General features: G+C 42.8%; 7 protein-coding genes, 1 long non-coding RNA gene and 2 pseudogenes across 15 annotated transcripts; 7 read left to right on the top strand and 3 right to left on the bottom strand.

Moving 5' to 3' along the window:
• Positions 1-26,268: 26,268 nt before the first annotated feature.
• On the top strand, positions 26,269-27,725 carry LOC141494799 (uncharacterized). Its single transcript, XR_012470560.1, has 4 exons — positions 26,269-26,335; positions 27,400-27,429; positions 27,522-27,554; positions 27,671-27,725. It is a non-coding gene; the product is annotated as an uncharacterized LOC141494799 (long non-coding RNA).
• Positions 27,726-35,017: 7,292 nt separating this feature from the next.
• CLDN9 (claudin 9) lies at positions 35,018-47,442 on the top strand. 7 transcript variants are annotated; one of them, XM_074196931.1, is made up of 5 exons: positions 35,018-35,547; positions 38,858-38,937; positions 39,020-39,628; positions 41,588-41,680; positions 45,135-47,442. In XM_074196931.1, exon 5 carries the CDS (start codon positions 45,714-45,716, stop codon positions 46,356-46,358), a length of 645 nt encoding a protein of 214 aa, XP_074053032.1. In that variant the 5' UTR covers positions 35,018-35,547; positions 38,858-38,937; positions 39,020-39,628; positions 41,588-41,680; positions 45,135-45,713; the 3' UTR covers positions 46,359-47,442. The 7 variants fall into 7 exon arrangements, with proteins under 7 accessions (XP_074053032.1, XP_074053031.1, XP_074053029.1 ...); XM_074196930.1 differs by adding an exon at positions 40,009-40,115 and having other exon boundaries at positions 35,018-38,937; positions 41,619-41,680; XM_074196928.1 differs by adding an exon at positions 40,009-40,115 and having other exon boundaries at positions 35,018-38,937.
• Positions 47,443-47,915: 473 nt separating this feature from the next.
• On the bottom strand, positions 47,916-53,688 carry CLDN6 (claudin 6). Its single transcript, XM_074195988.1, has 2 exons — positions 53,254-53,688; positions 47,916-49,256 (listed from the first exon to the last, which is right to left on the bottom strand). Exon 2 carries the CDS (start codon positions 49,233-49,235, stop codon positions 48,567-48,569), a length of 669 nt encoding a protein of 222 aa, XP_074052089.1. The 5' UTR covers positions 49,236-49,256; positions 53,254-53,688; the 3' UTR covers positions 47,916-48,566.
• Positions 53,689-53,819: 131 nt separating this feature from the next.
• Positions 53,820-57,912, top strand: TNFRSF12A (TNF receptor superfamily member 12A). The gene is made up of 5 exons (XM_074196925.1): positions 53,820-53,928; positions 54,632-54,736; positions 54,971-55,105; positions 55,193-55,250; positions 55,518-57,912. The coding sequence occupies exons 1-4, from the start codon at positions 53,856-53,858 to the stop codon at positions 55,246-55,248; spliced, it is 369 nt and encodes a 122-aa protein (XP_074053026.1). The 5' UTR covers positions 53,820-53,855; the 3' UTR covers positions 55,249-55,250; positions 55,518-57,912.
• Positions 56,413-58,876, bottom strand: HCFC1R1 (host cell factor C1 regulator 1). Its single transcript, XM_074196924.1, has 5 exons — positions 58,689-58,876; positions 58,136-58,192; positions 57,646-57,783; positions 56,967-57,035; positions 56,413-56,883 (listed from the first exon to the last, which is right to left on the bottom strand). Exons 1-5 carry the CDS (start codon positions 58,781-58,783, stop codon positions 56,748-56,750), a joined length of 495 nt encoding a protein of 164 aa, XP_074053025.1. The 5' UTR covers positions 58,784-58,876; the 3' UTR covers positions 56,413-56,747.
• A 500-nt stretch (positions 58,877-59,376) lies between these two features.
• THOC6 (THO complex subunit 6) lies at positions 59,377-63,339 on the top strand. 2 transcript variants are annotated; one of them, XM_074196923.1, is made up of 13 exons: positions 59,377-59,460; positions 60,572-60,687; positions 60,795-60,859; positions 60,948-61,051; positions 61,145-61,182; positions 61,262-61,310; positions 61,464-61,535; positions 61,985-62,087; positions 62,204-62,253; positions 62,563-62,625; positions 62,745-62,855; positions 62,953-63,087; positions 63,185-63,339. In XM_074196923.1, exons 2-13 carry the CDS (start codon positions 60,572-60,574, stop codon positions 63,266-63,268), a joined length of 990 nt encoding a protein of 329 aa, XP_074053024.1. In that variant the 5' UTR covers positions 59,377-59,460; the 3' UTR covers positions 63,269-63,339. The 2 variants fall into 2 exon arrangements, with proteins under 2 accessions (XP_074053024.1, XP_074053023.1); XM_074196922.1 differs by having other exon boundaries at positions 61,235-61,310.
• A 44-nt stretch (positions 63,340-63,383) lies between these two features.
• On the bottom strand, positions 63,384-73,668 carry BICDL2 (BICD family like cargo adaptor 2). The gene is made up of 10 exons (XM_074196921.1): positions 73,537-73,668; positions 71,600-71,910; positions 68,676-68,891; positions 68,293-68,409; positions 68,057-68,203; positions 65,088-65,273; positions 64,648-64,797; positions 64,381-64,511; positions 64,026-64,146; positions 63,384-63,930 (listed from the first exon to the last, which is right to left on the bottom strand). The coding sequence occupies exons 2-10, from the start codon at positions 71,894-71,896 to the stop codon at positions 63,772-63,774; spliced, it is 1,524 nt and encodes a 507-aa protein (XP_074053022.1). The 5' UTR covers positions 71,897-71,910; positions 73,537-73,668; the 3' UTR covers positions 63,384-63,771.
• Positions 73,669-78,660: 4,992 nt separating this feature from the next.
• Positions 78,661-89,801, top strand: MMP25 (matrix metallopeptidase 25). Its single transcript, XM_074196920.1, has 10 exons — positions 78,661-79,078; positions 79,994-80,126; positions 80,860-80,992; positions 83,530-83,822; positions 85,152-85,328; positions 85,709-85,793; positions 85,981-86,063; positions 86,319-86,471; positions 86,789-87,049; positions 87,220-89,801. Exons 1-10 carry the CDS (start codon positions 78,968-78,970, stop codon positions 87,489-87,491), a joined length of 1,701 nt encoding a protein of 566 aa, XP_074053021.1. The 5' UTR covers positions 78,661-78,967; the 3' UTR covers positions 87,492-89,801.
• Positions 89,802-96,709: 6,908 nt separating this feature from the next.
• LOC141494797 (small ribosomal subunit protein uS2 pseudogene) lies at positions 96,710-98,510 on the top strand (annotated as a pseudogene).
• Positions 98,511-109,088: 10,578 nt separating this feature from the next.
• On the top strand, positions 109,089-109,518 carry LOC141494796 (cytochrome b-c1 complex subunit 10 pseudogene; annotated as a pseudogene).
• Positions 109,519-140,400: the final 30,882 nt, after the last annotated feature.

Genomic DNA, 140,400 nt, shown 5'->3' with positions numbered 1-140,400 from the left:
ATTACCTAGCTGTGTGGCCTTGGGCAAGCCACTTAACCCCATTACTTTGCAAAAACTAAAAAAAAAAAAAAAAAGATATTTTTAGAAGGGCTTCACCAAGCTGGGAAACCACAACACACACAAAAAAGTTATGAGGCCCTACTCTAATCTAATCCATTCATTTTACAGATGGAGAAACTGAGGCCCAGAAAAGAAAAATAACAAAATCTCACAATAAGTAGCAAAGAAGAGGCTAGCACCCAGGGTCCTCTGTTTTCTTTCTTTTCTTTTCTTTTCTTTTCTTTTCTTTTCTTTTTTTTTTGTTCCTCTGTTTTCTTAAGTGATCTTTTCATTATACCAGATGCTTCCTGGGTATGTATGGGGGAGGGGAGAGTGGGGTTGGAGTAGTCTAGAACTCATGTGGGCTGGGATATAGAGATGTTGGGTAGGTCAACTGAGAATTGGAGGAATGCCTATATCAATTATCTTCACGTGTTTTGTTTTGTTTTTTTAATCACACATCCTTATAAGTAAAAATCAAACCCTAGTGGCAGTTATGCTGGGTGAAGGGCAGTTGATTTTTTTCCTAAATGGCACCAATGAAGTCACCATAGAATCCATTAAATTTTAACTTTTCTGAGTAGTTGATGCCCAGTTCAGAAGAAGAAGATTAAGAGCTTGTGAATCTAAAGGAGAGGATGGTGGAGAGGTGGTGTTGGATTGAAATGAGTAGAGATAGTTGTGGGTGTGATTTTGTAGGATAAAAATTCCGTGATTGTTTATCTCCAGGAGTTTAGAATGTGACCCGTGTCTCCTCCTCCTCCCCCTGCTCCAACTGATTCATCATTCACTTCTTAGAGTCCAGGCAATCTTGGATTTGTGCCTACATTCCACTACAGAGACCACTGCTCCATTCGTCACGGAGTCTCCGTGGTCAGTGACTTTCTCACATACCCTTGAGATTAGGTCTTTGGAGGGTCCCCCTCTGTCCTGGGGTCTGCTCTAAGGACCCAACTCATTTCCCAGGGGAACTTGAGTACCTATGGGTAAATCTGTAATTCTGCTACTTTTTATCCGTCAACAAGCATTTATTCTTCAGCATCATTTATCAAACCTGGATGATCTTTCCTTATCTGAAAAATAAAGAGATTGTAATAGAGGATTCCTAAGGTTCCTCCAAGTTCTGACTAAATCATAAGAACTGATGATCCTACCTTTAGTTCATATCACATAGAAACAAGGGTCATGCCAGTGCCCCCTGGTGGCTAAATGTTTTGTGACAGCCTCAGCTTTCATACTCCTTCCTGAGAACGGTGTGCACAAGAATAGGGGAAAGAAGCCTAGAAACACCCTGCTCTAACCTTTTCATATCATAACAATTTCTAAAAAAAAAATATACATTAAATAAATTGAACCTCAGATTCCCCATCTATAGAATGAAGATAATATTTGCATTCTTGTCCTAATGATAAAGATAACTCTATTTTTTTTAGATTTTTCAAGGCAATGGGGTTAAGTAACTTGCCCAAGGTCACACAGCCACCCCCAAGAAAGATAACTCTTGAAACACTTTTTTGGCGGGTGGCTAGGTGGCGGGGGGGCAGCTAGGTGGTGCAGTGAATAGAGCAACAGCCTTGGAGTCAGGAGTACCTGTTCTTCAAATCCGACCTCAGACACTTAATAATTACCTAGCTGTGTGGCCTTGGGAAAGCCACTTAACTCCCATTGCCTTGAAAAATCTAAAAAGAAAAAAACACTTTTTTTTAGAAGCTTTAAAATGCCACATAATTTAAAGTTTTTATTAGTCATTCATCATTTTTGGAACACACTATATGGGTGCAAGTCTGAGCTGAATGCTGAGAAGACAGATGGAAAGACAGTCCCTCCCTCCAGTCTAGAAATATTAAACCTAAGGTATTTCTCCAGCTGTTGAGATTATAGGTATCCTCTTAGGCAGCTATGTGTTATATATAATCTTTCCATCATACGTATGAGAAAACTGAGACTCATGGGTAAGAAGAGCTAAGAGGAAGAGCCAGAGTCTGAACTTGTCTTCTCGCTCACTTTTGCCCAGTACTACACTGAGAGACTAGATAGAATGACTGTAAGAGGTAGAAACAAAGCACTTTAAGGATTTAGAGAAAGGAGAGATTGCTTCAAGCAGGATGTGGGAAAGGCATAGAGAAGACTTCAAGGCATATAAAATGAGCTTTAAAGATAGATAATATTTCAATGGGTAAAAAGAGAAAAGGATCACAGAATATCAAGGTTAGATGAGGGACCTTGCATAAGTGTGTTAGAACTTGAACAGAACCTTAAGGATCATCTGGTTCAACAGAATTTACAAATGAGGAAGTTGAGGCTCAGAGAAGCCCAAATTAGGTAAATTCAGAGAGATCCATCATCGGTTGGTAACCAAGTGATTAATTTTTTCAGTCATAACAGTTCATGAAACCAACTACTAAAAGTGTAGAGTGATTTGAATTTGCATTAATAAAAGCAAAGATCCATGATTTATGTATATTAATAACATTGAATATCTGGGTCCCAATGAACCCTCCTTACTGTGAGAGCAGAAGGCTTATTCCTTGGTTTGTCACATTCATATAACCCTTTAAAGGTATCAAAGAATTTTCCTTAAAACCCTCCTGTAATTTACAGATGAGGAAATCAAAGCGATCCATAGTCATATGAAAAATTGCTCTAAATCACTACTTATTAGAGAAATGCAAATTAAAGCATCTCTGAGGTTCCACCTCATACCTCTCAGACTGGCCAATATGACCAGAAAGGACAATGATCAGTGTTGGAAAGGATGTGGGAAATCCGGGACAGTAATACATTGTTGGTGGAGCTGTGAACTCATCCAGCCTTTCTGGAGAGCAATTTGGAATTGTGCTCAAAGGGCAACAAAAATGTGCATACCCTTTGATCCAGCAATACTACTACTGGGTCTATACCCTGAAGAAATTATGAAAAAAGGTAAAAACATCACGTGTACAAAAATATTCATAGCATCCCTGTTTGAGGTGGCAAAGAATTGGAAAATGAATGTCCTTCAATTGGGGAATGACTTAATAAACTGTGGTATATGTATGTCATGGAACACTATTGTTCTATTAGAAACCAGGAGGGATGGGAATTCAGGGAATCCTGGAAGGATTTGCATGAACTGATGCTGAGTGAGATGGGCAGAACCAGAAGAACATTGTACACTCTAACAGCAACAATGGGTTAATGATCAACCTTAATGGACTTGCTCATTCCATCAGTGCAACAATCAGACACAATTTGGGGATATCTGCCATGGAGAATACCATCTGTATTTGGAGAAAGAATTGTGGAGTTTGAACAAAGACCAGACTGTTACCTTTAATTTAAAAAAACAAACAAACAAGCCATTATCTTATTATGTAATTTTGCAATCTCTTATACTTTATTTTTTTTTCTTTAAGGATAAGATTTCTCTCTCATCACATTCAACTTAGATCAATGTATACCACAGAAACAATGTAAAGACTAACAGACTACCTTCTGTGGGAGGTGGGGGGAGAGAAGTGAGATTAGGGGGAAAACTGTAAAATTTAAAATAAATAAATAAATTTAAAAAAAAAAGAAAAAGAAATAACCTTCCTGCAAGAAATTTTGAAATTTAATACAAGCTTAAATGAATATCCAGTGTTTTCAACTTCTTAGTGTGAATCTGTAAAATGTGTTGTTAAGAATGTTGTTATTTTTGTTAAATAGTTAATTTGTTAAAAAGTTAATTGATAAAAATTGGATAAACATGAATTTTAATTTTATGAATATTTTAAAAGCAGGACTTGTTTCTTGAGTAGAGGTATATTTAATGTATTATCGATATGTTATTACAATTTTGCATGTTAGAATCTAAGTTTTATAGGAACAAGAATAATATTATTAGCCAAATGAACAAAATTTAGCTGAACAGTATAGATTACAAATCAATTAATTTAAAAAATTTTTTTGCTATTGTTTTATACTAAATTAAATATCAAATGCTCAGAAATGAAGTAAATATTTAATCAGATTAAATTCTAATGTGTTTTCTATTCTACTTTGTCTTATTTGCAAAAGTATAGAAATATATCACATAGATTTTTTTAAAAAAGTCCTTCTACAAAAACTATTAACTTTATTTTAAAGATGAGGAAACCAAGGTTCACATGGTGGAATAATTTGCTCATGGTTACACAGCTAGGAAGTTTTTGAACATAGAATTCCTAATATTTATTCTAACAGCCTTTCCATCATATCAGCATACCCTGGTACTGAGTGAACTGAAGTTTGATGATTATCCGTGCCATCTGCAGAATTTCTTCTTATGCCAGTGTCCAAATTGTCTATTTGCCTTTTACTTGTGGTATGAAGGAACACGGGTTCCAGAGCCCTCAAGTCTGGGTACTTTGTTGCTTAGATTCTAGAAGGAAAGAGAGAATTTGGGAAGAGTAATAGAGGCTGGGTTCTGAGAAGGGGTTGAGTACAGGATAGTTTGATCCCTGATTCCACATTAATACTGCCTTTCAAAGACCCCTCACTAATATTGACCACATTCTGTTTTCTAGCTTAAGCTAGTTTTTCTTACCAGTGGCTTCTCTTCTCCTTGGTAGGTTGACCTCTGTATCAGGGCCCTGCTGCTTCAGATAATTCCCATGGAGTGTGCTAGAGTATCTTCAATTTAGAATCTTGGATTCTGGGAATTTGGGTGTGTTTTTCCCCCACAGCTTCCTCCCTTTTCAAGAGTTAGGAATCTTCTATGGATTATTATCCTGAGATCCATAAACTTAAAAAAAATTTTGATAACTGGAGATGACTTCAAGTCACTCAACAAATGATGTACCAAACATTATTAATACATATTTCTAAATTATTGGTTTCCTTTGTAATCCCATTTTATATATTTAAAAACATTATTTTGAGGAAGAGTCTATAGGATTCATCAGATTGACAAAGAAGTCCAGACACAAAGAAAGGTTAAAGATTCCTGCTCTAGTTCTTTTGTGGTGAAGGGGAGTTGAAGATTGAAGGGATGCCCAGAGGTTGGGGAATGACGGAACAAATTGTAGTATGTGATTGAGATGAAATGCTGTTCTGTTATGGGCAGTGATGAACAGGATGATCTCAGTAAAAAAACTTACATGAACAAATGCAATGGGAAATGTACTGTATACAAAGTAATAGCAATATTACAGGATGATTATCTTTTCTCAACAATGCGTTGACCCAAAGAAAATTGAAGGACATATGATAAAGAATATTTATTATTCATCCCAGAATACAGATTAAAGTTTTTTTTACTTTATTTTTCTTGAGGTTTCTCTTTTTTTGGGGGGGGGTTATATTTACTTTTACAACATGACTATTGTAGAAATGTTTTTCATGACTGTACACTTTTACCCTCTATCAAATAAGTTGTTTTCTCAATGAGAGGCAGTGGGGTGGGAAGAAGGGAGAGAATTTGGAACTCAAGGTTTTGAAAATGAATGTTAAAACTTGTTTTTACATATTACGGGGGGGGGGGGGAAGAAAATGAGCCATTAACAGCTTCTCTGAATCTGTCAATTAATCATTTAGCTATTTAAGTCCATCTGATTATCATTTATATCTTTCTCTCTTTTCTACAAGAATATTATACATACTTATTAAAAGCTTTGATAAAATCTAAGTAAATTTAAACCAAAAAAAAAAAAAGAATCCCTGCTCTATTTCAACCCCTTTCCTTCTTTCATTCTCTTTGTCAGACCCAAAGGGTGTCCTTTCCTTTCACAAAGACATCAGTTTCCTAACTCTTTCTCCCCTCTGAGGTGCTTCATCCCTCCTCAAAATCCAGGTTCTTTCTTCCTATTCCTACTCCCTTCTTAGAACCAAGGTGTCCTCTCCTCTAGCTCCTTTTGCCTTTGAGAACCCAGGTATCTCCCCCCCCCCCAAGGCTGGCCTGGGGCTGTCCTGTCTGGATTCTCCAGCCAATGGTAACAAAAGGAGCTTGAGAGAGAGAGAGTAGTGGGGGGTAGAGGATGGAAACCACAAACTGGGTGTGGGGCATCCCAGTCTGGGGGCCAAGAGCTGGGGGAGCTGAGTCACAAACTCCCCAGTAGGGTTGTAGGGAGCCAGCTCAAGGGGGTGATCATGTCTGATGGACCAGAGAAGGGTGGTTGATGCCAGTGTCCAGCCCCACTTCACTTCCCCAGGTCCTTTCCTTCCAAACCTTCAATTTATTCATCACTAAGTCCCTCTCAAGACCCAGGCATCCTCTCCTAACCTCAATACTCATGCCTCCTGTTCCTCAGTCAATGGACCCCCTAATATGGTTTGTTGTCCTTATGTGCCCAGCTCCATGATAGGCATTGGGGAGAGGGAGAGAGAGAGAGAGAGAGAGAGAGAGAGAGAGAGAGAGAGAGAGAGAGAGATATGAAAAAAAAAGAAAAAGAAGGATGTATGGTTTCTGGTTTTCCTCAAATAGAGGTACAGTCTGGTTCTGGTAACAAGATACATACAAAATTAATTTAAAAAAATTCAAGGCAAGTTACTGTATCTAGCAGGTACTTAATACACAGTACCTTGACGTGTTTGTAAACTACTTTGCAAACCTTCAAGGGATATGTAACTACTAGAAATAGAAGAGATAAAATTTCAGAGAAGACTTGAATCTTCACTTTCTAGTAGTTACATATCCCTTGAAGGTTTGCAAAGCACTAGTTGAAAGAGAAGGGATCAGGCTAAAGGATCTCCCTGAACAGTCGGGAAGGGAGTTTGGAGACTGGAGAAGAAGGTGCTGACAAGAGACTAATGCAGGGCAGTAAGTAGCTTGGCTTGGCTAGGTTATAGACTGCATGGAGAGGAATAGAGTAAATTAAGTTTGGGAATTTGATATGGAGCCAGACTGTGGAAAGTCTTAGATTCCCAGCTAAGGAGATTTATACTGGAAACAGTAGGGAGGCAAAGGAGGTTTTAGAGCAGAAAAGTGATCAGACCAGAGCAATTACTCTGATAGATTACTCTGTGAAGAAGAGATTAGAACAGGAGAGCCCAGAGAAAGGACCAAACAAGACAATGTTATAATGGTTTGGAAGATGGAGAAGGAGGTCCCCAAACCACAGAAGTAACTGTGGGAAGGGAAAAGAAGGGATGTTAGAAAATAGGCTGAAGACAGAAGCTTTAAGACAGGAGTTCTTTATCTTTTTTGGATCAGGAAACTCTTTGAAAGTCTGATGAAGGGCTGGCTAGGTGGCACAGTGGATAGAGCACCAGCCCTGGAGTCAGGAGTACCTGGGTTCAAATCCAGTCTCAGACACTTAATAATTACCTAGCTGTGTGGCCTTAGGCAAGCCACTTAACCCCATTGCCTTGCAAAAAAAAAAAAGTCTGATGAAGTCTATTTTCTCAAAATTATGTTTTTAAATGCATAAAATAAAATTCTATTTACAAAAGGAAATCAGATATTATAAAATATAATTAACACAGTTTTAAAAATCCATGAATTTCAAGTTAAGAACTCCTTGCAGTATAATTGCAAGATAAGTAATTGGTGAAAAAAAGAAGAAAGGTTTGATAATCACTCAGATTTCAAACCCGAGTGATTGGATTGTGGTGCAATCAATTGGTTTTAGATGTGTTGATTTGGAGGTTCTAGCAAAACATCTAGGGAGGAAAGTCAAAGAAGTTGGAAATGGGGGATTTGGACCCCAGGGTAGAGACAGGACTGGAAATATACATTTGGGAGTCATCTGCATGACTAATGTACTAAGTACTAAATGGATGAAAATAGACAATAGCAGGCATCAACCAATCAAGAAACATTTTTTAAACTTCTTCTATGAGTCAAGAACCAAGTGAGAAAGCATGGAGAGAAAAAGACAAAAAGATTAAGACAAAGCTTTGAGGCAGGAGGAAGAAATGATGATGAAAGAAGCAAAACAGGACCTATCAGTTCATTTTGTGACATTCTGACGTTCACAAACAAAAAAGCATTTCCATCGACATAGAAGAGCACTATACAAAGATACAACCCATCACCATATTATGTCATTATTATTATTATTATTATTTTCAAATGTATAATTTAAAAATATGATAGATATTGTTACAAATAATAAATTCAACATATATCTTCCAAATCTGCTCTCCTTGTCTGTGATTCTTTCTGATCTTCCTTCTGCTCTTTATCAGGCATTATAAGAACAATGCTTCAGTGATTCTCTGTTCTTTCTTTATCTAGGTTACCCCATACCTTTTCCCACTCCCAAATGAAAACAACAATAATAGCTGAAATTTATAGTTTACTATGTGCTAGACTCTGTGCATTCTTTACAAATAACTCATCTAATCCTCACAGTAACCCTGCCAGGTGATGGTATTATCCCCATTTTACACTTGAGGAAACTGAAGTAAACAAAGGTTAAGTAACTTGACCAATGTCTTACACCTACTATTTGAGGCTGGATTTAAATTCAGGTCTTCTTGACTCCAAGGATCAGTACTCTATCCACTTTGCAGTAAAGTGCCTTAAAAAAAAAAAAGAAAAAAGAAAAACCTTGTAATAAATTTGTATAGTCAGAAAAAATAAACTTCCATATTGGCTAATGCAAAAAAAATTGTCTTATTCTGCATTTTGTATCCATCACCTCTAGTCAGGAGGTGGATAGAATGCTCCCTCACCAATCTTTGGAATTATGGTTGATCATTGTAGTGATCAGAGTAGAGAGCACGATGACACTGAATTCAAGGAAGGAGAAATGATTAAAGGGAAGGAGAATGTTGATTTCTTCCCTTCCTTCAAAGTTCAGTTCAATTGTCATCTTCTTCATAAAAGTCTTCTCTTGTCCCTGTCCCACCTCTACCCCCAGATGAAATTATTGTTTCTCTTCTCAAATTTTTAACACTACCGTGTTTTAATTGCTTCATCTTCTAATTTTAATTGCTTCATCTCATTGTAGCCTATGGTAGTTAATTGATGGATCATTCCTTCTTATTTTCTTTTATTGGATTAACATCCATAATATGCCCTTTATCTGGATATAATCCAAGGTTTTGTCCTGTCTTACCTTGTCTCCACTTTTTCATTTGGTGAACTCACATTGGGTTTAATTATTATATCTAGGCAGATGATTTCTAGATTTCTATCTTCAGCCCAGTCTTTCTCATGAGTTCAATCAACTGCCTATTAAACATTTCAAAGTGGAGTTCCCATAGACACCTCAAACTCAACATATCTAAGACAGAATTCATTATCTTTCCCCTTAAATTCAGCTTTCTTCTAACCTCTCCTTTTTTCCCCTCTTTTTCAGCACTATCCTTCCCATCTCCTTGGCTTTTAATCTTGTGATTAATTTCAAATTCTCACTTTCCTTAACTCCATAAACATAATCTATGACCAAATCTGTTTTTCTCTTAACATCTCTCAGAACTGGCTTTCTTTCATGGTTCACACAGCTACCACCTTAGTCCAGACCCTCATTATCTTTTGTCTAGACAATTACAATGTCCTAACTGGTCTTTCTGCCTCCTGCTTCTCCTCACCCCAATTCAACCCTCACATAGCTGCCAAAGTGATTATCCTTATGCACAGGTTTGATCATGTCACTCTCTCGAGCAAAAAAACCCCAAAAAACAAACAAACCAGAAACAAACAAAAAAAAAAACCCACAAAAAAACCCACCCAAAACTACAGCATTCCTTATTGACCCTAGGATCAAAAAGAAAATAAGTTCCTCTATTTGATGTTTAAAGTTTTTTACAACCAATCTCCCTTTTCAGATTTATCACACATTAATCCCCTTGGGATAATTACCAGACTAGCTTTCTTGCTCTTCTTCATACATAACACTCCTATCTCTCATCTCTGTGTCTCTGCCATCCCCGAGCAGGTAGGTCATACAATGGATAGACCACCAAACCTGGAGTCAAGAAGACCTGAGTTCAAATCTGAATTCAAACACTTATTAGCTGTGTGATCCTGGGTATATCACTTAACCCTCTTTGCCTCAGTTTCCTCATATGTAAAATAAGCTGGAGAAAGAAATGGCAAACTATTATAGTATCTTTGCCAAGAAAATCCAAAATGAGGTCAGGAAGAATCAGACAAGACTGAAGCAACTAAACAACCCTTGCCTGGAATACTCTCCCTCCTCACCCTGGACTCTTGTTTGCATCAGAACTCTTTATGAAACCTTTCCTGTGTCCTTTTATCCTTATGTATTCCATTAGTAACCAAATCTGAACATATTCTTTCTCAATAGAAGATAAACTCCTTGAGGGCAAAAATGCCTTAGTAGTTTCTAGTATTATGCTTGGCACATAGATAGTACTTAAATATTATTGATTGAATGGAGAAAATAGCATAGTACAATATAAAGAGAACCTGGGTTCAAATTTTGCCATTGTTGCTTCCTATCATGTGTCTATAGGCAATGTTTTCATTGGGCTTCTGTTTTCTCAGCTGCAGAATGCGGGATGTTGGACTAGATGGGCACTGAGATACTTTTCAGCTCTAGTTCTATGATCCTAAGACTGATTAGGCCCCCTTGGGAAGATTTACAGGATATAGTTCCTCTTCATTGGTGTGAATTCATCCTTTTCATTTTTGATACTGGTAATTTGGTTTTCTCCTTTCTCTTTTTTTGCAAGGCAATGGGCTTAAGTGACTTGCCCAAGACCACACAGCTAGGTAATTATTAAGTGTCTGAGGTCGAATTTGAACTCAGGTATTCCTGACTCCAGGGCCAGTGTTCTATCCACTGTGCCACCTAGCTGCCCCATATTTCTTTTTTTTAAAATCAAATTAATCAGAGGTTTATCTATTTTATTGCATTTTTCATAAAACCAAATCTTAGTTTTATTTATTCAAAAGTTTTCTTACTTTCAATTTTATTAATCTCTCCTTTGACTTTCAGAATTTCTAGTTTGTAATTCAATTAGGGATTTTTAATTTGTTCTTTTTCTCGAGTTTTTAGTTGCATGCCCAATTCATTGATCTCCTTATTCTCTATTTTATTCATGTAAGCATTTAAAGATATAAAATTTACCTTAAGAATTACTTTGGGGGCAGCTAGGTGGCACAGTGGATGGAGCACTGACCCTGGAGTCAGGAGGACCTGGGTTCAAATTTGACCTCAGACACTTAATAATTACCTAGTTGTGTGTCCTTGGGCAAGTCACTTAACCCCATTGCCTAGCAAAAACAAACAAAAAAAGAGAGAGTCAAAAAAAAAAGAATTACTTTGGCTGCATTCTGTAAGTTTTGATAGGTTTTCTCATGACTGTCATTCTCTTTAATGAAATTATTTTTTCTTTGATTTGTTGTTTGACCCACTCATTCTTTAGTATAGGATGATATAAACATGACTCACAGAATGCAGTATCAATTAATTCCTACCTGTATCATGGGAAGGAGTATTTTCATCAATGAAATCACATATTCAGCTGGTCGGTCAAATAGCATTTATTAAACATACACTATATACTAGTACTGTGTTAAGTTCTGAGATTTGAAAAATTGAAGTTTAGTCAATTGTCCGTTGGTCTTTACTCTCTTAATTGGAGTAAAGAATGAAGTGAGCAGGATCTATGATTTTTTCATATCTCTGTTCCTAGGTCCCTGAGGTGTTTAGATAAAACTTCATCAACTATGTAGGACTCAGGTTAGGTCTTAAAGGGTAGGAAGAGTTTTGATAGACAGAGAGGAGGGAAAAGGGCATTCCAGCAAAGAGAATAGTATATACAGACAAAGGTATTTCCAACTGGATGTCTCATGGACATCTCAACTTCAGGATGACTCAAATTTAACTCATCATTCCCCCCTCCCCCAAACCTTCTCAACTAAACTCCTGAGACCTTCTGTTGATGGTAGGTTCTCAATTACCCAGGTAGGAAACTTTGGAATAATTTTTTGGACTTTCCCTCTTCAACATTGCCCATATATATTTTACCAAAAACTTCAATTCTCCCTTACAAAATTGATTAAATGCCTAGAATTGTAGACATTAAAGACTTTAGGATATAGATGCAGGAAGGGACCTCAAAACATAGAAAGTACTCAATAAATGCTTAATGATCAACTAATAGAATGTTAGCGAGGGAACATAGTTTATCAGAACTAGAATATTAAAGCTGAAAGGGACCTCAGAGTATTTAATCCAATTCCTTTGTTTCCTAGATCCAAAAGCAAAAAAATGACTTTCCCAAAGTCACACAACTGACTGCTAAATGACAAAATGAAGATTCAGAAATAGGCCTTCTGACAACTCACTCAAGGACGTTTTCTATTAAATCATGTAGGAGGGTCTCCAAGTAGATATTAGATGTAATCTTTTGCCTCCAACTATGCAACCTCTGTCCTTGTCTATCTATCCATAGTTATGGGATGAAATGAGGATGAGGATTAATCCTCACATGTCCCTTACCTTATCTTTGCTTCTGTCTCTTTAAGTTCTTGATCTGTTTCTATTTCCATCTTTGCTTTTTTGTCTAGTCTTTCTCTGGTATGTCTGCTACGGAGGCTCATATCAGCTTCCTTTTTCCCTAACTCTCCTTTTTCTCACTCTCCATCTCTGTCTCAGACTCAATTTCTCTTTCTATATCTTCTAATCCTCTTTTGCCTTTATATCCATTTTCCTCCCTCTGTGACACTTGGTCTCTAGCTTGCTGTCAGTAACTTTGTCTTTATCTGGTGTTTTTGTCTTGTGTGTAACTCCCTTCTGTTTCTACCACTCATCTTACTGTCTTAGTCTTTCCTTTTTGTGTCCTTGTAAGACTTTTTGTCTCATTCTGCCATTTTCTCAATCTGCAATTCCTTTGTTTGTCTTTCTGTGGGGCTCTCTGGTACCCCCTACTCTGTCCCCTAGGGCCAGAGCCAAGTCCTAGCTGAGTTTGCTCTCAACTCTGGGGCTCCCCTCCAGCTCCTTTCCTGATCCTGGGGTGGGGGGAATGGACATTTGAGCCCTACTGGGTCCTAGCCAGTTAGAACTGGAGACCAAGGCCAAGACTGACAGGGGGTAGTGAAGCCCTGGCGAGGGAGGGGCTGTCCCAGCTGTCAACATCCTTGATGGATTAGAGGCAGGCCAGGGCCTGCAGCCAGTATGGCTCAGTTCAGGAGTGGAACTTTGCTGGAGCTTTGTGTGTAGAGAAGGGGGAGTAGTGGTGGCTTCTATGGAGAGAATCACTGTTCAGTGAAACAGCCAAAGGAAAGGGGAGGGGGGAGTGATGGAAGTTAGAAGAAGGTTGAGGGACCTAAGGATGTGACTTTGTCAGGACACAACCCACAAAGGGTATTTAAAGGGCCAAGATCCTCTATGCCCCTTTCAATCTTCTGTCAGCACCATGGGCTCCTGGGTCTTTCACATCTCGATGCTCCTGCTCTGTCTGATCAAGGGAAGCCATCAAGGCGGTGAGGGAATGGGACTGGGCAGAAGGCTATGGGGTCTTGGGAGGGAAATGGGAATCTCAGAGAGAAATGCTTAAGCTGAGGTCAGTGGCCTGGGTCCTGGCCTAGGAGGCAGAAGCTTCCATCTGGGCAACATCTATTCCCCTTCTTCCCTGAATCATCAGATTCCTCTCTCCTCCAGGGTTGGCCCCTCGGGGGAACGGCATCCTGGGGTGGTTCTTTTCTTCAGCCCATATGAAAGGTGAGTGTTCCACCCAGCACGCAGTTGTAGGGGACAGGATACTCATGGTTTGGGAGAATTGGGGTAGGATCAGGATCTTTGTTTTTTTGGGTAGATCACTCCTTCTCCTCAATAGATAAATAGAAAAATCTATGTGGCAGTAAAGGCAGAATTGCCCTTAATGAGAATAGGTAACATTTATACAGGGTGTTCACCAAAATCTTATCCAGATGTTTGGGACACCCTATATAACATTTAAGGTTTTCCTGCTGGTACCTCATTTAATCTTTCCGACAACCTTATACAATAAGTACTCTAGGAATTATTATCCTAACTTTATGGTGAGGAAACTGAGCCTCCAAGAGGTTAGGTCACACAGGTAGTAAATGTCAGAGGAGGGATTCAAACTTAGGTCTCTTTTGAATGCAAGTCTCTTTTCACTGTACCCCATACCACCTTTCACTTCCTGCCCTTCCTCACAGATATTGCTCATCTCCTAGCAATGCCTCTAGATGTGGGACTCAAAGAAAGCAAACATGAAGAGCTAGTGGGGGTGTTTTCCAAAAGATGAGTAGGGGTTAGAGGATTTTTGCCCTTCACTTTTTCTTCCCCTGGAGTCCTCCTATCCATTAGACATTGATGACCTATGGAATCAGAACAGAATTCAAACTGATGAGCATCTTAGAAGACAGAATATTAGCAGTGTCTTGCACATAGTTGCCCTTAACAAATATTCAATTGGTTAGAATTAGAACTAGAAGGGATAGGCTTTAGAGAGAACATCAACTGTAGGCTTCATCTAGTCTTGGGGTTCTCAACTATTTTTTTTTTTTGTCCTGGACCTCTTTGGTAAAACCTATAGATACTTCAGAATATTTTTGAATGCAGAACATACAATACATATAGTTACAAAGGAAAGCTATTATATTGAGGCAAAGTTTCCAAAAAATTTCAAAAACAAGGTCACAGACCTCCTGGGATTCAGCCTGACTCCCTGGGGTCTGTGAACCCTCACTGCCTACTTTTGTGTGTCCGCATGATGTGTATGTAGGGGAATGGAGAAATAAAAAATTAGAAGACAGGAACTCTGCTCTTCCCTCTGGAGAGTTTACAGTTTCCTTGGGGAGGCAATATTCATATGCTAAATAAAAAATAATAATGGATTGATCATAATTATGGCATGCTACATATTGTAACTACTTGGGAGGGTCACTAAAGAGCTTAGAGTGTACTAAGATAGAAAACAAAATGCTAAAGGTCAAAGATTATTTTTCATTTGGCCTTGGCATCCCAAGACCTATCATTATTTACTTCTTGCATGTGATAAGACTTTATAAATGCTTCTTGAATTGGACTGGTTAGAAAAAAGTTTCCTGGAGGAGGGAGAAAGTTGAGCTAGGGTCTCCAAAGATGAATAGGAGAGGGCTAGACTGAGAGGATAAAGGAGGACCTTCGAGGCAACACAAATGGGAGGAGGCAGAGGAAGGCAAATGAGAAAAGGAAGCTCATTGAAGAGTAGGGCCTTTTGGGGAAGTCAAATGAGAGAAGTTTGGGAATTTATGGAAAGCTTGGAGGAAAATTTTGTTCATCATTTGTTTTTCCATCCTTTAATCTGATCCTCTTAATAATCCTATGAGAGAAAAAAGGCAGGGTAAGGATTCATAGGGATCATTGAGCTAGAAGGAATCTCAGAGATTTAGTTTAATCTCTGTCCCCAAGATTTACCCAAGATCAAACAAGAAGAAATTGTCAGAGACAAGATGTGAACCCAGATCCAGATCCAGTGCTCTTCTACTGTATTATGCTGATTATCATTTACCTTTGGAAAAAGTCTGACCAACACTGGCCAAAGATCCAATTTTGAGGGATAGACTCAGTCAGTTACTGGATTTAGCTCTCAATCCAGCGACCTTAATATCTCTCCTCCCCTTGAAAGGGTACAGAAAGGACTTGAGAGGCCAAACACTAGAAGAGCAGAGCAAGACCTCAAGGAAAGACTTTAGAAGTCAATAACAATATAGGTCTCTGTGACTCAAATAAGGAAACAGGGAGTCTCTATCTGTCTTTCTCACTCCAACATTGACAAAGCTTTGTCCCCAGGGGTCCCCCCAGGTGCAGGAAATGGAGCTGGTGCTGGGAGCCTGCCAGGAAAGACAGGTAAGAAGAAGAGTAAAGGGGAAGGGATTGGAAAGATACTTAGACTTGTGAGACCTTTGGGCCCAAGGCCATTTTTCTTCCATCCATGTGGATGGATGACCTCTAAATTCCCAGGGGAAATTTACCATATGGCTCAAGGGCAGGGCTCCCCCCCATCCTCTTCCACAAAATGCTTGAGAACTTCATATTCTCCCCATGTCCAATAATCATGTAGAAAAAGAAGAAACTGAATTCTGACCCTATTCCTACTAGTACATAACTCAAGCCCCAGCAATCCCAGTCCTCCCTCTAATCCAGACTTCTTTCCTGCCAATCTTCAACCCTAGGTGATCCCAGTTCCTGTTTCCCCCACTCCCAGAATTTTTTCTGGCCTGACTAATCTTGTCTTGGTCCTCTTTTTCCACAGGCTATGGTACTCTGCCAAATGGCTATGGAGCAGGTAAGATGATGTGTGGGAAGAAATGAAGAGCAGGGTTCTTGGGTTTGATTCTAAGAAGTGGGGAAAGGTAATCATTTCAGAAGGAAGAAATGGTGGATGCCTGGGTTCAGAGAGAAGGATAAGGGATGGGTGGGGGAGGTCAGGAATAGGGCCAAGTTAGGTGTTAGAGCTGGGTTGTGAAAAAGACTTGAGTTCCTCTGATCCATTATGTCACATCTCCTTTACTAAGAATTCCATTCCCCCAGTCCCCCTCCAATCCTTTCCTTCTTCTTCCAATGAACTCAGTTGATCAAAAGAAGCTTTTACCTGTGCAGCCCAGGCTAGGCATGTTTTGAGCATGCCCAGTTTGTCTAGAAAGCAATCCACTGTGTCCCCTGCCACATAGGTGGGGGTAGCAGCAGGCTCCATGTTAGACAAATTGTGTATGCTCTAAACATGCCCAGCCCAGGTATACCTGATACCTATCATCTGTTTGGCTCTGTGATCGGGTGTTGAAAGGGCTGAGGTAGACAAAGAGGAATTCTTTCTTCTGGATTGGAGATAGAACTCTAAAAGTGTGTATTTGGTACCAGATGACTCGTTCAGATGATAATACGGAATGGGGAGGATGAGAAAAAAAGGAAGAGGAAAGCTTCCTGGAAAAAGTAACTCACCTATAGTAGGCACTAAATATTGAATGAATGAAAGGTGGACCTTGAAGGATAAAAAGGATTGGTTTGAGGAAGTGGGAGATGGGGCGGCTAGGTGGCGTAGTGGATAAAGCACTGGCCCTGGAGTTCAAATCCAGCCTCAGACACTTAATAATTACCTAGCTGTGTGGCCTTGGGCAAACCACTTAACCCCATTTGCCTTGCAAAAACTTTTAAAAAAAAAAAAAAAGGAGGAAGTGGGAGATGACATTCTCCAGTAGAAGCTTAGACCTGAGAATGCACAAGTTATACTTCCCTTCCTAGGTATATATTCTCCCTATCTCAGTCTAAACTTCCCTCTCTTCCCACCTCCTCCACTCACATCTGGACAAAACTTCCATCCCCAATGGATTCAGTTATTGTATAGAAATTTCCCTAGGCTGAATCAGGGGATTGGGATTCTTGTCCTAACTCTACCATTTACTGATTTTGTGACCTTGGGTAAGTCACTTCATCTCTGTAGTAAAAGTGATCTCTAAATTAACTTTTGGTTCTGCTATTCTTTGAATCTCTGATTCTATGACCCTGTTATTTTTGATTCAATGATATCTCCCTACCACCTTTCAATCTGTTTTCTCCTAACCTCCACACTTAGATATTGAATAATTCTCTTTCCTCATTTCTCTACTCAAAAGCTTTTCTATTTCAAATAGTTGCTGTGAGACATGGAAAAATCATTGAACCCCTATAAAAATCACACTACTGTTCTGTAAATGGAATAATCATACTAGTGGCAACAATCTTATAGGGATATTGTGAGGAGATAGTGGATAGTGGACAAAGCATTTTGCAAAACAAAAAATGTCAGCTGTAATTATTATTTTACTTACCTATTTTTATTTCCATTGCCTACTTAAAGGACTTGTACACAGTAGACATCTATTAAATGTTTGTGCAATCCCTTCTTAGGTCAGCCTTGTTTCTAAGACCCAAGGCTCAAAACTTATCCCCAGACTTTTCCACCAAATTTACCCCCTTCCCAGGGACTTCTTGTTCTTCTACCCCAAAAGAATGTTAGACTAGAAAAAGAAAAATGAAAGGACATTGTTGCCATTGGAGGGGAATCTGTGGAGGGCGGGGAGAAGATTCAAAGAGGGTGGAGACATGGAACATCTGGTGGTTTTTTTGGTAGGAGGAGAGCCCTTAGGGTAGTTCTCCTCCCAAGCCCCCCACAGACAGGACTGAACCTTGTCTCTTGCTCAGGGGCTCCAAATGGAGCAGGGGCTGGACCCCAAGGCCCTGCAGTGAAAGCTGGTGAGTGTGTCTGTTTCTATGTTTGTAAGTTTTTGTGTGCCTCTGTATGTTTGTGTGGATGTGTCTGTGTGTAGGATTGCTTTTGTGTATGTGTATGTCTGTCTGCACTTGTCCCTGTTGTGGAAGAGTCAAGATCAAATGGAATGGTCAACGTCTTAGTCTAGGTCCAAATTCTCTCTCAGTCCATCATCAGCCCAGGTTCCAGCACTCACCCTCATCCCTTCCTTAAATTCTGTCATGGGGCCTCATCCCTAACCTGGTCTCACTTGTCCTTCTCAGGTTCTGCAGGCCCCGGGGCTCAGAATGGCTATGGAGCAGGTAAGAAGGGTCAGGATTGGGGTGGGGGGGGGGAGAGACAGAGACAGAGAGACAGAGAGACTTGCATTCCGGGGTGTGGGAATAGTAAAGCAGGGGAAGAAAATGAAAAGTGCTAAAGCAAGTGAGAGAGCATTTTTATCCTATATTTCTTATACTGTCTCTCCCTGCTTCTATCTCTTCAATAGTCCCCCATATCTTAGTATTTCCCCTCTCCTCAATAATTCTTAAATTCAATCTCAATAATTATTAAACAATCTTGTTTTTCTAGGATTCAGGAATGGACTGGGAGCAGGACCTTTCCCTGGAGCTGGAGCTCAGCCAGGTGTGGAAATTAAGAGATGGGAGCCTGGGTTTTCAGAGAACTAGAAGGTAGTGGTTAGAGGATGAAACCTCAGAAAGCAGGTGAGACCTCTCTGTCTCCTTTCTTTGTTCCTCCCTCTCCCAACATTGTTTTACTACTTTTGTCTATTCTGTCTCTCCCTTTCTGTCTCTTTTTTCACAGGGTCTCCCAGCATCTGCTCACTCTAAACCCCATTTCTCCTCTCCCTATGCTGGGCTTAGCCAAGCAGGTCCTCATTCTCCTAGGCTCTGGATGGGTAGTTTCTGTTCATCCCTCTCCCAGGGTTCCATCCCTATCCCCCTGAACATCTGACTCAGTCCACAATCAATTTCCAGCCTCAAACCTCTATGTTCCCTGAAAGTTCCATAACGCAACCCCTTCCCTTTGTCTTCCTAGCATATAGAAACGGACTGGGTAATGGGGCTTTCCCAGGAGCTGGAGTCCAGCCAGGTAAGGAAACAAAGATCTGGGACCTGGGATTGACTAACTTTTTTGAAGATATTGGAAGGAGGGGATAAGATTTTGGAGTTAAAAGTCAGTTAGCTTGTATTGGGCATTGTGGAGAATCTAGGGAGCAGAGCTACAAGGGGGCAGTGCATAAAAACTAGTGTTTTAGAAGGGATGTTTATTCCTCCTTAGGCCTGGGCTCTCTAATTCCCTCCCTTCCTCCTTCCTCTCTGGATCCCTTGTCACTGTACTTAGGATTCTCTCTGGAGTAGGATCTGTACTTAGGAATCCTACAATACAAAGATGATTCACACACTTTGAACATTTGGAGATGTTGAGGCCTGTAGAGGGCCTGCCTAAGCCCACACAACTAGAAAGTAGTCAAGGCAGGATTCAAGATTTGAGATAGATCTAGCTCATGGCTCTCAGATCAGAGACTCTTCCCAGATAGTGATGCTGCATGAATGGATTTGCTGGGGTTTCCAGGACCTGTGAAGCAGAAGGATAGAGGAGATGGAGAGTGTATTTATTTAGATCTCCCCACTCCATGGATAGTCTTGCATTCTCTGTCTCTTTCCCTGTGAATCTCACTTGGGCTGGGACTTCAGAAACCCCTTGGGATAGGTAAGCTCTGAACAGTAACACCTAATTTGTATCAAACTCTAACTCCAATTTGAATCCCTACTATTTTTCCACTTCCTAGTTTTTACCCTTTCCATAGGGTATGAAATTCAAACTGAAACATATAGAGAGGAGCACAGTGGAACTGGGGGATAGATACTTGGATTGCTGGAAGAGATTTAGAGACTATAGGTAGGACAGATTCTTCTCAATTTTACCATCCTCTCTCTCCAGGTCTTGGAGCTGGAACCAAGCCTCAGAAACCAGGTCAGACCTCTCCTATGATCTCTCTTGGTCCCTTGTCTCCTTCAACTATCTCTCTCCATCTCAGAAAATTGCTGGCCTATAGGCTCTCTCCTGTATCTGGTATTCTCTACCCCTGATTCTCATTGCATCCCTTTATTCTTGTCTCTTTCTTCCTTTCTTTGTCTCTTTTTCTTCCCTTCTCCATTTGTTTCTTCTTGTCTTTGTCATTTCATTTCAGCATCTCTTTCCCTAAATCCCAGTACTTTCTCCCCTACCACCTTGTCTCTCTAGGACATGGAAATGGACCTGGAAATGGGGTCTTCCCTGGGGTCGGAGGTCAGCCAGGTAAGGGGAACTGAAGCTTGCAATAACTAAGTCATCAGAGAGTATTAGGAAATTGGGGGGGGGGGATCTAGGTATTGGATGATGAGATTGGTGGGGTGGAGAGGAGCAAGGATTGGGGAAGGATCCATTCTGAGTACCAAGAGGAGAAGGGGCAATGTCAGTCAGTTCCTTTTCAACTTCCTTGTCTTCTTCCCCCTCCCCAACCCCCAGGGCTAGGAGGGGGAATGAAGCCCCAGAAAGCAGGTGAGACTTTTCTGTCTTTTTTGTCTGTCTGCTTTCCTAAGTTGGAGTCTCCCTATTTCTGTTTTTGTTGCTATCTCTTTCCTATATCATCACTAAGATATCCTCCTTTTCCTCCCTCCCACCAACTCCATGCCCAACCCTCAGGAATGTAATTTGAAATTTACTCCTGTTGCCTTTTTTTTGAGATTTACTTGAAAAGTTGGCTATACAGACCTCCCATGATGCCAAGACCTGGGTTATTTTAGGAGGTAGAGCTGGGGCACAGGTCATATAGCCTTCTCTTTTCCTGTCCCTGACAAGACACCCAAAGGGTCCAGTTCCCACTCCAGCAGTTCTAGACTCCATTCTCTCTGTTCTCAAGGATCCCATTCTGATCTCTCTCTCTCTCTCTCTCTTTCTCTCTCTCTCCAGGATATGGGAACGGGCTGGGAGCTGGGGGCATTCCAGGGGCTGAAACCCAGCCAGGTGATATGAACTAGGGTCTGGGGGCTGATCAAGGGGGTGAAGAGGGCCGAGAGCAGAACTGGATAATAGGAAATGGGTTTAAGAAGGGAAGGGAAGGGGCAGCTTGGTGGTACCAGTGGATAGTACCCTGACCCTGTAGGACCTGAGTTCAAATAAGACCTCAGATACTTACTAGCTCTGTGACTCTGGGCAAGTCATTTAAACCTCAATGCTTCTTTTTTTTTTTAAATGGACAAAAAAGGAAAGGGCAGCTCCATAAAAATGAGTTAGTATTTCCATGTGTGTTTGTTTTCATCTAAGTACCTGCAATGTGCTAGATTCTGGGGAGACAAAGTAAAAATGAAAAAGTCCTAATATAGGGCAGCTAGATGGTGTAGTGGATAAAGCACTGGCACTGTAGTGGATAAAGCACCGGCCTGGAGTCCGGAGTACCCGGGTCCAAATCCAGTCTCAGACACTTAATATTAAATTACCTAGCTGTGTGGCTTTGGGCAAGCCACTTAAACCCATTTGCCTTGCAAAAAAAACTAAAAAAAAAAAAGTCCTATCATAAAGAAAATTTTATTCTTCTGGTATTGAGGATGAAGGTGACAAATCACTGGGGTATTATCCCTTAGTCTCACCCAGCACCGAGAAACAGAGGCCTGTTTCTCAGTTTTCACTCCAATCTCCATCCATTTCCAAATTCCCTTCCCCCTCCCAAGCTAGATCTCCAGACCCAGATGAAATGCTGCCTCAATCTGACCTTCAGGTCCAAGAGTCAGATCCCCTTACTCAGGCCTGCCTCTGCCTGACCTTCCCCCTCCTTACTGAAGGACTTGGGTCTTAGAGGGGCCAGGAACCTAAAAGGTTAGAGTCCAGGATGGAGCTGGGAGGGAGATGCCTGGGTTCCAGTGGGATTGAGTTGTCTGAATGAAAGGAGAGTAAGGGTTGGAATAAGAGAGAAAAAGGGGTGTCTGGGGGAACTTATGGGAAGAACTCAGGGGAAATGCTGTTGTTGGTGGGAGTGAGGGCAGGGAGGAGTTGACAACTGGAGTTGGCTCCCATTCATTCTTTCCCTGGTCTGGCCCCAGGATTTGGAGCAGGAACCAAGCCTCAGAAAGCAGGTGAGACCTCTCTCTCTCTCTCTCTCTCTCTCTCTCTCTCTCTCTCTCTCTCTCTCTCTCTCTCTCTCTCCCTCATTCCCTTTCAATGTCTGTCCTATTCTCCTCTCTGCTTTCTAGAATCTCTCTTTGAGGCTCCTTTTGATGCTTCTGTCTTTGTCTTCTACTAATCAAACATTTATTAATTGCCTACTTTGTGCCTGACACTGGAGATAAAAAGACAAAAGTAAAAGTCCCTTCCCTAAAGGAGGTTTATATTCTCCCAGGAAAACAACATTGGAGAGAGAGACAGAGAGAGAGAAACAGATAGACAGAAAGAGTGACAGACACAGACACAGAGAGAGAGAGAAATAGAGAGGGAGAAAGAGAGGGAAAGACACAGAGAAAGAGAGACAGAGAGAGAGAGAGAGAGAGACAGAGACAGAGACAGAGACAGAGACAGAGAAAAGAATAAAGAAGAGAGAAAAGAAGATGAATACAGCCTGGCAGGGAAGTGTCTGATTGGTCAAACCTGTATTTCAGCAATCCTGTGGAGGTTGGATTAGGGATAGAAGACTGGAGGTAGGGTGTTTAGATGGCCATTGAAACAGTTCATATGAGAGGTGAGGAAGGCCTGAACCAGTGTAGTAGCCCTGTGAGTGGAAAAAAGTGAAAGGATATTCAGGATCACTGTTCTGTTCCCCTCTTGAGCTCTCTCTCCCTCTTTGCCTTCCACAGTCTTTCTTCTGTCTCCTGCTATCTTAGTTCTTTGATTTTATTTTATTTTTGCTAGTCATTTGAGATTAAGCTTCTTGCCACAGCTAGTTAAGTGTCAGGTCTCTGAGGTGGATTTGAACTCAGGTTCTCCTGACTCTAGGACTGGTGCTCTAACCATTGTACCACCTAGCTACCCCCTTTGATTTCTTTTCCTTCCCAATCTTCTCCCCACAAAGTCAATTTCCTCAAGTCTCTTTTTATTTCAAAGCCCTTCTCCCTAACTCTTCTCATCTCAGAACCCCTTGTTCATTATTTATTTACTCATTCAACAAACATTTATTAAGCCTGTACTATATTTGAAGCATTGTCCTAGATTTGGAGGGAGAGTTTAAGTTTAGATAAAATGAAATTTCCTGGGGCTCAGCTCAGGAAGCTAATTAGTCTTATAGAATCTCTCCAAAAACTTCACTCCCCAAATCCTTCTTGCTCCCAGAGCACTTCTCCACAATCTCTTTGCTCTAGCATGAGTGTGGCTCACCACCTCTTCCCCTCCTTCTATGTTATCAACCTTGAATTGGTTAGGTACCAGGCAAGGACAGAGAGCTGATGAGGAGGGGTCGGGCTAGAGTAATCCTAGGATATGATGTGTTGAACTGAGGAAGAAGAAAATATTAGTGAGTTGTCTATCATATGAACCACCCTCATTTCTCCCCTATATCTATCTTTCCCCCAGGATTTGGAGCAGGAACCAAAACTCAGAGAGCAGGTAAGACTTCCCAGTTTTAACAAGTCTCTGGGTGCCTTTATCTCCATCTGCACCTCTCCCTACCCTCCACATTCTGGTGCCTCCTCCTCAGTTTAACTGCCCAAATCTGTCTCTTCAGGAAATGGGAATGGTCTAGAAGCTGGGGCCTTCCCAGGAGCCAGAGCTCAGCCAGGTAAAGGGATCTGGGTTCCAGATATTTGGATTCTGGGAAGGGGAATAATAGAACTAGGAGCCTCAAATATTATGCCCAGGTCACAGGAGAAGAGAATAGAGGTCTGAGACTCAGAAGCCTGGCCCAAGATGATGCTAAGAGGTGGGCATGAGAGAGCTGATGTCTTTCCTAGGTCCTACCAGACACGTTCTCCTATGTCCTCTTCAGGGGTCACCAAAAGGAGCAAAACCTGAAGACTATAATCCTGAGAGTAGGACAAGTGAGGAAGGGATATAATGATAGCTTAGAGCTCTGAACTCCAGTCTCTAGTATCATATTGCTCCCTTGCCTAACCCTAGAGGTGTCCAGCAACTCTATGTCTAACCTAACCAAACTCAACTCCAATTCTAAAATTCAATTTATCATGATGCTCCATCCTCAATTATGATCCAGCTGGGACTAGACCTGATTCTAAACTATCTCAATTCCAACTTAAATCTCAACCTCTATCCCAATATGGATCCCAAATTTAGTCCTAATTCTGATGCTGATTTCCATCCCAGTCTCAACTTGATTTTATCTCAATCTTAATCCCAACTCAGATCTCAATCATATTCCTCAGTCATAATAGACATATTAGACATCTCACTCACCCTTCTTATCAATATTCATGAAGAGAAAAGGAAGAATACAAAGCTCATAGGCAAAGATCTCTTGTTTTTTTTGTTTGTTTGTTTGGTTTTTGCAAGGCAATGGGGTTAAGTGCCTTGCCCAAAGCCACACAGCTAGGTGTCTGAGACCAGATTTGAACTCAGGTACTCCTGACTCCAGGGCCAGTGCTCTATCCACTGCCACCTAGCTGCCCAAAGATCTCTTGTTTTGAGAGAGAGCATGTTATTAAGAAACACACCATGTAATTTTAGTTAGGATGAGATAGGATGCAGTAAAAGAACTTGGATTTGGGAAGTGAGGTTCCTTGTTTCCAGGTTAGTATGGAGCTGAAACTGAGGTGCTTTAGGTGGCTATGGGATAGAAGTTAGCTTTGCTCCTGCCTTTTTTCCCCCCTCTCTCCTCCAGGTCCCTGTAATGGGGGCTCCATTCCAGCTCTTCCTCCTAGACCTTCCAGTGGAGTAGGGCCTGCAACAGGGATTCCCTCAGAGAAAGGAGGTAGATGTGGAATCTGGGAGAGGGGTGGTTTGGGGAGAAATCATGTTCTCTCCCTCCCAGCTTTATATCATTATCTATCTATCATCTATCTATCTATCTATCTATCTATCTATCTATCTATCTATCTATCTATCTATCTCCTTATTGCCACATCCTTCAACTCTCATTCCCAAGGTACTGTCCTCAAATAGCTGGGCCAGAAGCCAGGAGACTAAAATTCTGGTCCTATTCCTAACTCATCATTTTGAGGCTTTGGACAAGTCACTTCCCTTCTCTAGGCCTATTTTCTCCTCTATAAAATGAGGGAACTAGACTAGATGATCTCAAAGTACCTTTCATATCTAATATGTTCTTCCAGTTCTGATATTCTGTTCTATAATCAGTATTCTGTGTTCTATATTCTAAGGTACTTTCTGGTTCTGATATGCTGAGCTATTTGGTCCAAGGTTACTTCCAGATCTAACACTCTATGTTCTTAGAGCATTTCTTACTCGGACATTCTATTTAAAAAAATAATATATTTTATTTACTCCATTAAATATTTCCCAATTAAATGTAAAAAAAATTAACATTCATTTTTGAAAATTTAGAGGTTCAAATTCTCTCCCTTCCCTACCCCTTGAGAAGACAAGCAAGTGAAGTCATGCAAAATATATTTCCATATTAGCAATGTAATATTCAATTTAGGTTCTCTAATATCACTTCCCTTTCTCTGCCCTATTCCTTTCTCTCATGATCTATGATGCCTTCTCTATTTTCTGTCTGGTTTTTTCTCTTGAGTTTCCTTCTCTTATCACATCATGTTTGAATTAATTCTCCCCCAATAGGATTCAGGGCTCAGAATGGCTATGGACCAGGTAAGGGTAAAGAGGAAAGGGGGTAAGGTGGATTTTGGGAACTAGAGAAATTCAACTAGTTTCTTGGGAGATATGGTTGAAGTCCAGAGGCAGCATATTATGGAAGATATGGCCCCAAGATCTATACTCTCACACCTGCTTAATTAAGATGGGCACTTGAACCTCACTCAGGGTTCCTTGGTTTTCTTCCTTCCTAGTTTCTCCCCCAGGTCTTGAAGATGGATTGAAGACTCAAAAAACAGGTATTCTTTTTTTCTGCTTCTGTTTCTCCTACCTTGCCTCTCCCTTCTTTTTTTCCTTTTTTTCTCATAGATCTCCCCTTTCTTCACCAAGACATGGTTTTTGCATGACCTAACCTCACCAAACTGTCTCCCTTCAGGACTCAGAAATGGGCTTGGAGCTGGATCCTTCCCAGGAGCCAGGATTCAGCCAGGTGAGGGGAACTGGGGGTCAAAGGTCCAGACCAAGGCTTCAGACCATGGATCCTGGGTAGAAGAGGAAAGGAGTCTGTGCATTAAATTTCATAATTTTCTTCCTAATAGTGTTTCTCTCTTTTTTTGTTGTTGTTTTTGATGATGGAAAACTAGAAGGATTAGAGAGGGGAAAAGCACAAATTTGGATTTGGGAAAGAGAACAAACTTTCATAGGGAAAACCGAAATTTTAAAAGTATGATTCCTGAAATCTAGAAGGGAAGTTGGACTATGACTGGGAGGGAGGGAGTTGATCTGAGTCCTTCTTCCTCTATTGATCTCATGAAAAGGACCTTAGGATGTTAGAGCTAAAAGAGGCAGTGAAACATGCAATGCCAGAGCCTACAGAAAAATCTGAAAACACAGCATGTTAAAACTTACAATGTTAATGCCAGACAGGCCTGAAGATATCTGATCAGCTCCCTCCTTTTTACAGAGGAGTAAACTAAGACTCAGAGATAGAAAGTGATTTACTTTAGGTCACATAGTAAGAAGTTGCCTTAATGACCTAGATCTAAAAGGAACTTCTTTATAGAGGAGGAAACTGAGATTCAGGAAAGTGAAGGGACTTGCCTAAGGTCAGCTAGATGTAACATTTGAACCCAGGTCCTCCAGCTCCAGTGTCAGTGCTCTTCCCATAGGACTGTGCTGCCTTCCCCAAGGCAGGGGTGGGATTTGGCCTGTTCAGCTTTGTGCCAGAGAGGAGGAGGGGGCAGAGGGTTAGCTACCACCTTTGAAGAGAACCTTTGTAACAATTGGAGCTAGTTCAAAGTGTTTTGGGTTTCCACTCAAAGATATCGTTTAAGTGACAGTTTGTTGAAGGCTTGGGTAGAGACTGGGCCTAAAAACTGTATTGAAGATGAAGTATCCATTCACCCCAGTAGCAAAGACTATCCAATCAAACTACCACAACAACCTCCCTTTGTCCTCATTCACACACACACACACACACACACACACACAGAGCCCCAGTAGTTCCATTGACACTTTCACTCATTCTTAACACCCTTTCTCCTTCTATTGCAGGCTATGGTGCCATGAATGGCTATGGAACAGGTAAGGGGATTAGAGGGAGGGAGGCCTAACTTTTAAGAGGGACCAGAGTCTAAGTCCATTCTCTTCCCCATCTCCTTTCTCCCTCTTCCCAGGTCTTAGAGGAGGAGCCAAACCACAGAAAACAGGTGAGACCTTGCCCACTGACTCCCCACTCCTCCATTCCTTCTTTACCTGCTTCAAGGAAGCAGGTCTGGATCCCCAGGGCTTCCCCATGCTCCCATCAACAAATCTGTCTTCTCAGGTTATGGAAATGGATTGGGAGCAGGTGCTTTCCCAGAGGTTGGGCCACAACCAGGTGAGGAGAGACCTGCAGGAAAGGGTAGAGCCTGATTCTAGATATGAAAATTCACTTAGGGAGGTACCCTGATATGGGGTGGGGATGGGACTAGATGAGTTGCAGAGTTCTGAGGGGTGATAGAGTCCAATAGAATTTGGAATTCAGAGCAAGGATCCCAATTCTTCTTCACCTTTAATAAGTGGTTACAGCACAGGAGAAAGAGCTAGACTAGAAATTCAGAAGGACTTGGGTTCTAGAACCAGTTCTATCTTACATGCTAGTTACATATACATGGGCAATCTTTCTACTTCGTTATAAAATGGTGGGGGGGTAGGGGTGGAGGGTGAGATGAAATGATCTCCAAGTTTCCTTGTAAAATTAAGAGTCTATGAAACTCTTTCTTTGTATAATGGGGTGAATAAGGGATCTATTACAGACCTTGCATCATATTTTCCCAGGCTCATCTATCCCCTCATCTCCAATATGATGCCCAACTTCATCCAAGAAAACTTAATCTCATTCCCCTTAGCCCTCTACCCAGTGTCCCTTCTCAAAGATATTTCTCTGATCCTCCTCTTTCCCTCTCTCTAAGTCACTTATGTTTATTCTGAATATTGCTATATATGGATATGTCTCTTCCAGTAGAATATAAAATCCTTGAGAGTAGGGATTATTTCATTCTTTGTGTTTATGTTCCCAGTCCTCTGGGAACTGCTATATGGTGCTTAATAATTAATGCTTATTGGAATGACCTAATTTTGTTCTCTCCCTGCAGGGTTTGAAACCCCAAATGGTTTTGGAGCAGGTAAAGAGGGATTATGAGGGTTGGGAAACTGGACTCACAGAGGGATTGAAGAATTTAAAATTCTGAGTCCTGAATAATCCTTTCTATCTCTCAGGCCTAGGTGGTGTGAAGCCTCAAAAAGCAGGTAAAGTTCTCCAATGTATCTCTGTGATCTGTCTGTTTGCTAGTTTCTTTGGTGCTGCCTCAATCTCTCCCAACCTTCCTCTTCATTCCTATCATATTTTCCTATCTCCCTCTCCCTAACAAGGGATGTCATGTATCTACATGTATAAGTAACAGCTCTATCTCCCCTCAAACCTTTCTCCCCGCAGTTTATAGCAATGGACTGGGAGCTGGAACCTTTCCGGAGGTCAGGGCCCAGCAAGCAGGTGAGGAAAAGGGGAGAGGAGTTGGAGGTGGGTGAAGAGTGAGACTAAAGTCCAGGGATCTAACATCCAACTCCCTCACTGTTCTCTAGCCCCTTAGCCTGACCTTTCTTTCTCCTTAGGTTTCCCCGGGGTTGGAAGCTATGCAGCCAATGGCTACAGCAATGGTAATTCTTGAATAAGAATGGGATTTATAATGGAGGAACTTGAGAGGAGGACTAAAAGAGGGGAGAAGATATGCTCTGTGAGGATTGGGCTGTTAGTGCCAACTGCCACAGATTTCTGTGGGGTAGAAATAAGTAAAAATAAAAGATTCCCCAGGTAATGAGGTGAGAGAAGTAATACCACTCTCTTGCAGGATATGGAGCTGGGGGACCTGGATACCCTAAACCTTCCTTGTATGAAAATGGTAAGAGAAGGGCCCAGGGAGGCAGCCCCTAGCAACACAAGGTGAAAAGGTAGTGGTGGTCCCTTAGAGTGATACTTATTTGTATAGCATTTTAACCAAGTTCTTTTAGATCCATTCTCTCATTGGATCTAGATCTGGAAATAGTCCCATAAGGATGAGGAAAGAAGACCTAGAAAGGGAGAGCAACTGCCAAGGTCACACAGCAGTTGAGGCAGAGTCCAGGTCTCCTGACTGAATCCAGGGCCCATTTCCACCACAATTGGGCAGAGGCAGTAGTGGGGATCTTAGGCATGGTTCATTGGGCTCTTTTCTCTTCTCTCACAGGTGGGGCTGGCTCCTTTGGTCCTCAGGGGGTCCCTTTTCTCCCTGGAAGTTCTGACTCGGGGGCCAAGACAGTAAAACAAGACTATGGAAATGGAGTAGGTGCAGGTTCCTATCCTGCAGATGGAAATGCGCCAGGTAATACATGTTTATAAAGGAAAATTTTCAGAGTGAGTATGTATGTGTGTGTGTGTGTGTGTGTGTGTGTGTGTGTGTGTGTGTGTGTGTGTGAGAGAGAGAGAGAAAGAGAAAGAGAGAGAGAGAGAGAGAGAGAGAGAGAGAGAGAGAGAGAGAGAGAGAGAGAGGATTATAGATTTGGGGCTGTAAAGGACCTGGGATATCCAACCTTCTCATTATACAGATAGCAAAACTGAGACCCAGATCACATGGGAAATAGGTGACAGAGTCAGGATTTTCTCAGGTCCTCTGACTCCAAATCCAATCAGTCTGTCAATTAACATTAAATGCCAGGGACAGCTAGGTGGCGCAGTGGATAAAGCATAGGCCCTTGAGTTAGGAGTACTTGGGTTCAAATCCGGTCTCAGACACTTAATAATGACCTAGCTGTGTGGCCTTGGGCAAGCCACTTAACCCCATTTGCCTTGCAAAAACCTAAAAAAAAACCACATTAAATGCCAGCTATATGCTAGCAAATGGTAGTTCCTGACCTAAAGGAACTTACAATCTAGCTATCTAGTGACCCTTTTCATTGCACCATATTTATTAATGACTTAGTGTGGAAACCAAAATGTCTGAGTCCTAGGGAAGGGAAAAGACTAGAAAACAGGATTTCTAGGTTATATGGGGGGGGGGGGGGTGTTACGTTAACCCTGAATTTTGTCCTCTGCAGATCTCATTCGATGCTTAGCCTAATAGTTAAGTTGGCCCAGGGATGAACTCACTCCCCACTCTATCTGATGAGGAAATTAAAAGATAGAAACTCCCTCCCCTGGGGGCAACAACCTGCCACCCATTTTTCTCTGTGGCTCTGACTCCTTTGATGTTGGGGTTAACCAGACCCTTGGAGTCTTGTCATGGGGAACAGATAGGGTCTAGGCATTACCCTCTTCAATCAATCCAGACTCAACTTCCTATCACCCAACTCATCTTCTCTCTAGCTTAGCAACTGATGATTTCCAAGGTTCCCTTTGAAGGGAACAAAGGATCCAAATCCTAAATTTCAAATCTAAACTCAGTTAGCTCTATTCTAACTCTTTAACTTTATCTTCCACTAGAGGGAGACAAGGGTATGAAGCAGATGAGTGTTGGGTGATAGGAAGCACATTGGTATAATAGTGATTACTGGATTTTTGAATCCTTTGATATGAGAAACAGAGGTTCTGAATTCAAGTCTTAGCTCTGTCACTTTTCCATTGAGGCCTAGGCACATTACTTCTCTGGACTTCAGTTTATTCCAGATAAATGAGGGGATTAGGACCAGAGGTTTCTTCTGTTTCTTCAGGTTCTACTTACCTATCATTATGTCAGCCAGGAGACTTGGATTCTTTTCCTTGCTTTCTACCTATGACTTTCCTTTAGTAAGTCTATTCCTACCTCTGGAGGGTGGACGTTGGATTCTCCAAATAAAAGATGAGAGGATTGTACTACTGGGTGACCCAGCTTAGAAGCTCTCATGAACCCCAAACATATCAACCTTATTTCCTTTGTCAGTCAATCAGCAAGCACTTAAACACCAATCCCCTGTTTGGGATTTACTTCCCAATTCCTTCTTTAAAGTTGACTCATCCTGGGGCAGCTAGGTGGTGCAGTGGGTAGAGCACAGACCTGGAATCAGAAGGACCCGAGTTCAAATCCAGTCTCAGACACTGGATTCTTACTAGCTATGTGACCTTGGGCAAGTCACTTTACCCCATTGCCTCACCAAAAATAAAAAACCCAAAACAAAACCCATCCATCCATCCATCCTTTAAGTCTCAGTTCAAGTTAAACTTTCTCCAATCCCACTTTAGTCCCTGTTAATCTTCCCCAATTCCACTAATAATAATAATAACAATAATAATAATAACATTTATATAGCATTTTAATATTTGCAAAGCACTTTACCTATATCATTTGATCCTGACAATAGCTCTGAGGTAGGTTTTACTACTATCTTTATTTCTAGATGAGTAAACTAAAGATGAGGGATTAAATGGATTAGCCAGGGTTACATAGTAAGTGGCTGAGTTGGAATTTGTGCTCTGAACTACTTCCCAATTTCCATTTCAGCACTATACTATACCACTAGCTCTCTGCTTGGACTCTTCCCATCTGTTCCACATTACTTGTTGTCTCTTGTGTGTCCATCTCGTTTTTTTCCCAACTAAGCAGTCAGTTTCTGAAAGCAGGAAGCACACAACCTTCTCTTTCTGTCCCTACCACAGTATAGCAGAATGCCAGGCTGAATATACTGGGCAAAAGATGTCCTTCTTCATCATATAGCATTCACCTCTCATCATCTCCCTTGCTCTTTCTGTCTTTTCCTGCCTTTCAGGTGTCTATGGTCAATTAAGACCAGAACCAGTCCCTGGGACTTATGGTAAGTGAGAGGACCTTGTTTAAGAGAGAAACCTTAGGGGCAGCTAGGTGGTGCAGTGGATAGAGCACTGGCCTTGGAGTCAGGAGTACCTGAGTTCAAATGTGACCTCAGACACTTAATAATTACCTAGCTCTGTGGCCTTGGGCAAGCCACTTAACCCCATTACCTTGCAAAAACTATATAAAAAAAAATCCTGAATCAGGCATCAGAAAAGAAGGTTTTTAGCTCTCCCGCTAATTATCAGGATGTGTAAACCAATCCATGTCCCTTTTCTCTGTGAGTTTCAGTTTCCCCCTCAGTACAAAGAAGGGTTTGGACTCTAAGGTTTCCTCAAAGTTTAATAATCTACTAAACTTGATGGAAACTATACTGTAATGTATAGAAGAGGTCCAGAAAGAGTAAGATACTTTTTGAGTGCCCTCCCCTTGGAAATGTCAAGGGATAGCTAACACTGCTCATTTGGTGACTGCCTGCTGACCCCTTATGAGGAGATTTCTCAGGGCCCACATCCTAATCTGGGATCTTAAAATATGGCTAAGGATTTGGAAAACAAGAAAAAAGGGTATCTGGATAAGGGGAAGAAATATGTGGGGATTCTCTACTGACTAGAGGTTGTCTATCTTCAATTTAGGTGGGCCGGATGCAAAGCACTTCAATGGTTTCCTGGGAAATGGATATGGAGGTGAGTGAGACTTCTTCAGGGATAAATGGTGCCCTTCCCTAACTTTTAGCACCACTGACCAGGGCCAGGTCAATGATTATATAAAAGAGCTATGGAAATCATCCTCCATCCCAAAGAGCTCCCACACCCTACAGGAATTCCACCATTCATCTTTATGGAGTTATTCATTTCGAGGTTAAGGACCAATGCTGCCTTAAACTTCCTCCACCTTTGCAGGTCCCTGTCCTCCAGGAAAATGTTGAGCCCAAAGGGATCCCTCCAACATCTCCCAGGTGAAGATCTTCAGGGGAGCTGGGAGCCAAAGCCAGGCCACCTTACTGCTGTCGGGCTTTTTGGAAAAAAGAGTCCCTTTGGGAAGGAGTCTCTCCTCTGCCCCAGGAGGGTCCTTCTTTGGTCCCTTATCCCAGTTGTAAACGGGGCTCCTCATGACAGAGAGGAGGAGGATGTCCCCAGACTGTTAATAAAAAGCTTCAATTCTCAAGTTTGACTCTGGTATTCAATGTGTTGATCTGGGGGCTGTATGACAACAGGTAGAATTTGGTCTTTTACCTCCAAATCCCCTTTTGAATGACACAGTTAAGGTTCAAGTTTACTTCCTTTATGAAGCTTTTCTTGATAGCTCAATAGAGTGATCTCTCTTCTTATAATACTTTAATGCCCTTTGTTGGTGGTCTCATTTAACTTTATATTTTCTCTTGCTCCACAGTTAAGAGGAACTTAACCCAACAATCCATCTTATCCCCATTATCAGATGGCAAACTCCTTGAGAATAGAAAGGTCACTTCATTTCGCAGCAAACATCTAATTAGGTGTTTGACTTGTTCTAGACCCAGAGCATCCAAAGACAAAATTAAAAAGCAGTCCAAACAGAACTCAGAGAGCTCACACTCTCTTGGGAAGACACATTTACTCCTCCTTAGGACTCAATTTCCTCATTTGTACAATGAGGAAGTTGGGCTAGATGAGCTCTAAGTTTCCTTGTTGTTGCTCAGTCCTCTCCAACTCCTTGTGACCCTGTGGACCACAAAGCCTTGTCTTCTGGCTAAGAAGTGAGTGTCTTTTCTTGGCAAAGATATTGGAGTGGTTTACCATTTCCTTCTGGAGTAAAGCAAACAGGTTAAGTGACTTGCCCAGGGTCACTCAGCTAATAAGTGTTGGAGGCAGGATTTAAACTCAGGTCTCCCTGACTCCAATAAGGACTGTGCTTTATCTCATCTTTGTATCTAACCCTGCAGCAACACCAGAACTGAGTAACTGGTGATTATAACAAAGTAGAACGTTGCTTTGAATCGGAGGAACATTTCCTGGGGCATTTGTAGGACGTTCCTAGCCCAGGTGAGAAGGGATGATGACCTAGACAAAGATGGTGCAGATGGAGACGGCAGCCCCGGGAGTGGGGGGTGGATCCTTCCATTGAATGGAGAACCTGCAATGCTCATCCATCAAAGAAGATTAAGAAGGCTGGGGGGGGGGAACCTGCTGTTTACCTCAGCTCTCGGGTCCTGCCAGCTCCACAGAGAGGCCCCTGCCCGGAGGGGGTGGGACAGGATGGGAAGGAGGCGGGGCTCCTTTTGACGGGCTGCCCCAGTTTGGACCGGCTTGGGTGGTTGCCATGACTCCGACCGGGCGGCCCGCCCGTCATTGGTCCGCGGACACGTGGTTTGCGGAGGCCCGCGCCCCGATTGGCCAAGATTCGAAGGGGTGGGGAGGCGGCGGCGGGGGCGTGCGGGGCTCGGCGGGGGCGCGCTCGGCTCCCTGGGCCCCGGGTGTGCGCCGCTCGCGGCCCGGCCCCGGGCTCGGAGACCCTGGCGGCGCTGCTGCCCGGCCCGCGCCCGCGCCCGCGCCCGCGCCCCCGCCCGTCCCGGGCGCGGCTCTCCCGGGCCCTTCCCGAGCCTCAGCCGCCTCCCCACCTGCCGCTGCCCGGCCTGCCCGCGGGCCTGCCCCCGGGGCCGCCGCCCGCCCCGGCCCCGGCCGAGCGGCCGCTGCTGCCCGAGCTGCCGGTGCGGCCGGCGCCGCTGTCCCCCCGCGGCCCGCCCGGCGCCTACGTGGCGCTGCCGCCGCTGCCCGCCGAGGCGCCCGCGCTGCCCCTGCCCCCGCCGCCCGCGCTGTCCGGCCTGCCCCGCCTGCCCCGCGGGCCCCTGGCCGCCCCCTCCCACCTGCCGCTGCCGCCGCTGCCCCCGGCGGCCGAAGGGCCCGGGCTGGCGGCGCGCCCCCCGCCCGCGCAGCTGCTGCCCCCGCTGCCCACGCGGCCCACCTTTCTGCGCCTCCTGGCCCCGCCGCCCGCCAGCTGCCCCGCGCTGCCGCGCCTGCCCCTGGAGCCCTTGCCCGTGGCCGCCCACCCCGCGGAGCACCGCCCGCTGCCGGCCTTCCCCGCGGACCCCCGCCCGCCGCCGGCCTTCCCCGCGGACCCCCGCCCGCCGCCGGCCTTCCCCGCGGACCCCTCCCCGCCCCGCTCCCTCCGGGCCTCGCCCAGCGCCTGGCCGGAGAGGGCGGCCGTGCAGAAGAGCAGCCGCTGACCGCGGGGCTCCGCGCCCCGGCCTCGCCCCGGCCCCTCTGGCGGGTCTCCCGGGGGCCGGGCCCCGCGTCTGGGGAGGGCGTGCGGCTGCGCCGGCCTCCGCCCGCTCCGAAGCCTTGTCTTCTGGCTCAGGAATCCGAAGTGGGCCGGACTGGCACTGAGCTGGCCCGACCCTTCCCCTGTGTGAGGCTCCCCTCTGTGCGTTGTGAGTAAGACGGGGTCCGCCAGGAGCTTGAGGACTCTTTTCTCACGCAGTGTTCTGTTCACAATCTTTGAATTGATGAGGAAAACGCCTTCTTAAAGGAATTTTTTTCTAAGCATTTAGGACAGGTTCATCAAAATAATCTTGCTAGATTGGAAAGATTTTTATAATACAGTTGACAGTAAAGAGAATATACTCCTATTTCAGCAAGATTGTTGAGAATTATAATATCCTTAGGAACAGGTTGGAATACTGTAGCATGTAAGACCTTTACAATTAGGTGAATAATTAGTCTAAAAGAGGTGGTTGAAGTATCACTATAAAATGAAGGTATTTATCTAAACGCTTTCGAGGTCCCTTGCGTTCTACATCCAAACTGTGGTATCCGACATCAGCCTGGAGAGACCGATAAAGTGAAATACCCTATAGTTCTGATTTAGACTTGTTTTTAACATTTTTATCTGTCAGCTAGAGGCAAGAAGCTTGGATATTTAATCCATTTCTTATAGAACTAGAATTGAAAAATACCTAGCATGTTAAACGGGAGGGGTCCTATCTAATAAAAGAAAATGCAATTTTAAATACATGCAGAGTGTTATGCTGGGTTCAAAAAGAAATTCAACCGTACCAGGACAGAATGGGTGCAAGGTAGTTGGATAATTCATGTGAGAAAGATTTGAGAATTTTAGCAGACCACAAGTTCAATGTGAATCATCGGTGTGATTGATACCTAAAGGAAATAAGGCAGCAGAGGCTACCTTTTGGAATCTGGGTGCCCAGAAAATGAAATAAGTCACTGAGTTAAAGCTGAAAGACAGATTACGAAAAGGAAATATTTGCTCTCTGAGGCCTGCCTTTAAATCTTGGTTGTGACCCTTTATTTATTAGCTGTAGATAACCTTGAACAAGGGCCTCTACCCCCTCCGAGCTTCAGGTTTTTTTTTTCATTTATTCTCATAAAAAAAGTACATTGTAACCCTTAGACTGCTGTGTGATTACAAGTTGTTTTTGTCTTCAAGCAATGTGCCCTAATTAGCCTACACCTAGAGTATTGTGTTTAGTTTTGGATAACACCTTTCAAGAGGAATGGTAACACGTTGGAGTGTGTCCAGAAGAGGGCATCCAGGATGGTGAGACTCAAAACTATTCCTTATAAGGATTGGTTAAAGAAACAAAATGCCTAGCTTCAAGAGGAGAAGACACTTGTAGTAGGGGTGATGATCACTGTCTTCAAGTATCTAAGGGTTTTCTTGTGGAAGGGAAAATAGAATTGTTTTGCTTAGCTCCTGAGGGAAGAATTTTTTTTTAGGTTTTACTTGTTTTGGCAAGGCAAATGGGGTTAAGTGGCTTGCCCAAGGCCACACAGCTAGGTAATTATTAAGTGTCTGAGGCCTGATTTGAACCCAGGTACTCCTGACTCCAAGGCCAGTGCTTTATCCACTGCGCCACCTAGCCACCCCCTGAGAGAAGAATTTGAGCTAGTACTAGTGTCCCAGAAACAGATTGGACTGAGGACTACTGGAATGGGCAATATGCTATGCCTCTTGGACTCTGATGCCCTTAACGTCAAGACTGGATGGTCTGTCTTTGGGGGTTCCGTAGAGGGGATTCATGCCTCAGGTAGGGGTTTTATTCAGTTCACCCATTATTTATTGACCAGGCCCTTACTATGTGCTAGACTCCAGACCTAGGACCTAATAAAACCAAACAGTCGCTGACATCAAGGAACCTATGTTAAGGGGAGGGAATAATACCAAATTAGGCAGGAAAGATAAATTGAACCAGAGGATCTCTGAGATAACTTCCAACTCAGATTCTTTGAAACAGAGCATTAAGGCCCTTTCTAATCAAACAAATTCTAAGTTCACAGAATAAAAGAAGAGCAAACATGGATTTTCAAAAAAGAGACTGCAAAAGGGAGGCTGAAAACCATCCTGGTGAATTTGACCTTTGTTCCTGATATGCTTAGCAAATTTGGAGATGACACAAAGCTAACACACTCTTGATTCCCTATTTAAAAAGCTTCCAACAAGCAACAATATGGGGCCAAGCCTAAGATAATAAAATTTAAAAGGGGGTAGTTACTCTAAAAAAGATCTGGGGTATTTGGTGAAGTCAATATTGTGCTGTGGAATGGAAAACAACAACTATGATTTTTAGTTGTATGAAGTCCAGGACTAAGGAGATGCTAGTCCCAAATATCTTCTCTGATTGGACCACCTCTGGAAGTGTTGGGTCCCTTTGAGTGCTACATTTTAGGAAGGGCATTGGTAACCTAGAGTGCAACATCGAAGTGAAGGAGTTCAAGCTCATGAAGAGCAGTTGAAGAAACTGATTTAGGGTTATCGTTATCACTGTCCTCAAGAATTTAAAGGGCTTTTTTCCTTGGCAGGAGGAATTAGACTTTTTTTGCTTGGTCCTAGAGTAGTGGTCCTACCATCCAAGTAAATGCTGTGTATAAAGCTTTGAGAGGCATCTAAAGACAATTAGAGCTTTTTTTTTTTACAAGTAGAATTTGGTTACTTCCTTCCTCAATCCTTCTTCCCCCAAGAGAGGCAGCTAGGTGTTGAAACTACTGAACCTAGAGGCCAGAAAACCTAGTTCAAATTTGGCCTCAACTGTGTAATCCTAAACAAATCACTTCATCCCCTTCTGTCTAGGTTTCCTTCCCTGTAAAAATGAGGAAAACAAGAGCACCTCCCTCCCAAGATTGTTGTAAGGATCAAATGAGATAATGTTTGTAAAGTACTTTACACATTTTAAAATGCTATATAAATTCCAGCTATTAATATTAGGGATCTTCAAAGGCTGAATAGTGGGGGGTTTTTTGATTTAGAGAATTATTCAAGTTGTATTACTCTAAAGTCCCTTCTAATTTGGAAATTCTCTGATTCTATGAAAAACTAGCCAGAACCTGGTTTTGGGGAATATCTGGACAGAGGCATTATGGAAGAAAGGAATTATGATTTGAAATAGATATTTTTACTGTAATAGTATTTTCCTTCATTTTTTTAGTCACAAATCATTTTGTAGATTATGGAAGTCATGCAAAAAAATGTCACCACATCAAGTCAGACTAGTTAATAAATCTTGGGGTTTGTAGCTTACCTATACTTTGAAGAAGGAATAGAAAAGCTATAGAATTTTTAAAAATGTCATAATTCACTAAATTTGTAAAGTTTCGTAACCTGTGTGATAGTATTCTTGAAGTTAATTTGTGAGTGAAAATGGTTTAGAAGGTCTAATTACCCATAGGGTCTGACCCAACAACATTGTGTATTAAAGGATGCATAATATAGATTTATATTTACAGGAGTAACAGATACAAGAGTGGTGATCTTACATTCCTGCTATGTGGCACCTGACTGCTATAGGGTTCTAATGTCCCAAAAGGTGAGTGTAGAAGATTTTTCTCTTTTTCTTTCCTTTGGACTTCTCTCCAAAGTAATATAAACACATTCTCTTTATTCCTCAGATGAATCCAGATCAAGTGACCAGTCAAGAGTTCTGGCTTTTCTGGAAGAAAAAGATCCCGCCTCTGATGTGATTGAGCCAGAAGATCTATTCGAAAGAAATTCAGAATCCTTGGTTTCCACCCCCTAAATTGGGGATGGCAGCTAACCCTCTGCCTGGTGGTCCTGAATTATTTCTTCCATTCCAAATCCTCTTTCTAAGCAGATGCTGCCCATGGTTTCTTTCCCCCAGATCTCTGGCCTTAGTGAAGCTTTATACCCCACCTTGAGCCAGAAATTCTGAACACCAACTGCACAGACCCAGTTGTGGGACTGTTCACTCCTTGTCTCAGTGTCTACTCCACTTGTTCCAAGTGGCACAGAACAGAAATTCAGGCAAATGTGAATCTGGTTTCACAGTTTCTGACTCTTCTAGCAAAACTGGAGAGTTTGCATAATCCAAAAGAGAGGGTTACTAGTTAACCTAGAGACCAGGTGAAGAGGCGGGACTGGGAAGGGAAGAGCTGAGGTCAAAGGTTCCGGACCAAGTGGAACCTTTAGGGAAAGAAAAGCCAGCTCAGTGAAGAATTTGAGGCAATCAGTCTACGGAGTTTCTGAGTCACCTAGGCAAGGTCAGTATTGATGCTCGGCTAAATGGAAGAAGGAAAGTATGGGGTTTTAGGTAAAGGGGATAATTAGATCACAGTATCCTTTAGCCCTTCAAAAATTGATTGGGCTGAAACTGAGATGTCCTAAGAATCTCAGCATTTCATCCAGGTTTAAAGTTAAAAGGTTAAACAGTATTTATGAAAGCCCACAGTATTCAAGTCCCTAGTATTAGACAGCATAGTTTTGCTTGTGAAGAGTTTAAAATCGAGACAGGCTCAGCCATATGAATTTCCCATTTCTTCCAGGAGCAACCCAAATTGTAACAATTTCTGTTTTTAATGTTGGATATTTGCAATGGAATAAAGTATTTGATGTTTTTGTCCATGGGCACCCTTTCCTTTAGATTGTTTAGAAATGAAAAAATCATTAAAGGCAGACTTGGGTACCAGGCACGATTGTGCAGGAGGTGGTCTGAAAAGCGTTATGTTTTCCAGTCGGGAACATCACAAAGTAAGCAGTTAATATATGTTTGCATTTAATTTGTTAATACAACTTGGTAAATCGAAAAAGACAATTCATGGCAAGCAAGATTTTCTGTCATTGAAAAACACGTCATAATAAAATGTCTTTGTTTACCACCTCCTCCATAGCAAGTTGCCTCCTAGGTCCAACTAGTACCAGCTGTGCTGCTTAATTAGAACATTGTTTGCTTGGTAGGTTAGGGTAGCTACCTGGGAGAGCCACCAAAAGAGAATTGGCATTTTGGAGATGGGTGTATGGAACACTTGAGATTTATTGGATGTTTTGAAAGAGGGTAGTTTTTTGTCATAGATGGGAATGGTCTGTTTTGTTTTGCTGCCAGTCTCATCTGAAAGCAGTAACAAGTGGAGACCTACAGGTTTCATTCCCACTTTGGGACCTGGGAATCCATTCTGCAGTAACTTCTTCCTATAGTTCTTTCCCATCTACTTCTCCCTCTGCAAAACTGGAAAACCAATCCCATCCAGAGGTCTAACCTTTCTAGTCTGCTTCATACTTCTACTCCAGATGGGAGCAGACCCACAGGAATGAATCTGTTCTTCAAAACAACCTTGGTCAGCATGGGGAACTTGTTACCTGAAGGAAGAACTAGGCCCAGTATCCTCACAGGTGTCTCAGTTTCCTCCTCTAGGAAAGTTTACTAAATAAAAGGATCCCCTCCCCCAAATCTTTACCTCTTTAGAGAGTCAGAGACCGGATAGGGGGTTGGGGACCTCCACAGTCTTTAGCATAAGTGTTAATGAGCCATTGAAATGGTAACTGGTCTGAGGGTGGCTCCCACCCCCACCATATCAATTGCATTCCATCCCCAAGCCTTTTCCTTTGTTTCAGTCCCATTCCTCTGTCCCCAGACTCAAGTTTCTGGTTTAACCCTTTCACTCTCAGAACCACGATGGGAGATTTGCCCTCTAGAGATTTGCCTTTCTAGGAAGGAAATGTCCCAACCTGGTCCCCAAGCCCTCTTTCCATTATGTATGGGAAATGGAGTGATATCGAAAAAAGCCTAGCCCAATCTGCACTGGATTGCCTTTAGCACCATTCCACTCCTTCCCCTTGCACCTTCCTAAAGACTACAAATCTTATTTCCTGACCTACCAGTTCAAATAAATGGTCTAAGCCCCAAATTACCAACTTCTTAGTTTAGCACCTCTCTCCCCCAAGCCATAAAGTTTATTGGGAAGAGTACTGGGTTAGAATCTATGGATTGAGGTTCTGTTTTCTGAGTCACAGTGGATCCTAAGTCTGTAGTCAGGAAGACCAGAATTCAAATCCAAACTAGACTTTATAGTTAATTGTTCTGTGACCCTGGGTAAATCATATGTTTGTAAAATGGGAATAACAGCATCTGACTGGGTTGTTGTGAAGATCAAATAAGATAAATCTGTAGGTTGAAGAGCTTGGCATCTAATGGGTACTATTCAAACTCTAATTCCTTTTCCTAGTTAACTTGACTTTGTGACCTCCAAACTTCAGGTTCCTCAACTGCTTAAAAAGTGAGAGAACAACACTTGCACTCCTCAACTCACTGGATTGAGGTGAGACTCAAATGAAGTGAAGTATTCAGAGTGCTCTATAAATGTCAGCTTTTATTCTCCTTTACTACCTCCCTTACTCCCTCCTTTCTCTCTAGGGGTTTTGAACTGGAGGGAGGTGGATGTCTCACCAAAGGGAGAAGAAAGGCAACCAAAATATAGGTGGAGGGGAACTTCACTTTCAATGAAGGACCATCTTGAAGGAAAATAAAGGATTCCCTGTCCTCATAGTGTAGTATATTGATTGTGAGCTACACAATATTTTAAAATAGGACTGAGTTGTTTAAGAATCCACCCTTAAAGTCATACTACCTAGGCAGGACCTGACAGAGTTTCTACTCTCTTGGGTATAATCTTAGAAAAAAATTCAGTATCACTCCACAATAGAATCCTCAGTGAATAACTTTCAGTGGAATATTACATTTAATATATTCATCTATATCCAAACCTTATTTTGTCCCATTTTGTTCTTTGTTATCAGGTACCATTTCTTAGGATCATCAAATTTAGAAAAATGAACTGCTTTACGAGCTGGATGATCTGGGTTCAAATTCTGCTTGGGCTTCTTGCTGTTTCTATGACTTTGGACAAATCACTTTAACTCTTCAGGGACTTAGTTTCCTCATCTGTACATAAAGGGATTAGAATAGATGATCCCCAAGATCCATTCAGACTAGACTAGGGAGCAAAAAAAAAAAAAAAGAATCCTATAGGGATAGCCTAGCTGAAGGTTTCAGGACTTGAGCCTGGTGGGGGAAGGAAAGGTAATATTAACAAGGGTCACTAGACTGTCTCCTAGAGCAACCAGGCAATGCAACCCTTTATCTCAAATTTCACAAACCAGTGGGACAAGATTCCTGATTTCCCTTGGAGAAAAATTCCATTGCTAGCCTTTCCAAAGGTCATCATCACTATCTGTTCCCCAAGTTCCTCACACAGCACTTAGATGAAGACCCTGTTCATCCCAACGATTTCACAAATTCCTCTTAAGACATCACTTCCACTAGAATTTTTGTTGGAATTGACCCCTCTACTCCTTTGACCTATCAGTGATGACAGAATAGTAGATCTGAATCTATAATGCAGCCCCAGAATGGTATTCTAAGTCACTTATTTTATCTATCTATCTATCCAGAATAAAAGAATTATGTTGATGAGCTGACAACCTTTTTTCTATGCATGTGACCTCTTCCATCTATGACAGAGGCAATATGGTATAATAATGGAAATATCCCTGAACCCACAGGCTCCAGGCAAGTCATTTCATTTCTGTGGTCTGTTTCCTTATTTATAAAATGAGGTTAAACTAGAGGATCTCCAGGTCCCTTCTAGCTCTGATTTATGAGACTATGTCCTTGAGTCCCTTCTAAGTTACAGGGGTCTATATTTTAAAATCCCTCTAAGCTATACATTCTAATTTTCATTTTGTAGATGCAATCCCATAATTTCTCAACCATCCCAAAACTAATTTATGGCAACACTGGAACTAGAACCCAGGTTTCCTGACTCTTGTTAAGACTATTCAGACTCCTTCACTCTCTTTTGTCTTCTTCAGCTTCACCACTTCCAAAGAATGATTTTTTTCCCCCAAGACCTTTCTTCCAACCCTTTTGTCACTTTTATCAGACCTTTTCAGCCAAGTCATAGATGGCTAACTCTTGGGAGGAGGTATCACAGTATAATAGAGAAGGCTGAGGCTTTGAGCCAGAGAACCTGTCTAGAAATTCCATCTCTGCTACTAACTACCTGTGTTATCTTAGGGCAGGGTCAATGACTTTCTGGGCTTCTTCAGTATCACAAAATTTTAGAAACAGAAGGACTCTCAAAGGCCAACCAATAACAAAATAAAAAATGTTTCTTCTCATTTATTAAGTGAGGGGCTTCCCTTCTCTTCCAGTTCCAAATCCTATATGAATATGAGTCATCTTCCAAAGAAATGCTCTTCAGAAATATTGGAGGAAAAGAGACCATGAGGTACCAGATATCAAGGAGGGATTTGAAAATTGGAGAGGAAAGGTGACGCAGGGCAGTGAGGACTCCAGGATGAAGAGTGAAGAAGGGTTAAATTAGGGTAAAGGAAAATAAGATAAACTATAAACATATATATATATATTACCTTCAAAAAACTATATTATTAGTACCATCATCATTTTATAGAAAAATTAAGACTCAAAGATTAAGTGACTCATCTGTTTTCATGCAATCATTAAGTATTAGAACTCATATTTGAACTCAGATCTTGATGTCTCTTTATAGATATGGTAGAAAATGGTATGAAGGGAGCAAGTTTCCCTTAAGCCTTTGTAGCCTTTCCTCCTAGCACCTCAGTTTTCTTCTCTCATTGGGCTCCTTTCTCTAAGTCTGACACTTCCTATGGCCTTTGCAACAAAACAAGTTTACCTGAGGCCACTGGGGAAAACAGAGGAAGAGATGGACTTCCCTTAGGGGACCAAGACAAAGTCTGAGGGTAGAGCAGTATGACATCCCCTTCCCCGTCACAGAGCTGCCCTACCCCCTCACGAACTCCTTCACAGGCTCCTTTGTCCTAGTCCCCTCCTTTCCCTATCTCTACAACAGACTCTTTGTCTCCCTGGGGAGGGAGGGGGTTGGGGTGCCAGAGACCCTGTCTGAGTAACTTCCCACAATTCAGCTGCCTAGTTCTAAAGGGGGGGGGGGAAGGGGAAGGCACACCTGAACTGCAGGTGGAGGGGACAGGCTTTCTAGGCCGTTGCCCTGGTAATGCCACCTGAGCCTGGCGCCACACACCTGTTGCCTGGGGAACAGGGCAGGCAGGGCCCCTCCCCTGGGAGATGCAAGAGCCCTTGAGCTGAGACTGAGACAGATCAGATTCCCTAGGTCCTGGGGGTGGAGGGAAACAGAAACTAGGAGAGGGGGAAAAGGGGTGTGGGGACAGAAGAGACAGAAACTGAGGGTAGGGAAGTGGAACTGGGAGATGGAGTGACAATTAACAGAAGGTAGGAGGGGGCAGCAGAGTGAAGAGGGATAGGGAAGGGTACAAGTTTCAAGAGTTGTCAAGGGATTGAAATTAGGGGGGAAATTTAGGAGTCAGAGTTTAGCATTGGAATTCAGGTTGTTTGGCCTATTGCAATGTGTTCCTCCCCCCCCCCCCCCCCCAGAAGTCAGGTTAATCTCTGACCATTTTTTCTTCCATCTATCTTTTTCTACATATCTTTGTCATTTGGTGGTTCTCTGCTTATTGCTTCCCCTTTTCTTTCCTATACTGTCACTTCATCCCATCCTTTCAGCCCCCACCCTTACCTTCACAAATGGTCCTAGAACCCACACAGTACTCCTCTGGGCACCCCCAGCTCCTCCCCACTCCCCCCCATCGTCTCCTCCTTGTTGCTGTGGTTCCCCCAATCACCAGCTCCCAGACTCCCACTTCACTCCTCCCCTAGCTCCAGTTCTATAACCACCCCTACCCTTGCCCTTCCAGCTTTAAGCACTTGAAGTGAAATCCTGGGGAGAAAATTACCCAAACAAAGAATACCCTGGTTTGGAAGCAGACCCAAGGGAAGAGCTATCTGATTCTACAGAAAAAGCGTCAGAAACCTCCCTAGACTCATCCAGAGCAGTAAAAGATAGACTAAACAAGGAAGCTGAGAGCAAACTCGGAACAAAATTTGGACATTGGACAGCTTCCTGGAAAGCCAAGAGGAATAGAAGCAACTACAAAGACCTTATTATATTGGACTTTTTTGTGGGGTGACCAGGATCCCACAGGTAGGGGAAAAAGGTGGTTGACCAGATACAGGAATCAGCAATCAATAGTGAAGGATCCAGTGCAAATGGAGTTGTTTCTTAATCTGTAGAAGAAAAAAGAGCATCAAAGACTGAAGGGGTCTGACCAAGATCTGTCATTGGGAAAGTAACCCAGTCTCGGACAAGGGGATCATTGATGTAAGTGAGCCCTTCTATTCCTTTCCCATTGGGTTTTTAAGAACCTAGATTGTACTGGAAGCTTTCTGATCCCTTTCTTCCAAGTTCAACCAAGATTGAGAAGACCTGAGGGAAGATGGCTTCAGCTGGGTTGGAACTCCTGGGTCTGACTCTTGTGGTGTTGGGCTGGTTGGGGACCCTAGTGTCCTGTGCCCTGCCCCTGTGGAAGGTCACAGCCTTCATTGGCAACAGCATTGTGGTGGCCCAGGTGGTGTGGGAAGGTCTGTGGATGTCCTGCGTGGTCCAGAGCACTGGTCAGATGCAATGCAAGGTGTATGACTCTCTCCTGGCCCTGCCGCAGGACTTACAGGCAGCTCGGGCCCTGTCTGTCATTGCTCTGATGCTTGCTTTGCTGGGTCTGCTAGTAGCTATCACTGGAGCCCAGTGTACCACCTGTGTGGAAGATGAGGTGGCCAAGGCAAGGATTGTGCTGACCTCAGGAATCATCTTCCTCATCTCTGGGATCTTGGTCCTGATCCCCGTGTGCTGGACAGCCCATGCTATCATCCAGGATTTCTACAACCCCTTGGTGGCTGAAGCTCTGAAGCGGGAGTTGGGGGCTTCACTTTACTTGGGCTGGGCAGCTGCTGCTCTACTGATGTTAGGAGGTGGACTGTTGTGCTGTACCTGTCCCCCACCTCAGCCTGACCGGCCTAGGATGGGATATTCTGCTGCCTCCAGATCAGGGGCCTCCGGTCTGGATAAGCGGGATTACGTGTGAGACAGACTGACAACCAACAGTGCAGACTCCAGTCCCAACTAGGACTTTGAAAGTCACTCGAGGGCACCTAGCCCTATTCATTGGCCAGAAGTAATCCTGGCTCCAGTGCTGGACTTGGTTTACCCTAACTTTAGCTCTAAAACTTAAGCCAATCGACTATTTCAATCTTAAGAACTTTTCCCCATTTTATTAACTCTAAAGAAAATGTTGTCTTTATAGGCCCTATTTGTAACTACATCTTAATCTGCACAAGAAATCTCTGCTTCATTGTATCATCTATTGGTTTCTCATCTGCATAAAAAGACCAGTCTCAAAAGTTTAAGTGAGATCTGACTGGGAATGGGTCTCAACAAGAACCCCTTTGTTTCACTAGTCCATTAGGCTCAGATCTACCCTCTTTAAGTCCAAAGCTTTTTCCCCTTTCAGGAGCAAATTAAATCCTAGCCATCAAAATGTTCCTAAGTCTCTGCCTCCTCACTGCAAATCCCACCAGATATTTTAAAGTCCAAACCCCATAGCAGAACTTAAGTCTTACTTGGTTTCAGTCACCTGCCCCACTCTCAGCTTTGTGATCCTTTAGACCTTTGCTGGAGCTCTGTGATTTCAGAGAGAAGAGCTCTTAATGTAATCTCATGCAACCTCATGAGATAGCTAGGACAAGTATTATTTTCCCTGTTTAATAGAGAAAAACCCAGTGAGGTTAAATGATTTACCTAATGCCCCTCTAAGGCCCCAGAGGAAGAGCTAGGATTTCTAAGTCTTCTGCCTTCTCTAGGTCCACTAATTGCACACTCCCACTCTTCTGAGGCAGGTTCTAACACAATACCACTTCTAGTGGAATTCCCACGGAAAATTTAAAAAGCACTTAACATCTCTCCTCAAAACAAAGTCTTTGATATCTCAACTACATCTAGCTCTGATTCTCACATCTGTCCAGGTTCCACTCCCAGATCCACCACCAGCTTTTAGGCAAAGGATAATACCTTGCCCAAAGTCTTCAATTTCGTATCTCGTCATCTAGTTATCTGGACCAAACAGCAGCAGCTTCCAACTTTACCTAGAAACAGGAATAAAGGAAGTGTTTTGTAACTGGCCTCCATCTGATTTATATTTGTGGTTTTGGTGGGGGGGGGGTGGGTAGGGACAAAACAATACTGTTTTATTGGTAGACCTAAACCCAGTCCCAAAATACTAACCAAGGGTAATCTCTGCTTTTTTTTTCTTTTTCTTTTTTTTTAGATTTTTCAAGGCAATGGGGTTAAGTGGCTTGCCCAAGGCCACATGGCTAGGTAATTATTAAGTGTCTGAGGTCAGATTTGAACTCAGGTACTCCTGACTCCAAGGCCAGTGCTCTATCCATTGTGCCACCTAGCAGCCCCCTCTGCTTTATTTCTAATGTGAGGAGACTGGCCTTCAGACTGCATGCCTGTGGAGGTCTATTCTGACCTCCTACCATCTCAGACCTCTAAGTCCCCTTTAAGTCACCCATAGTCAAGCAGTTTCCTCATAAATAAATACTATCACCATTAAGCAAGACATACTTTATTCTCTAAAAATCTCCAACCAAGGGAAACTCCACAAAGAGACAGAAAGGGAAGGTAGCAGCATGGTGGGAGGGAAGGGAGGGTGTTTGCTAGATTCTGGATTAGGAAGAGTTTTAAAAGCAGGATGCAAGAGTCAGCAGGGAGATCCTTTCCTGCCTTCTGGGAGTCCAGAAGAATCACAGTATCACAGTTTCCATGGAGACCAAGAAAGGCTAGTGGATCTTGGTGGTTCTGTTTTCCTGGGAGCTGGGGATGGCAAGGATAGAGCAACACCGGAGAACTCTGCATTTGAGAGGGTTAGAATTCAGTCCCACACCAGAGGATTCTAGCATTTCCAGAGAAATAGCATAGATCTTTGTGGTGCCATTATCCAGAGGAAAGCTGCTGGAGCTCTTGGGCAACATCTCCATAACTCCTTATCCAAGGATATCTGGAAGCCTTTGCATCAGTAGCAGCAGTAAAGACCAGGAAGGGATGTGGAGTCATCTTCTTGGTTCAGTCACCCAAGGGGTTTAAAAAAAACAAAAAAGAAAAAAACCAAAAATCTCAAGACTGACAAGGGTCACCTATAGATTCGTCTTGAGAGGGAAGCAGGGGAAAGAGGACCTCCCTTACCTTAGGGAGTCATTTGTTGCCCTTCCTTCCCCTCTCCTTCCTTCCATATTCACACATAATTCTTGGTTGGGTATTCAGAAGGACCTCGGGGGCCCCCTGCGGGAGGAGCAGAAGCAGAGTATCGAGCCACATAATGGCTTGTACCCCTTGAGCTCCCCGAGGGGCAAGTGCAGCATAATAAGCCCCCACCTAGTAGAAAAAGGCCTGCACCTGCCCAGCCTACATATAGGCTGTGCCCCAATTCCCGTTTCTGAGCCTCAGCCACCGCAGGGTTGTAGAAGTCCCTGATGATCACGTGGGCAGTCCAGCACAGAGGAATCAGGAGCAGGATAGCTGAGATGATGAAAATGATCCCTGAAGTCAGCACTAGGCGAGCCTTTGGCTCCTCGTCTTCAATACACGTGGTACACTTGGCCCCAGCAAGGTAGATCAGCAGGCCCACCAGACCCAATAGCAGAGTGATGATAGTGAGGGCTCTAGCAGCTTGCAGGTCTTGAGGCAGGGCCAGCATGGAATCATACACCTTACATTGCATCTGGCCAGTGCTCTGGACCACACAAGTCATCCAGAGGCCTTCCCATATCACCTGGGCCACTACGATGTTATTACCAATGAAAGCTGTGATTCTCCACATGGGCAAGGCACAGGACACTATAGATGCTACCCAGCCCAGTAATGAAAGGATCATGCCCAGGATCTGGAGGCCGGCAGAAGCCATGATTGGTGGCTTAGAGAAGACCTGTAAGAGTGGGAAAAAAAGAAACAGCTTTATCCTCTTTGGCCTAATTCTGAAACAATCCCAAAGAATTCACATTTAGGTTAGTCAGTGGCTTCTATCTCTTTCATTAACAAGGGGTCCTTAATAGCTAATTCTGACTGCTGGATACAGTCTCCTATTATATAGTACAATGATTGGATGTTAGTCCTCCATCTACCAAGAATTAACTAGCTGTGTGACCTTAAGCAATTAACTTCTTTGAATTTCAAATTCCTCCATGTTAAGAGGGTTGTCAAATCTCAGAATACCTATACTAGACTAGACTTTTGAAAATTGGAAAATTCATCAACTGGAAGCTCAATGCAGGAATAGCAGAGAATTAGTTGCAGGTTTTAATATTATTAGCTTTATCACATCAATGAATTTTCCTCTTCAAAAAACTCCTCGATTAGCCTCTCCTTTCAAATTTGATCCCAAATCCTGAGTGAACACGTCTATCTATTATAGATTCCCACTGCGGCCCCAAGACTGCACTCAAACTAATTATTTCCCCTAGTCTTTATTGATGAAAGATCCAGTGAAATTTGGGTTACAGTTTTACCCTTTGGGCTAGTCTCTTCTTTGGGGACCTCAATTTTCTCCTCTGAAAAACTAGAGGATTAAATTCCTAAAATATCTTCTTATTTTGAAGTGCTATAATTAAAATTTTACTTCATTTGTACCTCCCTCAATCTAAGATCCGGTCACTACTATTCCCTTTCCTCACAAGAGACTTAAGAATTAATTTGTCTTACATAGCCAGTACTAAGTGTTGCACCAATTTTTTTTTGGGGGGGGGTCTAAATAAATCTAGGATAGGAATGGCCAGTGGAGAAGGAAATCAAATTCCACCTTTTATCCTCTATATTCCTTCCCAAAATAGATTCTCACAGTTGGAAAGGCCCTAGGAGGTCATCTTGCTCAACCTCCCACCCCCCTGCTGGAATCCCTTCCACAATAGGCCTGACAGCCAGTTAGCTTCTTTGTGGGTATCTCCAGTATTGCTAAATCACAAGGCTTCACTCTGCTGCTGCTCCCCAGACTCATCCTCGATTCTGCCCATCCTAATTTTACCCATCAGAGCCACAGATTATGATATATATTGAGCTCGTAGTCACTAACAGCTCAGCTCAGGTAATTTCCCAAATGAACTACAATCCAAACCAATTCCCCTCATACTGTATGGGTATGTATATGAATATATTTTTACATGTGTGTATATGCACAACAGTTTTTAAAAAAAATAAATATTCAGTATTTTCGGACCTAAGCTATAGGTGGCAGTTCTCTACCTTCCCAGCTGAGTCATCATTGATTCTCAGCATTTTCATTCCCTCTTAAGAAGAGAGAGCATTGATTCCTTCACTTTGAGCTAGATTTAGAACAGGTAACAAAACATTCTCAAAAATCTCCCACAGAGTTCACCCTAGGGCAGAACTTGGTCACTCCCAGGTCCACAGCTTAATTGACTTTATCTACTAAGAAAGACCTCCCTCAATGCCCCCTCCCCCACCCCCAACAAGTTTCTCCTTTCACAAACAAGTGCCTCCTCCCCCACCCCCAATCCTAAAGAAGTTTCGGATCAAATCACTTCTCTACTCAATAACTTCAAAGGCTCCCTACAGCCTCCAGGATAAAGCTCAAATGCCTTAGGTCTTAGATTCCCATACCCAAGGGCCACCACAGCAGCCCCTAGCCCCTCCTCTACTAGCCCAATTCCTTCATCGGTTTACAAAGTTCCTACTAAGTGTGCCAAAACTCCAGTTTAAGGCAGGGGACCTCCAAAGATTAAATACTTGGTTTCAGTCCTCCAGGGAATTTTAAATCTGCCCCACCTCCCCAAGGCTCCCAGTTCAAGGAATGTCATTCCCCTCCCCCAATTCTACCTGCAGAGTCACTGTAAGGTGGTAATAAGAAAAAAAAATGAAATTGGAGTCAAATGATTAACAAGTTCCTTAGACATTTTCTCTTTAGAACTCCCTTCCGAAACAGAGGCAGTGAGCTGAGCTCTAAATCCCCTCTAGCTCAAAATATTATATTAAGTCCCTTTCAGGCTACTTCAGGTATTAACTCCCTGGCTATGAAGTCACCCTGGATCCCCAAAAGTGAGCCTTCCCTTTTTTCCTGAAACTTTATTCCAAATCATATCATCTCTTGTGCCACCACAATTCGCCCTTTTTTATCAGGTGTCTTCCTTCTTCAATCCTTCTCCCAAATTAATATCTGATAATATCACTTCCTTCTTCAAAAATCTTCAATGGCTTCCCCATTGCTTCCAGCACTGCCAGACAAACAAGTACTTTTACACTGACTGGCTGGCTCCCAAGCTTGAAATCCACTTTCCTCTCCAACTCTCAGGATCCTTAATTTCTTTTAAAAATGGTAAACTGCTGAAGGGGTGGGTGGGGAGGAGATGAGGAAACTGATAAGAGGAAACCTTTTTCAGATCCTTAATTATTAGAACTCCTCCTCAAATAACTTAGATTTTACCTAACAGTTGAATTCCAGACCTTAAGAACAGGAATTCAAATTAAGAGTGGGGACTGAAAAAGCTTAGATGAAATTACAGAGCTTTCCCTTTTTCAAGCTTCTACTGACGCCCTTACACGTGGTAGGGATGTTGACACTTGTTGAATATTGTGGAATAAAAACTTGTCTCCCTTTTTTCCTCCCCAAACTTCCCATCCCCCACCCCCAACTGGAGTTACTTAGCCTTTGACATAAAATTCACATTTGAAGGAAGACTTAATCGATCCCTAAACTGTAGGATAAATCTTCTGGGATTTTATAAAGAAGGAATTAAAGCTGGAATTTGAATCTAGGAACGTTTCCTGGACCAGGTTTCTTTCCACTATACACTGATATCTTTCTAGCTGAAAAATGAAAGATTCAGTTCCACAGCCAGAGCTCCAAGATTCTGTTAAAGTTCAACCCAAATATGAACTCTTAAAGGTATTCTGGGTGATTCTCCCAATTGCTAATGCCTAAGATTACTTGGCATTTACTCTATTGCTGTATTGTCTCTGATAGAACTAAAATGCCTTGATTTTTTATGTTTTATTTTTGTTGTTGCACCCGCAGTGCTTGGCACATTTGATAAGTTCAGTAGATTCTTTGCCCCGGGGATTCCCTAGGTATCGGGCCTTGGACAAACTGCTGGTTCCATTTGGGCCTCAGTTTCCTCATCTATAAAATGAGGCAATCATACCAGGGCGTCACCAGTACAATTCAACAAACACTAATTCCAAGATAACTAAAAGATCCTACTCTATCTACACTTACTCCAAATACACCCGAGACTGGCCCTGGTCTTGGGATAGCTCCTTGAGAGCCGAGTTTCCCTCCCGGGAAGTTTCCCTCCCCCTGCCCCCGAGAGAAAGGATCAACCCCGAGGGAAGTCATCAGGTGGCTTTACGGGGTCAGGTGTGGAAGGGGGTCCGGATTAGGGGAAGGGGAGTTGGCCGACCCTTCTACTCCACGGGGGTCGGAAGGGGCGGGCCCCAGGCCAGAGCACAAGGACATTCACCAGCGGGAAGAGTGGCTCCGATGGCAGGGTAGGGGGTGTGGGGTGGTGCTAATGGGTCCGGGCCTTTTGTCCCGAGAGGGGGAGGGGAAGGTTGATTTTTCTAGAAATTTAGAGCAAAGCTGAGCACCTTTCTAGGAAACCCAAGGACCCCCCTGGGAGGTTCGGCCTTACCCTTCGGGGCCTGGGAATCCGAACCGTCTAGTTCTACTTTTACTGGATGCCCTCGAAGACTCGTAAAACTGACTCTTCTAGGACCCGAGCCCCAACCCCAAATGTCTGACTCTTCAAACCGAGGACCAAGTCTTGGATTCCAGATTTGAAGCTCCTTCATTGGAGCCGAATAAAGTATCTGTTCTAAGGCTGAACCCTCAGCGTTTAAGTCCTAGTCTTGGGGGGGGGCAGGGGAGTGTAACCCACTTTCTGGTGGGAAAAGGGTCAAAGCCCCAGACTCACCTGCTTCAGAAAGAAACCTGTGCAGCCCGAGATCAGGGAAGAGTATGGGGAAAGGGGGCGGAGGCGGGGGTCTTAAAGAGGCCGCTAATGCCCCCGTGACGTCACGGGCGACCCGCCTCCCCAGGGAGGGGCAGAGACCCCTGCCCAGCACTCAAGCATCTGGGCTTCCTGAGAGATGAGGGTCAGTGATGGGAGAGCAGAGCTTTGGCACCTCGGAGTGCCGAGGAGCTTCACTTCAAGCGAAGAAGAGGGGACTGGAAAAAGATGCCCCCGGGCATGGGGTGCCCCGGGATGCCTAGGTCTGGGAGGCGAAGGCTTTGGCTGGGGAGTCGCAGCTTTCGGGGAGTGGGCCCCCAGCGACTAGAAGGGCTGAACCGAATGGCTGAGCCTGGGAAGGAGCAGAAACTCTGGGGCTCCCGATTCACCTGGGCTCGGGGCAGGGGTCGCGGGCCGGGGCAGGGTGGACTGGCTGATGGGGGGCCTGACCGCCACCCCTGGAGGCGGGGTCCGGCCTGGGCCCGCCCCGGATAGGGTGGGCGGCGGGCGTGTCTCCCCGAATCGGCGTCCCGGCTCAGACCGGGACCGGCCTCTGGAGCGGCACCATGGCCCCGGGCCCGCTGCTGGCTCTGCTGGCGCTGACCCTGCTGAGACTGAGTCGGGGGGAGCCGGCCTCAGGTAAGGGGGGCGCCGACACCTGTCCCGGGACGGGCCGGGGTGGAAGGGAAGGCCGGCCAGTCCGCCGCGGGTGAAGCGGGACAGCTGGGTCAAAGAGGATGAGTGGGGGCACGCCTCCCCCAGCGCACTAACAAGGCTGGGGTGCCGGCAGCCGAGGGAGACCCCCGGACGCTGCCCCGCTTGGCCGAGCGTGGGATGGAGGGGGGCGCTCCACGTGGGCATCTCTGCCCCGGACCGGTGCACACCCCGCCTCACGATGACTTCACGCCCCAGTAATGTGAGGGGGAGGGGGGAGTGGGCCCCGCTCCCGGGACTGAGTCACGGGCCGCTGGAGGAGGGGGCGAAGTTGGACATCTCCCGCAGCGCCGGAGCCGCCCCCTCCCCATCTCCTCTCCGCTGTGCCCCCACCGGGCTCCCAGGACCAGGCATCCTGCCTCCCCGCTCGGTCCTTGCAGGGCTGCCCCTTCAGAGCCCCGGAGGGCTGCCCCGGGCCTGCGGTCACCTGCCTGGAATGTCGGGGCGGAGGGGGCGCCTGGGGGCTCTGATGTCTGGCTGGTCTGACTCACCAGAAACTGGAGCTCTGGCCCTGACCTCAACCCCCGGAATAGCCCTGACCTCTCTCTCCTTACCTCCCCCCCCCAACCCATCCTGGGGAAGAGAGGAGGAGGTTCCTTCCTCAACTTTCTCCCCTTTTTCTTCCCAGCACCCTCCCCCTGTCCCCAGGGCAGATCTTGGAGCCCAGACCTGGACAAGTGTATGGACTGTTCCACGTGTCCGGCTCGACCCTACAGTGACTTTTGCCCTGGCTGTGAGTAAAAAGGAGCTGGAAGGAGACCAGGGATTTTTTTGGGAGGGGAGCAGGACAGAGTTTGAGAGAAGGGTTATAACGTTTGGGATATGTAGACCACGTTCTTGTAGTTACTAGGTTGGGGAGCTATAGCTGCTATCTTTTTTGGGGGGGGTAGGGGGGTACTTTAGAAGCTAGCAGAAGGGTTGCAATTTAGGACTACCTCGAGTGACTTTTTCTTCCCCCTCCCCCCAGGCTCCACAGCACCCCCACCCCCTTTTCCTCTGCTATGGCCAATCTTGGGGGGTACACTAGGGCTGATGCTCATTTTAGGGCTCCTTTCTGGACTTCTGGTCTGGAGACAGTGTCGAAGGAAAGAGAAGTTCACCAGTGAGTATCCGACCTCCTTTGAGCCCCTTAAGCTTTCTATGTTGTTACCTGGAAGGATCCTAATATTCCCTTTTCCTTGGCTTACAGCTCCCATTGAAGAAACAGGAGGAGAAGGATGTCCAGGCACAGCTTTGATCCAGTAATGGTGAGTCTTGTCCCTGACCCAAAGTTCTTCACACTTACTCTACCCATTCTACAGAACCCATTCTCTTTTCTGGGCCTTACATGGGGAAGAGGGGTGGTATAGGAAGAAGTCCTTACTCTACCTTGATTTATGCCCCCTTTTCACTCTTCATTTCTGGGTTACCACTCAATGAGCACCTAACTGTATTTATTCATTCACTTGTGGGTAGGGGTGCACAGAAACATCTCTACCCTCAAAGAAATTACAATCTGATTTTCTCTCTGACAGATTTGGCCTGTTCCCAACTTTGTCTAGTATTGAGGGGATCTCAACTTCTTGGCGTTCCCAGTCTTCAATGAGATTCTCCCCACACACACATTCTTCTTTGACTCTACATTTCTCTTCAGATACCCAGGAGAGAAGTAGGGACTCATACCTGGGGTCTTATCCCAGGACTGCTCACTGGCTGAAGAATGCAGCATTTGCACAATTGGGGATGGGGATTGTTTCCCCTCTCTCAAGAAACACACTGCCACCTCCCTCCCCTGGCAGTAAGCACTAGGGGGTTCTGAGCCAAGAAAACACCCCTTAAGTATGGGAGGACAGACATAACACTCAGGACCTTGACTTCCAGTCCCCTCAAATGTGCTGGGACAAGGCAGCTGTATCTTGCTGGGGGGCAGGTACAGTGCTATCTCTCCCCCTAGAGTAGGGGCTGGTCCTCTAGGGGAGCTGGCTCTGAGTTCTTTCCCATCTGGCCAGCCCACAAGGTAGGGGGAGATATTTATTTGGGGGATCAGGGAGGGAGGGAAGAAGAGAGGGAACAGAACATGTAAAAATAAAAGTTATTTTGATTTCAAGTTTGATTCTTAACTTCATTTGAGTGGAGAAGACCAACCTTCATTTCCCTCTTGGTACATGGGTCTGAACTCAGTCTTCCCCCTCACAGAGCTGGGCATCTCCATCCCCCTTTTTGGCTTAGTCCCCAACTTTCTCTAGCCAGGGACGGGAAGAGTTCGTGTGAGTCAGCCGGGGGTGGGGGCGGGGCCCTGACTCACACATTCTCAATGTCTGGGCGGGTCTAGCCCTGACTCGCTTTCCAGGGAAGACTGAAAGGAACCCCATCTGTCCCCTCGGGCCCCAACGATCCAGACGGCTCCCCCCCTCCAATAAAACTACTAGCTTTTTAATGGCCCACCAATCTTTATTTTGCTTTCACAAAGACCCCCTTGTAATGGGAACCACCCCATCCCCTGAGATGTTTACCCTGTTTTTCACAGTGGACAGTCTGTGGTTCTATTTCCTCTATCTCTTGAAGGTGTGCAAGTAAAACAGATCTATCAAACCTGAGGGTGCTATTCTCAATTTCTGTGTACAATATATGGGTGTCTAGACCCTCTTTGGTCTTTTGAATCTGTGGTTTCCAGAAAAGGCCAGATTCTGCCCATCTCCAACTCATGGAGTTGAGGTTGGGGGCACTGGGAGGCTTGAGTTCTGAGGGACAGGGCTAGTTGAGGTTCAGAGCTCCATTGCCTCCCCACTATGGGTGCTGTGGTTTTGGTATACCTGGGAGTTCCCCAGTCTCAGCAGCCGAAGGGTTTCTGGGATTTGATTGCCTGGATATTGCCAGAGGAGAAGCTCTGAGTGGGGACTCCTAGAAGCAAAAACTGCAGTCAGGGGGACCCAGTCCTGTTTTAACTCTTGGAACTTTCCCTCTTTCCCTTCTCCAACACTTACAAGGCCAGCAGAAGGCTGGGGCAGAGGATCCCAAGATCCCCAGTTGAGTGAAGAGAATCTTCCAAAGGTCTGGAACAAATGGAAAGAGATAAGATAAGAACTTGTTCAAAGTTAGCAGCTAAATAGAACAGTGACAGAAGAGAGATGTAATTGGTCCTAGGGTATAGCTGGTGCAAAGTTGGCTCTACAGGTGGGGCAAAATCCTAGAAATCTGAGATGAAACTAGAGCCCAAACCTAGTAGAGAAGGCTTAATAATTAAAACATAATATGTCTACTGTGTGAATAGCCTTGTGCTAGAAACTGAGGGGGATACCAAAATGAACGAACGATCCTCTCATTCTATTAGGGGAAGAGATGACTGACACAACTAATCATGAGAGAATTTGATAATTGTATAAATTGAGAGGAGGCAGAAGGAAATCATTTCTGCCTGGGGAACATCAGGGTTTACAAAAGAGATAATATTTGTATTAAATCTGGAATGATGGGTAGAGCTTGGACAAAGACACAGACCAAATATGGAGAGACCAGAATTGTGGCTTCAGCAGAATAAAATAAGACTGGGAAGGTAAGAAGGCACTATTTTAGAAAATTTAGAATGCTCAGGAAAGGAGTGTGAACTTTTATTTGGTGGTAATGGGAAGTCACTAAGTGTCCTGAGGTGCATGGTGTCATTACCTGGTCACAGGTGGGGCTGGAGTGCCCATGGAGAAAGTTATTGGTGGGTCACAGTAGGGGTGATGGCTGTCTAGGCTGAGGTGAGAAAAATGGGAGACCATGTTCTCCTCAGACAGGAAATGCTTCTGATGAGAATCCCTAGGGAAAAAAAGGCCAAGGAAATGGATTGGGAAAGAAGGCTTTTGGAAGGATCACAGAATAAGAGCTAGAAGGTCCTGCTGATGTCGTTGAGTTAATTTTGCAAATGAAGAAACTTGAGTCCTACAGAGGTTAAATGATTAGGTTCTTTTGACTTCAAAACCAGTACCTTTTTTGGTACTATGTTGTGTCTTAGGCCTGGGTAGGGTATGAGAGCTCTAAGACCAAGGACTAGGGGAAAGGGAACCTTAGGGAGAGCTCTGGGGCCTTGAGGAGAGTATTGGTTCCTAAGGTGGGGGTGCTGGTGAATGAGGAGGGGGTAGTTGAACCACTTCCCTTCCCCTAAACTCACTGATCCTCTTTCAGCAATTGACTGGTGCTCTGGAACTGAATTCCTTGGGGAAGGGAGCTGTGGAAGAGAGAGAAACTTAAAGCCTAAATCCTTTTTTCTCCCTCCCTGGAACCAAAATAATAGGGTCCCTGCCTCCATCTCTCAACAAGGCCACACACCCCCTCCTCCCTTCACGCCCCCAAGCCCTGGGACACAAACCCTCCGGAGGGCTGCGGATGACCCTCCTGGCCTGCGAATGCCCTGACGCCGGCGGACGGGCCCCCCCAGTCCCGGCCCCACACCGCACAGGTGCGCCCCCACAGTCCCGCGGCACCCCCAGATTTCACTTGTTCCGAGGCCTCCAGCGTGGACAAACCCCGGGTGTAGCCCGAGCCGGGGTACAACGCCGTCGGGAGATAATGGTCACTCAGAGGCGGACCCGGCGGGGGGCGCCATGGCAGCGGCGCCCTCTCCCCACGGCCGGTGCCCGGCTCTGCCCGGGTGACCTCGGCGCCATCCTGGCCTCCGCCGTCCCGCGCGGCCCCCCGCCCCCCGCCCCCCGGGCCACACACACCAGACATCCAGGGTCCGGCCCGGGCCCTGGGCTTCCCCGGGCTGTGTCAGGGCGCCGGGCGGGCGGCCCAGCTCCGCGGGCGGCGGCGGGATCATGGAGCTCCGCGGACCGGCGGGGAGGAGACCCTCGGCCCCCGCGGGCCCGGGCTCGGCGGGGCGGGGACCCGGGGCACCGGGAGGCGGGCCCCACAGGATGCCGGGGGTTAGGCGGCCGCTACCGCGCAAGCGCGCGGGGCCGCCGGGCGGAGGGCGCGCGGGGAGGGGCGTCCGCGCAGGCGCGGGGAGCGGCGTGCGGCGGGACGGTGGGTCCGAGCCCGGCGGGCGCGAGGGGCCGGCCGTGCGCGCGCATGGCGAGGGGTGGGGGCCGGGGCGCCGCGGGCCGGGCCGCGCGAGCGCTCGCCGCGACCGGCCGGGGCTCGCGGGGCCTCGCGGAGGCCGGGGGTTCCATGCCCGGCGCCCGTGGGGGAGGGGCGGCGGGCGGGCGGGCGGCGGCGCGCCGGGCGGTGACGTCACTGGTGGGCGCGGCGCCCCTCCCCCGCCGGCGCCTCCCGCGGGCGGGCGCCATTGCCTCCTCCCGGCTGCCCGGGGGCGGGCCCTCGCCGGCATGGTGGGCGGCGGCCCGGCGGCCAAGCCCCGGAGGCAGGCCAAGCAGAAATGGCCGGCGGACGGCCGCAGGCCGGACGGCCGCAAGCACTGCTCGGCTCGCCGGGGCGCCGGTTGTGTACCTCAGAAGTGCCCCCCCGGAAAGCCGCTTCTGCCCCGGGGGTGCGGAGGTGGGCGGCCGGGGCCGGGGCTGTGTACCTCAGAAGTGCCCCCCAAAAGCCGCTTCCGCCGCGGGGGCCGGGGCTGTGTACCTCAGAAGTGCCCCCCAAAAGCAGCTTCCGCCGCGGGGGGCCGGGGTTGTGTACCTCAGAAGTGCCCCCCAAAAGCCGCCTCTGCCCCGGGGGTGCGGGGGGCCGGGGTTGTGTACCTCAGAAGAGCCCCCCAAAAGCCGCTTCTGCCCCGGGGGTGCGGAGGTGGGCGGCCGGGGCCGGGGCTGTGTACCTCAGAAGTGCCCCCCAAAAGCCGCTTCCGCCGCGGGGGCCGGGGCTGTGTACCTCAGAAGTGCCCCCCAAAAGCCGCTTCCGCCGCGGGGGCCGGGGCTGTGTACCTCAGAAGTACCCCCCAAAAGCCGCCTCTGCCCCGGGGGTGCGGGGGGCCGGGGCTGTGTACCTCAGAAGTGCCCCCCAAAAGCCGCCTCTGCCCCGGGGGTGCGGGGGGCCGGGGTTGTGTACCTCAGAAGTGCCCCCCAAAAGCCGCTTCTGCCCCGGGGGTGCGGGGGGCCGGAGTTGTGTACCTCAGAAGTGCCCCCCAGAAAGCGGCTTCTGCCCCGGGGGTGGCGGGGGGCCGGGGTTGTGTACCTCAGAAGTGCCCCCCAAAAGCCGCTTCCGCCCCGGGGGTGCGGGGGGCCGGAGTTGTGTACCTCAGAAGTGCCCCCCAGAAAGCGGCTTCTGCCCCGGGGGGGGCGGGGGGCCGGAGTTGTGTACCTCAGAAGTGCCCCCCAAAAGCCGCTTCCACCCCGGGGGTGCGGGGGGCCGGAGTTGTGTACCTCAGAAGTGCCCCCCAGAAAGCGGCTTCTGCCCCGGGGGGGGCGGGGGGCCGGAGTTGCGTACCTCAGAAGTGCCCCCCAGAAGGCGGCTTCTGCCCCGGGGGGCGGGGCCAAGGAGCGTCAGTTGTGGTGTAAGTCAGAAATGTCCCCCCAAAAAGCCGCTTCTCCCTGGGGGGGGCTGGGGCCAAGCAGCACGAGTTGTGTAAGTCAGAAATGTCCCCCCCAAAAGCCGCTTCTCCCCAGGGGGGCCCTCCCCTCGAGGGCCGGCCCGGGGTGATGCCACCTCTGCCCCCCAGATGGAGGTCCAGCGGGCCCTGGAGCGGCTGCACATGACCGTGTTCTCCCAGAGCGTGTCCCCCTGCGGCAAGTTCTTGGCCGCGGGGAACAACTACGGGCAGATCGCCATCTTCAGGTAGGGGAAGGCAGGCTGCGGAGGGCCCTGCCAGAACAAGGGGGTGCCACCCGAAGCCCCCCCGGGGCGCCCACTCCCCTTGCCACCAAAGCCCTTCTCTCCTCCAGTTTGTCAGCGGCTCTGAGCTCGGAGGCCAAAGAGGAGAGCAAGAAGCCGGTGGTGACCTTTGACGGTGGGTGAGCTCACGGGGTGCCCTGGATTTGAGGGGGTGCTGGTGTGGCGGGGATGCATGTATCCGAGCGCACGTGTTTTTCCTTTAGCCCACGATGGGCCGGTGTACAGCCTGGTCTCGACAGACCGACATCTTCTCAGTGCCGGGGATGGTGAGGTGAAAGCCTGGCTCTGGGGGGAGATCGTGAAGAAGGTAAGGGTGGGGACTCTGTAGTGACAAGGATGCCTCCTGAGAAGGCTGTGGAAGGGATTCTCTGGACCTTTTTTGTGTTCTCTACCCCCCAAGGGCTGTAAGGAAGTCTGGAGCCGGCATCCCCCATACAGGTGAGCAGGCTTGTTGGGTTGGGGCCCTGCTAAAACTGTTTCCTCCTCTCAGACTGACCCCATTTGCTCTTCCAAACAGGAGCAGCCTAGAAGTTCCTGAAATCAATTCTTTGCTGCTCAACCCTAAGGTATGATTTTCCTTTAGCCAGCTTTCACCATAGCCCAGTCTAAGCTCTTTTCTAACACCTATGTCCTACTATTCAAAACCCTGCTCCTGATTTGACTTTAGTCTCTTCAAGCTCCCTGTACTCTGATTTCTTCCTTGCTTCCATTCCCCATAGGAGAATTCCCTCCTCTTGGCAGGGGGTGACTGCCAGCTTCATACTATGGATCTGGAGACAGGGACATTCACAGTAAGTTGGGGTAGGGGTCCTAATCAGGTATGGAGAAGGGACAAAGTTGAAGACAAGGGAAATGAGTAGATAACTTTTCTGTACCTGCATGAGCAAATTCCTAGAAAACTACATCCATGCTGTCTTTACTTTTTTTTTTTTTTTTTTTTTAGTTTTTACAAGGCAATGGGGTTAAGTGGCTTGCCCAAGGCCACACAGCTAGGAAATTATTAAGTGTCTGAGGTCAGATTTGAACCTAGGTACTCCTGACTCCAGGGCCGGTGCTCTATCCACTGCGCCACTTAGTCGCCCCATGTCTTTACTTTTTATCAGTTCTCCCTTCTCTACTGTCTGTATCCCTTGTGACACATTTGCCCTTGCCCCTGAAGGGTTTCCCAGTCTCTGAGGTGGAAAGAGGCACCTTTGAGGGGTCCTAGCTGATCAGTCTTTCCTTCACTATCTTCCCCTAGCGAGCACTAAAAGGTCACACAGATTACATTCACTGTCTGGCTCTTCGGGAAAGGAGTCCTGAAGTGCTGTCTGGGAGTGAGGACGGCACTGTTCGTCTTTGGGGTAAGGCAGCAATTGTCTGAAAGACTGTGATGACAGAAAGAATTTGGCAGGGAGGGATTTGGAGCAGAAGAACAAGAGACCACATATCCTGAGGGTCTCACTGGGTCTCTTCTCAGATCTTCGAACTGGCGAGGAGGTGCAGATCATTGAAGTTTTCAGGCATGAGGTGAGGTTTTCACCTTTCTGTTCTCCTTAAGCAGGTGGGTAAGTAAGTAAGGTTTAGTGGATTAGTGGCTGATGAAGTAGATAGCATGCTGGTGTCAGGAAGATAAGTTGTATGATCCTGGGCAAATCATTTAACCTTTGTTTCTTTCAGCATATTAACTCTGAAAAGAAGATCCTGAGAACATCCACCCCCCCACCCCACCCCCCAGGATTGTGGCCAGGATCAAATGAGATAATCTTTGCAAATGGCTCAGTATACTGTCTGGCACTCTTCCCTCTCACCTCCCTTTCCCTTTTGTTTCCTTCCTAGGAGTGTGCTCGACCCCAGAATGGGAAGTGGATCGGATGTTTAGCAACTGACTCAGATTGGATGGTGAGCAACCAGGGGCTCTGGATAAAAAAGAGTTTGAGCTTTAAGTTTTCTGAAGGCTGGGAGAGAAGCAAGTGATTTATAATTAGGGTGGGATGATGATGATGATACATTCTCTCCAGGTATGTGGAGGGGGCCCTGCTCTTACTCTTTGGCATCTTCGATCTGCCACACCCACAACAGTATTTCCACTTAGGGCACCACAGAAACATGTAACCTTCTATCAAGACCTGGTGAGCTTTCTCCCTTTGTTCTTTCCCAGCTGGCACTTTGTCCCTTTGTCTTTAGGCTTTTGTCTGATAAGTTTGGGGTTCCCACATTTTCCCTCAGATCCTCTCAGCAGGGCAGGGGCCCTGTGTGAACCAGTGGCAACTGAGTGGGGAGCTGAAGGCCCAAGTACCTGGTTCCTCTCCCAGTCTACTTAGTCTCAGCCTCAACCAGCAGCCTGCAGCACCAGAGTGCAAGGTAAGATCCCATAGATCTCAAAGGAGGAGGGATCTGGAAGATCATGGGGGAACTTCAAGTGTTCTGGTCCTCATTATCTGCCTTCCTCTCCCCCCAGGTCCTGACAGCTGCAGGAAATAGCTGTAGAGTTGATGTCTTCACCAATCTTGGATACCGAGCTTTCTCCCTATCCTTCTCTTGACCCTTCTCTCCAACCTTGCTCTCTCCATTTGTTAGGATCTACTTTGTTAATAATAATTTTTAAAAAAGGAAGCTATTTAGTCCAGTTTGGTGAACTTCCCATCTAGCCAAAAAAACCAAAGCTCAAGATTTCATATCCATTTATATATTACTCTGTTAAACCTTGTTACATAAATACCCTCTGTGTATTCCCCCCAACCCCTGGTTAGGGGAAGTTTATTATGGTTTAGAAAAGATAAACCTATCAATTTGCAAAATAGATATTTCTGAGAGCTCTTTTGAAGAGAGGAAGGTTTGGCCTCCCAAGCCTTACCTTGATTTGGAAGCCTTCTCTTCCCCGCCCCCCCCCCCCCCACTTCTGCTGTGCTTCGGAATTTGGAGTCTAACTACCTTCTGCCAGCCCATATCCCCATATCATTGGCCCCCTTCAGCCCTAGTACCCTGAACCCTTTCCAGAAAAATCACCTCTAGGCCACCATTCCCATAATCAGCCTAAGCATCCCCTCAGGTCCTTCTGAAAAGGTTGGTGAAGAAGCTACCAGCCCCTGTTCCTTTTCCCAAGAAAAATTTTGTGGTTTCATGGTGAGGGGCTGCTGGTTGGGAATTAAGCTCCTTTAGTCGTTGAGAACGAAGCTGCTGTCCAATCACTACCTGCATATCATCCTGGATGAAGAAGAGCAGGAAAGAGGTCAGATGAGGGAGGACCATCAGCTTTACCACCACTCCTGCCTCCCCAGCAGGCTTTTTACCCCTCGTACCTGCCAGGCCTCCAGTTCCTGAGTCAGTGCCACCTTCTGCTGGATGGTTCGGAACAGTTCCCGAGAAAGAGAGTCCCGTTCCAGGGAGACTCGGGTCAATTCTAGGGAAAGGGCCAGAGACCTAGGAGGGAAGTAGATAGAGAATCACACAGAGCTCTCCCCATTTGGTTCTGGTTAAGAACAAGACGGGGGAAAAAGTGTGGCAGCTATGAGAACAAGGTGGAGGTTCAGGGGAAAAAATTAAGAATGGTTTTGTTGACATCTAAGACTAGAACCAAGGGTTTCTGACAGAGTTTGGGGCTTTTCTAACACCAAGCTTTTAGGACAGTAGGGATGTAGGAACAGATGGACTTACTTGGTCACTGCTTCATCCCGGTCAGAGAATGCTTTAGTCAATGCTGACTCTGGATCTTTCTCTTCCCTCAGTTCCTTTTGTCTTTGCAGTTCTTCTTGCAGTAACCGCAACTCTTCTACCTTCAAAGTTAACTGGGAGAAGGGCAGGAGACACTTAATGTTCTATAACACTTAGTTAATACTATGGTAAAATCCAGGTGGTTCTTATTCTGGTCATCTTTCCTTCTCATACTGCCCAGCACTGAGTCCTAAGTTTAATCCTGCTCACCTCATTTTGTAGTTGTTCCATTTCCACCTCCTTCTCTTCCAGCATTTCTCTAGGATTCATGGAGGGCCGCTTCTTAGGGGGCTCCAGGCCCTCTTCTGGAGAAGACTGGGCTACTGATGAGTTGTGGAGGGCATTGGAGTTGTCGATCTCCTATGTACCAAGGGAAAAAAATGGCCCTGGATCTAAGAAAGGCAGCTATTTCAGCCTCTCTAGACTCTATGACCTTTTCTTTTAGGTCAATTCATTTTTCATTAGCCTTTTTACCAGAACTTCCAGTAAGGAAGAGATTTTCTTTATCAGACAGTCAGTAACCAATGAACCTAATTCAGTAAGAACCTACCCAAACCAGTTTAATGGTACTAGTTTCTGTTGAGTGGTTCCAGTTCCTGCCTTGTGGTCTCAGGATTCATTGTGAGGAGCAAGTCCTGATGAGCACTTACCTGGAGTGTCACTGGAAGTTGGGTATCTCCTTCCTCATCTAGGCTATGAGCAATCTCAGATTGCAGGGAGGCACCAGAGACTTCTGAATCCTGGAACCTGGATTCCTCTTCGAGCTCAGAGACCTGTTGCTGGAGCCGTCTGAGCGACACAAGTGCTTCCTTGGCCTCTGAGCGGGCCCGTTCTAGCTGAGAACAGAAGGGAAAATTCAGTCCTTCAGCATCTTTGTCTTTTGTGTTTTTGCATCTTTCTGAAAATCTAGCATAGGGTCCTTTTATGCTTGTCTGATTCACCAGCTTACTCATTCTAGTAGTTTTTCCAAATCTTTTTAAACTTCTGCTCCTCACCCTTCCTGCCCCTAGCTGAGAACCTTACTTTATTCTCCCCTCATCTTTCACCATTCAGATACCTTCTGCCACTATCTCTTCTACCTCACAAGAAGGGGTGGCCCTTCTTGCCAAGACCAACCTCTCTACACACACAAATGATCACATCCCATCCTGTCTTCTCCAATAGACCGCCCCCTACATTATCCTATGACCCTCCTGAAGGCAGCTATGTGACACAGTGGATGGACCCTGCCTTAGAAACTTGCTGGCTGTGTGCTGAGCACTTAACCTGTTTGCCTCAGTTTCCTCATCTGTAAAGTTGGGGATTAATAATAGCATCTCCCTCTCAGAGTTATCATGAGAACAGGTAGCACAGTGGATGGAGCACTGATCTTAGAGTCAAGAGGATAGGAGTTCAAATCCAGCCTTAGATACATGACTGCTACTAGCTGTATGACCTTGGGCAAGTCATTTAACCCTGATTGTCTTGCATACAGAGCCATTTCCAGTCATCTAGATTCACATCTGGCCACTGGACCCAGATGGCTCTGGAGGAGAAAGTGAGGCAGATGACAGCACAGCAACCCCCCACTCAAATCCAGTTCACTGGCATTGGCATCACCTCCCTGATGTCATGATCTTCAGAAATCCAGGTATTGAGGACCCACTGTGAAATAATTGCAAAGTGTTCAACATGGTCCCTGGTACATGAGACTACAGAAATGTTGGTTATTATTACTATTATTCAATTGCTTTTTGTAGGCAGCTTCCCTGCTGCCTACAAACAAGACCATGCCTCCTCCATCTTCAAAAGCCTTAATTTGATCTGTGCATTGCCACTACCTATTGTCTTACATTTCTCTTTCTTTTTATGGCAAAACTTTAAAAAGCTATCTACAATCAGTATGCCCACTTCCTTTTCTTTACTCCCTTAACTCTTTGATCTAGCTCTCAATCTCATCATTCAACTGATGATGCTCTCTAGAGTTACAAGTGATCACAATTGCCATATCTAATGCCCCTTTTTTTCAATCCATCTTTCTTGACCTCTGTGGTCTTTGACACTTGTTTCTTTTTTTCCAATTACATGTAAAGGTAGCTTTCAACATTCATTTTTTGCAAGATTCTGAGTTCCCTATTTTTCTTCTTCCCTTCTCCCCTCTCTCCCCCTCCCCACAACAAGGAGTAATCAGCTATGTTATATATGTACAATCATCCTTGTCACTTTTGGTCACCATTTTTCTTTGATCTCTTTGCTCTCTAGGTGACACTATTCTCTCTTGTATTCTTGTTTGTCCCTTCTCTGTCTCCTTTGCTGTATCTCATATAGTTACCTACTGACTATGGGCGAGGCCCAAAGGCTCTATCCTGGGTCTTTTCCCTCTGTTATTTTGTTTGGTGTTTTTGGCTTCTGTGGATTCAATTATCATCTCTATTCAGATGGTTCTTAGATCTATTTTTCCATCCTTCTCTAACCTCTCCTGAGCTCCATTCTTGCATCTTCAACTCTCTTGGAGAGAATCTCTAAAGTTTAGCTATACTAAACTCAGTGTACTTAAAAACTGAACTCATAAGCTCCCCCCCCCCAATTCTCCCACCATCCTCCCAGTTAGGCAAGCTCACAATGTAGATATCATCTTTGACTTGTTCTACTTTCTCAAATCTCATATTCAATCTGTTGCCAAGTCAAAATGTTTCTTATATATTCACTTCTGATGCCTAGCTGATTACTACAACTTGCTGGTTGGTTTTCCTTCCTCCAGTCTCTTCCCCACTCCAGTCCATTCTCTACTTTGGTATCAAATTAATCTTTCTAAAGCTCAGGTCTGACCACACAGGTCATGATACACTTTGTCACTGATAAACTTTAGGTGCTCCCTATCGCAGGATTCTCTGAATGGTTTTTAAAATCCTCCAAACCTGTCCCTGTTCTACATTTCCAGTATTCTTATACCTCATTATATTTCATGAACTCTGATCTGGTGATGCTGTTCTTCAGTTTTCCCCAATCTCCCGTTTATCCTATATTGATTATATCCTTATTTGTATATGACTGCTTGCATGTTGTTTTCCTCCTTAGATCATTAGCTCCTTGAGGGCAGACTCTAGGCTTTTCTTTGCAACCCCAGCACTTAATAAATCCTTGTCTATATAAATGGTAGGCTTTTGAATGATAAAATCCATTCAATCCCTTTTCCCCTCTTTTCCTTCTGGTTGTGCCCAAGAATGATATTAGTCCAGTAGGTGGCACCAAAAGCCCTATGGGCACCCTCACAGAAAACAGGCTCTTGGGCATGCATCTCAGATTCTGGCTTTCCCCCAGACCCTCTTCCTTTGGCAGAGGGCAGGTACAAAGGAAGGAGCACTGGATGTGAAGCTAGACGTGGTTTCCTGCCCTGCTTCTTAGGCTGGGTGTCCTTTGGGAAGTCTCCAGGGCCTGTTTCCTCTTGTGTAAAATCCCTCAGTGACCCTACCCCTTGACTTCTTATAAGCAATGGTAAACAAGACCAGGGTCTGGCTGAGCTCAGAGTGGGGCTGGTGTTCCCCTCCAACCCTTCTTTAAAGACTTTATTCTTGTGCCAGGCTGGGCAGCCTGCCTCCCCCTTCCCCAACCCCCTCCCCTGCCAGCTCTGACCCATCACCTCTAAGCTGTGTTCCCTTCTCTCCCTTCTGAGCAGCAGCAGCTCTTCATGGAGGGTTTGCACCCGGCTCTGACTCTGGCTGGCCTCCTCCTGCAGGTTCTTGATCTGCCCTTCCAGGTCCTGCCTCCGGCTCTGGAGCATCTGGTTCTGGGGAGGAGACAGAGATGGAGATGTGGAGGCGGAGGGGCTGCAGGACTCCCCCTTGCCCCAATCCAAGCTCAGACCTGGCCCCTTACCTCTCCCTGAAGGCTTTCTAATCGTGCCCTCATTTCAGTCCCCCCAAGCAGCTGGGCCTGGTACTCTCCTCGAAGGGTGCTCAATTCTTTTTGCAGATCTTGTTCTGTCTGGGAGGCCTGATAGATGTGTGTGGTTAGCATTGGGGAAGAAGACAGGGAGTGGAAGATGAATTCATTCAACTCTTCATGCTTTCTTCCCAGGACCCATTCATCCAGCCCCTCTTCTCCTTCTGGGACCCAAACATCTAGCCCCTAGCCTCTTCTCTGGGGACCCAGGAATCTGGCCCCCTGCCCCCACCCCACCCTGAGAATTAGAATTCTTGTTCCTTCCCCCCCCAGGATCCAAATGCCCATCCTGCTAACCCCATCCCCCCTAGATTGACCTGCGCCAGCTGCTCGCTGAGCCTGAGGTTCTGCTCACTGAGTTCTTTAAGTGCTTGGGCTCGCTGGCGCCCACTGTTCTGCTGCTCTGAACGCCGCTCCCCAAGTTCAGCTCGAAGTGCAGCCACATCGACCTCCAGCTCCCCGGCCCGAGCCTCCCACTCTGCTCCACGAGCTGCCAACCCCTGGCGAAGCTCATGGTTCTGCTGCTGTAGTCGCTGAGACACCAAAGCAGAGAGGAAAGATGAAAATAGGGAGACCAGAGACAGAGAGGCAGTTGGGGCAGCCTAAGAGTCAGGATCCTGGAGCTTGGTAGGGGCTGGGAAGGGGGGACCAGACCTAGAGCATTGGGGTGCTCCAGTAGGGATCACCTGCTGCTTCTGCTGGGGCCTCTTGGTTTTGGTGCGAAGCCTCCTCCTGCGCCGCCTCAGCTCCCCTGAGTTTATACCCCTGCCCATTGCACTGTAGCCCCTGTCCTCTCTTCTAGTCTCCGTTGGTCTTGGGTTCCCCACTCCCAGCTTCTGTGGCTCCCTCTAATTACTCCTTTGCCCCCGCCCCACCCTATACCCCACGCTTCAGTCTCTCCTCCAAACCTGTCTGACTGGTGGGGGGACGCTCTCTGCCCCACCCAGACTCCTGAGGGCTGACCTGAGAAGAGAAGAAGGGGACCTGTGTGCCCCTGTGCTAAGCTGTTTGAAGGGGGAAGTGGGAGCCTGGGGCTGCTTGGTCTGCTCCCATCTGCCTAGGAACTCCCAGGACACTAATAGTCTGATCTTCTTTAAGGATATGAGTCATAAGTCATCAAAAGTGGACAGGACCTTGAAAATCAAACCCAACTCCCCATTTTACAGAGGGGGGAAACTGAGGCTTAGAGAGGAAATGACTCACCAATATAGTAGCAAGATGGAGCTAGAACCAGATCTCTTGCCTTCCCAGACTCAATCAATTCTTGTTTCTTTTTTAAAATGTATTTTTATTTCCCCTCCCCAATTACAGGTTAAAATACTTTTTTAACCTTTCTTTTGTTTTATTTTTTAAGTTTTGAGTTCCAAATTCTATCTATACTTCCCTCCTCTCCCTGAGAAGGCAAGCAATCTTTTTTTTTTTAGGTTTTTTTTGCAAGGCAAATGGGGTTAAGTGGCTTGCCCAAGGCCACACAGCTAGGTAATTATTAAATGTCTGAGGCCGAATTTGGACTCAGGTACTCCTGACTCCAGAGCCTGTGCCACCTAGCCTCCCCAAGCAATCTTATTTCTTAAAACCTAACCTGTTTCTTGAAAAATATTCACCTAACTGCTGCATCATAGGGCCAGGCTCAAAATTTGGTCTAAGTAACTCTGAATGGGTAGAACTCAGGTATGAGTTAGAAAAGGAAGTGCTCCCTTCCTATGGGATTTATATCATCCAAAATCTTAGAATTAGAAGTAGGAGTGTACTGGTTAACAACTAGTTGTGTGTGTGTGTGGGAGAAATATGTATTCACAACACACTTTTCATTGTAATCTGCATTATAAACATTTTCTCCTTCACTTAAATCCAGATAATCAGCAAAAAAAAAAAAAAGCCAAGCCCTGATTTGTAGCATTTGCCTATTTCTAAACTATAAATACAATCAAAATTTAACAATCAGATCCTGAGTCCCAGGTAGCAGACTTTAGCATCCCCTGGTGGGATGCTAAAGGTCACACAGCCAGTTTGGGATAGAGCTGGTTCTCCTGGGTCTTCTGACTTCCAGTTCAATGTCCTACTACACCATTCTGCTTTTGGAGTGATTAAGCATTTATGAAGTGATTCCTCTGGTTCTGGCACTATACTAAGTGCTAGGGATACAAAGAAATGTAAAAATCCTGCCCTCAAGGAGCTTACAATCTAAAAAGGGAACCAACATGCAAATAATTATATGCAAACAAACTCTATGCTGAAGAAATTGGAAATACTCAAAGAGGGAGTGTTCAACAGAAGGAATTAAAAGGAATTGAGAAAAAGTTTCCTGTAACTTATGTTAAAGAATGCTATCCATCCCAAAGACAGTGTCTGGAATACAGACTGAAACATACTTTTTTTTTTTCACTTTATTTTTCCTGAGATTTCTTTTTTTTTTGTGGGGGTTATGTTTACTTTTACAACATGACTATTGTAGAAATGTTTTTCATGGCTACACATTTTTTTTTTAGTTTTTGCAAGGCAATGGGGTTAAGTGGCTTGCCCAAGGCCACACAGCTAGGTAATTATTAAGTGTCTGAGGTCGGATTTGAACTCAGGTCCTCCTGACTCCAGGGCCAGTGCTCTATCCACTGGGTCACCTAGCTGCCCCACAATGGCTACACAATGGCTAACCCACACCAAGTAACTTGTTTTCTCAATGAGGGGGAGTGGGGTGGGAGGAAAGGGGAGAATTTGAAACTCAAGGTTATGGAAGTAAATGTGGAAACTTGTTTTTGCATGTAGCTGGGGGGAAATTAAAAATAAAATTTAGAAAAATAAGCAAAACAAGGATTCCTGTAGAAGGAAAGATTTTAACTGGGACTTGAGGAAGCAAAGGGCAGAGATGAGGAGAAAGAGCATTCCAAACAGCAAGTAAATAGGATGAAAGGGATGTTTGTGTGTGTGTGTGTGTGTGTGTGTGTGTGTGTGTGTGTGTGTGTGTGTGTCTGAGTGTGTCTGAGGAGGGAAGAAAATCTCACCAGTCTGATCCCATCTATTGGGGAGTTTAGAATTATAGAATAATGAGCTTTATAATGGGAAGTGATCTCACAAAACATCTAGTCCAAGCCCTTTCTCCATTTTGTAGATAGGTATCCAGATCCAGTGACTTTACCAGGGTCATATGTGGCAGGGCCAGGTGCTAAATCATCCATTTCCTAGCTAAGGATCCCTACTTATCCAGATGGCTCTTTGGGATGGTGTGGGCATCCATCAGACTCACCTCCTCCCGTTCAGCATGTTGGGCCTTGAGAACTTCCAAGCTTCGGCTCAGCTCCTCATTCCGTTCTAAAAGCATCTTACCCAACTCAGCTGCCAGTAGTAAGTCCTTCTCCTTTCGCTGAAGCAGTACAGTCAGGTCCTCAGGTTCATCTTCTGGCTTCTCATCCCCAGGCCCAGGCCCCCCCAGGAAGGAATCTCGCCTCTCCAGCACAAAGGGGAAAAAGCCATCATCCCCATTTGGGGAGGTGCTTCCTGAGAGCAGCCCCGAAGGGAACTGAGGACTACTGGGGGAGTTCATGTTTCCTCAAGCATCTACAGGGAGGAAGGGAGAGGCAAACTAGAGAAAGAGGTCAAGGGGAGCCTTGCCAGTCTCTAGCTGACTGCCTTAAAATCTTGGTATCCTGGTCTCCAGATTACTCTCCTACTTAAGATATAGGCATCTCAATTCCTCCTAACCCCTGACAATGTCTGGCTCAACTATAGAACCAATGTTCTAGCTTCCAGTTTTCAACTCTTCTCTTTCCTTGACCCCAGGTGTCCTGGTCCCAAACTCTCTTCCCATTTCCATCACAGGCATACTGGTCTCTCAGCTCCCACTACATCTGCTTCCTGACTCCTAATATCACTATCCTCACTCCTGTCTCTGAACCCTCAAATCATCCCAAGGTAAACCCCAGAACTACCCTCAACAGAGTGGAAACTTTCCATTCCAGACTTCACTTTACTCTTTCCTTCCTTCTTTTCTAACCCCGGAGTCAAATATTCCTCATGCTATAAAAGGTTAATGATATGTATGTCTAGTTCCCGTTAGTGACCCAAAGGGTAACTGAGGCATGACAGAAACCAAATAACATTTATCATTGTCAAAGCTTCCTATATCCCAAGCATTGGGTTTTCCATCCTAGTGTTTAGGACCCGGCCCCTTCTTTCTTTGGGTCTTAAATGTCCTTATTGCTCTAGCCCTGCTTTACTTGAAGTCTAACCCTCCCCTGGCTCTCTCTTCCCTCCTAGGACCTGCATATCCTGATCCATCTAGTCCTGCTTTACTCCAAGACTCGCTGTACCCCTGGCCCCCTTTCCCTCCCAGGAGCCAAGCATTGTTCCCCAGCCCTCTCCTAGGACCCAGGCATCCTAGGCACCTTCTGCTGCTTTCCCATTCCAACATCCAGTCGTTTTCTCCCCTCTTCTCTCTCCCAGGATCTAGGCATCCTAGCTCTTTTTCCTCCCTTTACTCAGCTCCCTAAGCAGGCTAACTGGTTGTGTTAGACTATGGCTCTTGGTTTCTGTTTACTTCCTGGGCCCCGCCTCTGGGGACCATACTTGGAACCTGTTCTTGTCTCCCAGTTCCCAGATTTTACCTCCCCCACCCTTCACCTTCTTCCTTTATTCTTTATGCCCTTGTTCCCTGTTTCCTTTAGTTAGGAGTAGAGGGGAAAGGGAGGGCTAGCACCATCTATGACAGCCCCTCCCAAGATAGCTCTTGGCCTCTCTTTTTTCTTAAACCTATCAAACCAGTTTCTTCTGACTTTCCTGGTCCTAGAACTATAAAATCTGTTTCCAAAGTGCTTACCATACCCCAGAGCTGCCCCAACTCAGATACTGTGTTCTCAATCGTTGCCTCTTCTAACACTGACCAGACTCTCCTTTCCAGAAGCTTTCTTCCCCTCCCAGAGTATGGATCTAGACCCTCAGGATCAATCTTTCCCCTCAGAATTCAAGGCTCCATTCCCCCTGCCCTTGTTCTTCTCCTTTCCCAGACCTTGAAACCTTGGCTGTCAGGCTTAGGTCCCTCTCTGGAACTAGGAGTGTTGGTCCTTTCAGCCTCTTTCTCTCCCAGAGCAAGTTCTCTTCCACAAATACAAGTGTCTGAGTCCCTAGCCTCAGCCTCCCTCCTCAGACCAGACCCATTCATTTCCATAGCCCCATCCATAGTCCCACCTGTATTTCTGGGGAGGGACGGCCCCCCTATTGGACCCGGCTTCCCATTCTCAGACCTTTCTCTCTCTCCTGAGCTCCGACAATTTCTCTTCCGGGGGTGTGGCCAGGTAAGCTGGAGCACAGGTGAGAGGGGTGGTGGCCTTGGGAGGAGTTGGGTGGCCCTCTTGTGGTTCAGTCCAATGCAGACATCTCCAGTCTCAGATTCAGTGCCATAAATCCCAAGGCAGTTGGATAAAGCCATGGTATCAGCCTGTGGGGAGACTTTGGCAGACAATTCACATTTAATCTTTAATGCCCTAAGTGTTCAATCCTGTTACAAGCCAGAAGACAGAGAAGTCCTTCTCTGCCCTTGGGGGAGGAGATGCCCATCTTCTTTCAAATAATTAAATACCAACAGGGATTACTGATTAAACATCAAATGATTATAAAAATGCCTTCAAAAATCTAGCCAATTTGGGTAGTCTCTTCAGATAGTTCCCAAATTTAAACCTCTAACCCTCATCTTTCCATAGATGCAGAGCTATATGTTTACTGAGTATCCATATCAGCACTTCAAACTTAGTATCTCCCAAGCTGGACATACTTAACCCCTGCCCCCAAACCCCTGTCCTTTCCCCTGACTCTCCTATTTCTAACTGATGATATCCCCATCCTCCTAGTCATCTAAGTTAGAAACGTCAGGGTCAACTTCTGCTCTTTGTTCTTCACTTCATCCCTTTTCTCCTCTCCTTCCTCCTTCCCTCTGTTCATTCCCACCCACCCAAATCTCAAATCCAGTCAGTATAGTTATAGTTGAAAGAGCAGTCTCTGGAATCAAAGGACCCAAGTTCAAATCCACCTCAGAGATCTAGGGCATGTCACAATTTACCTGGACCTCAATTTCCCAATCTATAAAACAAAGTAGTTGTATCAGGTATCTCTGGAGATCCCTTCCTATTCATCGATGATCCTGCCACCATATTGCATATTCTATCATCTTAGCTCAACTCCTCATCACCTGATAACCTTCTAATTGATCTCTCTGCCTTTTGTCTTCTCTCTCTTCAATCTATTTTCTAGTGCACTGTACCAGTCATTTTCCTTATGCATAGATCTAAATAGGTCATACTTTAAGATAGTCCCCATTGACAACCAAATAAATTCCAAACTCTTCCACCCAGCATTCAGGGTTATTCAGAACCTAGCTCCAATCTCCCTTTCTAGCTTCATTTTGGGTTCTTTTTTTCTAATCCAAGCTCCATCATTCAATTCCAAGTACTGGAAACCTAACCCCAACCTCCACTCTCTGCCTACTGGAGTTCCCTGTTTCCTCTTCTCAGCCTAATTCTAGTCATTTCTAGCCTAGTTCAAGTTCCAATCTCCTCTTCCTAATAGGCAAAACATCTCTTTCACTGATGAACCTCTGTGATCTTTAATGACTCTGTCTTTCTCTCCCTAAGTATCTCTCTCTTTTTTCTTTCTCCTTTTTCTTTCCTCTTTTTTCTCTCTTTCCTTTTCTCTCCTCTCTTTCTCTTCTGTCTCTCTGCTACTGTCTTGCCCTTTATAGCCTCTTGTTTTGCCATCTTAGAATTTCACCCATCAAATCCAAGAGCCATCTTGACAGGTATGTTTTGAGCCTCGGTCAAACAAGCAAAAGTGATCAAACCCCTTATTGTCTGAGTTATGAGGGGAAAACTCTATCTGGGAGGAAGCCTTTTTGTGGGGGAAGAGAAGACTCTGGTTCTGATCTGAAGGCAGCCACTGAGTCAGTGTATAACCAACCTTGGGCACATCACTTCCCTTTTGAGTCTGCTTCCTACTAGATCAAAAAAGGGATTGGATTAGATGGTATCTAAGGCACATTACAGCTCTGATATTTTAAAGGTCCCTTCCAGGTCTAACATTCTAGAATAAATTAACTCTAATTAGTTCTTGGGAAAAGGGCAGGAGTGATTATACAGGAGTTAATTGAAACCTTTTAGAGGGGGCATTGATTTGGCCAAAGGCACATTGTAGCAGAACTAGACTCAAACCCAGGTCCCTCATTCCCCTTCCAAAATTCTTCTCAATACATTAAATTGTCCAATCAAAGATATTTTGGAAGATTAACAGGAAGAAATACTCTGAACTTTGAAAAATGGCAAATATGATCAGTTTATGAATCCCTGACCCCTGATCTGTGTATATAATTATTTTCAATAGACAAAGCTCAACCCGTGTCTGCACTAGTTACAATGAATGGAAAGCTATTTGAATTTTTTTTTAAGAATCTGAGTATTTATTAAGGAACTGAAGTCTAATGAGTGGTGAAGGGCAGGCAGCAAGTGTAGACCACACAAATTTTGTCAGTAAAAGAGAAGAGAAAATGGGAAGAATGGTAGCTGAAGGGAGCAGGGCAGTCTCATCTTCCATGTCCTTACCTCTTTCACTCCTTTCAGCTTTTCCCTGACCAACTCAACCCCATTAGTGGTCACGGTTTGGCCCTCCCCCCAACCTCTTTCCCAGAAACACTCAGCTTGTCATTATTGATCTGGAATGGTCATGGAGACCCATGTCTTCAGGAGAGTTTAGGGAATGTGATGCCTGGGTTCCTGAAGGAAACTGGGAGTTGGTGGAACAATCCAACTCTCCTCTCCTCTACCTCTTCTCCCCTCTCCTCCCCTCCCCTCCTCTCTTCCCTCTTCTTCTTTCCTCTTTTCTCCTCTCTTTCTCTCCTCTCCCTTTTCTTTCCTTTGCCCTCCTTTGTTCTTATAAAGCAAAATGAGGATGAGGAATTCCACCAACAGTGGGCGGGAAAGCTGAGAAAGGGAAACTGAGAAGATTCAAAAAAGCTGAACGAATTTCGGGTAAGGGGAAATTGGTGGGATAGGGAGGGGTATAGCTACAGAGGAGATCCAAGGCCGATAAGAGATTGAGGGTAGAAAGATCCCTTGAAGAAAGGGCAGAGCCACACCCAGAGTTCTAATTGAGGTAGCTCTCAGAAAAACCCTCTTTTAGGCTTCTGAGTTTCTTGTCTTTTTTTTTTTTACTGATTTTCTCAGTAACGCAAGGACTAGACTTCCTACTTGTTGGGGGATGGGTGTCTGGTTAGTTGAGCAATTCTGGTCTGCTAGTCAGAAAATATATTTACAATCCAGGCTAGGCAGCTACTGGGATTGTGCGATCAGCCCTAGGAAAATAACTTCCCCTTTCTGGGCCTCAGTTTCCATCTCTGTAAAAATGAAGATGAACTTTGTCCTGTCTGCCTTCTTCATAGGACAATTATGTGGCAAAAATCGCCAAGACTCTGGTTTACATTTGGTAGGTACTAATTATGAATGAAAGCTGAGGTCAGACAATAATCCAGATGAGCAGATAAAGTTCTGTCCAGTTTGAGGACCTGAGTTGTAAAGGCTGTCTACCACTAGTTTTATATCTGTTTTCTTTTATTAAGTGGGTGTGAGGGAGATGAGGCACTTGCCCAGATGATTTTTAAAAGGCTGGGTGGGGAGGAGGGTTTGGAACATATACCTGAGTAACTATACCATCCCTGTCCCAGCCCCCATTGGTACAGGCCTTTCCTCTGTATCTTAGAACAAGGGTTGCCAGTAGCACAGTAGGGGATGCTCAAACCAGAGAGGTAGATTACCCCTCAGCATGGGGAGAGAGATGGTATCAGAGGTTTGATGGAGAGAATTCCTCTCACTTTGTTAACTGAGTTATGTCTAGGGGGGACTAGGGGAGAAACTGTGTGTGGGGCCTGCCTCAGCGAAAGAGATAGGAGCTCTCCACTCACTTTAGCCCTGGGCCTTCCTTGGCTCTGGTATACATATGCCTGTCAGATTTGTCATTTTGGCTTTATTTCTGTGGTCCCTTCATTCTATTTCTTTTGGTTTCTCCTGGTCCCTTTAACTCTCCCTGCCCTTCTCACCCACTCCACTATGTCTACAGACTCATTGTCTCTCTTGGTCTCATTGTCTCTATTTTCAATTTCAGTTTCTCTTTTTCCTTTGTTTCCCCCTCACCCATTCCTCAATTTCACCCCTCAAATCCAAGAGCCGTCATGACATAACTAATTATATATGAGGTAGAATGTAATGAGGTCCAGGTAAAGAGTTAGAAGGGTACTTCCAAGTGAGTGACTTTCAGTGGGGCTGGGAGTAATGAGACCCCATCTCTAGTTAGAAAAACATTGTTATGATTTTATTACACGTTCAACAAAAGAGAATGGCAAAAGTTTCCTGGTTGGGGCAACAGCTGGGGTAGATCCTGAAGGAAGTGAGAGAAGAATTTCAATAGCTGGATCTGAGAAGTAAGTGCATTTTCTCTCTTCTCCATATCTCATTTCAACTGTTTGTATGAAAAGTTTAAACTGATGCTGCTAGACCACAGCCATAGCAGCAGACTTAGAAAATGAATGGGCATCAGGGTTAAGAAAAGCTCAATGCATCTTGAAGAAAGAACACTTGGAAGAAGGTACCATTAAGGGAGCAAGATAGGGAAACTAAAGGGGGAAAATAGATGAATGGTTCTCGTCCACATTTTCCCACATTCCCCATTTTAGAGGACTGGCTGGGTGGGTATATGAAGGTGCTAGGGAGTGGAGCAAGGCAGGTTACAGTATCTCTCAAGGGTGATCCCCTCTTAGGACCCCAGCCTTCATTCCCTGTGCTGTTTCTACCTCCTGCTCCCTGAACTCTCTGTCTTCCAGGATCTACCATCTTCAAATATTCTCCCCTGCTAATGGCTGCTCCTTCCCCTCCAGGAGCCTGGCGTTTCCAGCCCCTGATTCCCTCATTGCCTCCCCCCTTCTCTCCAAGCCCCTACCTGCACCCAAAGGTTCCTTTCCAATCCAAGATTCTCCACTCCAGCCTTCCTGATTTCCCAGTGCATTTTGTTCCTCCACATAGTTGCTTTTCCTCAGGTGCTCTCCAGCCCCTAATCCCCAGATCTCTCCCAGCCCTGGCCCTCAGCCCTGTTCCCTCTTCAGTCATGCCGCCTTCCAAGCACTCAGGCGATCTCCCATTTATTGAGCCCTTCACTCTTGTCTCTCCTTCCCCTCCTGCCCCCCAAACCAGGTTCAGTCTCAGTCTCACCTTTGAAGTTCCCAAATCTCTGCTTTGCGGGCAGGGGAAATTGGGCCATTTCCCCCTCTCTCCACCCTTGAGCTGTGCTGTAACCCGCCTTGCTCCTCCCCGCCCCGCCCGCTGCTAAGTGCACGGCCAGCCGGAGGACCCCCTGGGCGTCCAAGGCTTTTCGGACCCCTCAACCTCGATCCTTTGATGCCCCAGAGACATCATCAAGCTAGTGCCCAAGAGCCACTCTCAACTGCCTCCCCGGAGGGTAGGGCAGGGCTTGCCTGGGCGGGGTGGCCCCCTCGCTGCCAACCCCCTCTTGTGCTTCTAGGCTGACCCCTCTCCTCCATCATTCCTTCCCTTCTTCTAACTCCAAGAGCCTGGCCTGAGCCAGGGTCATGCGGCTGCCAGGGCGCCCTGTCCTTAGCCTGCTCCTGCTACTACAGCTCCAGTTTCCAGCCCTAGCCCGAATCCTGGAGCCCTCAGCCCAGGACGTCAGTCTGAGCGTGGTGAGTGCCGACTGGGGGGCCGGGCACCCCATCGGGGGCTGGGGAGAGGGGAGCTGGAACTTGGTACGCCCGAGTCTGGGATGGGGGCCAGTGGAAGCTTGGGTCCTTAGGGAGACAGGGAGTGATGAGGGGGGGACAAGCCGAGGAAAAGACAGGTGTTCTCCACCCACAGTAGGGTAGAGTCCGGGAGGGTGGGCCGAGGTCCTGAAATGTGCAGGAGTGAACTGGGAGCTGAGACCTTGGGCTCTGGGAGGGCAGAGGGGGGCCGGGGTTCGGGACATCTGGGGCAGGGAGGAAGGGGGAGAGAGAAGCTCAGGGATGGGGAGAGAGGTCTGGGACCCGGGGATCAGGAGGCTATTAAAAGTGAGCTGGGGTCTAGGACCTTGGGGAGCAGAGAGAAACGCTAAGAGCCGGAGTGGGGAGAGGGAAGTAGGGGGACCGGGATGTCTCGATCTGGAAAGGAGGGGTGGGAAGCTGGAGGCGGGGGTCAGGGAAGGGAAAGAGCGAAGTTTGGGGAGTCGGGTGGAGAGAAGTGAACCGGGCTGCGCGGAGCTTGGAAGCAGCTGAGGTTGGCACCGTATCTCAGGAGACAAGGGGGGCTAGGAGAGGATATGGGGACCACGGTGGGGAAGTGAGGGCTTAGAGTCAGCAGATAAGCGAGAGACCAAGAGCAGGAAGCTTAGGCCGGACGGCACATCAGGGTCCTCGGGGTCTCCCTGATCCTTGCCTTAGAGTTAAGCGAGGGGTTCCCCGCAATTCTATCCTCGCTGGTGGTCGAGGAGGGGATCCAGAGTCTGCCACCTTTTTGGCTGGCTGCTGCAAGCCCCTATGCGACTTTGGGTTCTCTGAGCAGCGCCTCTGCTTGCCACACCCCGACCCTCCCTTCCCGTTAACCCCTTCTTTTTCGGGGTCCAGGACTGGCTCACTCGCTATGGCTACCTGCCCCCACCCCACCCGGCTCAGGCCCAGCTGCAGAGTCCGGAACAGCTCCGGGACGCAATCAAAGTCATGCAGAGGTTTGCTGGGCTGAAGGAGACCGGCCTCATGGGTAACGGATGATTGAATGAATGAATGGTTTTTCCCTCCCACTCCTTCCCCAGCCAACTATAATAAAGGAAGGAAATAGGGACCATCTAAGACTACTCTGTGAGAAAGGTGCTGCTATTGTATCTATCTTACGATTGAGAGGAAGCTGAGGTAAACAGGGAGAAGTCATTGGATTTTGGTCACACAACTAGTAAGTTCCTAGAACATTCCTTGCCCAAAGCTAGAGGCCCCGTTCAAATTATATTCAGCAGATTCTCTCCTCTCATCCCCAAACAGGCTGTCCTGTCTTGCCTCCCTCTAGATGCAGCCCTTCTGCTCCTTTCAGACCTTCCCGGTGGCCTCCAGCCTTCTTCAGATCTGGTGCCTGGCTACCGGAAGACAGAAGGAGCAGAAGTCTATCAAGCTCCTAGTCCCTTTGTTCTTTCTGGATCCCAAAACTCAGGGCTGCTACAAGGTTCCATAGCCTTCAGGGACTCCGGGAGCAGAAATAGGACCAGAGAATCTAAAATAGAGCTAGCTCTTCCTAGGTGACTGGTGTTATTGCTGGTTGAGAGGTCCTCAGAAAAGGATGGAAGAGCAGCCTTCAGAATAGACTTGGAGGAGATGGGGTGGGGTGGGGAGAAAGGATAACTTGCTTTCTCTCTCTGTACTCTCTGGTTACCAACTCTTAGGGGTTACCAACTCCTAGGTTCCTGTCCATCAGTTTGACCTTTCATGTCCTGTCTCCTTTCCAGATGAGACCACCTTGGCTACCATGAGGAAGCCACGGTGTTCCCTTCCTGATGTTCTGGGAGTGGCAGGGTTGGTAAGAAGGAAGCGGTATGCTCTTACCGGTAGCTTTTGGAAGAAGAAGAAACTGTTCTGGAGGTGAGTTCCAAGGCACAGTTCCCTGATTTCTCACCAGCCAACTAGTCTGTTGTAGTTGTCATGCTCCCTTAAGGTTTTTATAGTGCCTGTGATTTGGCACTTCTCTTCTTCCCCAAAGTCTTACTATTGGATTCAATGAATTCAATGCAAATTCAAAATCTTTCCCTCCTTCCCAATTCCTGTCCTCATATTAGGACACTTCAGCATACATATTGATATTCCCTCAAATATCTAATCCATTTGCCAACTGATTAATTTCCCATGAACTATTTCTCTGCCCTCTCACATACAAAGATAGTCATACCCTTGATTTTGCATCAATCACAAATGCATTTCTTCCATGTTCAAGAATACTGAAATCCCCTTATTTCATCAAAACCTTTAGCATTCTATTTATTTCAATATCTTCCAAAACCAAACCCTTTTTGTCAACACCATGACCTTCAGCCCTTGCTCCATCAGTCCTCTTCCTTGTTCTAGCTACACTCTCATCTTTTCCCCATCTTTACCCCTTGGTGATCCAGTTCAACACTACACTGTCCTCTCTTCTCCAGTCCATTTTCTTCATTATGATGTTCTTACCCTGCCAAACTTCAGTCTTGTTGTATTACTTTCATCATCTACTGCCTTTGTTCCTAAGAACATGGGGCTGCATTAAGGTCAAGAAAATCACAAACCTGGGGCTGCTAGGTGGCATAGTGGATAAAGCACTGGCCTTGGAGTCAGGAGTACCTGGGTTCAAATCCTGGCTCAGACACTAGCTGTGTGGCCTTGGGCAAGCCACTTAACCCCATTTGCCTTGCAAAAAAAAAAAAAAAGAAAATCATAAACCTGCTGAATCCTTTACCAGTTTATATTAGATGACCTCACATCTTTTCCGAATTTTTTCCTTCCTTTTCAAAACTCCCATGGCTCCTTTCCCTCTCCCTATTCATCAGAGGGATCCCTTTCTTCCCTTCCTCCTCATCTCACAGCTCCCAGATGCCTTTTACCTATCTCTTCCTTCATCCCTGTCTCTCTGAAGAGTTGGCCCTTCTGTGTGCAAAGGCTATAGGCACAAGTGATCCCATTCTACTCTGTCTTCTCCAAGAAATTGGCCCCTCTATTATACTCACTTTTTCTCTTTAATTCCTTCTTTTTTTTATTTTATTTATTTTTTTTTTTGCAAGGCAAATGGGGTTAAGTGGCTTGCCCAAGGCCACACAGCTAGGTAATTATTAAGTGTCTGAGACCGGATTTGAACCCAGGTACTCTTGACTCCAGGGCCGGTGCTTTATCCACTGCGCCACCTAGCCGCCCCTAATTCCTTCTTGTCTACTGTATGCTTCCTACTTTATGTCTCCATCATCTTCAAAAAACCTCTTATTGTTCTCTCTGTTGATCACTCTGTTTTCTTTGATACTTCCTTCTCTCTAAGTTTTCAGGACACTGCCACTCTTCTATTTCTCCTCCTATCTGACTACTTCTCAGATTACTTTGCTGGTACATCATCCAGTAACTCCTAGATATCCATCAGTTTGACCTTTTAAGTCTCAACTCCTTTTCAGATGAGACCACCTTGGCTACCATGAGGAAGCCATGGTGTCTCTTCTTGATGTTCTAGGAATGGCTGGGTTGGTAAGAAGGAAGCAGTATGCTCTTATATCACAGCTAGGTGCATCACAGCTAGGTCATACCTGCTAAACCAGAGGACTCTTGTCTAGGGTCCTCTTCTCTTTTTCCTCTCTACTCTTTCATCTCATGATCTCATCAGCTCCTATAGATTTAAATATCATCTCTATGCTGATGATTCTTATATTTTCTTACCTAGCCCTAATCTGTGTGTTAACCTGCAGACTCAAATCTCCAACCTCCTATTAGACATTCTGAACTGGAAGTGCTTAAATTCAACATATCCAAAGCTGAACTCATTATCTTTTACCCCAAACCAATCCTCTTCCAAATTTCCCTATTATTGTTGAGGTATAAGTCTCTCACTACTCGTCCATTATTCACTCTGTTGTCAAAGTGATCTTGCTAAAGCCTAAGTTTGACCTTGTCACTCTCTTCAATAAATTCCAGCGGTTCTCTGTCTCCTCTCTGGTTGGTATACAAAGACCTTTATATCTTCCTACTCCAATTTTCACTGACTGTCTCTCATGTAAGGAATTTTCTCCCTCCTCATATCTACTTCTTGGATTCCCTGACTTCCTTCAAGTCCTAGCTAAAATTTCACCTTCTACCAAAACTTTCCCAAACATTCTTTTTTTTCCTCCTTGCAAGGCAATGGAGTTAAGTGACTTGCCCAAGGTCACACAGCTAGGTAATTAAGTGTCTGAGGTCACATTTGAACTCAGGTCCTCATGACTCCAGGGCTGGTGCTCTATCCACTCCACCACCTAGCTGCCCCTAGTATAATGTTTACTTAATAAATGTTTATTTAGTTGCTGATTGACTGGGCTCCTCTATCACTCCTCCAGGTCACCTGCACATCATTGTTTTAACTGGCTGCCATACATTCCTTCCTTTAATACTGAATTCTCTTCTCTGGACACCAGGGTTCGCTCCTTCCCACAGGGCTCTGCCCTCAACCAGGACACTGTTCGGAACCTGATGCACTATGCCTTGAATGCCTGGGGAACTGAAGTGGGGATGACATTCCAGGAGGCTGAGCCCAGGGCTGCAACAGAGCCAGAGATCCTCATTGACTTTGCTCGGGCTTATCACAAGGACAGTTACCCCTTTGATGGACCTGGGGGCACCTTGGCCCATGCCTTCTTCCCTGGGGACCACCCTATCTCTGGGGATACCCACTTTGATGATGAGGAAGTCTGGACCTTTGGGGAAAGTGGTATGGTTTCCCTGGATTACTCCTCAGACAGCACCCCATTCTGATCCCCACCCAAGAGACATTTCCCTTCCCTGAGGACCTCATTTTCTATTACATTCAACAAGGGTTTATTATGTTTCTGTTCCTCACACAATTCTGAGTGGACCAGGTTGGAAGCTAAGAAGGAAAGAGAGGAGGCCAATTTATAAGAAGCAGAAGACAAAGCCCCTAGATGTTCTGTTAGGTTGAGGAAATTTAGTATGCACAAGAAATAATGAGAGAACAGCAAGACTTTGTGTGGGACCAAGGGTTACATTTGAAGGATTGTTTCTCTGATGCTCCTCCCCAGGCTGGCATACTCAGGAAGGCTTTCCAGAAGAGGTGGGCCTGAGTTGGATCTTGAAGGATAAGAGAAGATGAGAGGAAGAAGGAGGGTGTTCTAGGCAAGGGAAAGATAAGGGGGATCAGTGGGCTGGAGGAAATGAAGCTGATATATCACTGTGGTAGTTTGGTAGGGTAGACTGAGGAGGGTCTTGAATGCTAAACTGAAGAGTTTAGACTTGAGATCAGAGGAAATAGGGAACTGTTTTAAATTCTGGAACAGGGAGAACAAGCAATATTTGAAAAAGATTCCTCTTGGCCACAGCTACACTTTTCTGCTAATTGTTCTTTTTCTTTGCTGGGCTTCTTTTTTCTAGAACCAGTCAGGTGCCCATATGAGTTCTCCTTTGCCTAGAGAATTATAATGAGGTAGGGAGGACTGATCAATCAAATGATCATCAAGCATTTATTAAGTACTTACTACTGCCAGGTACTGTCTTAGGCTATGAGGATATCAGTACAAAAGAAGTTATTGTCACTAGTCTCAAGTAGATTACATTTTATAAGAGATATCAAATAAATATATGCAGAAAGAGATCAAGAAAAGCTTTGTGTAGAAGATGATGCCTAAACTGAATGTTGAAGGAAGGGAGAAATTGATTCTATGTGAAAGAAATGAGGAGAGAGAACATTCTAGACATGGGGATGGACAGACAGCCAGTTCTGGACTCAGAGACAGAAGGTGGAGAACTATTTATGAGTAAGGAGCTTGACTGGACTGGAAAGTGGAGTAATGTACACCAAAGTTGGAAAGGTAGGTTGGTGACAGATTGTGAAGGGCTTTAAAAACTAGAGAAGAGTTTGTATTTTATCCTGTAGTTGATAGGTGTTCACTGAAGTTTATAGAGTAAGGGAGTGGCATGGTCTGATCTACAATGTAGGAAAATCACTTTGGCAGCTGTGTAGAGGATGGATTGGACCAAGCTCCCTTTTCTCACCACTTGATTCCTGCCTCCTCCCAATCCATAGATGGCGGCGGGACAGACCTTTTTGCTGTGGCTGTCCATGAGTTTGGTCACGCCTTGGGCCTGGCCCACTCCTCAGCCCCTGAGTCCATCATGAGGCCTTTCTACCAGGGCCCAGCTGGGGACCCCTTGAAATATCGGCTTCCATCTGATGACAGAGAAGGGATTCAGCAGCTTTATGGTGAGCCCTGGGACCCTCTATTTTTCCCCTTTCTCAGATCTGGATTAAGGATTATGGGAACAAAACCGCCCCCCCATCAATATTCCTTCTCTTTTCTTCCCCATGCCTTCCCCCCCCCCCCAACTGATTCTTAACATTTAATCTTCCCTACAATCCTAGAAAGGTGAGTATTATTATCCCCAATTCACAGATGAGAAAACTAAAGCTCAGAAATGAAGTGTTTTATCCAAAGTCACAGCTAATAAACTGCAAAAACAAAACTGGAACCCATTCTTCTAACTCCCAGCCTACTTGTCTTTTCCATTATTTCCATTTTTCAGTCTTTTCCAAGCCTTTCATTCTTTTGATTTCACCTCACCTCTAACTCTACCTCCCTTTAGGAAAAGGTCCAAATAATCCCCACCCAGAGCCAACTCGGAAACCTCTCATTCCTCCACCCCAACCCCCTGGGCAGCCCCCAGACAGGTAAATATCCCCTTCTCCTGATCAATCCCCAATTCTTCCCTAGTCCCCTTCATCCTCCCCTTGTTGGCTCCCCCATCTCATCTCCCCTCCTTCCTCCTCCCCATTCTCCTCTATCCATAATGACCCCTCCAGCTCTCTGCCTCACTCTCATCTCTCTTCACTTTCTCTCTCCTATACCTCCTTCCAGCCCTTCAGTCCCAGTTCCTGATCGATGTTCTGGTAATTTTGATGCTATTGCCAACATCCGTGGCGAGGTCTTCTTCTTTAAAGGTGAGAGTCCTTTGACTCCTATTACCCTTGCTCTGAAATGTTGATCCCCTACCATAGCCCCCCTCTCATCTCCTAGGACATCAAGTCTCTATTTTCCATAGCTTCTGACTCACCCATAGTTATGACCTGTGACCCTTTGAAATTCTTGTTGTCTGATATCTAGCCCGATGCCTATAGGCCTGGTCCACTCCACCCTAGGAGCTGGGGGTGGGGGACTTCAGGACTGGTATGTTAGTGACCCCTCCTATACCCCAGGACCCTGGTTCTGGCGCCTTCAGCCCTCAGGCCAGCTGGTTTCCCCTCGCCCTGCAAAGCTGCACCGATTCTGGGAGGGGTTGCCAGAGCATGTGGTGACTGTGAATGCAGCCTATTCTCGGCCCTCTGATGGACGAATTCTGCTTTTCAGTGGTGAGTGCAATGGATGATTGAATGAAGTGGGTGGGGGTGGGGGGGAGAGAGATGAATAGGAGATGAGAAGAGAGCCAAGGGGGACCCAGGTAGAGATGTGTCAAGAAGAAAATTTTGCAAGTGGGCAAGGAGAAGAGATGGGGACACTATTGATAGAGAGAGAGAGAGAGACAGACAGACAGAGATGGAAACAGAGACATATAGAACTGGGGGGGGAGGGAATGAGGAAGAAGAAATGAGACTTTTTTGTTGTGTAGGGAAGGGACAACATTGATGGGAATTCATATTTGACTGACTTTATTTCTATCAACACTCAGGATCCAAGTTCTGGGTGTTTCAAGATCGTCAGCTAGAGGCTGGTTCCCCAAAGTTGGTGACTGAACTAGGGCTTCCCCCTGGGGAGGTTGTGGATGCTGTCTTCTCTTGGCCCCAGAATGGGAAGACATACCTGATTCGAGGTGAACAATACTGGCGTTTTGATGAGACTGTCCACAGTGTTGACCCAGGCTACCCCAAGAAACTGAGCCTGTGGGAGGGAGCACCTTCGGCACCTGATGATGTGACTGTTGGCAACAAAGGTGTGTGTGTGTGTGTGTGTGTGTGTGTGTGTTGGGGGTAAGATGCTAATTGATTTGGCAGAGAAAGTGGAACTGAGCAACAAGATGCCTGGATCTCAGGAGGAGTGAATAGAAAGTAGAATGGTCTTCTAAGTAGTACCCTGACCTCTCCCCTCATTCTCATTTTACAGGTGATACCTACTTCTTCAAGGGCACTGAGTACTGGCGATTTGCTCCAGGCAGTGTGGTGGCAGAACCTGACTCCCCTCATCCCATGGGGCCTGAGTGGTTGGACTGCCCTTTTTCTGCTCCAGGTCCTCGGGCTCCAAGACCTTCCAAGTCACCCACCAACTGTCAGTGTGAGATCAACCAGGCAGGGAGTTCAGGCCTAAGATTTTCTGACTTCCTCTTCATCTTCTCTGTGGTTCTCTCCCTCTTCCTGGGCAGCATCATTTGGCCCTGAGTACTGGGGCCAGTAGCAGCACGCACCCCCACTTTCCCTTCCTCTTCCCTCTTCCCCTAGAGATGAGTCCTGTATCTGTCCCTCTCTTTTACTGCCTTCCCCCAAATATCCAGGACAGGTTCTGCCACTCACATAGGCAACTCACTCCCCTTTCTGAGTTTCTCCATTTGAAAAAATGAGGGATTAGATTAGATTTAATGGCCTCTAAGACCCCTTCTAGTTTTAGAATTCTGTGAATTGGTGAACTCTGGTGCCCTCTGGCCCCCAAGAATTAATAAGACTTTAGGTTTTCCCAATGGAGGCAGCTAGGTGGCACAGTGGATAGAGAACTGGCCCTGGAGTCAGGAGGCCTTGAGTTCAAATGTGACCTCAGACACTTAATAATTACCTAGCTGTGTGGCCTTGGGCAAGTCACTTAACCCCATTGCCTTGCAAAAAGAAAAAAAAGGTTTTCCTGATGCACATTTAGTTCACTCCTTGCCTCCTCCCTTCCTTTAGCTCTTGCATTCTATGATTCTAAGCACAGAGAATCAGACTGAGAATCCAGAAGGTCCCCACCCTTTTTCTTTCCCTTGCCTATGGGGAGCTCAGAGGGTCTTAGAGGTTGCCTTTTCCAGGCTTCCTGTCCATCTAATCTTCCCTCTTGTAAACTGCCAAAGAAGGGCTTAGGGCTACTGAAGAGAGGCTATACAGGTAAAGCTTGCCTTTCTCTCAGGCTTTGGTTCTCAGACTTCTTGACTCAGACAAGAATGAGTTTTGGGCTTGCCCCAACTGCAAGACTGAAAGGAGAGGAAGGCAGGACTGCCAACTGCAATGGGACCAGACTGTCTCTATGGAGGAAGTGTGGCCTGACAATCTATGAAGCCTGAAAGGAGGATTCTATCCCCGCTCCCCCTGCCCCTAAGCAGTGACTGAAAATCTTCAAGTCCAAGCAGTCAGTCCATTAAGATGCCCTGGTCTTCATCTGGTTTCTTGAGACCCTCAAGGAATAATGAGAAGCCAGGAGACTCCCTGAGACTTTGAGTTCCACCTCAGTATTGCCGATTGTCCTCAAGCTTCCTTTGCCTTCTCTCAAGTTCCTCCCTCCTCCCAAAGCAAAGGTTCCTAACCTGGGACCCACAGACTCCCCTAAAGGGTCTGCAGATGGATTTTAGGGGTTCTGTGAACTTGGATGAAGGAAAATACAACTTTATTTTTACTAAACTTTGATTTTCTTTGCAATCCTATGTATTTTATGGAAAAAATAATTCAAAAAAGAGGTCCACAGGCTAATTTACCAGGGGTCTATGAAAATGGGTAAGAACCCCTGGCCTAAGCAGAAAAGCAAAACAAATTAGAAAGAGTATCGAGATGGGGAAAAGCCCTGGGTTCTGGATAGGGGGTTGGATCAAAATGGCTCTGCCCACAACTTATTGTGTGACCTTGGGAAAATAACTTATCCTCTCTGGGAACCAGTTTTATCCTCTGGAAGGTGAAAGGACCGGATCTGATGATGAGATTGAACGCCTTACTACTCTAAAATCAGGGGGCAGCTAGGTGGCATAGTGGATAAAGCACCGGCCTTGGAGTCAGGAGTACCTGGGTTCAAATCCGGTCTCAGACATTTAATAATTACCTAGCTGTGTGGCCTTGGGCAAGCCACTTAACCCCATTTGCCTTGCAAATACCTAAAAAAAAAAAATCTGAAGACACAGCAGTTCAAGGCTCATGAGGAGCCCATCTGTCCAGAAGCCTATCAATCCAGGAGCCCATCAGTCCCCTTAGATAGCTTCAGTCTGTTCCTTAGCATACAGAATGCCTCTGTAAGTGGCTATAGCAGGACGGAATAATGATGTCATTTGATCTTTGACTCCTTCATCTCTCTCATCCCACATACTCAGTCATTATTGATCCTAAGCTTCCTAAGATCCCTTGCATCGCCCTCATCATCTTGTAATAGGCTCTTCTCTAGCCAACCTGCCTCCATTCTTTTCCATCTCCAATCCTTTTTTCTCTAAGTAATCTTCCTAAGGCACAGCTCTGATTAGATCAAATCAACTTCATTGTCTGGCTTCCCATTGCCTAAAAAGATTAAATTCAAACATTAGCACTTCATTCGAGGGTCACTACATTCTTCTTCCCTTTACCTTTTTCCCCCCTCTAGTTCAGTTTTATTTTATCTTTAGTTCTAAATTCTCTCCCTCCCTGACCCCTTCTTCCATTGAGAAGACAAGAAATACAAAACTCATTACAAGCTGGAAGTCATGTAAAACAAATTCCTGCATTAGTCATATTTTTTAAAAGCAAGAAAAAAGAAAAAAAATGCTCTCATTTACCCTTTAAAAATAGTTTTAAAAAAAGAAACATATATATAAAGCTTATATGTATTGAATAGTATACATATAAACTTTGTACATATTTATGGTGTAAGAAAGTAATAGCAAAATTGTTCTGTTGGTTACTTCTACACTTCTTGTTTTTTTAAATTCATTTCAATTTAACTTTTTTTAATTAACAATTTTCCTTTCCTTCTACTTGCCTTCCATCCTGCATAAACAAAAGAAAAAGAAATGAGCATAGCTAAGCAAAGCAAATTTTCTCATTGACCATGTCCAAAAATATGCATTTCATTCTGCATTTTGAGGCCCTTATTTCTCTATTAGGGAGCACACAGAATATTTTATTTTCAGTCTTCTGAAATTGTGATTTTTTTTTCATTGCAGTAATAGGAATTCTCACATCTTTGCTTTTCTTTATGCTATTATTATGTAAATTATTCTGCTAGTTCTGCTTATTTTTTTGGTTGATATGGGTCTTCTCTGAAACTGTCTATTTCTTCACATCTTATGACTCAATAATGTTCCATCCCTCAGTACTCTTTTAGTTGTTTCCTCCTACAACAAAAGAACTGCCAGAAATATTTTTATACATATGGGTCCTTTCTCCTCTTTCTTTGTTTTTTGTAGTAGTGATATCACTGAGTGAAACCGTATACTCAGGTTAGTGAGTTCTTTTTGTATAGTTCCAAAATGCTTTCCACATTGCTTAGAGAAATTTGCAACTCCATCAAGAGTGTATTATTCTGTCTACTTTCTCCAGCCATTGTCATTTTCCTTTTTTTGACATTTTTAACAGTCTGATGGGTCAGAAGTAGAAGCTCAGGGTTGCTTTAATTTGCACTTATCTAATTATTAGTGATTTGTTAATCTTATAAATTTCTTCCTTTGAAAAAACTTTATTTTTAATTATTTACTATCTCTTGGGGAATGACTTTTGTTTTTGTAAATTTGAATGTTTCTTTGCATATATATATATATATATATGGTTATGCATACATATATAAACACAGATACATATACACATAGATTTGATGTGAAAACTTATAAGAAACTAGCTACAAATAATTTTTTCCTCAGTTATATACTTCCCTTTTCATTTACACTATGGTTTTGTTTAAGCAAACAAAATTGTTCATTTTATCTTCTGTGATCATCTCAATTCCCTTGTTTGGTCATGAACCTATCATAGATCCAAAAGGTAATTTCTTCCTCACTTCTCCAATTTTTTTATGATGCCATTAAAAAAATTCTATCAGGGGCAGCTAAGTGACACAATAAATAGAGCACTGACCCTGGAGTCAGGAGAACCTGAATTCAAATCCCCAGCCTCAGGCACTTAATACTTACTTAGCTGTGTGACCCTGGGCAAGTCACTTAACTCTCTATTCCCTTGCAAAATCCAAAGGACAAAAATATCTATCTCATATCCATTTGGAGTTATATCTTGGTATAGGGTATGAGATATTGATCTACACCTAATTTCTGTCAGACTGCTTTCCAGTTTTCCCAATTATTTTTGCAAAATAGTGAATCCTTAACCTAGTAAATGGAGACTTTGGGTTCATTAAGCACTCTGCTTTTATATTCATTTGCTTCTGTACATAATCTGTCTGGCTGGTTGAGCTCTTTATTTCTTAACCAGGATCAAATAGTTTTTTTTTTGTTTTTTTTTTTTTAGGTTTTTGCAAGGCAAATGGGGTTAAGTGGCTTGCCCAAGGCCACACAGCTAGGTAATTATTAAGTGTCTGAGACCAGATTTGAACCCAGGTACTCCTGACTCCAAGGCTGGTGCTTTATCCACTATGCCACCTAGCCACCCCCTATCAAATAGTTTTGATGATTACTATATTGTAATGTAATTTGAGATCTATAGGAATTCCCTACTGCTAAGCTTCCTTCTTTCCCCATTTTTTTTCATTATTTTCCCTTGAGATTCTTCATCCTTTTTTCTCAATGAATTTTGTCATTTTTTTCTAACTCTATAAAATAATCTTTTGATAGTTTTATTGGTTTGTCACTAAATAAGTAAATTAATTTAGGTAACATTGCCATTTTATTATATTGTTATGACCTGAACAAGAGAAATTAATACTTTTCCAATTATTTAGCATGTCTTTATCTCTTTTAAGTGTTTTGTAGTTTTATTCATCTAGTTGAGACCCTCAGAGAACAATGAGGACCTAGGGAGACTCCCCTGAGACTTTGAGTCCCTCCTCAGCACTATTGATTATACTTGAGCTTCCTTAACCTCTTTCTCTCAAGTTTTCCTCTCCTCCTAAAGCAGGGATTCTTAACCTGCGGTCCCCAAAACTCCAGGGGGCCTTCAAAAGAGTCTGCATTAATGATCAACTGTGAATGATTTATTCTTAGTTATCCAGGAATAGTAGACTCCTAAATACTTTATATATCTTATAGTTATTTTGTATGTATCTTTAACATCCTACTGTACTTTGTTAGTAATATTTTGGAATGCTAATGATTTATGTAGATTTATTTAAATCCTACAACTTGATGACTTTACTATTTAAATTAATTTTTAGCTGCTTCTTTAGGGTTATCTAGATAGGACAACATATCATCTTTTGAATATAGTTTTGTCTTCTTTTTGCTTTTGTTCATTTCCTTGTTTTTTTCTTAACTTACTGTTATATCTAGCATTTTTAGCACTATGTTAAATGGGAATAGTGATAATGGGCTTCCTTGTTTTATCCTGATCTTATTGGAAACAATCTCTAACTTTGTTCTATCATATAATAATTGCTCTTGGTTTTACATAGATACTATTTTGAATGTTAAGGAAAGATTCATTTATTCCTGTTCTTTCTAGTGGTTTTTTTAAAAAGAAACAAGTATTAATGATCGATCTTGTCAAAAATCTTTTCAGCATATATTGAGATAATCATGTGGTTTTTATTACTGATGGCTTATTATATTCAGAGTCTTCCTTATATTGAATCAACTATGCATTCTTGGTATGAATCCAATCTGGTCATAGTGCATGTGAGGAATATGTGGGTGTTTGGGTTCCACAAGAATGTGAAGGGAGAATTGTTAGTTTATATTACAAAGACTGGCATCTGCCTATATTGTTGCCTATGGGCAGGCAGCCTCAATCTGATTAAAAACTAAGATTAGGCCAAGTCAGGCCCACCTATTTCTAAATTAATCTAGGGTCTTGACCTTCTCCTTGGCTCATGCTCAAGGAGGTAGCTGTTCTTGTTCATTAATATAATGAGCAGGGGGTGGGAATGTATGGGGACCAATGTATCAATTAGATTGTGATCCCAGCCTATGGTTGGTATGAAGGGGCAGGAACAAAGGACATAAAAGACCTAACATTTTGGGATTTCCTCTCCCCTCTCCCATTTTGAGAGGTGGGATATCTTAGTAAAAAACCATTTTAATCACTCTGGACTAAGTATTTATGAGCCATTTATAACAGTGCATAATCTTTTTTAATATATCAGTGTAGCCTATTTGCTTAAATCTTAATTTTTTAATATCAGTGTGCCCCGACCCGCGGGGCAGAAAAGTGGGGTGTCGAGGAGGACCCAGCCTGAAATGGAATGGGTGAGAATAAGGAGAGTGAGACCCAAGGATGGTGGATAAGGTCTGAGTTTATTTGAGAAAAATACCTGCTTATATTTTGTAGAGAAGGAACAAGGGGATTAGCTTAGGGGTGGAGTTGGTATGCCTTGGCCTGAGAGAAGGGATAGTCTGTGGTCAGTTTGTTCTTGGTAATGGAGGGTGACTTTCCTTTATCTTGGAATTTTGTTTGCTCCTTTTATCTTATCTGACAGGGGGCTTCTTGGCTCCTGGTATGTCTGGAATTTATTTGCTCTTTTTATGGGGGCTTCTTGGCCCCTGGCATGTCCCCCTTTTTTATTTTAAATTTATGGGCAGGATCCCTGTCTTAGGCTGTGCAACTTGATTTTCATGCTTGGTATCCGTGACCAGGAGGGGACCTTAGCAAGGTCCTTGTTATCTCCTGTAGGATCTGATGTTCCCAAGTCATGGAGTTGCACTAAATCCCGTCATTGGGTATCACTGCAGCCCTTAGGGGGTGCCTTTCCTTGAGCAGATGCGTGCATACCAAGGTGGGCGAGGTGTAAGAGCAGCGAACCTCAAGGGTTCCATTTGGGGGTCCTCACAGGACCCTTGGCTTTTCAATTGGTGATATAAGACCGAAACTGGTTTTCCAAGGGCTGAGTCAATTTGGGATTTGATAAAGTTGGTCAGTCTCCTGAAGGCCCATGGTCCAAAAGAAATTAGAATTAGGAAGCCAATTAATGGGCCTAGAAGGCTTGGGAGCAGAATAGAGAGCCAGGGGGATGTGGAAAACCAATTTTTATACCATGCCTCACCTTTCTCTCTCTCCCTTTTTCTTTTTTCCAGGCTATCCTTAACCCTTTGCAGACTGTCTTCTACAAGGCCAAGTTTATCCTTAAAAAAACAGCATTCTTCCTTTAGTGCCACGCAGAGTCCCCCCTGTTGTAAAAATAACAAATCAAGACCGCGTCTATTTTGTAATGCTACTTCAGCTAAAGAGGCAACAGAATCTTTTAGGTGTTCTAGCCCTGCTTGAAGTTCTGAGTTAGGTGAGGAAAAAGGGAGACAAGGACACAATAGTCCTTTTTCTCAAGGAATTGTTTGGTGTCCACAAAGGTGGTTAGTCCTGAGGAGCAGGCAAGATAGGTATTAGGAGGGGCTACAGCATATCTATAGGAAGTATTAATAAGGGTACTTTGGTTACATACTGTGTCTAGCTGAAGAGGGGGGGAGCATTTGTGGGCCAAGGAAACAATTTCCCTGACCGGAGATTTTTGCAAGAGTGAGGCCTTGGGATTCCCCAGTGCCCCATCTGAGATCATCTGTTCTGTTGGAGTGTGTGATGTTCCCGAATTGAGCAATACCTTCATAGAAGGGAGGGGAAGAAGAATAGCAGATCCAGCATTCTTCCAATGAAGAATTCTGTATCTGGGTCAAAGCTTGTACAGAGGCATTAATGAGGTGATCCAGTACCCAGTTCCTGTCATCTCACAATCCCATTTTTACAATAGAAGTCCCCCGTTCTACCACATTGTGGGGCTGATGAGCGATGGTATCCCAGGCAAACATAAAAGGAGAGGGTCCCAAGCCTCTCTTTTCTATCTTGAGAGCCACAGCCTGTCATGCTATCATCGGACCCCCATACTGCGTCCCATCCACTGTTCCATTCGGATAATTGACAAAGATCTGGGTACAGGGGAAGCCAGGGTGTCATGGAGTCAACTTTCGAGGTACTCCAGATGCAGAATCCTTGAGCATCTTCGACTGACCCAAGTGTAGTTAAGTAGTTGGTATGAGCAGGACAGCGGAAGGAGCAGGCACAGGACAAGTGCCTCCATGCTGGATCTTTTATCTACAAGAGAGCACAGAGGGGGATTCCTCAGGGGGTTCCCTGGGTGGATTATGTGATTTTACTAGACGCTCGGGTAGCCATCTAGCATTTTGAGCTGATGAATCATAAATACAGGCATGTCCTTTACCCCAGGAAAGGACTGGGTCAGGTCCTTGCCATTTGTTGGAGATGGGATCTCTCCACATAGCCTGTGCATAGTTGTGTTCAGTAGTGGGATGCCAAAGGTGATCTGCTGCAGATTTGGCATTAGCATCAAGGGAGAGGAAATTGAGGACAAAGAGGGCATGGTTAAGAATAGTTTTAGCATTGTTAAATCTTGGGGTAGAGTGTCTCTGACCCTTTCTGTAATTTAGTAATCATGTTTTTGAGCGTTTGGTGGGCTCTTTCTACAATGCCCTGTCCTTAAGGGTTTTTCATAAGCTCCCTTAGAAGTTTTATAGGTAGTTGAAGCAATGGTTTGACAACGATCAAAAAAATCAGCCTTCCAGGTGAGGAACTGTCCTCGTGTAAGTACTGCCTGGATGACCCTGAGCCACTTGGAGGGGAGAAGATATCCCCCACGGGAGATGGCTGCTAGTGCGGAGAGAGTAAAGGGGGCATTAGGCCCCAGGGGCAGGAAGGCAGGGGCAGTTAGGTATGGAGGGGGAGCGGAGGCTAGGGGCCAGTCTGGGTTATTATATCTAGCAGCTTCTTCCTCAAGTTCTGCCTCATCTCCTGGGTCTGGAGGCTCTGAATCTGGGTCCGTTTCTGGACTGGACCAGAGATTCTTATTTCTTGTAAACACAGGGCAGGTTATGGGCTCCTCTGCTGGTGTTATCTCAGAAGGGAGAGGAGGATAGAGGGATTTGCTTGGGGGGGGATTTCAATAGCTGCTGAGGAAGATCTAGCTGGAGTTTTAGGGGGTTTCGCTTCCTCTTCTTTCAAAGACTTTATAGAGGCTGTACGCGAAAGAGGGCGAAGGCAGGACTCTGCAACTGAAAGTAGCTGTTTTTTTTGTGGGGTCCCTGGTTGCGCTTTCCACTATGTCTCTTATAAGACCCCAGTAAGAAAGGGCTGAAACAGGGACGGCATCGGGTCCTTCTATTTTCAATTTCTGATTAAGATCTCTTCCTACTTTCAGCCATTTGCCTGGGTGGATCTCAGGTCCTGTTACCAGAAACCACGGGCATACTTCATCTATAAAAGGGCAGAATCTAACAAGATCCTTTTTCTTTACTTTAACTCTCCTGTCTTTAAGTGCCAGTTTAAGGTCCCGTATAAAGACCTGTTATTTAGACAGCTTGGAACCCATGAGAAAAGAATGAGGCAGACGTCACTTACCTGTTCGAGGGGCTCTCCGGAGCGATAAGAGGGGGGTCGCGACGATTCTTCTTTACGGGGTCTGCCTGGCAAGGGTCCGTGCCTCGAGCCGCACGTTGGGCGCCACGTGCCCCGACCTGCGGGGCAGAAAAGTGGGGTGTCGAGGAGGACCCAGCCTGAAATGGAATGGGTGAGAATAAGGAGAGTGAGACCCAAGGATGGTGGATAAGGTCTGAGTTTATTTGAGAAAAATACCTGCTTATATTTTGTAGAGAAGGAACAAGGGGATTAGCTTAGGGGTGGAGTTGGTATGCCTTGGCCTGAGAGAAGGGATAGTCTGTGGTCAGTTTGTTCTTGGTAATGGAGGGTGACTTTCCTTTATCTTGGAATTTTGTTTGCTCCTTTTATCTTATCTGACAGGGGGCTTCTTGGCTCCTGGTATGTCTGGAATTTATTTGCTCTTTTTATGGGGGCTTCTTGGCCCCTGGCATCAGTGTTCTTTAGGAATATTGATCTGTAGTTTTTTTCACTTCTCTGACTTCCCCTGGCATAAGTATCAAAATTATATTCACATCATAAAAAAGAAATTGGAAAAGCATTTTTTCTAATTTACTTAATATTAGAATTAAGTATTTACTGAATGTTTCAAAGAATTCACTTGTGAGTCTAACTAGAAGATGTTTTTAAGAGGTCATTTATGGCTTTTTCTGCGCTGCCCAGAAGAGGGGTCCATACGGCATTGTTCACGGTTTCCGTCATAACTTTCAAGGGAAACTTTCACAATGTCCAGAGCCCTGGATGTCTTGCAGATGAAGGAGGAGGAGGATGTTCTCAAATTCCTCGCTGCAGGCACCTGTTTGGGTGACACCAATTTGGACTTCCAGATGGAACAGTATATCTACAAAAGGAAGAGTGACGGCATCTATATCATTAATTTGAAGAGAACTTGGGAAAAGCTTCTGCTGGCAGCTCATGCCATTTTTGCCATTGAAAATCCAGCTGATGTTAGTGTCATCTCATCCAGGAACACTGGCCAGAGAGCTGTTCTGAAATTTGCTGCTGCCACTGGCACCACACCTATTGCTGGATGCTTCACCCCGGGCACCTTCACTAACCAGATCCAGGCAGCTTTCAGGGAGCCTCGCCTCTTGGTGGTGACTGATCCTCGTGCAGATCATCAGCCTTTGACTGAAGCATCATATGTTAACCTTCCAACCATTGCACTGTGAAACACAGCCTCCCCACTTCGCTCTGTGGACATTGCCATTCCATGTAACAACAAGGGAGCTCACTCAGTGGGTCTGATGCGGTGGATGTTGGCCCGAGAAGTCCTGCAGATGCATGGTACCATCTCCCGTGAGCATCCATGGGAGGTCATGCCTGATCTTTACTTCTACAGAGATCCAGAGGAGACTGAAAAGGAAGAGCAGGCCGCAGCTGAGAAGGCAGTGACAAAGGAGGAATTTCAGGGTGAATGGACTGTACCTGCCCCAGAATTCACTGTTGCTCAGCCAGAGGTGGCTGATTGGTGTGAGGGCATCCAGGTGCCATCTGTGCCCATTCAGCAGTTCCCTACTGAAGATTGGAGTGCTCAGCCGGCTACTGAGGACTGGTCTGTGGCTTCTACTGCTCAGGCCACTGAATGGGTAGGAACTACCAGAGAGTGGTCCTAAGTTTTACCCAGATGCTCTAATAGTGTTGGAAAAATGCTGATGGAAAATAAACATTGGTTTCTTAAAAAAAAAAGAGTTCATTTATGGTTTGTTCAATTTTTTTTAAAGTTGAGTCATTTAAGTAATCTATTTCTTCTGTTAATTTGGGCATTTTATATGTTTGTAAATGTTTATTTTCTTTTAAAATACCAGTTTTGTTGGCCCATAATTGAGCAAAATAGTTTCTAACAGTTTACTTTATTTCTTTTTCATTTGCTGTGAATTTTTTTTTTTTTTTTTTTTTTTTTGGTAAGGCAATGGGGTTAAGTGGCTTGCCCAAGACCACACAGCTGGGTAATTAAGTGTCTGAGGTCGGATTTGAACTCAGGTACTCCTGACTCCAGGGCTGGTGCTTTATCCACTACGCCACCTAACGGTCCCAATTTTTCTTTTTTTAAAAAAATCATATGAATAATTTGGTTTTTCTCTGTATTTTTAAACAGATTGGTATTTTTATTTTCTTAATTTAAAAACAATTCAACTTTTATTTCCCCATTGAAATTTTTTTCTTTCAACTTTGTTAATCTTTGATTTTCAGAATTTATACATTGTTTAGATGGTTTAAAAATTTTTATTCTAGTTTTTTGAGTATCATGTTCAATTCATTGACTTGTTTCTTCTTTTGTTAATGAACATGGCTAGAGATATACATAATTCTCTAAAGACTACTTTAACTTGATTTCCATAATTTTGTTTTGATGTCTCAATAATGAGATAACTCACTCACTGCTATAGAGTTTCTTTGATGAAATTTTCTATTGTTTTTAGGATATATTAGTTGATCTATTAATTCTTTAGGATTGTAATTTAGTCTCTAATTAATTTTAAAGTCTTTTCTTCAAAGATCCTTTATTGAATATGTTTATTGTATTGTGATGTCAATGATGCTTATCTGCTTTAAATTTTTAAAAATATTTTATTTTTTTATTTTATTTACAAAGAATTTTAATCTTCATTTTTTTTTACAATTCTGAGTTTCAAATTATGCCCCACCATTTCTCACCTCCCCCCATTGGTAAGACAAGCAATTTGATAAAGGTTACACATGTGTAATCATGCAAAACATAATTCCAGACCAGTCTTGTTAAAGAAAACACAGAAGGAAGGAAAGAAAGAAAGGAAGGAAGGAAGGAAGGAAGGAAGGAAGAAAGAAAAAGAAAGAAAGAAAGAAAGAAAGAAAGAAAGAAAGAAAGAAGAAGAAAGAAAGAAAGAAAGATAGAAAGGAAGAAAGAAAGGAAGAAAGAAAGAAAGGAAGAAAGAAAGGAAGAAAGAAAGAAAGATAGAAAGGAAGAAAGAAAATAAAGGCAAAAGTATGTTTTAGTCTACATTCAGATTCCATCAGTTCTTTCTCTAGAGGTGGATAGCATTTCTCATCAAAGGTCTTTCAAAATTGCTTGGGTCTTTTTTATTTCTAAGAATAATTAAATTATTTACAGTTGTTTTTTGTATAATTTTCTGCCTTTTTTTTACTGAAGATTTTATGTTTCAATATTCTACCAATTGTAAAGATGAGTTGTAAGGTATGTAAACACTTTTCTGTTCCCATTCAGTAGTAGCCAAAGATCTATCTTCTCTAATTTTTATAAAATTCTGTTTAAGTTTTTAACTTATTTCTTGTTTATCTTTTAGTTAAATTTGTCTAGGTTGAAAAGAGATCCAATAAAATGCTTTACAACTAAAATTTTGCTGTCAATTTCTCCGTATAGTCACATTTATTTTTATGCCATTCATTGCATATATATTAAGGAGTGATATTGATTCATTATCTATAGTTCCTTTAAATATAATATAACTTTCCTGCTTGTCTCATTTTCATATTATATTTAGTTATCTGAATTTATGATCTGTAACCTTGATTTTTTGAGTTCACTTAACACACGGTAGATCTTGCTCCAATCACTCATTTTAACTCTGTGTGAATGTTTCAATTGTTTCTTCTTCCTATTCCAAGCAGTTTGTTGAATTCTGTTTTCTAATTCATTCTGTTACCCTATTATGTTTTATAGGTGAACCATCATGATGGTTAATTATTCATTTCCCTCTTTCCTGTACTCTTGTACTTTTTTCTTTCTTTGCCCCATCTTCCTCTTTACAAATAAGATGGTGGTAAAAGAGAAGTTTGCCTAATACTTATTATCTATAAATGAAGTAGCCTTTTTCCTCCATTACCACCTTTTTCTTCCTCTTTTCCTTAATCACGTTTTTATTTTTTTCCTTTTAATACTCTCTTCACAATCCCCCTCTGACTTTTTTTTTTTAGGTTTTTGCAAGGTAAATGGAGTTAAGTGGCTTGCCCAAGGCCACACGGCTAGGCAATTATTAAGTGTCTCAGACCGGATTTGAACCCAGGTACTCCTGACTCCAAGGCCAGTGCTTTATCCACTACGCCACCTAGCCAACCAAAAAATTACTATTTCACATAATAGTGGTTTGTCAGCTGAAAGGACTGAGCATTGAGAAAGAGATGAGAATTACAAGAATCTCATGCATCTCACTCTCATCTGAACTGAAAAGGAAAGTTGAACACAATTAAACGCATGCATGTAAACCATGACATAAAAATGTATTAAATTCAACAAGAAGATATGAAGGAAAGGAGGAGGTTTTAAAAGGAAGACAAGATAGATAAAAGAATAGTTATAAACAAAACAAATTAAAAAGTCAGAGGGGAAGGGGCAGCCAGGTGGCACAGTGAATAGAGTACCAGCCCTGGAGTCAGGAGTACCTGGGTTCAAATCTCACCTCAGACACTTAATAATTGCCTAGCCGTGTGGCCTTGGGCAAGCCACTTAACTCCATTTACCTTGCAAAAACCTAAAAAAAAAAATAGTGATTTTTCTCTCCTTCCTCCTTTTTCCCTCCTCCACTGTAGTCCCCTAATCTTCTCATTTCTATCTCCTCTGAAGACCATCAAAACAGAACAAAAACATCCCCAAATCCTTTGCAAGTCTAATTTCTCTTACTCTGTGAACCTTGAACACATTAAGGTTCTAAGATGACATTTGTTTCTTTCTTATTAGCATGTAAACTATTCATCTCCAATAGTCCCTTCTAAATCATCAAATATATGTGCCTTTCTATTTTTCTCTTGACTCTTGTATTTTGATTTCAAAGTGTCTGACCTTTTCATCAGGATTGCTTGGAGATCCTATATTTAGTTAATAATCCATTTTCTCCTCTTTAGGATCATATGCTATTTTACTAGATAGAATACTCATGGCTGTGATGATGAGGATGTTTGTACTTTATTCTCAATGAAGACCATGATATCAGGGAGGTGATGGCATGGCAAACACATGAATTGGATTTGAGTGAAGGGATGCTGTTCTAAGTTACCAGCCTCACTTTCTCCTCTAGAGCCATCTGGGTCCAATGGTCAGATATGAATCAGGACAATTGGAGATAATTCTGTATAAGAAACTGTCAGGGTCAAGTGATTTGTCCAAGGTCAATAGCTAGTAAGTGTCAAGTGTCTGAGAATGGATTTAAACTCCTGTCCTCCTGACTCCAAGGACACTGCTCTATTCCCTGGGCCACCTAGCTGCCCTCTCGTGATTGTAAGACTTTTTGGAATATCCTATCCCAATCTGTCATTTTCTTAATGGAAGCTGTTAAGTATTCTGTAATTCTTATTGTGGCTACTAAGTACTCCAACTGTTCCTTTTTGGCTGCTTGCAATATTTATTTTTCTTTGATTTGTGAACTCTGGATTTTGCCTATGTCATTCTTAGATATCTTTTTTTTTAAGTAAGGGACTGGTGAATTCTTCCCAAAGTATAACTTTAATCAGGTCACATCACCTTTGATGGCTAGTTGCTCATTGCTTACAAGATAAAATACAAGCCACTTGACCTATCATTCAAAGATCTCCATAATCTCCCTCCAATTTTCTAATTTATCCTTCAAAACACAGTTTAAAAGGAAATAAAAATATTAACCATAAGAGATAGCAACAATTACTCTAGTTGTATACACTTTTATACTTTTTATTTTTTCAAACTGGTTTCTTTTGTACTTTTTTTTAAATTTACTTTTCCTGCTTTGCTTCACTATACTTCTCACTGTTTCAGGAAAGTTGGATTACTAGTTACTTTCCAATCCTTCTTCTCTTTCCATGCATTTGCACATATCTTTTCCCAGGCAAGGAGGTAATTCTGCTTTCCATCACTCCTATCCATCTAAAGGTTATTCACTGGCTCATTGGAGTTGGAGGTACTGATTTGTAAAGTGCCTTGCCCAAAGTCGCATAGCTTGCCAATAGGAGGGCCAAGACCTGACTACCAATCAGGTTTTCTTTCTACTCCATCTCATTTCTTTCATACTTCTTTCAAAGTTTTTTTCTTTTTTTTTTTAAAGCCCAACTCAGATATCATTTCCTATTTAAAGGTTTCCTTATCCTCACTCCTATCTGGTAAAAATAATCTCTCCTTTAAATTTCTGAATATGGTCTGAATATGGTCAAAGCCCCAGGGACAGAGGACAGACCTCAGCAGTCTCCTTCCACTCCCTTACCTTCAGTGGGCTCTGAGTACTCAGGGCACGGCTGCCAGGAGACTCCTGCTTGGGGGCTCCATGGACCTGCTTCCGTTTCCTGGGATCTGGGCTACCCCGGCTGCACTGAGGGCCTGGGCTTCATGCTTGCTCTGGCAGAGGTCTCCCTATTGATCTTCCAAGTTGTGCTTGGTGCTTCCTGGGGTGCAAGTCAGGAAACTGCTTCTGTTCCTGGGAGGCTGAAGTTCCTTCACTCAGGCACAGTGCCACCCCTCCAACTCTGTGCAACACAGTTTTCCCACTATTTTCCATGTTACCTTGGGCTGGAGAGTTGCCTCACTGGATCTCTCTCAGTGGGTTCTCTCTCTTGAAAATTTAGTTAGAGTCATGATTTTCAGGTTTTTGAAATATTTTGGAGAGAGCACCTAAAAGAGGCTCTTCTCCTGCTGCCATCTTGGCTCCACCCCTGAGGACAGTAACTTCTAAATTTGTTTTAAACTTGTACAAGGTTGTTGCTTAAAAAAAGTTTGAATTGGTTAGAGCTCCTTTTTCTAGTGGGGATCCAGTTATATAAAATTAGCTCCCTTGAGCTCAGGCAAATACTCATAAGTGTGGGCTACTAGTCCTTGTACAGATAGCACTCATCTTATGAAAGTGGACCCTTCTGCAAAGCGACTTCATATAATTTGAATTTGCCTGTATCCACCCACTTCACTTAGCCTATATAATAGGGTGGGGAACTTTTTTTTCTGCTAAGGGTCATTTGGATAACTATAACATTATTTGTCTACTATATTTGGTAAAACATTTAATTAACTCACCCCTAAAAAGCTCCTAGGCTAATTGAATGTCAAGTCCTGTCTGTAGTTGCCATGGTAGTGCCAGGCCAAATGATTTCACAGGTCTTATATAGTCTACAGATTGGACATTCCCCACCCTTGCTATATAATAAACCATATACAAAAGAATACTTTTATGCAAGTCATAAAATGTCCTAAAATGCAGACAGTATAACTACCGTACCCTGATAATAAACAGAATTATGAAATGAAAGGTAAAGTTAGTGACAAAGCATGTACAGTAAAATTAACATCAGTGTATACTTTGTGTACATCAGTGTAATACAGTGTACACTTTCCTACCTACTGCACTGGTCTTTGTCACTGGTGGTTAGTTTGCAATTTTTTTTTTAACCAAGCCATTGAAAGATGTTTGGATAGTGGCTTTCTCTTTCTTGCTCTCTCTCTCTCTCTCTCTCTCTCTTTTTATATGTATGATGATAGTAAACAATATTATCCACAACTGGTCTTAAAACTTTTAAAAGGGGGCGGCTAGGTGGCACAGTGGATAGAGCACTGGCCTTGGAGTCAAGAGTACCTGAGTTCAAATCCATCCTGAGACATTTAATAATTACCTAGCTGTGTGGCCTTGGGCAAGCCACTTAACCCCATTGCCTTGCAAAAACTAAAAAAAAAACCAAAAACAAACAAAAAAAACTTTTAAAAGTCTTGAAGTATTTGGATTCAATTTTTTCAATACAAAAAAAATCTCACTCAGATGATGAAATGTTTCTGCCAACTGTTTTGTTGTGGACCTTTTTTAGTCTGATCTTAGATTCCAGAGAGTCCATTTCTTCTGCAATTTTTGCTGCCAGGAATTCAGAAAGTTCTTCTCCATGAGACTCCATCAACTCTTCCACTTCATTCTCCTTCATTTCTAACTACAATTCTTGTGCTACTTTACAGTCTTGTTAATCACTCCTTCAAATGTTTCATCTTTGTCAAATCTACAAAAATGAGAAAGAACTGAAGGCATGCTTTTTTCCAAAATCTATTCATTCGCATTTCTATTCATACCTTCCCTTTCTTAGCAATAGATAGATCTTTCCAGAGATCTTACAATGTCCTTAACTGCATCCAAAAGTGCAGCAAATAATAAATTCATAATCATTACCTGGTCCATAAGTTGTAATGATGAAGTAGTGTTAGGGGGAAGGTAGACCACTTTTGCATTTTCATTAAAATCATCCAGAAGGGGTGGGTGATTATCCAAAATGAGTAAAATCTTTAAATGAATGCCATTATCTGCGGGGGTCCAGCCTCTGCGGGGTCCTTGGAACCTGACAGGAGGGATAGAGTCGGCGAAATGAGTTGAGTCAACAAGTGGGTAAAGGCAGGAGTAGGTTGACTGATTGTCAGCTGCTTTGATTTATTTTTATAGTTTCAGAATTATGTATGTTTCAAGCAAGCAAGCAAGCTGAGATCATTTCCTTGGTTACAAGAGTGTACAATTTTCATCATCAATCATATAGTTCATGTGGTTACAAGTTTTAATCATGTGATTACAAGTTTAAGTAATAATCATATACTTAATTAATTTCTTATCCCTACTCAGACCATGATGACCTTAATCTGTCTGTTACCATATTTATTACTACATTGTATAATTGCTAATTCATTTAAAGTTATTAATTAAACAATTCTTTTAATGGAAAGTTTTTTATATTTTTTGTGTAGGTAATGTTTTTCGATACACTTCCTTAACCGTGAGGGTCTTTATGCTTGTCCACCCATCCGTTAACTCTTACAATAACCAATTTTTCTTTCTGGCCTTGTTGGTAGAAGCCACAGTTTCTGTGACTTTTTTATTTTTTCCTGTGAAACTTAGGCTGCTGGGGTTCACATATCAGTCACCTGTAGAAACTGTTTTCTCACCCTCTTTTTCATATATTCCTGTGTGTGATAAGGGGGGGGGGGGGTGGCAAAACTATTAATTTCCCTGGAATTCTATCTGACCCATCTTGTATCTGTTTTCCCTGTATATATATTCTGGCATCTCCTTGGAATTCCCAGTGCTGGGTTTTCCAGAGATTTCATAATGTTGAAGCCTTTTGTATGCCTCAGAGAGAGAGGCAGTCCTGTTAAATTTAGACAGAGTTTGCAATCTGTTTTATTCAAGGACTTTTTCTGAAATCCTTCCTTTATAGTCATTCCAGTATTAGGGTGAGTAAATATTGCAATCAATAATAAACCTATAAATATGGGTATGCATGAAATCTCTATATATATTGAAGAAGGAAATGTTGTTCCATCAGGCAGTGTGACTGCCTTGAGTCTTCTTGCTGCAACTGTGTCAAACAGCTTAGAGACCCTGGCTCCCAACAATTATCATTATAAAACTTCTGGACTTCAGGAATGAAGTAATACTCAAACCATAAGTCAAGAATGATAAGGGTTATCCTTGTCTTAAGATTGGCAGAAATAGTGTTTTGCTGATTCCTTTCTATGCTCTGGAATTTCCTGAGTGGTGCAAAAGAACAGGTTTTAATTGCAAGTCCCAGAGATGCATTCCCTCCAAACAGAAGAGTAACTCTTATTTTCTGAAACTTGAAGTTCTGGCATAGTTTATTTTTTCCCTTGCATGGAGATATAGGTTCAAGATGGCATCCTTTGATAAAGTAGGTTGGTTCTATTTGCTTTTAAGATTTACTTTGGTGAGTAGGGACCTTCTTCATCTATTATTTTTTTGCAGAAACTGGGGGAACCTTTTTTGCTGTTTTGATTTCTGAATGAATAAACTCTCCTGACATCTGCTCATTATGAAATCTTTCCCATTTTAAGACCTGCAAACCAACCATTGTTTGATGCAAATACCTATGTTTCTTCAGAGTACTTTACCTTTAAATTTTCAAAGAGGCTTCAAGCCTTGGCTTGAGTTGTCATCAAGCTTAAATTAAATATTTTTCAGACTTTGGTCCTCTATCCACAGTTAATAGTGTTCCATCTCTGGAATACCACCTTTTCTTTGTTTTGACTGAGTGATTAGTTAACTTCATGGAAGCACTGCCTTTTGCTTCTCCTTTATTCTGTCAACATCTTTGACCATGGTGCTCATAGTCGACACCACAAGACTAAATTCTGGTGCAATTGATGACAACTTATGTCCTTTTTAATATTTTCCAATTATTTTCATTTTCATTTCCAAGAATGCTTTTGCATATGAGATGATTCAGTTTTCTCCTCAAGAGCATGTTTGCTGCCAGTGATGGTGAACACATAAAGATTACTACTGAACTCAGGGAGAGACACAGTATTACTCATTGTCTGCAAACACTGTCTGCAAACTGACTTTGAGATGCTTTTGAGCTTCCAATCATCATTTATGCTGTCCACATTATACAGTGTCTAATCACATGATGTTTACATTGCAAGGGATTTTTGTAAGTTTTTTGAAATTTAGATTTCTTTCATAATTTTTATATAAATTCACATTTGCATAAAGTGAAAAGCAAGTGAGAATTGTCATTCCATCTAAAAGTTATTAATAAAGACCCTCCTAATAAATCTAGCCTGGTGTAGAAGAAAGGACCTCCAGGTCCCCAGACCTCAGAGAGCTCTAATTCTTCTTGCAAGAAACAAGATGCTATTCAAGCAACAATTTAAACTTATTGGTTCTGTCTGAAATGCCCTTGCAAGTAAGAGAAAAGGCTGATTATTGGGACCTGGATCAATCAGAGAAGGTTTTTTTGAAGGAATGGAAATAGATCAAAAAGGACAGATAAGATTTGGAGAGATGGAGATTGGAGTAGTGAGTGTGGGGAAAGGCAAAGTGAGCAGTGAAGGTAGATGTGGGAGGTGGATGGGTGGGACAGAATGTCACTTGGTGGATGTTGAAGGAGAGTGTTAGTAAGATGGGTAGGTAAGGAGAGGTTATTTGGTGGAGAAATGTCACACTTAAGAACTTTTGGAATTTATCAAATAGGTAAAAGAGAGCCATTGCCAATTCTTGAGGAAGGGAATGATATGACCAAACCTGTATAAAGTGGTGGTAGAAACTAGGTTTAATGGAGAACTCTTGTCAAGAGTAGAGGTTCAGACCTCAGAGAAAGCCACTTAGGAGAGGCTAATTGGGGTCAGGGCATAGCTATTTCATTCTTGCAGGAAAAATTAAACCAAACGCCCTTGGGTGGTTGGACACTACTGGATATACAATGTTCCAGTCCCCTACAGATGGATTTTAATAAAATTGTCCAAATTACCCCACCCCTTGACTCCCTTGACTTAGGGGCAATCTTTCAGCAGTTTTTTTGTGGTTTGGGGGGTAGTTTGAGACATAAAACTCCTGCTTATATAAACTTCCTACCTCATCTGTCCAAGCAGCCCTCCTACCAGAGTTCTGTCTTCTTTGGGTCTGCTCTTCCATTTGACCCAGTCTACCTGGCCAGTTACACTTTCCATTTCTCCATACCCATTTATCTTCTACTTGTCAGATCAAGAACTGGGTCCCCTCTCTGGATCTGTTCCCTGGACTAAGTGTTATTAACTTTTAAACAAAATTGGCTTTTTATCGAAATCTTCTGTTTTTTTATATTACCTAAATTTTTCTGTTTCCTTCTTCCTCCTTCCAGAGAACCATTTTGTCTAATAAAAAATTTTTAAAAAGAAGAAAAAAATCAGCAAAATCAATCTATACACTGTTAAGGGGCCCCCTGAACTTGTCTTCTTGAGTCTGCCATATTTTCCAGACACACTGGACTGGGAGGTCTTGAACATGACAAGGACAAAGGCTCTTCTGGGCAGACAGAATTTGTTATTTGCACCCCTGGTTGGTCTTCCTGTGTGTCCTTGGGAGTCAAACCAGGGTTATAAAGACAAGCTCCAGTCTGGTTTGAACTGAGAAACTGCAGCTGGGACCCTTGTAGATGAGCAGAGCACCATATCTTCATAGTCCAACAGTTGCCAAGGGAAAAGAATGCTCCTTTTTCCATCCTCCCTTTCTTTTGTGTTTCTCTTCCCTTTTCTGGAGGAGATGAATCTTTTCCACATGCCTACTGCTCTTTACTCATCTCCCAGTTGAGAGGGTGCTGCTGTCAACTCCTCCCTTGTTTGTCATCATTTCATAAGTATGCAAGCTTCTATTTGGACTGTGAACTCCCCGCACCTGAATAAGAGTTCCACATACAAGTTCATTTCTTTTGTAATAAATCCGGTCTCATGGTCTTTTTTTTTTTTTTGGTAATGACACTCAAGTACCACCATTTATGTAAAGGAGCTGCTGTAAATATGGTATATTTGGAAATAAATATGGTATATTTGGAAACTTTCTTTTAATTAATGTCCTCCTGGAGGTAGTTATACAAAGCAGTGGAGTCTCTGGGTCAAGGGATAAGAACATTTTAGTCACTTTATTTGCATAACTCCAAATTGCCTTCCAGAAACACTAATTCATGTTTCATCAGCAACTCATAAATTTGTCTGACTTTCCCAGTTGGTTTGGGAAATATGTTCTACAAAAGTGTTTTTAAAAGATATTGGACTCTCTGAGCACCAGGGTGATCCTGAAGTACACGGCTGGACAGGCTGAGGAGTGGGCGGCGATGCTGAGCAAGTTCCTGGGGCTGCGCTACAAGGAGCTGGTCAAGTACTGGCTTCCCACTGCTGGCATATGGGGTGCTGTTGGTACTGTGGGGCTAATTTGGGCCACTGATTGGCATCTGATTCTGGATTGGGTGCCATACATCAATGGCAAATTTAAGAAGAATGATCAAGCTATCTTTTCAATCTTATGGTCTAGGGATGGAGGACTTTTTGGGGACTGCTCTTCTCAGGGATCCTGATTGGACATAAATGTGAAATACTCAGGCTGGACTCCAAGGACCTCAATGCCTCTCAATGAGCACCTTTGATCTTTGTATAGGGATAATTGAATCTCCCTCTGAAACATGCTGGCTGTTTAGGTATTGAGCATGAGAATAACTATCACAACAGATTGCATTATGCCAGTTTTTACAGTGACAAATGGAATTAAAAAAAATCCACCCAGAAAAAAATAAAAGATATTGGAGGGGGGCGACTAGGTGGCGTAGTAGATAAAGCACTGGCCCTGGAGTCAGGAGTACCTGGGTTCAAATCTGGTCTCAGACACTTAATAATTATCTAGCTGTGTGGCCTTGGGCAAGCCACTTAACCCTGTTTGCCTTGCAAAAAACCTAAAAAAAAAAAAAAGAATGAATGTGCATCCACTTCTTTGACATATTCCCAAAAAGATATTGGAGGGGTAGTTGGGTGGCAGTGGATAGAGCATTGATCCTGGAGTCAGGAGGACCTGAGTTCAAATATGACTTCAGATACTTAATAATTACCTAGTTGTGTGACCTTGGACAAGTCACTTAACCCTTGCAAAAAAACACTTAAAAAAAGCTATTGGAGGGAAGAGAAAAATCAAAGAAGGGTAAGGACAGTACTTGAGTGGATGGGTTAAAGAGAATGGATGATAACAAATGACAGAACTACTTAACTCTTACTTTACTCCTGTTTTCTCTTCAAAGGAGAATGATTTTTGGATTGGGGTGATAGGAAAAACATCATTAGCAAGGTCTGGTAAACCAAAATTAGTAAGGAGATAGACAGAATGTAACTTTTCAGTTAACCAGTCAGTCAATAAACATTTATTAAGTGCCTACTACATGGCAGGGTCAGCTAGTGGTGCAGTGAATAGAGCACGGGCTTTGGAGTCAGGAAGGACCCAAGTTCAAATCCAACCTCAGGTATTTGACACTTACTAGCTGTGTGACCTTGGGCAAGTCACTTAACCCTGAATGCCTCACATCCAGTCATCCAAATCCATATCTGGCTAGTGGGCCCTGATGGTTCCAGAGGAGAAAGTGAGGCTGGTGACTTAGCACAGCTCCCCCTCACTCAAATCCAATTCACATACTTGTCATGACATCACCTCTCTAATGCGTGGTCTTCTTAGACAATGAAGAACAAACATCATCATCATCATCATCATCATCATCATCATCATCTGGCTTTGGGTTAAGGGATAGAGATACAGATATTTAAAAGGATGGTAGTCCCTGCCCAAAAGGAATTTACAATCTAATGGGAGAAGGTAACACAAAAAAAGAAACTGAAAAATTGGGGGGCGGGGGTAGGGCAGAAGGTGCTCAGAAGGAGCATGGTGGAGAAATGCAAAGAAATACAAAAGAGTGAAGGGCCAGGTGAGAAATAAAGATGACTGGCCTGGACTGCCTCCTTAAATGAAAGTTTTGGAGTTCAGAGCCTTCCCATCCAAGGGATAGAGGGGAGTGAAGAGGGGAGACTCCTGAGGTTGAATGAATCTTGTAGGATGATGATAGTTCCCCAATGATGACGTTCCTGGGAACATGATGGAGAAACCATAGAAATTTAGCCAGGTCATGATTACCTTGGAGGAATAATCCTCCAGAGTATTGGTATATCTGGCAGCTGTGATTCCTGAGGATGATCTTTGAAAGTTATGACACATAGAGATGAATAAAGGTTAGTGATTGATTAATCCAATGATTTTGGGGAATGGGAGAAATGTCAGAGGACTGGAAAAGGCAAATAAATGTCCCAATTTTCAAAAGAGGGAAGAAATTGGAATTTGTAAACTATAGATGAGAGAGATTATTTATACAACTGGAAGAACATTTATTTGGAAACTCACAATGTTGGAAATAAAGATTTCTCACTTTTTATGCTTTGCCAGAAAGATGTTTCCACTGTGATTTTTTTAACTTGAAAAGATTCTAAAGTATTTTAATATGGTTTGTGAATATTAGAAAGGGAAGCAATGAATACTAAAAACCTGTGTGAAGGCGTGGACTGGGTCTAAATTTGCCATTCCAGATACTGCCCACACTTTCCTGTTTTCTACAACCTATAGAAAAGGAGACAATCAATTAATTAGTTAGCTAATTAGTCACCTAAGAAATGTAGTAAGTATATCATTTGACCAGAAGTGGGTTGGTGAGACAGATTAGGAATTAGTTCCTGTGCTTGGGACAGTTGCAATACTGCCTATGCCCACATGAGGATGCCCACCTGCAAGTTTTGGGATTACTTCTGTTTCACTGCTGCAGCTCAAAATTTAGTTTAGGATAAAATAAATTGAATATTGCTCTAAATATTAAAATGTTAGAAATTCCTATGTACCTCTTATCATAGTTCGACTAACAGATTTCCTTCAATACAATCCACCTACCTATTTTTTTATACCATTTCAAAAATAAGCCTTACTGGGCCCACATGATTTATTATTTGCAACTAAAATGATGAGAAATCTGCCTCCCACCCTTTCCCCAAATCAGACAATAGTCTTATTATTCTTCCCACTCTTCCCAGTTGATGCAAGTGTTAGGTGCATATAATCAATAGGAGATTGTTGTTCTAGTTTATCAGCTGATAGAACTTTCCAAAGCTAGCTGCCCTGAGTCTGTCTTTGCTTGTGGCCTGACCTGGTCTGCTTGCCTTAATAGGTTTATATGACTTTTATTCAGTTCCACTTTCCAAAATAGCTTTGGAGTTTCCTCTGAGGCATGGTGTGTAATGTGGGAGTTTCCCTTTTCTTCCTCTGGTGTCTCATCAATCTTCTTTAATGCCAGTGGTTCTGCCATCATCAGGAATGTCCTGCTATGCCAATGTGACTTTTTCCAGTTTAGGTGCTGTGTATTCTCATTGCCTTTTTGACAAGTTAGGTAGATTTCAGAGGAATTCTGTAGACAATATTCATTGAAATTTTAACTAAGAATTTGTTGTGATCCTGTTTCAGCCAAGACCCAGGCTCATCCCTCTGCCTTATGTCTCTATTTCTGTTGAGATCACTACTATCCTTCTAACTGAATCCACCATAATATTACTAAAATAGCATTATATGGTGTCACTAAACATGTGATGAATATAGGAGAAATTATTTTTGTCTGGACATAGGTAGAGGGAATTTCCAATGAGAAAGCCCTTTCACTAATGCAATGGCAAAGAGTTCTACAATTTGGCAACAATCTAGTGTTTACAAAACACTTAATCCAAATATCTCCCATGATCTTCACAACTCTGGCAGGTAGATACTTTTATTTTACCTTTATATAGATGGGGAAACTAAGGCAGAGAGGTTAAATGACTTGCCCACCCAGATAGTAGGAATGTGAGGCTGGATTTGAACTCAAGTCTTCTTAACTCTAAGATTAGAGTCCTGTCTACTGTGCCATCCCACATAGTCTCAGAGAATGGTCTATGGAACTGAATGTTTAAATGCCCTACTATAGGTCACACAACCAGTATAGGTACCAGAGTTATGAAGTGGAAGAACAAGACTAACTCTAACCTGTGTCAGTCTTTGACAATCAGAAGGGACATGACAAATTCATTCTTGTGACATCACAAGAATGCTTAAGAGGCAAAATGTTTTTGGAATGTAAAACAGAAGCACTATAATTTGAGGATGTAAATCACAAAATGATATAATAACCCTTGAGAGCAATTTCACTCTTTGCCCTTGTCTTCAAGCAAATAAAAATGACAGGGTTTATAAGACTTATTCAGTTCCCCTTTTCAAATTAACTTTGGGGTTTCCACTGAGTCATGATGTGAAATGGAGAGGGTTCAGGAGCCCAAGCCAGTTGAAGTACATCTCATTGACAATAGTTGTCCTGGCCTTTGTGGGCTTGATTGGGAAGGATAGAACTGGGGAGTGCTCTCACCAATCTCATCTCTGTATCAATCCCAGCCTTTGTTGGAGAAAGTGTTGGCAGCAAACCCATCTGCCTCCTATCTTTCCCCCCCACGGCCCCCCCCAGAATGGGAACTTAAAGCTGTGGCAAAAGATTTTGCTAAACCTCTGTGCAAAGCGTGTGTTGCCCACATAAAATGTGTCTGTCCACATGGGCTAGCTTTATACACTTCACGAGGAAGCACATAGAGCAACTACTGGAATCTAGCCCATACCTCTCCAAAGGAGACTGAGTCCTACCTCAGAGGGAGTAGAAGGGGCCTCTGAGAGAGGAGGACTAAAGTAGAATTATATGTCTGCCCCCTTATTTTTGCTAGTCTAGAGGCACAATTTTTAGGTTTGAGAAGATGTTTTGGCTATCTCTAAAAAGATTACACCTGAAATACAAAGTTAGTTTTTATTTTTATTTCTAATACTAATGTCTAAAGATGGGAGGAAAAAATATTTCTTCTTTATCCTTTCTGTAGTCTCAACTTCAGTTGGAATCATAAATCAGAGATAAGACCATATCCTTTTGAAAACTTTGAAGCTTTCACTTTGAAAACATACTTTTTGGCTTTTATCTTTTGTTCATCAGCAAACAAGAAAAAGAAATTATTTTCAGGTGATTGGGACACAAAATACAACAATGGGTTCCATAACATACACCTACTTAGCAATCTGAGTTTCACTCAAAACTGAAGAGGTAAAACCAGTTTCAGATGTAACCTGGGGTTCAAGACCAGAGCATTTTGCAATAGACACACCTGGTTGATGGAGAGACCAATGATTCACCTATGAAATAAGAGGATGGAATTAGTACAACAGTTTTGGAGAGAAGGGTCATTCTTCCATCTTCCTTTCATTTATTCAGATAATAAACATTTTTCTTACCAATTTAACACATTTTGATCCAAAAAATCAATTATTGTAAATTAATCAAATAATCATATTCTGGGATTTTACACAGAAAGTGGATACAAGATAGCAAACTCAAAACTCAAAGATTCCTGTTACACCTGACTTAAGTACAGAGAGAGAGAGAGAGAGAGAGAGAGACAGAGAGAGACAGAGAGAGAGAGAGAGAAGGGGGAGGGAGATAGAGAGAGAGAATACACAAGAATTGAATTGGATGGGGGGGGGGGCTATGCTAAGTCACCAGGCTCAGAGCCATCTGGATCCAGATGGAATAAAACAAATGGAGATGGCCCTGGATGGGAGGCAGACAGGGTGAAGTGACTTGCCCAAGGTCACACAGTCAGTAAATCAACTTGTCTGAGGCCAGATTTGAAGCCAATCTAGATGATGGCATAGGGAGAAATTGTACAACTCAGTTTCTCCTGCACGAAGATAGTGGCATATTATTATGTCATAAGAAATTGCAAAAGAAGCATTCTGGCTATATAAAATGACTCATAATAAAGGGAACTGAGCAGAAACATCACCAAAAACATCTTTGAAAGCTTCAAGACCTCTCAACAATTCAGTGAGCTTTTATATCTCCAGAGGACCAATGATGAAGCATATTACTCAATTCTTTTTTTTTTAATTAGGTTTTTGCAAGGCAAATGGGGTTAAGTAACTTGCCCAGGTCACACAGCTAGGTAATTATTAAGTGTCTGAGGTCAGATTTGAACTCAGGTACTCCTGACTCCAGGGCCGGTGCTCTGTGCCACCTAACTGCCCCATGTTACTCAATTCTTAACAGAAACAGTGATGGGCACAAAGTGACAGAAAGAGATATATTTTTGGACCTGGCCACTGTCTAAATTCATTTAACTTAACTATGATTATTCCTTTTTCTTTCAATTTTCTCACTTTTTAATGGAAAATAATAATGCCTATAGCCCAAGGTTGTTGTGAGGACCAAATGAGATATAATTGCAAAATACTTAGAACTATGATTGGCCCATAGGAAGCACTATATACACGTCAGTTATTTATTATTATTATTATTATTATTATTCAGGAGGGTATGAAAGGTTAACAGTAGTGATGCCAGATAAAGTAGGCCATTGAAAAAATTTTCAAATGCACAGAAGAGATCAGAAGGAAGCACATTCAGGAGAGATTTCAGTGTAATAATATGAAATTTATTATGTACTTTAAAAAAATGCATGGCATATTAGATTGCTCTCTGTCAGGGAGAAGGGAGAGGAAAGGAAGGAGGGAGAAAAATGTGAGACTCAAAACCTTACAAAAAATGATTGTTGAAAACTATCTTTTCATGTAGTTGGCAAAACAAACAAATATTTTTAAAAATAGAGACAGATTATGGGGGGGGGAAGAAACACATGTTATGAAATGGAGATGTAGGTTTACATATAAAATCTTCCTTTGTATGTCCTATAGTGTGTAGGGAAATTCTACCTCCCCCTTCTATTTTTTCTTCTTAAGTTTACCATTTGAACTATATTAAAATTATCTTAAATCTGGAAGCTTTACAGGGAGCCATGGTATACTGCCCTTTCTACTGTGAAGGGGAATAAAACATATTCTAAAATCATTCCCGTATTTGCTTCACTGTGTATAATATTTCTTCCTAGGAGGAAGTTGCTTTATTTTTCAGGGTGGCCCATTTTTCTTCAACCAGGTCACCAGCTTTAGCCATAATCTCTTATTCTCTTCTAGTATTAATCCCTAGTTATAGAAGGAGGGTCATTTCCATTATTATACCCTAATTTTGGAATGGGAATCAAGAAAACTGAAGTATTATCTATAGTTCTCTATTTTGGACCACAAGTCCTGCTCCCTAAAAATGGGTTCCCAGTAGGGACCTGAGGAAAAGCACAGAAAAACCTAGATCAACAATCTCAAGATTAGATTACAAAAATACAAAATGTGTTCCTCCAACATCCACCTCTTCTATCCTCAGATCAGAACTTTCTTCTTTACCTTCCTTTACCTACCTCCCTTAAGTCTTCTGTCCTCTTGTGAATTTTGTCATTTGTGCTAGACTGAGTGTAGGCAACAGAGCTCCGAAGTCAAAGGAATAAGAGAAGCCAGGGTAAGTAACATAGGGAGAATAATAATAGGGAGGTTAGTGGGTACAAAGGTTAGAAGGAAGGGGGTATGGCAATGATACAGAAGCAGGAAAGAGAGAGACACTATGATTCACCTGATTTTTCATCTCTGAAAGTCAGCATCAAAAATAACAAATAGGTATTCTTTGATTTCATACAGAACAAAAGGTAGAGAGCAGCAGGTGAAGGCAGACAGGTTCAGGCAACCTCACTCCCAACCCACGTTGAAAAGACAACAGACCCAAGGCACATTAAAAAAAAGCAGAATGGGGGCGACTAGGTGGTGCAATGGATAAAGCAAAGGTCCTGGAGTCAGGAGTACCTGGGTTCAAATCCAGTCTCAGACACTTAATAATTACCTAGCTGTGTGGCCTTGGGAAAGCCACTTAACCCCATTTGCCTTGCAAAAACCTAAAAAATAATAACTAACTAACTAACTAACTAAATAAATAAATAGCAGAATGGATTGAAGAGAAAGGGGGAGGTTACTGAAAAGAAGTGAGGAGGTCTGGGTAGAAGAACCTCTGAACTAAACTGGGAACACTATAACAGGGGTCCTTGGTCAATGGAAGCTCTATCCCCAGAGCATGTCCAAGGTTCTCTATTTGCTGGGAAGAATCTGGGAAGATTGCATCCAGGAAAGCTACAATAATATTTAATGGAAGGGCCAGGGAAAGTGCCACAACAGTACTGAAGAGTAGAATCCAGGCAGAGAATGGGCCTACCTGAAAATGGAGCATCTCATCCATTAGCTCTACCATGTTTAGAAGTGAAGGTGGGTGAGTGAATATTTGTAGTGGTGAAGTGTGAGCCCGTTCTTCCCCCTGACTACAACCCCCTGACTATATGTTAGGGGAAAGTATATCCCTTAGGGTGGAGGGAATATATGAATACTTCAATTTTTGCTATATCTTCTCAATAAATGATTGATTTTTTTAATATTTTATTATTTATTTTTCCCCAATAACATGCATACTCATCTCTTTGCAAACTTTTGAGTTCCACATTTTCCAAAGCTAATTGATGTTAATTAGTTGAATAGTATTGGGGTGCTAATCATTGGAAGTAATAATAATAAATTTACTAACTGAAATTTGTCCCTGGTGAGAATGTATCCGAATAGGGGATCAAGTAGATGTCATTAGAAGTACGCTTCCATGCTGATACCAGGAAGAGCAAAACAGAGGGAAAATTATAGACAAATTTCTCTAATGAATATTGATACAAAAATTTTAAATAAAACACTAACAAGGAGATTACAGTAATATATCACAAGAATCATACATTATGACCAGGTAGGATTTATACCAGGAATGTAGAGGTGGTTCAACATTAGGAAAAACTATCTGCATTAATTGAACATATCAATAACAAAGCCAACAGAAATTATATGAATATCTCAATAGTTGACAAAACATTAGGAATAAATGGAGCTTACCATAAAAATGGTAAGTAACATTTATCTGAAACCATCATTAAGCATTATCTATAATGAGGATAAGTTAAAAGCCTTTCCAAAAAGATCATGGTGAAGTAAGAATTTCTATTATCAACTCTATTATTCAATATTGTACTAGAAATGTTAGTTATAGCAATAAAGAGAAAAAGGGATTGAAGAAATAGGAAATGAGGAAACAAAACTATCTCTCTTTGCAAATGATATGATGATACACAAAAACTATTTGAAATATTTAACAACATTAGCAAAACTGCAGAATACAAAGTGAGCAGAACCAGAATACTGGACACAGTAACAGAAATATCGGAAGTCTACCAGCCAAGACAACTCAGGAACTCTGTGATCACAATTATAAAACACCTTTCACGCAAAATCAGATCTAAGCAATTAGAAAAATATCTATATAGGGAAAATGACAGTTTTACCTAGATCAATCTATTCAGTGCCATACCAGACAAAAAATAACAAAATAACAAAATTCATCTGGAAAAACAAAAGGTCAGAGATATAAAAGAATCAATGAAAAAACTATGAAGAAAGGTAGTCTAGACATACCATATCTCAAATTATATTGTAAAATGGTAATTTTTCAAAACAATCTGGCTAAGAAACAAATGGTAGATCAGTAGAATAGATTAGGTATACATTATATTATAGTAACTGACCATAGTAATCTAGTGTTTGATAAATCCAAAGATCTAAGCCTTTGGAACAAAAACTCATTATTTGACAAAAATTTCTGGGAAAATTAAAACTGTATGGCTCTAAAATGCTCTAAATCATAATTGATTAGAGAAATACAAATTAAAACAACTTTGAGATACCACCTTACATCCATCAGATTGGCTAATTTGGCAAAAAAAGGAAAATTAAAAATGTTGGAGGGGATGTGGCAAAACTAGGACATAATAGATTGTTGGTGGAGTTATGAACTGATCCAACCATTCTGGAGAGCAATTTGAAACTATGTTCAAAGGGCTATAAAATTGTGCATACCCTTTGAAGTACACAATTCATCTAGAACTGTATTTCAAATATTTTTTTTTAATGGGAAAAGGACCTATTTGCACATCAGAATTTGAAACTGAGGGGAGGCCCATTAATTGGGGAATGGTTAAACAGGCTGTGGATGTGATTGTAATGGAATATAATTGTACTATAAGAAACGACAAGCAAGATAATTTCAGAAAAACCTGGAAAGACTTAATTGATAAAAAAGGAAGTGAACAGAACCAGAATATTGGACACAGTAACAGAAATATTGTATGATGAAGAATTGTGGATATCTTAGCTATTCTCAGCAATACAATGATCCAAGACAATCCCAAAAGATTTGTGGCATTTAAAAAATTTTGAGAACACATTCAATTTTGATCAATGTATAGTATGGAAACAATGTTAAGACTATCAGACTGCTTTCTGTGGGGGGTTGGGGAGAGGGAAGAGAGATTGGGGAAACATTGTAAAAGTCAATAAAAATAAAATGTTTAAAAAAGGCTTGAAAAACATGATTTCTAGGTAATTAAATCATTTTATTAACAATTTTATTAATAATTTTATTACATTTGTCCATTTCTCTTAGACCAAAGCCCATTCATGGTAGTGGGCTCACAGTTTTTATGCTCTTGGAAAAGTAGATGTTTCTAAGGGTGGCAATCAACTTGGTCAACAATCAATGAGAAAATGAATATTATAATGAGAGGGTGGGCTGTAGTACAGTGAGGGTCTCGGGGTATGTGACTTGGATCACCAAAATCTTGGTCAAAGAGACATACCAATTTCCCCATCACTAGTGAGACAAAAGGGAGAATCAACATTTCTCCAGACATGTCTGAGCAAACACAATGAACAGGAATGCATCCATTAGCCCAAACTTAGAATTTCTTATAGTCTCTGATTAGATCTTAGACATCCTGGCTAGGCAGGTATTTTAGAAAGATTTTTCACTTAGGTTGATTTCTGGATGAAGAAATAGAAAAGGGGAAGAAATACCTTGGTCCTAATAAATTAATTAGTTATTAAATAAAAAAAGAGAAATATTTATTTCTCACAGAATCATGATGAAGCATACCTCCAGAGAAAGAACTGATGTCATCTGAATTCTGAAAGAAGCATACTGTTTTTCACTTTCTTTCTTTCTTTCTTTCTTTCTTTCTTTCTTTCTTTCTTTCTTTGTTTTTTAAAAATTTTTTTTGATTTGAGTGTTCTTGTACAAAATGACTAATATGGAAATGTCTTACAAGACTGAACATGCATAATCTATTTTGGATTGCTTACTATGTCAGGGATGGGAGAGGGAAAAGGGGGAAGGATAGAATTTAGAACTCAAAACATGATGTAATTGGGGGGAAATAAACTATTATATTAAATTTGAAAATTTATAAAGAAAAAATCCCCAAACTCTCAAGGGTACTCCTAGAATGTTGAAAGGAAAGCAGTACTTTTATGGGAATACTAATTAGTTAATGAATATATAAATTAGCAGATTACATCCAGAGTCTTACTATAAGAGGATAGAATAAGGCAGAATAGGAGAGAAAAAAACTGAACTTGGAAATCTAGGCTTACCATTCATTGAGTGCTAAATAAATAATTTTTTCCAGGTCTAATGATCCAAAATATTGTTTGGATAAAATCTTGATTCTTCTCTTCTCCAATTTCCTCACATCTTTTCTTGAACTACTACCTCTGACAACTCTGTTCTTCTAAGTCTACAAAATGACTGGGGGTCCTAGTCTCCTGTGTTTTAATTCAATAAAGTAATGGGCTATTCACTTTATTCTGAGTATTTATTTCCTATCTATAAAAATGGGAAATATAATAATCAAAATAATGTGAAGCATTAATGAGATTATGAATGTGGAAATGTGAAAAATTTAAAGTCATGAGAATAAACCATTTTTATTATCCTAGTTAACCCCTTTACCCATACCCCAAGACTTCTAGCCATAAGCCCAGGAGTCAGGGGCTAGGTATACTAGAACCTACCTTACTGACTAAAGAATATAGATCTAATTTTCTTTATGAACTGGTCTATGTTTTAATATTGTGAAAGAAAAAGGGAATCCAGAGTTTGGGGAGGGCAGGTCAAGCCTGGACCTTTTCCCCAGTTAACACCTCAAATCTACCTACCTATTTGGGAAATCTTTAGAGAAGGGAAAATTTGAGTTCGTGGATCACCCTTCAGAAAAGCTGAGTTTTAACCCAGGCTCTATGATATATTTACTTTGTCACCTTAAGTTAAATCCTTTTGCCCATGGGTCTCAATTTACCTATCTATAAGATGAGGGGGAGGGGCAGCTAGGTGGTCCAGTGGATAGAACATGGACACTGAAGTCAGGAGAACCTGAGTTCAAATCCAGCTTCAGACATTTCATAATTGCCTAGCTGTGTGACCTTGAGCAAGTCATTTACCTCTATTGCCTTAAATAAATAAATAAAAAGATGAGAGGGTAACTAGATAATCTCTCCTACTTCTAAATAAATGATCCTTTGATGATCCCAGATGATCTCTATGGTTCTCTCCAACTGTGAGATAGTAAGGGTTTTTTAGGTTTTTTTGAAATGGGATCAAATGACTTGCCCAAGGTCACACAGCTAGTATGTATCAAGGGTCTGAGGTCAAATTTGAACTCAGGTCCTCCTGACTCCAGGGCTGGTGCTCTATCCACTGTGCCACCTAGCTGCCCTATTAAGGTGTTCTATTTTGATTTTCCCTTGATCAAGAAATGGGGATAAGAGGGGTAGATGTATTTATTTGTTTCTTGAAGTTCTTGAATGATTAGATTGATTTCTGTGGAGGAGCCTGATTAATTAAGTCCCTTCCTCAGTCTTCTTCCTTAAAAAAATGTGAGGGAGACAAGGCCTCCCTTTCCAGTCACCCTGCATTACCCCCACCCCACTCTAGAGCATACTCAAAGTTACCCTCTTGTTCCACATGTGGAAATCGGGGTGGGAGTCCTGAATCCAAACAAGTTTGACTCGTCTGTCTCGAGGAGGCTTACACACTCTGGGATGAAAACAAGACTGGTATCATACAGGCCCCCCTAAAGAGTTCACATGGTCTCTCCCCTCCTCCCCAACGGGAACTACAAATGGCAGCTCTTAACAATGCTTCAAGAAGGAAGATGATCCCCTGCGACAACAATTTTTATTAACTACAAAATAGCTAATGAGTTTTTGTTTCATAGATACCATCTTGAATGAGATTATGTATGTGAAAAACAAAAAAAAGTATCATTTATAATTACTTTTTATTTTATTCAATAAATATTCCCTAAGTACCTCTTCTTTTCTTTAGTCCCCAGTCCCACCTTTTCTTTCAGAACCTCAAATGACAGGGAAGGGCAGGGATGACTGATACTTTGAGGGAAGGGAGGGTGTGAGGCAAGTGGGATCTACATCAGCCCCTTCTCTCAGCCATGGGAACCCCAGAAATGATCTCTCCCTCCTGGTGTTCACTTTTAGCCTTTCTCACTCTAGTTGGGTCCCTGTACTGGCCTTTGAATAGCTACATAGTGGACCTGATAGAAGGGACTGAGTTGTGTAAGGGAACAAGTAGGGTCTGGGGGAGTAAAAAAACTGATGGGGGGCAGGGAGGGACAAATAGAGGGGTTACTCTTGATCTCTCTTAGGGTTCTTATAATACCCAAAAGAAAAACCTCAGAGAAAGTTTCTAGTCAACAGATGTTTAACTTGCAAACAAAAGAGATGGACAAAAACAAATATATCTAAATACAGCTCAACTGGGTTTTCCTAGAAGGCTTTTTTTGTGTAAATGAAGCTTGTCTTTGGAGCATGCCAACATCACCTAATATATATAGGGACTTCCAAAGGACTTGTCTGATCATGTGCATATCTCTGAAAATGAAGGCACTCTGCACCCCTATCACCTAAGCATAGGTAGCCACTTTTTTTAAGCTTAATTTTTTTTTGAATTTTACAATTTTTTCCCCAATGTCTCTTCCCTTCCCCTGCCCCCCACAGAAAGCAGTCTGATAGTCTTTATATTATTTCCATATACATTGATTAAAATTGAATGCATTGAGAGGGAAATAATATCCTTAAGGAAGAAAAACAAAGCAAAAGAGATAACAAAATTACATAATAAGATAACGGGCTTTTCCCCCCCTAAATTAAAGGTAATAGTCTTTGGTCTTTGTTCAAACTCCACAATTCTTTCTCTGGATTCAGATGGTATTCTCCATCTCAGATACCCTAAAATTGTCTCTAATTGTCGCACCGATGGAATGAGCAAGTCCATCAAGGTTGATCATCCACCCCCATGTCAGGATGTACAACGTTCTTCTGGTTCTGCTCAACTTATTCAGCATCAGTTCATGCAAATCCTTCCAATTTCCCTGAATTCCCATCCCTCCTGTTTTTTTGTTGTTGTTTTTAGGTTTTTGCAAGGCAAATGGGGTTAAGCCCAAGGACACACAGCTAGGTAATTATTAAGTGTCTGAGACCGGATTTGAACCCAGGTACTCCTGACTCCAGAGCCGGTGCTTTGTCCACTACACCACCTAGCCGCCCCCCTCCTGGTTTCTAATAGAACAATAGTGTTCCATATTGTACATATACCACAATTTGTTCAGCCATTCCCCAATTGAAGGTCATTCACCTGATTTCCAATTCTTTGATACCATAAACAGGGCTGCTATGAATATTTTTGTACAAGTGATGGTTTTATCCTTTTTCATGATCTCTTCAGGCTATAGACCCAGTAGTGGTATTGCTGGATCAAAGGGTATGCACATTTTTATTGCCCTTTGGGCATAATTCAAAATTGCTGTCCTGAAAGGTTGGATGAGTTCATAACTCCACCAACAATGTATTAGCTGTGTAGTGGGAGAGGCTGAGTCTTAAAAACTGCCAAAAGACTACTCCCTCCCTTACTCAGAAACTGAGGTGGTACAAAGAGGGAGATGATTATGTCTCCCATGTATTACGGAATAAGGATGTACATTTGTGATTATACCTTTGGGAGTAAATGTTCCTTGGTAAAAAAATTAATTCAGCTCAGTGGCAAATGGAACAGGGGTACAGGGGACCTATCCCTACACTTGAGAAAACTCTATGATTGGGGCCTGGAGTCCTTTGCAGAGAGCCTAGACATGGCTAAATCCCTAAATTTAATCTACCTGGTCTTCAGGTAACATTCACTGCCACACTGATTACTCTGGTCTTTCTTCCATCTTGTCTATAAAGATATGGAACCATCAGTTTAAAGGCAGGGTGAGTTTGGAGGTCATAAAATCCCACTCTATCATTCTATAGATGAAGAAATGAAGTGATATGCTAATCACAGAATTAATAAATACCTGAGGCCCAGGTCTTCTTGACTCCCAAGTCAGATCATTTGAAGAGCAGCATAACTAAGTCCAGAAGGTTGGCCATAAGGTGCTGATGAGTCACAGCAACCTCAGAAATGATTTAATTTACATTTCTCTAATTTTTTTGTGATTTGAAATATTTGTTCATATGATTATAGACAGCTTGGTTTATTTCCCTTGAGAACAGTTGATTTTTCTCTTTATCAATTGAGTAATGCTTCTTATTCTTATAAATTTAAAATATGTATCCCTTATGTATCTTGAAAATGTTTTGGAAAAGCTTATTGGAGAAATTTAATGGAAAAATGTTTCACCAGTTAATTGTTTCACTTTTAATCTTGGGTTTATTGGATTTGTTTTCAAAATTTTATGTAAACAAAATTATGTATTTCATCTTCTGTGACCCTCTCTATACCTTGTTTGGTTATGAACTATTCTTTTATCCATAAACTTAAGTACTTTTTCTTTATTTCTATAGTTTGTTATGTTTAGATCATGTATCCAAGCTTATCCAGGTATAAGTTGTAAGGTGTTGGCCTAAATTCAATTTCTTTTATATTGTTGTTCAACTCTCCTAGCAGTTTTTAAGAAATAGAGTCCTGCTCTTGGTAATTGGAGTTTATTTATCAAACATTGGGCTATGAATTTGCTCTCCTCTTTATGTTGGGTACTTAATTTATTCCACTATTCAATCTCTCTCTTTTTTGACCAGTAGCAAAATGTTTTGAGAATTACTGCTCTGTGGTCTAGTTTTAGATCTGGTGCTTTTAGGCAATCTTTATTTTTACTAATTATCTTGATTTCTTTTGAAATTATTGATTTTTTTTGTCTCCATTTGAATTTTTTCTATTTTTATGAAGCAATTCTCTAGTTTGGCATATTAACTTATCCTATCCATAAGCAATGAATATTTCTCAAAACTATGTTTTTAGTTGTACTTATATACATCAAATGTGTGTATCTATATCTATATCTTGTATATATTTTAATAGGTAGACTCTGAAGTATTTTATACATTCAGTAGTTATCTTAAATGAAATATTTATTGCTGTCTCTTCTTGCTGAATTTCAATGGCATTACATAGAAATGCTGATAGAAAAAATGATTATGTTGATTTATTTATATTCTGAAATTTTGTCGTTTATTTATGGTCTCAATTTTAGTTGTCTTCCTAGTATTTCAATACAATACCATTGTATTGACTGCAAAAAGTGATCATTTGGTTTCTTCATTATGTAGGCTTATTTCTTTAATTTCTTTTTTTTTATTTCATTGCTGTAGGGCTAAAATTTCTAGTACTAAGTCACATGGAAGGGTAACAATGGACATCTTTATTTTATTACTGATTTTATTGAAAAAAATTTTAGGTTATCCAGATTCTAGATAATGTTGGCTCTTGGTTTTAGACACAGAAAAGGTCCATTTATTCCTATGTTTTCTAGTGGGTTTTTTCTTTAAAGAGAAATGAGTGTTTATCAAAAAGTTTTTCTTCATTTATTAATAAAACATAGATTTTTGGTTTTTTGTATTAATGTGGTTAATTAAATTAATTTCTTTTATAATCTGTATAATGATATTTATAACATATAAGATGATATATAATAATATTTGAAAAACCAACCCTGCTTTTCTAGTGTTAATCGAATCTGGTCATAGTGTATAATCTGTAGGAGTCTCTTTGTTAATATTTTACTTAAAGTTTTTGCATAAATGTTTATTAAAGATATTGGTCTAAGTTGCTTTCACTGTTTTGACCATTCCTGGCTAAAGTAGCAAAACCACTGTAGAGAGGTCCCTCTTTTGGGGGCTGTCTTTGACCTGTAGCATAAGGGACTTTGAGGGATTTGAAGGGTGGCAGAAGAAACAACTCTAAGCTCTTCTCTTCCAGGAGACTCTAATTCCTGTCAGAAAGGGAAGCAGAAAGCTAGGGCCAAAGATCCCTCGACCATTCATTCCACTCTTTTCAGAGAGAGGCGCTACTGGATTATGACTATAGTTATATCTATCTGTTCCCTTAAATATTATTGGACAAAAAGATGAAATTTTCAGTTTCAAGCTAACTTTTGATCACTATTCCTTACTGGGAGGAAGTAATACCCCAAGTATTATTTATCCAGTGCCTGACCTCTTTCCTATCAAATACCAGCACCACAATGAACCTATATAACACAAAGCCAAGAAAACTCATTTATCCAAACCAATAGCAAAACAGAAACTATAGAAGGAATACATAGGAGAATATATGACAGACAATACAGAGTGAAGGAACTCTTCCATTGGGAGTGTTCTCCATACTACAAAGACAGAAGAATCCCCAGGTCCAAAATGAATGAGCTAGAGTCCCATCACAGTTTACAAAGATTATAACTGCATTTATTGCCTGAAAAGAAGCTTGCAAGCTGGAGCAGTGATACGATATTTACATCTGCTTGAAAAGGTGAGAAATTCATAGATAATTTGGGTGGGAAGGAGCGGAATCTAAGAAGAAGGTATCTGTAAATACAATAAATCAGAAAACAAGAGGATGGCTGCTCTTTAACTTAGTCAGAAACCAAGATGTTTTCTTTTCTCTCTGAGCTGGTCAAGATTGGTTTCAGCAGCTGCAGGTATCTCTGAGTTCAGTTAAAATTGACTTTGCAAGGGATCACTGGTATGTCAAGCATCCTTGAGTATCAGAAGTCTTCCTGACTGTCTTATTGTTGGGCTCCTCCTCTGTCTGGTTCCCCTGAGAAAAGGGGAAGCCCAGGTGCATCAATTAGCACAAACACTGGAGAGCTGTGTTCACAGGAGCCTACCTATATCTCAGTTCAGTCAAGATTGAGAATTCTAGATCTCACTCACTAGGATGCTCTCTGAACCAGGAGAACAATTTATCCACTACCAGCAGCATTATAAAGAAAAATAGCTTTGAAAGACTTGAGGACTCCAATCAATGCAGTGACCAGCTACAGCTTCAGGGCCTAATGCTTAAATATACTAAAAAATGATGTCCTCAAGACAAAGAATAAGACAGTTTTTGGACACTGTCAAGTAGGAATTTGTTTTGCCTGATTATACATATTTATTATAAGGGTTTTATTTTTCTTTATATTTTTTCCCAGTGAGGGAAGATTAGAAGTGAGAGAGAATAATATAGGATAGCAAAAAGAAAGAAAAGAAGGTCACTTAGGTATCTTTTGCCATGTAGAGAACAGAAGGAAGGCCGGTGGGGGGCGGGGATCCCAAAATCCAGACAAGCCAGGCAGCTTTTAAAATTACAGATTGAATTTATAGGGAGATAGAGCATCGCCTTTTGGAGTCAGGAGGACCTGAATTCAAATCTATCCTCAGACACTTAATAGTTACTTAGCTGTGTGACTTTAGGCAAGTCACTTAACCCCAATGCCTTGCAAAAAGCAAAAAAACCAAAATGAACTTATTATAACAAAAAAAAAATAGAGACTTGCAGTTGCATGTACAATCTTTTTTGTTTCACTATGTTGTTGCTTTGGGAATGGGAACAGCAGCAGAGTGGCCAAGAAACTATCATTTGGACCCACTAGGGTTTATTGAACTTGCCTACAGATGTGCCATATCCAAAGAGACAAAGATGAACAGTACAAAAAGTTTATACAGGTTTCAAGGACTGAGGAACAGGTTAGTGGACAGGACAGAAATTGATTGGTCAAGGTTTCTGTTGTTGGGGTTGGAGACTGATCTGGTTAGAGTTGGATGGTTTCTGCATAGCCGGGTGGAAAAGCCACCTGTCTCAGGACAGGCTACACAAGAGGATACTATGGCATGTCCTGTTTTGGGTCACTTTCTTTGCACATAATGTGAGAGCATAGATAATATGTGCTTGAACAAAGTAGAGTGATCTTTAAAAGAGTATAGCTCTGTATCCACACTCCCAACTCTGAAATTCTAAAATCCTTTTGATTCAGCTTGTGTCCCAAGTTGCTTTCTTTGAGGTTGAGGGCTGCTTGCCCCAGCCTTTCACTTTGGGGATGATCTTGGAGTCCTTCATGGTGGTGGTGGTGGGGATGACCTGTAGGAATACATTTAAAACCTACTAGTGATCTTTGAGAGGCCTGGTAAGGAAGAAAATGAGCTAGAAGAATCTCTTTTGCATAGTTATCTGGGAGGGGAAGATCCTCAAGATTTCTGGTCAAAACAGAAACAATTGATATTTACCTTCACTCTGAACCAGTCAGGGTCAAAACAATGACCAGAGACCCACTGTTAGTCAGAGCACCCACAAATAAGGAAAGAAAAGAACAAAGAAAGGAATAAGAAAAGAAGGAAAGAAGGAAAGAAATAAAAGAAATGAAGGAAGAAAGAAAAAGAAAAGAAAGGAGCTATGCATCCCAACTTGTCAGTATTATCTAGGAGATAGGAGAGAAAGAAAATTTTCACAAGATGTAGAATTAAACATTGTCTTCCTGGGGAGAACAACACATTGTCTACAGCATTACATAATATAATTACATGCAAGAGTAGATGATAAAACATTTTCTAGTAGAGTTACATTTAGTGGACTGGAGACACATATGGTTTTTTGGATGCCATACTCTCTCATATTCATTCATGGCCCTGTTCAGTCAAACTAAGTAGTTGTCAGCCATGCCTATCAACCTGGGGACATTGTGTCTTTCTTCTTGCTGTTCAAACATTTTAGTCATTTCTGACTCTTTGTGACCCTATTTAGGGTGTTCTTGTCAAAGACACTGGAGATGTTTGACATTTCCTTCTCTGGCTCATAGTACAGATGAGGATAACAAGGTTAAATGACTAGCCCAGGATCACACAGCTAATAAATATCTGAGGTTCACTGTGTCACCTCACTAAATTAGTTCAGTGATACTGGGATGCTAATCATTGGAAGTTATCAATGACATAAGGAAGACATTTGATGCCTCCAAATAATTAATTGTAAGGCAAACAAATAAATCCCTCTATAGAACCTCTATTTCTTGATCAAGGGAAAATCAGAATAAATAACAATGGCACCTCACAGGTAGAGATTAGATATCATCTGGGATCATCATAGGATCATTGATTTAGGGAAGCTTCTTATAGTTGGGGAAAAGGGAAAAGGTCCAGTAGGGCAAAGGAAACTTAACATGACAAAGCAAATGTATTCCAGGCCTGGGTAAGATCTTATTTCTCCCTCTCCCTCTTTCCCCTTCCTCAATTCTCAAGTCTCCCAGGAAGGTAGGGAGATTTGGGATTTTAGCTAAAAAGGAGGTCCAGGATCTATGTACCTGTGGCCCACCCCAGCTCCAACTTCTGTTTGCTTTTTTTTTCACAGTACAAGAAAAGCAGATTAATTGATTCCTTTAAAAATCTGGAAAATAAGGTAGGTTTCGATCTCTAAACCTAAGCCCTGGGCCCATGGATAGATAACTGGACAATTTAGACTCCCCTAGAGGCAGTGGCATGGTTGGGGTGGTTGGGATTTATAATGAAGGTGATTCTTGGTGTAACAACCAAAACAGTAATAACAATAATAATACCTTATTCTTATGCATGACTTGAAACTTTTTCGGAGCAATTCCACATTCATGCTCTCATTAGTGCTTTACAAAAGTGATAATTATCATCTCCATCTTTATAAATGAAAAATTAAAACTCAGTAGGTAGCCATTTTTCCTAAGACATTTCATTGAATTAAATATTAGTAGAAATTCAGTCACCTGGCTGGCAACTTCATGTTATTAGGAAGGGATGGGGGGGGGCTTGTTAGAGGAAAGATTTTAGGGATCTGGAGAAGGCAAGGATAAGTGAAATTGTTTTCTAACAGGATGGTGAATCAATAGACTTGAAAGAAATCATCTCTAAGATCAAAGTAAACCCAGATTTCCGGGCTCAGTTCTTTCCCCATTTATCTTGTCATATCCTACCCTGTTCATTTTTTTCTATTTTTTATTTTTTGTTTTTTGCAAGGCAATGGGGTTAAGTGACTTGCCCAAGGTCACACAGCTAGGCAATAATTAAGAGTCTGAGGCCAGATTTGAACTCAGGTGCTCCTGACTCCAGGACCGGTGCTCTATCCACCATGTCACCTAGTTGCCCCCACCCTACCCTGTTCTGCTGAATTTCTCAACTATCTCCTAAGCTATATACATAACTGCTGGTCAGGATCCCAAAACAAGGGTACTACTGCTCCCCTTCAGAATTCTAGGACCACCTTTGAGTGGTTACAAGTATCTTTCTAATACCATTAAATTGATGCAATGTTCTTGTGTGTTCTTACCAATAACAAAGACTAGTAGTAACAGTTAATGTCTTCCTTATGTCATTGATAACCTCCAATGATTTGCATCCCAGTATCACTGAACTAATTCAAGTCAAATAGTTTTTATAAAAGAATATTTACTGAGAAAATATAGCAAGAATAGAAATACTAACATATCCCTCCCCTCTAGAGGATACACTCTCCCCTAAATGAATAATCTGTTATTGGGAGAAGAGGGAGAAGACTGAGCTCAAACTTAAAAGTAGTTACTGCAAATATTCACCCTACCTCCTTTACTTCTGAATGCGGTAGAGTTAATGGATGAGTTACCCATGCTCAGTCAGGTCCATTCTTTATCAGGCTGAATTCTACTCCTATCCAGTTTTGGAGCCTCCCCTTGCCCTTCCATTATACATCATCATGCCTTTCTTGGATGTAGCCTTCCAAGCCTCTTCCTGATGAGTTGATAGCAGGCATAGTTTGAATGGAGCTTCCATTGGCCAGAACTCTTGCTCCACTGTCCCTAGTCTCATCCAGGAACTCTTCTAATGAGGTCTGATATTAAGGGAAACTGAGATTTAGGACTTCTGAATCCTCTCCAAAGACCCTCTGTCTTTTCACCCTTCTCTGCTTCCTCCTGCATCCTGCGGCTTTGTTGTCTTTCCGATATGGGGATGGGACTGCCTGAAACTGTCTGTCCCTGACCTGGGGTTCTCCACTTCTTGTTCAGGACACAATTGACAGTTTGCTGGATATTGTTGATGCTAAATATCAGAAACAAAATCAGGTGGGTCCCAAAGTTTCTGTCCCATTGGAGTTTATCAATTAATTATGGCTAAACATCATGGCTTTTGTTATTCATTCTCCCCTTGTCACTTGCCCCAGATTCTCATCTCCTTGTCCCCTGTTCTCTGTTGCCTGTTCCCAGAATGGTGTATATGATGGAAACTGCCTGTCTGACAGAGGACTTGGGGGAAGCATCAATGAAAAGGAAACTAAAGCTGTGGCCTCAGGATAGCAGAGGAGTTTTTGGGAGGACAATTTTCTTTTCCTATATAATTCAGCCCTGGGATCATTAATCTGAGTTTTCTATACTTTCCTTCAGTTCCATTCTGGTGAATCCATCTCCAAGCAGCTGAAGTTGAAGGATAAAATGAGCAATGACTCTTATTTTCATGAGCCAAAAACTGGAGATACAATCCTGAAAAAGGCCTGAGTTTGTGGGAGAAGATGCTGGAAAGAATTAAGCATCTGTGGAAAAGATTGCTTGACTGATTGAAGGCATAATTTGCTGACCTGAAGGCAACTATAATTTCCATGTATGAGGCAGTGAAAAAGGCAGTGAGTTGTATATGGGAGTGGCTGAAAAATCTTTAATTCCTTCCATGTAGAAAGAGCCACATGACACGGGCTCTTATGTAAAGCTTTCAGATTTAGACTAATTTTACCTTTTTTCCTAATTATAAACTTCACCAAAAAAAAAATCTGGAGAATTTCCATGTACACAACAGAAAATCAAAAGGAGATTCTACATGTGAACCTAAATTTCTATTTCATATCATTTGCTTAAAAATAATAAATTCTATGTATTATACTGAGATCTCTCCTGACTGTGCTTCCTTCTAATTTCTTCTGTACACTTAAAAAAATGGTCTTCTTTTTCTGGTATTTTCCTCTAAGCATCTAATCCACTATAAGCCTTATATCCAGATACATTAATTATCCTGCAGAGCTGCACAAAGTCCAAGCTTAGTCACCACACTGCAATGTTGACTCTCTCCCCAGAATGTAGACTCCTAGCATTTACTGTCAGCACAAGCCAGAGCATGGAGGAAGTTGAGGTTTTGTATGGGGGTTTGTTTTTTTTAAAGCAAATTTCCACAGGAAATTCAAACTCCTTAAGTAGTAAAATAACAAGTTCAGCCTCAAATAACTGAGCTAACAGTTTTGGGGATAATATAAAATTACTAGGTAAAAAAAAATTAAAAGGGTCTTCTGTCGGGGGAAGGAAGGGAGGGAGAAAAATGTAAAACTCAAAACCTTGAAAAAAATGATTGGTAAAAACTATTGTTGCATATATTTAGAAAAACAAATAAATAAAATATTAAGGGAAAAAAAATCAAGGGTCACAAAAAAGTTACACTGAAGATGGAGTATTTGGGAACTGGATGGTCTGCCTCCCTTTCAGGCAGTTCTCTTAGCCAGAAGTCTGTGATTATAATTTGTAAATAATTTTGTTGTTGATGTTGTTCAATCATGTCCAACTCTTTGTGACCTCATTTAGGGTTTTCTTGAAAAAGAGACCAGAATGATTTGTCATTTCTTTCTCCAGCTCATTGTATAGATGAGGAAACTGAGGAAGACAGGTGACTTGCTCAGGGTCACACAGCTAGTGTTTGAGGTAAGATTGGAACTCAGGAAGAAATGATTTAAGGTCCAGAACCCTGTCTACTGTGCCATCTAGTTACCCAAGAAAATAATTTTACAACCACTTCAATGCTGTGACCAGAGGAATGAGGAGGCTAGTGGCTATAGCCTGACAAGGATATTGAGAGGTCTTTCATGGTGGTGGGTGGTGCTACAGAGAGCATGCATTTCAATACCTACATAACCTATATATAGATAATATATATGTATAACTGGTGCAGCTTTGTGGTTGGCTTCCCCTTGGCTGCCCAAGTCCTCCATGTCCTTCAGTGATTACCTAACCCAAGAGACTTTCTTTGACCTGCCGGAACCCTCAAAATCCTTCTTCTTGAATTTCTCCGACCCCTATGCATGTAGTGTGGCCTACATCCTCAGTGATTTTGGTGTCTCCCCTAGATTATGTATCCTTAAAGAAGAAGGTAAGGCACCAACTTAAGGCACAGCTAAAGTGCATCTACTGAAAATCTTGTTGAAAACCAGACAAGAGTTGTTTGTCCTTTCTTCAAGGGTTCCTGCTCTGCATTGGCATATGTGTCTGCTAAGGGATTAGGCTGGTAGAGCTGCTCACAGGTCAGTTTCTGAGAAAAAGACTCCTTGCCCAAGCTGCCCGGCTGCCAAGAAGCTTTATTTGTCTATACATATGGGAAAAGACTGGCCTGAATTACTGGCCTAGTCCTTCTTTTAGTGTCTTAGAAAATCCAGATTCTGCATCATCTTCTTAAGGAAATAAGAGGGCCTATGAATGCTGGGAGGGGGGTAAGGGAGCAGTGGGGAGAGGGGGAGGGGAGGGAGACAAGCACCTACAGTATACTATTATTGGGTTAAGCATTTTATAACCATCATCTCATTAGATCTTCCTGCCTAGTGGGGAGGTACAGTTAAGACTAATTTTACAGTTGAAGAAACTGAGAAAGACAGCAGTTAAGTTCACACTGCTAGTGTCTAAGGCCCGATGTGAACTCAGGTTTTCCTGACTGAAGATCAGTGCTCAATACAATGGGATGCTGTGGTGTCAGAATGAATAAAGGGATAAGTTTAATGTTCCCTCTTCCACTCCATTGGTGTTGTTGTTTGTCCTTCCTTGTGGAAAAAGACCACAACATCAGGGAGGTGATGCTATGACAAGCAAGTGAATTGGATTTGAGTGGGTGGGTGGGGAGGGGGGCTACGCTGTCACCAGTCTCCCTTTCTCCTCCAGAGCCATCTGGGTCCAGTGGTCAAAGATGGCCTTGGATGCAGTGGGGAACCTAAGCTAAGGTCTTTAACAGGTTTAAGTTTGAGAGAGGCAACACCCTTTCAGTGTTTGACTAGGTAAGATAATGTTTATCCTTCATTTCTGAAGAAGACCATGACATCAGGGAAGTGATGCTATGACATAGATTGGATATGCATGAGGGGGGGCTGTGCTAAGTCACCAGCCTCACCTAGATATGAATCAGGATAACTGGAGATGTCCCTGGATGAGAGTTAAGTGACTTTCCCAAGGTTACACAGCTAGTGAGAATCAAATGTTTGAGACTGGATTTGAACTCTTGTCCTCCTGACTCCAAGACCAGTGCTCTATCCACTGTATCACCTGGCCTCTTTTACCTAATCAAAAAAAAATAGCATATAAGGATCAGTCAAAGCAACTACACAGATTGTGAGAATGAATAAGCAGGACATGACAGCTATCTTCTAACATTTGAAGGGCTGTTATGTGAAAGAGGGATTAATTAATCAGTTAACATTTATTAAGCTTCTACTACTGCCAGACATTTTGTTTAGTTCTGGGGGGGAAAAAGAGGCAAAAGACAATTTCTGTTCTCAGGGAAATCACAGTCTAATGGGAGAAACCTTCTACAGAAAGTGGGGTTTTGGTTAGGCCTTAAAAGGAAGTCAAGAAACCAGTAAGTAAAAAAATAAAAAATTAAAAATAAAAAAAAATAAAAAAAAAACAAAAACAAAAACAAAAACAAAGAAACCAGTAAGTAGAGATGAGGGGAGAGCATTTCAGGAGAGAACATCTGGAGTCAAGAGAGGGATTGCCTCCTTCTTGGACTGACCAGTATCCTTAGATCACAAGTATGCAGGGAGTAATGTGTCAGAGAGGAGAGGGATGGGTTATGAAGGACTTTGGATATCAAACAGAGGGCTCTGCATTTGATCCTGGAGACATCACTGGGGTTTATTGTATAGGTAGATGATATGGTCAGATCAAAACTTAGGACAGTCTTGTGAAATATTTTATAAACATCTCTTCCTTTCCAAGAACCCTGCAATGTGGGTAGAATGGATATGTATTATTAAATTCCAGCCAAGTTAATGACAAAGAAAATGACAGTTAAAATTCAGGGTCGCACAGCTAATAAATGGCAGAACAGGGTCTAGAACTCAGGTTCTCTAACTCCCAAAGCAGTCCCCTTTCTATTATCCCACTCTACCTCCTTATATACTACATTGACTCATAAATGTAGCTGAGAAGTTAAGAGGACAAAGCCTGAGAAACAACCTAGATGCTTTCAACCAAAGGATGAACATTTGATGAAGAGGACATTTTGGTGAGGTCTATCTAATTCCTTGACATTTCTGAGCTCCTGTGATTTTTGCAAAAGTACTTTATGAATTGCAAAGCAACATAGAGATGAAGTACTTTTATTACTTCTTCAAATTTTTTAGAAAATTAATCAATAGACCAAGGACTATTACCTTTAGGAAAAAAAACAACTGATATCTTATTGTCTGACCTTGCTATCTCTTATACTTTATGTTTCTTCCTTAAGGATATGATTTCTCAGGGGCGGCTAGGTAGTGCAGTGAATAGAGCACCGGCCTTGGAGTCAGGAGTACCTGGGTTCAAATCTGACCTCAGACAATAATTGGGCAAGCCACTTAACTCCATTGCCTTGAAAAATCTAAAAAATAAAAAAAATTTTAAAAAAAGGATATGATTTCTCTCTCATCACACTCAATTTGGTTCAATGTATACCATGGAAACAATGTAAAGACTGGTAAATTGCCTTCTGTGGGGGTGGGGGAGGGAAGTAAGATTAGGGAGAAAATTGTAAAACTCAAAATAAATAAAATCTTTAAAAAAAAGAAAATTAATAGTATCAGACCTTAAACTAAAATTAGGAAAAGAAATAAGAATGATTCAAGAAAATAATGAAAAGGGAATTAACAGCTTGGTAAACAAGGAACAAAAAATACTGAAGAAAATAGAAAAATCAAATCAACCATAATAGAAAAAAAGAAGTACAAAAAGCTGAATTCCACAATAGCCATATCACTCTCAAAAAAAAAAGAAAAAGAAAAAATTATACTTCAATTTGCCTTCAGTACATCAATTCTCTCTCCAGAGATGGATATTTTCCCCCAAACTTTTAGTGCTAAACTAGAAAATTAGTGATCTTTCTCATCTCACTATTTTCCCTTTTCTGGCAGGAAACTCCTGCCGACCTCGACATTTCTGATTTTTTCATCTTTTCTTCATTCATAGTATAACTGTTCTAGTTTAGGTCTTTTTGATCTCTTCCCTCCACTATGAAAAAGACTTCTCCTAACTTGCCTCCTTACCTTAATTTCTTCCTTCTCTAATCACAATTGTTAAATTGATATTCCTAAGGAAATTCCTGAAGAAAGCCTCATTGAAAAAATAATTCAAGTCAAGTGGAAGCTAATGACTTCATGAAATATCAAGAAACAATTAAAAAAAAGTAAAAAAGAGGGAAAAAAGAGGAAAGGGCAAAATATCTCATTGGAAAAGTAACTGACCTGGAAAATAGATCAAGAAGAGATAATTTAAGAACTATTGGATTATCTGAAAATCATGATAAAAAAAGAATCTAGATATGATATTTCTGAAAACAAAGGAGAATTGCAATCAAGAATAACCTATCGGGGGTGGCTAGGTGGTGCAGTGGATAGCATCGGCCAAGGAGTCAGGAGTACCTGAGTTCAAATCCAGCCTCAGACACTTAATAATTACCTAGCTGTGTGGCCTTGGGCAAGCCACTTAACCCCATTGCCTTGCAAAAACAACTTTTAAAAAAAATAACCTACCCAGCAAAACTAAGTATAATCCTTCTGGGGGAAAATATGGATATTTAATAAAATAGAGGATTCCTAATTAAAAGACCAGAGATCAATAAAAAACAAATTTGACTTTCAAACACAAGTCTAAGGAAAAGCATAAAAAGCATAAACATGAAAGAATAATCATAAGAAACTCTAAAGTTAAACTGTTTACATTCCTATATGGGAAAATGTGTATAACTATATATAACTCCCAATAACTTAGAAGTAATCTACAAAGACAGAGGGAATGAGTGTGAGTTGATTATGTTGGGGTAGTCTCAAAAAGTGGAGTAAGAATGAGGGATAAGCTGGTAGAAGTAGGGAGAGGTCGAATGAGGAAAATGTTTTTCACATTAAAGAGGCATGCTGGGAAGAACTTTTATAGTAAAGGGGAAAATGGGTGTGGGAGGCAATGCTCAATTCTCATCTGAATTGATTTAAAGAGACAATAGAAATATACACTCATTTGGGTATAGAAATATTACTCAGGGAAATAGGAAGGGAAGGTGTTAAGAAAAGTGGAAAGTGAGGGAGAATGCCAAAAGGGAGGGTAGATTAAAGGAGTCAGTGGTCAGAAGTAAAACAAACTTTTGAGGAAGGATAAGATAAAAAAGAGAAAGAAAAGGATAAATAGAATAGAATGAAGGGCTGGTACTCTAATATACATGGTAATCATAATTATGAATATGAATGGGATGAGTTCAGCCGTAAGTAGATACCCAAATGAATTAAAAACCAGAATCCAATGATACGTTGTTTACAAGAGACACACTTGAAGCAGACATATAAAGATTTGATGCAGAAACTATTCTATTTCATCTCAAGTCAAAAAAAAAACCAGGGATAGTAATCATTTCAGACAAAGCAAAAGCAAAACCAGATCAAATTAAAAGGGATGATCAGGAAAACTAAAAGGTACATTTTAGCAATGACGTAATAATTTAAAAAATTTTATAGCAAGTTTCTCTGATAAAGGTTGCATTTCTCAAATATATGGGGAAACTCAATCATATTTAAAAAGTCATTGATAAATGTCCAAAAGATATGAAAAAGCAGTTTTCAGAAGAAATCACTATATTCCTAATAAAAATGCTCTAAATCATTACTGATTAGAGAAATGCTGATTAAACCAACTCCCAATTTACACCTCTCAGAAATAACAATGTTGGAAAGGATGAGGGAAAATAGGTAAACTAACAAATTGTTGATGGAATTGTGAACTTGTTCAGTTATTCTGGAGGAAAAATTTGGAACTATGCCTAAAGGGTAATAAAACTCCACACCCTTTAATCCAACAATATTCAACAGAAAAGAACACAAATTTACAATATTACTAGCAGATTTTTTTTCCTGGTGGCAAAGAACTGGAAATTGAGGGGATGCTTATCAATTGAGGAATAGCTGAACAAGTTGTAGGATATGACACTAAAGTGCTACAAGAAATGACAAAAGGAGGGAATGGTTTCAGAGGAAAAAAAATCATGGCAAGACCTATATGAAATGATGCAAATTGAAATGAGATTATCATGCATAGTAATCAACTGTGAAAGATTTGGCTACTCTTGCATTCTACAGTTTATTTATTTTCATATTATTATAATAATCTTGTTGTGACACACCCCCCCCCAAAAAAAAGAAAAGAGAAACTTCAAGAGAAATGAAGTGAGAGAAAAAAAATGGTTTCAGTCTGAAGTTTTGGCTACTCTGGTCAATGCAATGATCCAAAAACAATTCTAAAGGACTCATGATGGAAAAAAAAAATCATCTGGAGAGAGAACTGATGTACTGACTGCAAAATGAAGTAACATTTTTTCTCCTTTTTGGTGATATGGTCAATACAGAAACTTCGTTTTTTGTTTTTTGCAAGGCAATGGGGTTAAGTGCCTTGCCCAAGGTTAGGTAATTATTAAGCGCTTGAGATTTGAACTCGGGTCCTTCTGACTTCAGGGCTAGTGCTCTATCCACTGCACCACCTAGCTACCCCATGGACATATTTTGCATGGCTAAAAGGGCTTTATCTTTTGATCCAAAGGTTCCAGATGCCAACCCTGCATAACCCTAAGGTCAGTACCCCCAACCAAAAAAAAGCTTCACAATATTGCCACATTTATCATCCTTTTCTTTTTTAGGTTTTTGCAAGGTGAATGGGGTTAAGTGGCTTGCCCAAGGCTACACAGCTAGGTAATTATTGTCCAAGACGGGATTTGAACCCAGGTACTCCTGACTTCAGGGCTGGTGCTTTATCCACTGCACCACCTAACTGCCCCATTTATCTTCCTTTTACAAAAATCTGACTATATAATTCTTCCATTCTCAAATTTTCAGTGCTAAAACAAAAAAGTTGTGATCTTTCTGATCTCACTATTTTCCCTTTCCTGGCTAAAAACTCCTGCCTACCTTGACATAACCCCTCTAATTCAGGTCCTTTTACTCTCTTCCCTAATTATGAAAAAAGACTCCCAGTTTGGCCTTCCTACTTTAAATTTCTTCCTTCTCTAATCACAACTGCCAAATTGATATTCCTGAAGCCCAAGTTTGATCATAGGTTACTCTGCTCCAAAACTCTTAATAGTTCCCCCATTTGTCTCTAGGATTGAATACAAACTCCTATATGGCATTTAAAGCCTTTCTTTCCAGGCTTATTACAAATTACTTCCATTCATGTAGTTGAAATTCCAGCCAAATTGGCCTGTCTGCTGTTCCATGTAATCCATGATGGAATGCCTGGAATACATTTACTCTTAGAATCCCTAGTTTGCTTTTAACATTTAGTTTAAATGTTATTTCCTGTGAAGACTTTCCTAATACTTTAGATGTAAGTTAACAAGCATTTTTAAGTGCCTTTCCCCAGATAATACTAAATTGTAGGAATACAAAAATGTTATTAAATTATGATTTATTTTTATATTTACTTCTATGAGTAAATATTTCTTCTGACAGAACATATTCCTTTAGTAGCCCTGGGATATTGCTTTTGTCTCTGTATTTTCCCATGCTAAGTGTATGAGAAACCACTTTCCTAGTCATTAGCCTTTTAGCCCACTTTAAAGATGTCAGTTACTATTCCCCTCCTGGGGAGAGATTGTCTTATCAGCTGCCTGCCCTAATATCCTTTCCTTATTGTCCCAAGTCTCCTCTCTGCTCAGTTCTTAGGACAATGATTTGGCACTGATCTAATTCTGCAAAATTGACTTGAATTCCCACAGCAGTCTCAACAGACTCCTTATCATCTACTGATCAGTTTACTGCTACATATGCCTTGCTACCATCCCCATTGGCTTTTCCCTGCCATAGATTATCTTGTTCCTTATCTCTGAAATCCTCTCCTTCATTCTCTACTTAATTCCTGGCCTTTCTTTAAGAACCATCTCTTTGCCCCTTTCCCTGGGAAGCCCTCTCCCAAGGTCGAATAAGACCTTCCTTAGACCTTGAAACCCACATTGCCATTTCTATGCCTTAATCTTGTTCTAATTTGAATTATATCTGCATATTCTCTTACCGGATACTAAACTCCATCATGACAGAAACCTTCTTTCTTGCTATTTTCCCTGTCACCAAGCTCAGAAATGTTTAATGAATGATTGACGGAAACCTCTGTAGCAGGGTCCATAGGAAGCTATAGCTGGATATTTGGCTAGATTTAAGTCTGAGACCATAG

Source organism: Macrotis lagotis, chromosome 8 (assembly GCF_037893015.1).
Source record: "Macrotis lagotis isolate mMagLag1 chromosome 8, bilby.v1.9.chrom.fasta, whole genome shotgun sequence".
NCBI lineage: Eukaryota > Metazoa > Chordata > Mammalia > Peramelemorphia > Peramelidae > Macrotis > Macrotis lagotis.
This window is presented reverse-complemented; position numbering and strand designations above follow the sequence as displayed.

Excerpts from the sequence above, each read along its gene's own strand:
- CLDN9 (XM_074196931.1), top strand. The coding sequence starts at position 45,714 with ATGGCTTCAGCTGGGTTGGAACTCCTGGGTCTGACTCTTGTGGTGTTG.
- CLDN6 (XM_074195988.1), bottom strand. The coding sequence starts at position 49,235 with ATGGCTTCTGCCGGCCTCCAGATCCTGGGCATGATCCTTTCATTACTG.
- TNFRSF12A (XM_074196925.1), top strand. The coding sequence starts at position 53,856 with ATGGCCCCGGGCCCGCTGCTGGCTCTGCTGGCGCTGACCCTGCTGAGA. Across the intron at positions 53,929-54,631 it reads TCGGGGGGAGCCGGCCTCAG|CACCCTCCCCCTGTCCCCAG; the intron begins GTAAGGGGGGCG and ends TTTTCTTCCCAG. Across the intron at positions 55,106-55,192 it reads AAGGAAAGAGAAGTTCACCA|CTCCCATTGAAGAAACAGGA; the intron begins GTGAGTATCCGA and ends CTTGGCTTACAG.
- HCFC1R1 (XM_074196924.1), bottom strand. The coding sequence starts at position 58,783 with ATGATCCCGCCGCCGCCCGCGGAGCTGGGCCGCCCGCCCGGCGCCCTG. Across the intron at positions 58,193-58,688 it reads GGCCGGACCCTGGATGTCTG|CTCCCTTCCCCAAGGAATTC; the intron begins GTGTGTGTGGCC and ends TCTCTTCCACAG. Across the intron at positions 57,784-58,135 it reads CAATTGCTGAAAGAGGATCA|GGATTCTCATCAGAAGCATT; the intron begins GTGAGTTTAGGG and ends TTTTTTCCCTAG.
- THOC6 (XM_074196922.1), top strand. The coding sequence starts at position 60,572 with ATGGAGGTCCAGCGGGCCCTGGAGCGGCTGCACATGACCGTGTTCTCC. Across the intron at positions 60,688-60,794 it reads GGGCAGATCGCCATCTTCAG|TTTGTCAGCGGCTCTGAGCT; the intron begins GTAGGGGAAGGC and ends TCTCTCCTCCAG. Across the intron at positions 63,088-63,184 it reads CTGCAGCACCAGAGTGCAAG|GTCCTGACAGCTGCAGGAAA; the intron begins GTAAGATCCCAT and ends CTCTCCCCCCAG.
- BICDL2 (XM_074196921.1), bottom strand. The coding sequence starts at position 71,896 with ATGAACTCCCCCAGTAGTCCTCAGTTCCCTTCGGGGCTGCTCTCAGGA. Across the intron at positions 68,204-68,292 it reads TAGAAAGCCTTCAGGGAGAG|AACCAGATGCTCCAGAGCCG; the intron begins GTAAGGGGCCAG and ends TCTCCTCCCCAG. Across the intron at positions 64,798-65,087 it reads AACTTCCAGTGACACTCCAG|GAGATCGACAACTCCAATGC; the intron begins GTAAGTGCTCAT and ends CTTGGTACATAG.
- MMP25 (XM_074196920.1), top strand. The coding sequence starts at position 78,968 with ATGCGGCTGCCAGGGCGCCCTGTCCTTAGCCTGCTCCTGCTACTACAG. Across the intron at positions 79,079-79,993 it reads AGGACGTCAGTCTGAGCGTG|GACTGGCTCACTCGCTATGG; the intron begins GTGAGTGCCGAC and ends TTCGGGGTCCAG. Across the intron at positions 85,794-85,980 it reads CCTGGGCAGCCCCCAGACAG|CCCTTCAGTCCCAGTTCCTG; the intron begins GTAAATATCCCC and ends ACCTCCTTCCAG.